This window comes from Cygnus olor, chromosome 1 (assembly GCF_009769625.2).
Source record: "Cygnus olor isolate bCygOlo1 chromosome 1, bCygOlo1.pri.v2, whole genome shotgun sequence".
Classification (NCBI taxonomy): domain Eukaryota; kingdom Metazoa; phylum Chordata; class Aves; order Anseriformes; family Anatidae; genus Cygnus; species Cygnus olor.
The window spans coordinates 163198542-163332917 of record NC_049169.1 but is presented as its reverse complement, the minus strand read 5'-3'; the positions used below and the strand labels follow the sequence as shown (position 1 = coordinate 163332917).

At 38.4% G+C, this 134376-nt stretch overlaps 1 protein-coding gene across 4 annotated transcripts; it reads left to right on the top strand.

Moving 5' to 3' along the window:
- The first annotated feature begins 42457 nt into the window (after positions 1–42457).
- Positions 42458–100650, top strand: NDFIP2 (Nedd4 family interacting protein 2). Of its 4 annotated transcripts, none has more exons than XM_040539112.1 (9): positions 42460–42627; positions 61639–61795; positions 63246–63373; positions 67868–67927; positions 71109–71196; positions 79640–79764; positions 82816–82882; positions 86708–86813; positions 100248–100650. In XM_040539112.1, the coding sequence occupies exons 1-8, from the start codon at positions 42592–42594 to the stop codon at positions 86809–86811; spliced, it is 765 nt and encodes a 254-aa protein (XP_040395046.1). In that variant the 5' UTR covers positions 42460–42591; the 3' UTR covers positions 86812–86813; positions 100248–100650. The 4 variants fall into 4 exon arrangements, with proteins under 4 accessions (XP_040395053.1, XP_040395046.1, XP_040395040.1 ...); XM_040539106.1 differs by lacking the exon at positions 100248–100650 and adding an exon at positions 88671–90470; XM_040539119.1 differs by lacking the exons at positions 67868–67927; positions 100248–100650 and adding an exon at positions 88671–90470 and having other exon boundaries at positions 42458–42627.
- The last annotated feature ends 33726 nt before the right edge of the window (positions 100651–134376 follow it).

Below are 134376 nucleotides of genomic sequence, written 5' to 3'. Positions count from 1 at the left end.
TGGCATGTGGCACTGCTCTTGGGAGCACAATCCCAGCAAACACACATATTGACCTCAAAATGGAGGTTATCCGTAGGGTTCAGGCCTAGCAAGGCACGTTGAACCTCGGTTCCATCTCCCCAGCCTCAGGCTCATGGGTTGGGCCCACAAGGGGACAGTCAGCAACACTGTGGGGTCGTCCTGTGAGACATCTGAAATAGCAATACACGCTACGTATGCTTTTTTTCTGTACCACACATTGACTGAGTAGTAAATGATAATGCCTTATATGAGATTTCCTTCCTAGATTCATCAGACTTCTGAAAGGTTGGCATCTCCCCTAAGGTCCTAAGAGGGGTATTTCATATAGTTGATAAACAAAGGCAGATATCCGAGGAAATCATTCGCTCTACCTGTCTGAGGACAGAAAGTATGACTTGAGATGCCTTCCTGTTTGTCTCAGGTTTAGAGAGACTTTGGGTAATCAGACTAGATTAGACAGCAACCTTGGTCGTGACCAATCTGTCAATTCATCAGTGTCATAATAATCTCTGTCATGTGAAATCAGGATAATAGCAAAAGTAGTCCTGGAGAGCACCGGTGACGGCAAGATGTGTTTGGACAGATGAAGAATGCCTGTCTGTTTTCCTGGTCTGGGAACTCCTTCAAGATTTGCTGCCATCTGCACCCTGTCGATGGCAGCCCACCACAGACGGTTGGTACTTATTTCCCCTTGAAAAACCTCAACTTTACCTCTCTGCATCTCTAACAGAGTACAGTTTGTAGGCTGTTATGATCCTTATTTACGATTTTTCATGCTGCTGAGAAGAACTTCACCTCTGCAGAGAAAGTGTTAAGAAGTCTGGTATCTGGTATCCATGATAGCTAAATAAGAGTTGGAGGAGAATATGGCAGCTGCGTATAATTATTTGTACTTCGACTGTCATCTTCAAAATTTGTTTCAAAACTAGAAAGTCTAGCAAGCCAACCAAATAAACTGCTAGCTCAGTGGATACTTCTGTGAGGACTTTCCAATTACAAGATACACTCTAATTTCCTTGCATAGTGGAGAGTGAGCAGCACATCCAGTCAGTAGACAGAAAGATACCAGCGCCTGATATTCCATGGAGGCTGTTTTTTACACATGTAAAAGGACTTTGGCTCGCAATCACCAACTTGTAAGTAAATTCCCCCAAACATATAAAAAGGGCCACTAAGCTTGGGATTCTGATCTGTCTTTGAAGGGACAGGCACATAGAAATTAGGCATTGTGATAAGAATCTAAATTTGTTTTTGGATCTGGCCCTTAATCCTTTGCAAAAAACATCATCTAGTGGAAATAATTCAGGCAAACACTGTCAGTCTGCTTCACTCTCATCTTTTTAATGACCTCTGATCCTCAAATATACAACAGCCAGCAAGAAAACACATCCTTGGAGTCTTCCCCTCATAAAATGTTTGGATATAAGCATGGTAGTAACTTTTCTGTGATTGACGCCTCATTTTCTAAACTGCTGTTCAGAAGCACAGAACTGTAAGTAAATGAAATTTGTTATCCACAAAAGTATTTCACAAGCGCATTTTATGCACTGCATAAGACTTGTCTTCATGTGGTAATTTATGGACATTACTGTGTTGATATAAGCATGGTATTATCACCCTTCTGTAGCAATATCAAGAGTAGCTATAATAAATAATTATAGCTGCTAAGATTCCCTGTTCCAGAGTTTGCAGAATAAATCTTAAGGCCCTATAAAGATTTAGATCCAGTATATTCTGAAGTGACCACAATGTTGTGTAGCATTTTTGAGGCAATCTTTATTTAACTTCGTAGCAGAAATTAGAGGAGTGCAAAGTGAAAAAAGTATTTATTACATCTGAGAAAAAAAAATCCCCTGTAATATAAGGTGGTTTCTATACATAAGGTGGTTTCTATATAAGACACAACATTTTAAGGTGTATCTTAACTATAACTTTCTTGATAGTTTAAAAAAATACAAAATAAGGAATAGTCTTTGCTTTGCTAAAACTTTAGTCATACATGAAATCAGCAATTTGTCTGAAAAAAAAATCCTGAAAATCACGTTTCATTTAATGTGATTATTTAATAATAGAGAATCAGTGTCATGGGTTGAACTAATAATTAACTTATACAATGTCATATTTCTGTAAGACAAGTAAGCTGTTACCTCTCCTGTAGCTGTTCAATGTAAAGTTCATAAACTATCCAAGGGAAAAACAAAATGTCATCCCTACCTATACAATGAAAACCATAAAGAAAATACCAATGAGTAGAATGAATCTTTGAAAAGACTGGAAAGCAACAAATGAAGAATTAAAAATGTTGTTCTTACACTCCAGTGACAAGAACTTTTGGAAGAGGTGGAAGGTACTGTGAGAGAGGCTATAAAAGCCAGGGAGCAAAGCAAACCTCGTTATGCTGAAGTATCCAAAGAACTTAAGTCAAAATAAGAGGTATCTAAATCCTCAATTGTGTCTTCAGATGGATCTCTGGCTGAAAATGGAGTTGTGAATGAGGAAAAACCAGCTTCCAGGATGAAGGGGAATACCGGAGATAGCAGGGCTTTCAATCAGTTTGAAAGTGCCTTGAGTAATGATTCTAAAATGTGTGATACAGATCCTCACTTAAATTTACTAAATGCAGACAGTGTTTGCCATAAAGATGATACTCTTGAGGTCACTGTCTTAAAAAACAAAACAGATTTTTAACATCTTAATTTAAAAAAATCAGTTCTTGTTGCTAAATTATAGTGATATACTGTAGGTATACAAATATGTATGTATACATGTATATGATCAATAGGAACCAAACATTTAATTGCAGCTAAATTGCAGATATCTCAAAATATGGAAATAGACATATACCATCTGGATTAATACAAAAAGTGTGTTTTAACATCAATAATTTTAAAATATAAATACATTGTCAAAATATAATAATTGTTGAATCTAATTTCCTTATTTATTCATGCATCAGAATTACCATTACTGATTCCTAATAGCCCTTTTGGCTTATCAAAACATTGTTAAGTTCTTCAGAGTAGTGTAGATGTTTTCATATATCTCTGGAAGTTCACAGGTTTGATGTATGCCTAGTTTGTAGTAGTCCTTTCTAACACAATTTAGTCACTCTTGGCTTCTAAAAATAATGAGCTGTGTTTATGTACATTTTCATGGTTTTAGCCACTTATGTTAGAGCTGAAGATTGCCAGACAAGACAGAAATTACAATCTTTTTTTTTCTTTCCAATTTCTAACTGACTGCTCTCCAAAGCCAAAGGGATTTTGATCATAGACACTCTTTGTCAATGTGTAAAGCTTGGATTTTTAAGCATTTTTTTTTGAAAGGTGGCATTTTTATTCAATATCCATTAATCTATTTTAAACTCAGATTTGTCCTTCAATTTCTTTTTTTTTTTTAAAAAAAAGGTTATAAATGAGAATAACTTTTAGGAACTTTTGTTATCAGTCATTGTTTTTGTCATAAATAAATGTTAATTTTTTGTTTGTTTGTTTACTTCTCTGTGAGTTTATTTTTCTGAAGCTACCAGACTGCTCTATAGCATTATGAAATTCCTTAATTTACCCAGCTAATGCTTCATATTATTATTATTATTTTTAAGTAGGAAAATGAGATTGCATACGTAGCCATTCATTTCTGATTGCAGGTTTTCTACTGGTGTACTAGTTTGGCACGGTAGACCCACCAGTTCCAGCCACAAAGCCTGTCATATCTCCCAGAAATCCAAACAAATGAAAGCATTTAAACATTGCAGGCCTCAGGAGTATCTGATGGAAGATCTGGTGATAGAGAGTTTCATGTCCTTGCAATATACCATGCCCTGTAGCATGAGAGCATTAGCTGAAATAGCAGGGTCAATGAAATTGGATGACATCAGGACGGTTTTATGGAATAAAAATATCTTTTTATGTTGTTCAGATTTTTAGTTGGCACTTCCTGTGTGCTTTGGGTTTTGCTGTTAGTTGCTCTTTAGATATGTGTAGATGTACATCTTACATCTGTAGAATTACTGCCTTTGCTCTGCGTAGGAGGGGTCAAGTGATACTCCTCATGATATTCTTTATCTACCTCACACACTGTAACTGTGTTCAGCTCTGGGGCCCCAGCACAAGAAGGACACAGAAGTATTAGAATGAGTCCAGAGGAGGGCCACAGAGATGATCAGAGGGCTGGAGCACCTCTCCTATGAAGACAGGCTGAGGGAGTTGGGGTTGTTCACCCTGGAGAAGAGAAGGCTCCAGGGAGACCTTACAGCGGCCTTCTGGTATTTAAAGAAGGCCTACAGGAAATCTGGGGAGGGACTCTTTGTCAGGGTGTGTAGTGATAGGACAAGGGGGGAATAGGTTTAAGCTAAAGAGGGTAGGTTTCAATTAGATATTAGGAAGAAATTCTTCACTCAGAAGGTGGTGGGGCACTGGATCAGGTTGCCCAGAGAAGCTGTGGATGCCCCATCCCTGGAGGTGTTCAATGCCAGGCCAGATGGGGCTTTGAGCAACCTGGCCTGGTGGGAGGTGTCCCTGCCCATGGCAGGGGGTTGGAACTAGATGAACTTTAAGGTCCCTTCCAGCCCAAGCCATTCTATGGTGCTAGTAGGATTCTAGGACCTACTATATCATTAGATATTTTTTTCAGGAAGCATAAATATGAGCTGCGAGGAGAATGTCGTGTGACCTGAAGACTCAGCCTTCCGTATTTCACAAATAGCAAAACTCTGTCAACTCCTGAGCATATGAAAGCTGAGGCATTTCTGCATTTCCTTGTGAATACGCTTACTAGTATTGCAACAGAGCAGCAGGTTGGCTTCGTATTACTCGATTGTGGCTCAGAAAGATCAGTGTTTATACAAATGTTCAGTCCTTTGCTTTTTACTGTTGAATCCTGCACAGGGCATTGAAAATAAAATTAAAAAACAAACAAACAAAAAAAAAAAAACTGAGGCATTGCCATTTAAAAACCGGGGCCTGTAAAAACTCTGAGAAGAGCAGATGGCCTGTAAGGTAAGAATGTCGCCCTCTAATCTTGAAACCACACATTTTTAATCATGAAATACACAGTGGACATTAGACGACTTTCTGTTACTATAGTCTTTCTATACTATAGACCTAACTGATGAGATTGTATATTGCTCCTGCTTTTTGTTGCTGCAGGAAGCAGCCAGGTGATAGAGCTGGAGAAAAGGGCTCTTGGGTGGCCCTGCTTGAGCAGGGGGGTGGACCAGAGGGCCTCCAGAGGTCCCTTCCAGCCTCAGCAGTTCAGTGGTTCTGTGAAAGGCTTCTGTCTGGTTGCCTCAAAGCCAGGCAGAGTTGAAGCTGTGTTTTCTGTCCCTGTGTCTATCTTACAGATGTGCTGGGATGGACAAAGCACTTCCATAAAGAACAATCTTGGGGCCTGGGTATGCAAAGGGCACATATAACCTCTCTCCATAAAGTTACTGGAGTTACTGTGTTTTGTTCCTTTGCCTTATTTACAGGTAGAGAATCAATCTCATGCATTTATATTTTTAGAATCAACAGCTGGGCTTTTTGTGTATTCCTAACGTATAAGATTCCCAGACTAACAGATTAGTTGATATTTCTGAAAATGGCTATAATCTTGCCCTGCTGCAGTTTTCACATATGTAAGCTAGGGACATTGGGGATAATCACCTTCATACAGTATTCGGCCACTATCCATGACTGAAAATCTGTGAGTTATTATTTTTATTCTTAATTTTCTGAACACCTGAGTGACAGGTCTTTGAGGTGTTTGTAGATGCTGCATGTTGCATTTAGCCTGAGTTTGCAGGTCATAGAGCTAGGCATTGATTTGTTGAACTGACATTAACAGTTGTTAAACAGGTTTTCTTGAAAGCCGAGGTCAGAACAAGTAGTTACAGTCAAAAGTCAAATCTACAAACTCTCTGTGTTATTATTGTTTAAATATAGAGACATTACCAGTAGTGGATATTTAACAACATTCCTCATGCTTCTCAAGTCACACTATACTAAGTCTATACGGTATATCTCTAAATGTCACTGTGTTCAAAAAAATAAAACGTGTTTTGCAATACAAGATGCTCATGCTGTAGAGCCTCATTAGTTTGTGCTAATGCGGGTACAGCTTGTTGTGGATTGCTCCATTTTGCCAATGGCAGCAAAAGTAAGCTTAACCCCTACTTCTGCTATGGGAAGAATGACTGAGAAAGAGCCCAGGGTGTAATTAATACATCCTCTTCTTCCCCAAACGAGGTGGAGCAGGAAAGGAAAGACACAGCTCATAACTCTGCCCCTATGACACCAACCAGCAGAGCTTCATCTTCCAGAAAGCTTCTTGGTGCAGTCAGCAAGTACCAACTGTGTCATTCTGGTCTCTACGCGACCAAACAATTACGGGCAGAGTCACACCTGGATTTGTGCCTGCACATGGGCTAAGTGGCTGCTCATATTCCCAAATTCCCTTGCAGGAACACAGAGACTGGATGAGCCTGGTCGAGGCTGGATGCAGCTGTGACGCTGATGACAGCACTGTGGTCTTGGCCTTTGCGTCATGTAGCACATGCTCTGTACATGGGATTTCCCACTGGAGAAGAGAGGCTGGCTTTCCATTAATTATATCCATCCCAAATGTCATTCCCAAACTCCTGTCTTCTGTGCATCTTACATACCAGCTAACGCTCTGACCCATTTTGGGCCATAAACCTGCAATTTTGTGCCACATCGCACAGCGCATGGACTGTTGACTTGGGAGCTTTTGAGTTGGTACTACCTGATGTATTTTGGTACACAAGTCCTATGTAGGCATACAGAAGGCATAGTACCCTTTGAAAGTTAGATATATAAATCATGGGAAGAAGTAAGCAGGATCTTGATTTTGCCCTTCCTGCTACCTAGTCTGGCCCACCTCCCTGTTAAATTGAACAAAAGTGGAGTGTGTTTTTTTTTTGTTTTTTTTTTTTTCCTCAAACCAGTGTTTGTGCGGGATACATCACGCTGCAGTTAAGCTGTTCCTGAATCACGGTGTGAACCATCTTCTGCCTCTGAGATAGCTCAGCTATTCAAGATCACAATTAAACTTGTAGTAAATGAGACAATAATCACAAGTGGCAGAATGTACTTTATCAATTTACCTTGAAACCACTAATTTATTTTTAATTATAAATAAATGCTTGTTTCAGTTAAGACCAAATGCCAGCCATCTTGAAAGGCTGCTCAGACAGGCCACATGACTAATCCAACAAAGATGGCTTCGCACACTGACAAAGAATTTTGAAGGATACATTCATGTTGGAGGTGAAAGTCGTATTGTTCACAGCACCCATTGTTCTTCACAATAGGCTACTGTATACAGAATCAAGTATAGCAAAGCAGTGAAATCTCAGTCGTGTGAGTTCTTTCTACAGAAATGTACAAATAAATCACCCCCAAGAGAATGACTTTGTTAATTTTTTATTTCTGTTACTCTTTGTTCTGGGGGAGTAATTGGGTTTACTGATTAAACAATTAAAAATGATCTAATTTTAGCAGTAAAAAGGGTATTTAAAATTATTTGTGAAGAATGTATTCAATAAACTGTATTACTTTACAGTTTTCAGATTGCCCACCACAGATATCAGGATTTCAAGAGCTGGTTGGATTACTAAGGATTACTCCAGTATTACTGAAAAACTGATGTCATCCATTGTGCAAGACATTTTTATATTTTTCAACTGTCAGACCTTGGGAAAAAAAAAAAAAAAAAAAAAAAAACTTTGGAAATACAATCTATTTTTGTAATGATTTGCTTTTCCATTTGAAGCAACTTTTAATTTTTATGTTTCTCTTTATAGAAGGTGAAACAATATGGTGCTTTACATTTTCATTTTCTCTGTTGTGCTCGATGTCAGCATATTTTTTTTTTTTAGGTCGATGCTGCTGCAGAGCCAGAAGAGGGAGCACAAACATCGTTTCGTGTTGGTCATGCTGTAGGGGCAACCTAGATGATTTCTCTTGGGGAAACCAATAAATCTGCCTTTTTTTTTTTTTTCTTTTTTTCTTTAGGGGAGGCTTTCTAAAATACTTTTAAAATCTCTTTTACAAGATTTAATGAAGGTGAAATTAATATCTAGATATTATCAGCAATTCTTATCAAGCATAAAAACTGTTCATAGTTTATAAATAGCTAGTAAATGAAGTATTCCAATTTATAAAACCTTTTAGTGAGATTTTTTTTTTTTTCTTCTGCAGCCACTGAGAAAGGGGAAACTTACCAGAATCCAAATATGCTAGAAATGTTTGAATCACTTCAGTCTAATATTAGTGTCTTTAAGCCTGTTATTAACCACTCCTATTGTGAGCTATATTTGTGTTCTACCCTTAGATCACATACTTACTGAGAATTTTCAAATATAATTATTAAAGAGTATTTTAAAGACACAAAGTATATATAAAAACTTCCTCCAACTTTTAAATGCTAATTGTTATAATTGCTCAAATCTCATATTTCTCATATTTCTCAGTTGTTGTAATTTCTCATACCACTTAGATGTTCCTGACTTTATAGAGAAAGTCACCAGAAAAGGGGGGCGACCCTATTTTCCTGTAGCAGGAGCTGCATGAAGTTTTTTTTATTTTTTTATTTTTTTTTAGGGAACCACTGTTCCACAAATAATCTGTGTGACAGCTATGCACTATTAAAAAAAAAAAAAAAGAGATTTCCTTTTACCCCTTTGTTTGTACTTAAAATGGCTTTTATTTGCTAAGGGACGTTATATATGTTTTTTAGTTGCTACTAGCTACAATATCATTTTTTTTTTTGTCTGCAAGTTGTTTTATTTTGAATATGAATGACATCTGACCCTGCCTGAGAAAGCATCTGACCCCTCCTTGATCTCAAGAGGTCCCTTCAAACCTCAACAATATTGGGATTCTGTCATTTTCTAGTAACTGTTTAAGAAAATAATTTTTTTTAAATCCTTCCAAACACACATTCAGATATGACCTAATTAAACATTTATGATACAGTATATAGAAACAGAAAACTATGTTCAAATTACCTGCTGGCCTTCTCCATTTAAATCCTTTCTGCAAGCTATGAATTGTGCATTTCATTTAAGTTCCTGACCTGTTGTTCTTTTATTGCACTGAATAACAATACTTGTCATTTAAATAGCTCCATTTGCTTTAATGTAGACTTTCAAGAAGAGTAGTGTTTTTCAGTGTAAGAAGCAAGGCAGGATATTTCCCTAGGAGCCAAAGTTACTTAACACTTCCAGTCTTCAGAGTACTAGCCATAAACAGCAGGATAAGGGAGTGTGAGTAGGATCTGAGATCATCTATAGATTACTCTTTCCAAGAGTGGACATTTGCAAGTCGTGTGTGGCATTACGATCTTGGTCTTGTCCTCTTGGATAAGCATAGTTAAATACTGCTCTTACTCTTAAAATATTGGTCCTTTTGCTACTCCCTGTGGGTGAAATTACAGCTTCATTAAATGAATGGATTTAACCTGTGAGTTTTGGCCTTACAGAAGTGTACGTAAATTTTGCAATAGATTTAAATGAAACTCTTCTCCTTCTCTCTCTCCCTCTCCCTCCCTCCCTCCCTCTCTCTCTCTCTCTCTCTCTCTCCTCCCTCCCCCTCTCTCTCCCTCTCTTTCTTTTAAATTTCTTTCATACCAGCTCCTGCCTTTTGACTAATATTATATATGTTCCTTCAAATCTCTTTCTGAAGTCAATGTTCTTTGCAGAACTGCATGCAGGTGGTCAGATAATTAATGAAGTTTAATTGAATTTGAGTTTAATCTTTAATACCATAATGCCTAAGCATGAAATTCAGCTTCCAAAGACATTAACTCACAAAAACAAAAGTAGAATGATTTTGGTTGGCATCAAAATAAGACAGAGAGAATGTTACTTATACTGTATTCTGTATATGATGTTGAATGGATTCTATTTTGAGAACATATTTCCCTGATGCTGCAGGATGGTCAAGTTCACAAATCCTTTGTGCCAGCATATATGTTAGCATAGTTCTCTGGAAGCAAATGGAACTGTAGCCTACAGGAAAGTTTTTAATTGGGCCTGTTCATCCCTAGAATAGCTCTACTGCAATAGTGATTGAATTTCATTGAACATTTCATTTCATCTTTACAAAAAGACAATTCAAAAAAATTTTAAGGAAAAAAAAAAAAAAAACACAATCAAAAAGCCCACAAAACCACACAACAAACTGAATAAAAGCGTGTTGACCCCACACGAGGGAAAGGATTTGTAAAAGCCTATTACAAATTGTAAGTGTGAAGGTATGCCTTGTAACCAAACAAGAACAATGTTTGTATTAGGCAGTACATAGATGCAGAGTAGATTATTAAATCCTCAGTAAAATTGAGGGGTTTCTGGTGGGCAGAATTGGGCAATTTGAGAATCCTGTGGTCACAAAACAGTCCTTTGGTAGAAGGCCCCCACCAGCAGTGGTTCCCATTTTAAAAGTGCTGAATACTCTGCTGAGCTCCCTTGTGGTAATTCTTCTATAATTAAACACTGGAGAGAAAACATACCAGAGAGGAAGCCACAAACCTTACCAAATCCAAAATACATCAGAATGTTGAAGTGTATATTCTGACAACTGGCACAGACTTCATTGTCATTGAAGATGCAATGGAGAAATAACAGCCCAGAACCATAATGGATTGCAGCAAACCAAGCCATGGTCCTTCCCTCTTTGCAGAGCATCAGCCAAGGTAGACACAGAATACCAATGCAGTTTGAGATTGTTGCAGAATAAAGCCCTATTCAAGATGTAAGTTTTCTCTACAGATTGTCAGTGGTCCAGGTCCAAGCAACATGGAGTCTCATAGATGATGGTCATGACTATGAGATCCAGCTTCTTAAGCAAAATTGAATTTACTCAAAAGTTAATACACCAAGAACACGATCTCAAAGGCTAATCTGAAACTGTGAAGTTACTTTCTAAAAGAATCAATAACTAGGTATTTTCTACCTGCTGTTTATGGAAAAATTTGCAGGATTTTTCCATTAAAAAAAAAATAAAATAAAAAGGTAAATACCATAATCCCATTTTATATAACAAATCTACAGCTCTTTTTTTTTTTTTTTTTTTCCCTCTCAGGCAGAAGGTATGAAATGCACACACAAAATATGATAATCACAACATTTTACACAGTTCCTTAAAGCAGTCTGACCTGGCCTGATCTACAATGATTTTTTGCACTTAGCTTATGATTATTCTGGCAAAATGTCCATTATTCTTTCCTCTCCCCTTATTGCAGAGTTGGCCTATTGTGCCTTTCAGTCATGTGATGTGACAGGAAAAAAAAAATATATATGTCCCTCTTTTCTCCCACTAGAGGTCTCTCCCAAAATGCTTGTGGGAGATGTCTCCAGTGACAAGCTTCTACACTAGATAGGCATTTGTAGTCGCATGATGGGCAGAGTAATGACTAGCCTGCAAGGAAATAAAATCAAATGTCTGCCAGGTTTTGCAAAAAAAAGAAGTGGATATTGGTATTTGCTTATTTTAACATGGTTGTGTACTTGCTGTGTGTTTAATTCAACCAAACATGCACAGTCTGACATGTGAAGCTGGCAGAATTTTAGATATATATATTTTGGATTTGAAAGAATAAACACAATTTTTACGGAAAAAAAATTTACATCTTCGTTATCACCCACAGTAATATGCCCATAAAGTTGTTGGCTCAAGAAAACCTTGCTGTGCTACAAATCTGAAACTAAACACTTGCACCAGCACTCAGTAAATATGTTGTTGAACTAAAAATAGGAATTACTGTCATCAGCAAAGGGTATCCATGAGGGAGTGATATTTCCTATAAATATACTAAGATACATGTGGATTAGTTTAATCTAATGAAGGATATGTAAACAAACCAAACGACATACCTCTGAATGGAGGAAGTAGGATGGATAGAAAATGTTTGAGGGAAACTACTCTGCTTGTAAAAATCCTTAATTTTATGCCTTGATTCAGGAGAAAAAAAAAAGTTTCTTGTTTGTTGAACAATTATTAAAATTTAAGAGCTTGTAAAATACTATTCCCAAAGAAGAATTTATTGGGGAGAATTTTGTAAAGAATTTCATTCAAGCTGAGATATCTTCTATGTTTATCTTACATTTTCAAATATTAACCTGTGGTTTTAAGTATCTAAATTACAGGTTTCTATCTGAGATGCCTCAAAAGGGGCAAGGTTTCATAGGGTGATTGCTTAGTATTTTCTGATTGTAGCATTTTCTCAAAGCAAGACACATTTACAACTCAGGGAAGGTTTCCAAAAACTCATTCAGAATAACTGGTGACATGTTAAATGTAGGCCATGGAATTAAAGACATTAGAACATTTTATAAAGAATAACTTATTTGCCTGCTATTAGCCTTTTAATGTTTCCAAATTTATCTGTAATCAGAAAATGATTGCTATAAATTGGTTAGTTATTCAGAGCATTTAGGCAAAACCTGTATAAGATAAAATTTCAGTCTGTTGGCTGTTCACAAGCTTTGGGCCAGGACTATACAGTCTCACTGTCCCACATTTGGCCGTGAGAAGTTCAAATAGAAGAATGTGTCAGATACTTTTTGGACCATAATATCCATGACACAGGAAAAATATCAAGGATAAACAGATCACACACACACACACAAGTGGTTTATTTTTATAGTAGTAATGCAAGAACACTCAACATATGAAACATCCTATTCTGAACAATCTGAAAAAAATATCATGCATTTAAATATTTAGAAAAAAAAAGTTTTAAAGTATCAATGAGGATAATACTGTGGATAAAATACTGATAATGATGCTGTTTACAATCATATATGACAATAGAAATTCTATAGAGATAACTTCTTTAAATTTATAAAGGCATAGACACAAGACACTGAGGCAGAGCTCTTTAAGCTGTGAAGTTTGACTCTTATCAACATTTATTCTAATCTCTTTGGTGTAAAAAACAGTGTTCCTCACTATTTATTCAAAGTGGGTGGAGGATGACGAAAGCCCTTGGACAGGTGCAGTGTCCAGCGGGACATGGGAACACATCCAATGCCCAGTGGGAGCATGAGGAGCACCCAGATTAGCTGAGTGAAGAGGTCTCCGCTGTGCAAAGCAAGGAAAGTTACCAGCCAGCTTTGAAGCCCAGCCAGATTTAAGTGGGTTAAATTAGTTCTAATATTGAACTAATAGTCAGTAAAAAAAGGTCATGAAAGTCAGCTTGTATTTAGAGTCAGTGGGCAGTCTTAGCTAAGGGCACAAAATACCTTTGGAAGACATAATCTAATTTTTCTTTAATGAAAGTTATAAAGCTAAATATACTGTAACTTAAGCAGAGTACAGTTAATCTCATCACTGTCCCCAACTAACTGCTTTAATAAATGAAATGAAAGCAATGACATTTTAGGATTTAACACAGTACAAAAACCAGCAGACATTTTCTATTGATTTTCTCAAAGGTATAGCCTAAGCTTATACTGGACTACATATAGCCTAATATATATGTAGCCAAAATTATCCAATATATATTGGATTATTGTTCTTCTGAAAGATAATTACCAGGAAGAGAAGATAAAGGACTTTCATACAGATAGACTATAAAAAGTTTTTGGCCAGACATATTCTCTACACCTGGCCTTTTTTTCACTGTAATTTTGGCATTTTGTAGCTGTTAGAGGTCATACTTCTGTTACTGACCCACAAATGTGTGTTTGGTTCTGTACAAGTACACAGAAAGTAGCCATATTCCTGCTCAAACATTAGCTACCAAAGTTAGCTACCTATGATACTAGTGGCCTACATGAAGCAGTAAATATTGGGCCATATAGGGAACAAACGTATATTAAACAAGTATTTTAAGAAGGGAGCTGAACGAGGAGGGAGGATTATGTGACAAGTTACAAGCAGTTCCAAAATAATCTGTAGCACCATCCGTAATAAAGCACACGTGGTGCTGAGTGCACATTTGGGCTTGCTGAGCGCACATTTTGGTTTGCTGGGTGCTTTATGGTTTGGATCTGTCAGGGGGCAGCCAGTGTAGGGTACTCCACAAGAGCTGGAGGCCAGCTGCTGGGGGCTGGCAGGGTGGCGACTCATGGCACCTAAACAAGGTGAACCGAGGAGGGCAGGTTGTGGTGAGCAGGTCAGTCAACAACCTGGGTCTCTGGATGTGTCTGCAGCGGCAGGACAGGTCTGGGGTCAAGCAGGAAGTCTTATCAGTGGATGGGGATCATGTCTGTGACAGCAGCTAAGGTCAGCCACCCCTCCAGTGATGTCCAACCATGTCCATAGTGATGAGGTAAGTCCAAGGTCAGAGTCCTGACAGAATGGACAAATAGATCGAAAAAGGATTCTTGCAGCCATTCAAAATAATGATGTACTGCAGTTTCTTTCTTATTAGTCTACATTTCATCCCAGGTATCGGAACAATGGTGTTGCCAGCAACACGGCTAAATGCTACATTGCTGTTTTCGTTCTTGATTGTTTCTGTTTTTAAAATACCTACGAATGCCAGCTGACACTGAGAACTTTCAGTCAGAATGCCAATGCATACGGAAAGATTGCAATGGAAAAGTTTACAAGCTAAACAGAAAATACAAGTACTATTAGCCTCATTTGAAAATAAGGAACAGAACTTGCTCCAAGTTATACAAGAAGACTTTTTGGCAGAAACAGGGCTTGGACTCAGTTTAACAATTTATGTGCCAGACCAGCCCTCTGTCCATCACTTGGCTGGTGAATGGTCCAGGTTCCCTGGTAACGACCAACGACTGCATATTCCCAGATGGAAGCTGCCGTGACACAGATCTGCAAACCACAGGCAAACATTTTTGCTAACTGAGCAATGTGTGAACGCAATAGCAATGTTTATATTGTCAGACCTGGGGGTATTATCATGTTCCCCAGGCCAGATGCACAGCCAGCTATGAGACACAGGCACACGCTAGCATCTCTATCTACTTGTAGACCCTCATTTTTGAGGGAAAGAAAGAGGTATTGAGGCTAAACAGAAACCAGAAAGTCATAGCTGCTTCCATGTCAGTTCTATCAGGAGTTCAGGACCCCACACCATGACCCCAGTAGGTCAGCCTAGATGTAAAGAAAAAGACTTACATGGTTGCCTAAGTCCTATCCTGAACAGATATGCTACTTCAATTAAGGCATTTCCTCAACTCTCAAGTCCCGTGTTTATCCCAATACCATTTAGCCCCTTCCTGCTGCATGCAATGATCACTAGGTAATACAAAGCATCTAGATATCTATTTCCACTCAGTTCTTTTCCTCAAATTTCTATGAGAAAGAGTGTTTTTTTCAAGTGATTTGGTCCTGGGAGGTACAAGAGCCATCACTGGGCAACAAGCAAGAGGAGTAAACTGTAGGCTGGTCACAGCTTTGGCTTGAATAACAGCATTGCTTTGTAGTCTCATTTTATTTTAAGTATACAAGGCGGACTTTCAATTTAATGCAAATTAACTAGCTGATTTGTTTAAGAACTGTATGTAATGGAGCCCTCCAAATGGTAAAAAATTTCCATACTTTTCACGTTAACATTATATGCTAAAATTCCAGATGTGAGAACAGTTGCTGAGATATTATCTGTGATGCAAAATTTCTAGATCTCATAGTGTGTTTTGTGTATTAGTGCTGCCTTGCAGATGTTGAAAACTAAGCTAATTTTGGAATGGTTTATAACCTATAAAAGCTGTAATAGACTAACTCTGCATCTTCAATTAGCCCATGGAGGTTGGTATGTACATATGCAATAAATTAGACATCATATTTTATAAATTTTTAAGGATACTATAAAACTATAACATAAAGTACAAAAAGTGCTCTAAGTGATAGTAGTTTATTAAATGCATGCAAATTATATATTATTGATTGCTGTTATAATTTTAAAGTGTCTAGAGTTCCCAAATGACTATGGGCTCTGAACAAATACATTATATGTGACATTTCAGGCTACTAAAGCTGTAAAGTGCAAACAGATAAAAGGTTAAAAAAAATAGATTAATAAAAGACAATAGAAACAGAGATTTGCCTAAAGTCATAGATCGGCTTATTAGGATATCTTCAATGTGCTAAAGATTTCTAAGAGCTTTAAGACTTTGCTGGTCATAATGCAGTAGGCATATTTAATGCGTCCTCCATCCTGACTTAGCTAGCTGTTTCATCACACAGTCAATTCAACTATGTTTTTAAGTCCAATTGAAGTCAGTAGACTTAAGCTCTTCTTCTCCTAAAATTAACAGGCTCCAAACCCCTCAGAGAAGCAATGCTGACAAGTGACCATCTACTCTCTTGGCACTCTTATGGCATCTTTATAATTCATGAGATTAAGCAAAAATGCCCTCTGTTTTGTATCCCACACAAAGGACTGTCAGCTTTTGCCCATCTCATAGTACAGAAAGGATTTACTGCTGCTTCTCATCACTACATTTGGAAAGGGTTCAACAGATAGAATGACCATTTTCACTGAAGAAAGTGCAAGGGCATCTACCCTGCAGATGTCCAAGCACCAGAGCTGGCACCAGCACTGGCACTGGCACTGGCACCGTGTGTTTTACAGGACACTAGAACCAAAGAATGTCAGGCCCTAAGTGCAGAGTACTCACTGAGTACAACACAAGATGGGATGTAAGAACCTATATATTTTTTCACTTTAGGCAGAATTTAGGAACCAAAATAAACTTAAAGAAAATTCTTTAGTACTTCATAAATCAAAGACACTTCTCTTTTCATAACGAAACAGTCAACTAAAGCTGCAGTAATGTAGGCACCACTATCTTACATAACATGCTTAAGTTCTAACTTCCCTTTGACTTAAACCAGGCGACATGAACAAGAGTTATGATATAATATACCTAGCTTTATATCTGTAGGGTCAACGAGGAAACTATGGGACTGTAACAAGGAAAATGTGGACCTGCTGCTAAACGGTGTCAGTGATTTAGTTGTAACAGGCAGAAATAAGCTTGAGAAACTTGATAACTTCTTTCCCTCAGCCTTCACCAATGAGGTCTCCCAGGCCCCCACAAGGTTCAAGGAAGAGGGGAGGAATCATCTGTGGGTGAGGATCAAATCAGGAATTACTTCAGGAGACTCTTTCCAAATAAGTCCATGCAACCTGCAGGGCTGAGAGAGTTGGCTGAGAAAAGGGATGAGAGCAGGGCTGAGAAAGCCTTTGGAAGGCTTTCTATCATCTTTAAAGTGTCACAGAGATCAGGGAAGATCTCTGATGACTGGATGAAGGCAAATATTGCACACATCTTCAAAAAATAATCTGAAAGGATGTTCTGGACAATCCCATCAGCTGCACTGGGAAAATCATGGAATGATCCCTCTGGGAACATAATTCTAGGCATGCAAAGGTGGAGAAGTTGTTGGGAACAGTCAGCATGGACTTACTATGGGCAAGTCATGCCCAACCCACCTGATTGCCGTCTGTGATAAGGTAGCTGGATTTATGAATGAGACAAGAGCAGAGGATGGCAATTACCCTGACTTTAGGAAGTCTTTGATGCTGTCTCCCATAATATTCTTGTATCCATGTTTGAACACTATGATCCAGATGGGTGAAGAACCAGTTGGATGACTAGTCTGAGAGGGTAGTTCTGCTTGGAGGCTGGTAACTGATAGGATCTGTACTGGGACCTGTCTTGTTTAACAGTTTTAGAAGTGACCTGAAGGAGATGAGGCACTCCTAGAAAGTTTGCATACGCTACAGAACTGGAGGTGACCAGTGGATAAGCTGGAAGGCAAGGCTCCATCCGGAGGCACCTAGACAGGCTGTGTTTACAGGAACTTCATTAAACTAAACAAAAACAAATGCAAACTCCTGTTCCTGGGGAAAAAGACTCCCTGGCAGTGATACAGCTGCTCTGGGGAGAAGGCCCTGCAGGACAGTGAGCTGAACACGAGCCATCAGTGCACCCTGGCAGCAGAGGCAGCCGGCAGCATGCAGGGTAGTGTTAACAGGAGCTCAGTAGGTCAAGGGAAGTGATTATCCTCAGCTTTACTTAGCACTTGTTAGATCACATCTAAATGCTGTGCCCAGTTTTGGGCTCCCCAGTACTGATAAAGACACTGATAAACTGAGGTGAGATCAGCGGAGGGCCACCAGGGTGTTTGGGCCTGAAGCACTTTCCCTGCGAGGAGAGGCTGAGGGAGGAAGGCTTCTTCAGGCTGGAGAACTGATGATTTCAGGGGCACATCACTGCAGCCCTTGGTGCCCATGGAGAGGTCAACAGGGAGATGCAACCAGGCTTTTCACAGCAGTGTGTGGGGGATGATGGAACAGGCACAAACTGAAACAAACTGGATATCAGGAAGAATTTTTACCCATGAGGGCAGTCAGGCAGTGGAGCAGGTTGCCACGAGAGGTGCTCTTTCCATCCTTGCTGGTTTTTGTGACCTGACCGGACAAAGCCCTGATGAACCTGTTCTGACCTCAGGGAGCAAGCCGTTGGCCTGGAGATTTACTGAGGTCACTCCTAGACTGAAGTATCCTGCATGTTTATGGAGTATGTCTGTTAGTCACCTTGGACTCTCTTTATGATTAACAACATTTCTAGGATATGATTAATTTGACCTAATTATGAGAGGAATGTTGCCATACTACTGCCTGTTTCTACACTATGAAGATAGTCTAGACAGCTCAGATCTAATTATCAAGATGTGAGGTATCCAAAATGAGGTCAGATGGTCCTTCTAAATATCAGGAAGCACTTCACTCTGTGGCTGATGGAGCACTGGCACAGGCTGCCCAGAGAGGCTGTGGGGTCTCCCCTCTTGGACATCTTCAAAAGCCACCTGGACATGTGGTCCTGGGCAACCTGCCCTGGGTGTCCCTGCTTGAGCAGGGGGCTGGACCAGATGAGCTCCAGAGTTCCTTTCCAACCTCAACCATTCTGCGATTATGTGATTTTGTCGATCCCATCCTGGGTGTTTGTTCCAGCTGCCTGAAGGCCACCACTGGACATCAGGGAGAGAAAGGAATAAGTTATTTCTGTGCAGTGACATAGTAGCTACAATGCTTGCCTCAAAAGAAAGATCTTTGAAATCTGGACCATACTTTGCCCTTTATTTACTTTTATTTTTTTTTAAATCCAAATCCTCATTGATACAAAACTGACAAATGTCCATACTGTGGATTTCTGCATCTCTCTGTTCATCCTGTTTTTTTGCCTAATTCTGTCTCTGGCCCCCAAGACCTTGCACTGGACTGTGCACCACACACTGTGTACCATGTGCTGGGCTCTCACACTGTGACAGAACCATGGCTTCTTCCTGAGCACACCGCAGGACCATCTCTCCCTTTTCTTCAGGAAATGGTCCAGCTGCTACTAAGCCTAATACAGTCTTGCCTCAACACCAGCAAAATTATTAAAAAACAAACAAACAAACAAACAAACAAAGAAAAACTTGCTTCTGCTGGGACTTCAATTTCTGGCAAACAGATTCTAATTTTGAAACTGATTTTTTTAAAAACACCTTTCTTGATGTGATTTGTAAATAGACTACAGAAATAACATTTGTGCTACCACAGTATCTTGTACCTTTGCCAGTGTAACTGTAGCTGACAAAATCTGTTTACATTTTATACCTGTAGGCATAAAAACTTCATCATGTTTATTTATGTTACTAATAACATGTTAGATACAAACAACAAAATTAAGTACATCAATAAATGATAATAGGTATGATACTGTTGAATTTTCCCTTGATTACTCCATTCAGGTTATATATTGGAAAAAGTTCCGTAGGTTTTAATCCATTTCAACTTACAGATCAGGAGAAAGAAAACAAAAAAACAAATAACAACAAAACACCTTGAAGCTTGCTAGAAACATCTTTGCTGTTCTTGGCTATTTTTATTGCAAATAAATGCCATGGTGTGTCCATAACATGCTACAACATAGCCTTTTCAAAATTGTGCCTTTAGCTTAATTATAGCCATGTTTTTTCATGCCTTATTAGATCTGTGATTCATGATTTTTTTTTGTATATTCATTATACAGACACCTTACTTTACATTATTTTTCTTCTATCACTTTGCATGCTAGTACCCTTCTCCTTTGAAATTCAAGCAACAAACATCTTTGTTCATAATAATTCAAAGCAAGAATGTGATACTGCATTCAACAGTGTAGGTGTTCTTGACACAACTCTTGCTACTACATGGTGTATTTTGTCTTCAGACATTACCACCCCAAGGCACACATATGTCTGAGTCTTGGGAATGTATAATTTCTTTTGAAGTTTGTTTGCATTTCTAATTCACAACAGGGTGCAAAGTTAAGTTTTCTGAGCACAGAAATAAGGACTGATTACCATCATTTATTTTCACCATCTCATCTATAGATGTGTACATTCTGTTTGTAATTACTGTGAACTGTAGACTGTGTACATATTGACAGATTAATTTTGTACTAGACTATGAAAGACAGTCTGGTTTGCACTTATTATGCTAAACTATTAGAAGGAAAATACCTTCTAAATAATAAAATTGGTAAAAAATCAGAGCTACTGAAATAATGTTTGTGGGCATTCTCATTTTTAAAGATAGTATCTACCTAGATTAAATGTTATTGAACAATAAAGATTTAATTAAAAACATTGGATTTACAGATGTGATTCCTGTGACCTCAAAGAATTTTAGTGGGTGCTTAACTTAAAGAATAAAAATAGTGCTACTGTGTATGCCTGATTTAGCTATTTTTTAAGTACTTGCATGTCTTTAAACATGTACTTACATACACAATCGTACTGCCAAAGCAAATTGAGAACCCTCAGCTTCTTTCAAAATGTGTTCAGCTCCCTTCAGGATTAGGATGCTACTTGGTCTCAGATTTGTATGTCTCTAGAATGAGTGTGTGTTTTATCCTGGACTGGGTTGCAAGGGATAGGAGTTTTTTGCTTGTACCCATTTTCTGATGCTTCAGAAAAGGAATAGAGATAAAGCGAGGAAATGATTGTTTTAAAAGAAGAGTGTAAATTTAAAAACAACAGAAAACACATACATAAAAAAACAACAACAATAACAACAACAAAAAAAACACAAATCTTTAACAACTGAGTAGACGGAATTACATGTTAGATACCCATCCAAATAATGCCATTTTCCCTTTTCACCTTGTGAATATGCACACCTTCAAAAGTCATATTGTCCTGTTGTTTGGTGTTCAGTCTTGGAAACACTTATATACAGTGCTTCGGTTTCAGATATCTAAATAGAACTGTTGTAAAAAGTAACATTTCCATGTAAAATTAACACATCGAAAATTCTATGCTGGATAAGTCTTGTTGCAGAATATTTGAAGAGTATTTGAACTATATTTTACAAATTTCTCTCCTACTCACTCTTCTACTCAGTGCCCATGCTTTATAATGTCAGAATATCTTCTATATTATATCATAGATCTGTATGAGAAAGCAAACACTTGAAAGGCAAAAATGAAAGTAAATGGTATTAAAATGTGCTCTCATACAGGCCTTGCATATTTTTGATGAAAAGCAAGATTGGTAAAACTAATATTCATGTCCTAATTTACTAAAGCAGACACTGCTCAAATATGGAAGCAATTATGCCCATCCAGTTGTTTATCCCTCCCCTGCAAAATATATGCTATGATAATTGGGGGGGTTAGAACTAGATGATCTTTAAAATAACAGATTTTTCTTGCTTGTTTCATTTTTTAGAAAAATAGTCATTCCGTAATGACCGTGATTGTTATTTATCATTTCTGTTACAATGCCCTAAGAATATATTCTTTTTTTTTTATGTTGCCCCATTAAAAATAAAATATTTTTTAAAAAGTCAGTATATGTGAACATGTAACCATTCTGTGCATCTTTTTGTTATGTCTCTCTATTTTGCCAGGTGTCACTCATTTTGTAGTTATGTTACTGATGTGACACGTACATTTTGAATATTATAGTTTCAAATGTACTGGTGAATCTTGAAACCAATGTGTAATCTTTTGCATAGCCTGATTGTGAAGACTTCTAAATAAACAAATAAGAATCAAGATTTCAGTAGTTCTTATATGCATGAAATACCCTCATTAGTCTGACTGACCATGCTAGAGACCACAAGGAATTTTTGAGTATAAACATTAAATATTTATTTCTTTGGGAAAAGTAATCTCTGGATAGTTCTGCTTAGTTCATGGGCATAATAAAAGGATGGATTTTACCCTGCATGTCATCTTGGGGGAAAAAAAAAAAAAAAAAAAAAAAAAAGAGACTGAAATCCTTTGATTAGAGAAAAATATATTAAATAATTTCCAGCTCCTTTTTCTATCACAGCTGATGAATCTCAAGTATTGGATTCTAAGGCTTCCTACACAGTGATTAGTGTCTTTTTACTTATGGAGGAAAGCGATGTTTTAATCTTAGTTTTTATTGCCATTTGGCTGCTCTCTAATATTTTAGAGCTCGGATACATAGTTTCAAGATCTCTTGTTCAAATAATACCATCCTTAAATTGATACCAGAAGTAGATAGCTCTGACAAAATACAGTTTTTGATAGCAAATCAGGAGGAATAGGAGCTCCTTTTATGATTTTTGTGGTTTTCATCCAAATGGAAGATAAGAAAACTTTTTAATTACATTTTAAATTATAATGATTGAACTTGGTTTGAGTCAACTTTCAGGTTATAATTGTCAACTACAGAAGAATTAGACATGTTCTAATTGCCACTTTCTTCAAAATACTATACTGTATTAGGCATAAATATATGTAGACTGCTTTTCTCATTCTCAGACTTTTGAAATATTAAAAAGAAGCAATCTCAGGTCTGAAATATTGTTTTCTTAAGCCACTTTAACCCAACTCTTTAATGCTTATTTAATCTAGGAATTTTCCTGCCCCTACGTTTCCTTCCATGTTATCCTGATGGCAGTGCTGAGAATGCACTTTTGACTCATCCTTCTGTCTTCAGATGACACTGTCCTTATAAGCATGTCTCATGCCTACTCATGCTGGTCTTTGTCTATAGAAGATTGGGGAAATAACGACACAGTTTGTCTTTTAAGCAAACCAGCAATTCACAAAGTTAACTTTGTAAGAGTTTTTTGGAAAGTTCCTGACATTTTGTCTTTCAAACCAACACTTTTTTTTTTTTTTTCTAGAAAGCTTAAATGGTCATGAAAAGATGTAAATACCTGGTTGAATGATATTTCTTCTTTTATTTTTTTTTCTGTATCTTCAGTCTTACCACAGATATCTTTAGTTTTTAACTTACAAACCAGCAATGTAATCTATTTTTCATTTCCTTTATTGATTTACTGTGTTGTGAAAGGTTAAAGTTAACTGACGTGACAATCGTAGAACCATGGAAAATAAGGTGGGAAGTGAGTTCCAGAAACTATGCATACCAGTGTTTTTCCACCATTGTTTTTTATTTCCACTACAAGGAATCCCACTGATATTAGTGGAGTACTCAAAGTAAGATATTGTTTACTATAAGCAAGAGTATCATAGGACAAGCAAGAGTAAGTATTGCACCAGTCCACTTCTAACTTTCTGAGGTTAATGTGTGACCCCCTTATCTGAGAAAGGAAGGTGGTGAACTGCTGGAAAGAACTTCCTAGTTTAGTGGGAAAGATATGAAGGTCTTTCACTGATATTAAAAAAAAACAACAACAACGACAAAAGAAAAACTTGGCTTTTACAAATAGGAACTAAGAAAGAATGAAAGGAAAAGAAAAATGAAACAAAACAAACAAACAACAAGGAAAAAAAATAAAAAAGAGACCTAGAAGTGCCACACCTGCATAGCCATACCTGTACTAGCAATTTTAAGAGGCTAGGGAGTATCTCAGGCATTGTAATTCAGTGGCTTATATCATTAAACTGCAAGTATGATCCCTGGAGAAGTTTTGGCTTTGTCCAGATTTCTAACAGTTCCTAGGCACATGGCTGGGAAATAACATGGGTGAGAGGCCATTCCCAATTTAGGTTAGGCAACCCTATTCTGGAGCTAGTAGCACAGGTATGGGAGTGAGGGGCTACTCCATGCCAATTGCCTTTATTGCCAGAAAACAGTCCTTGGTACATTTGATTTCTTAATATAGACCAGCCAGCTGATGTGGAAATTTCCAGATGCTTGACAATTCCAAAGTCTGATTACTTAAGTTGAAATGTATGGATTGATGGCCTAATTATAGACTTCTTTTTAAAAAGATGTTGGCCTGAATAACTGAACAAGTACGGGGCAAAGAGTTCTTCCCTAATGCTGAAGGAAACTTGATGGCTAGGAGACATGCCAGCTTCTAGCTGGATCACTCACTATGAGCCCTCTATTGGCTTTCCCCTCCTTTGGCTTCTTGGTAAGTGCCCAGAAATGCTCCTTCCATTGCCCATTTGTACATGATTTATGCACACTGAAAAGCTTAGGTTATAACCAGCAAGCAGTTATGACAAAAATAGCAACACGAATGACTTGACTTGGTTTGCTTATACTCCTTCGTCCTCTTTGTTACAGCAATACATTTTTGAGGAAAAAAAAATAAAGAAAGAAAGAAGAAAAAAAAACTAGATAAGCTAACAACTCTAAGGTTTCAAATAAGTAAAAGAAATCCTCATGTTACATGCTCAAAGAAAAAAAATCACCATTGCCCAGACTTCATTCCTTGGAATGTACAGCTGCTTTTTGCTTTTGGCTTTAATGAACACAGATAATATCATGGGGATAAATTTGCACCTAGGTACTTGGATCTTCATAAATCCTCAGATTGCTTGAATTAGAAAAACAATTGTATATGTAGGTACCACCTAGACATTTTCCTTTGTGTCCTTCCTTTTGAATCTATTTACTATTTCAAGGTATTCTGGAGGAAGGGGTGGAAAATTCAAATGATAATTAGGTTTCCATAAATTTATTGAAAAACAAAAACAAAAAGAAAAAAAATCAGTAACCTATAGATTGTTTCTTTATTTTATGATATATGGAATTGTCTTTCTTCCCCATTATATTTTCTATAAGAGACAGTCTTTCACAATTGATTTTTTAGAGCTAAAATTGTCTGAAGAAATATTAGAAGCATTCCATTTCTGCAACCAGGCCTTAATTTACTCTGTCCCCAGATAATTCTCAATTAATGCTGGTAAGCATTTAACCTTCTTTAACTTACCAATGTTTATGTTTACAGGTTAATATTGTACGCCAACTTAAACCAATAAGTTTGTTTTTCAGTTTGTTGATCTTAACTCCTTTTTCCTAATTCAATTACTTTTTTTCTCTCATCGTCTATTTCTCCTATCATAACTAGATTATTAGCATATCTAAAAAGATGGTAGAACTCTTCTGTAGTTGTGACATTCTGAAAATTTTACCTTATATTAAACCATTTTTTTCTATAGTCACTGTAAAGAGGATAGAGTATTTCCCAGTGTGCTCATGAATTGATACAAAGAGAAAGAGAAATTTCCTTCCCTAACTATGCAATGTATTTTTTTTTCAGTTCTAAGCATCTAATTTTATCACTCAAATGTTTTATTTGAGATTCCAAATTTTTCATCAAAACTCAAGGCTATTTTATGGAATACCATAGTATTTTCCATGTTTTTCTTGAGCCACTGACAAATTTAAAATATTTTATCCCCAAGGGTACCTTTATTCTAAGTCCTTTATTGATGTTCCCTTCTCATTTTCTTTGATTTTGAGATAGTGTAATGAAGATGGCATACATGGTAGAGATGGCATAATAATCTTTAGATTTAATCTTGTCACGCTTTTTCATAATTTGGTATATGTTTATGTTTTTCTGTTCCACTGAGATACCTCCAGTCTACTTAACCTAGTTTGTTTTTTTTTTATGCGTTTAATAATTAATCAGTAGATTTACCATTATCTGTTAATGTGCTGTTCCCAAGCAATCTAATCTTATCTTCAGTTTCTTTAAAAATTTACTTCTCCCATTTTTGCTTCCAGAAGGAGTTTGCTTTTAAGATAATTAAGAAGCTTACTAAAATCGTTCCTCATTTTTTTATGAGTATTATTTAAAAAACAAGAAGGACACAGACCAATTTGAACGAGTCCAGAGGAGGGCCACAAGGATTCTCACAGGGCTGGAGCACCTCTCCTACAAAGACAGGCTGAGGGAGTTGGGGGTGCTCAGTCTGAAGAGAAGGCTCCGAAGAGGCCTTATAGTAGCCTTCCAATACCTAAAGGAGGCCTACAGGAAAGCTGGGGAGGGACTCTTTGTCAGGGGGTGTAGTGATAGAACAAGGGGGAATGGTTTTAAACTGAGAGTAGATTTAGATTAGATATAAGGTAGAAATTCTTTACCTAGAGAGTGGTGAGGCACTGGAAGTGTTCAAGGCCAGGTTGGATGGTCTCTGGGCAACCTGGTCTGGTGGGAGGTGTCCCTGCCTGTGGCGGGGGGGTTGGAACTGGGTGATCTCAAAGGTCCCTTCCAACCCAAACCATTCTGTGATGCTATGAAAATATTCCAATTTTTTGCTCTCCATCAGAACTCCTTCTCCAGTTTAATGGCAATATCTTTCCATATTCCTGCTCTCTCTCTTTCACAGAGCTATATGGGCAGTGCTTTTAACACCAGCTCTTCACTGGCTCTTTCAATATCACACCTAGAAGGTCTGAAAAAGAGAAAACCCAATTGAGATACAACAGCAGTCTGTACAAGTAGGGGGAAGAGCATGAATAGAGAGCAATTTTTCATTGTCTCTTGGAGGGGAGAGGTATCAAATGAAGCTGGCAGGTGACAGATTAAAAAAAAAAAAAAAGAAAAAAAAAAGAAAAGAAATACTTCATCATACAGTGTAGAATCCTTGGCCATTTGGCATTGGGATATTAAAGGTTTACAAGGGTTCAGAACACAATGAACAAATTTATTGAAGAAAATCCTACCAAGGCCTGTTAGATACTAAGCTCTTTCATGTGACTTTTAAGCCACAAATTGCTGGAATCTGAAAAAATATGCCGGGGATGTATTACTACATGCTTATTTTATTCTTACCCTTTTCTCTATGCAGCTACTACTGGCAGTCTTTGGGAGCAAGATCCTGGGGGACTGGGACATTTTGTGTGACTTGGTAATGCTGTCCTTGTCCTCTCTTCTTTATCATATTTTTCAGAGATTCTGTTTCTGAAGACACATGATCTTTGACGCATATCAATTCTCAGTTGTTGTGTTCCAGTCTTCATAAATCCCTGTTCTTATCATTCCTGTTGCCACACTATCTGACAGCCTCCATGTTTACGTCAAGATCAGCCATAACATTCACACTTTTAAAATCCACAAGTCTGATTTATTACTGTTATTTGATATCCCTATCTTTATTTGGATTCCTTGAAATCATTGTATTTTATGAGCAATGCAGCTATTTTTTTTCCTATTCTTTATTGTGCCATGGTTTGTTGTTGTTGTTGTTTTGTTTGTTTGTTTTGTTTTGTTTTTGTTTTCACTGCCTTGTAGCTTCACAGTCAACTTCCCTTTCTGCTGTTCTGGCAGGCAAACGTTAAGTGGTCATCAGCTGGCATCATCATTTTTGAAAGCATCTTCTGAATTTAGTATATGTAAAGCATATTTATATATTCTATAATCTAATAGAGAAAATAAGTAAATATGAGTAATGTTAGCTAAAAATGTTCCTTAAAATACAAAATGGTTGAGAGGTAGACACTATTATACTAGTGTAATTACAGTCCATAGCTTTTAGTTTTCATTAATACTTGATTAAATGGCCAAATTTTATTATTCAACAAAACCCAGGAAAAAAAAAAAAAAAAGATATTTTCCTATGGAGCAACATAAAGAGAACTTCCATTCAGTTGCCATCTCAGAAGCCCTCAGGTTTCTCAGATGGATGCCATCTGACACCTCAGAAAGCTGAGTCTAGATTCTGCCAGTCCTAGTGGGATGACCTGAGGTATCCTAGGGCATTTCACATGACCCTTACCTAGGGTCTCAAATGCTGGAAAAAACAGTTTTGTGTGTGGGGTTCTTTTGTTTTTGTGTTTGTTTAACTAGCATTTCCAACTGATTCAGTAAATTGTGTAGTACAACCATAATATGAAGGGAGACAAGAAAAGAATTGCTTTAATCCAGCCTTACTATCCCATGAGCTGGAGGCAAGTCTAATGACTGTCATAAGTTAATAGTGTCTTACAACTATTTTTTTTTTCTATATTCCTGTGATCTACATTCTGATTCATGGATAGTTGCTCTATGCCAGAAAATATTAAAAAAAAAAAAAAAAAGACATTTTGGAGCAATATAGCAGCTTGATGACACCTGAGAATTTCTCTCAGAGGGAGTTATGAATCCTGTTCTTATAGCTGCTTCATGCCTTTGGGCAGATCAAAACTGTTAGGGACATGCAAAGTATCTGACCCTTATGGGTCAGAGATGTTTATTTTAGCGTTGCTTATTTTAACCCTAGGAAGTTCTGCTATTGTGGGGTTGCGAAAGGCACTATTATCTTATTCTATGCTTGTTTAAATAGAAATGATAGTGATTCACTGAATGAATTATTCATACTTGGCTGAAGTGACAACATGTTATTGTACTAGGATACAGGAAAATATAAAATTGTAATTGTTTCTTTAGCTTTGGACACAAGGGTAAGAAAAAAAAGAAAAAAAAAAAAGAAAAGAAATACTAATGTGTATTTTGGCACAATATCTTTAGCATTTGTGTCTCCTTCTGATAAAAGGCGATGCAAGGGCTTTCATGCAGCCTCTGTGCAGACAAGGACACTGATTCAGGGGAATGCCAGACAATGCAGTAGCTCTTCTATAGTAGTCAGGGAAAACATACTTCCCCTTACAGTTAGCTGCAAAGTAGCCTTGTTTTTATACTCTTTCCTTTTTAACTACCCAGTTCTGCTCTCATTGATGTATGAATGAGATCTTTCACAGGAAATTTGCTTTTGTTCCATAGAAATTTGAAGGAAGGAAATGGGGCTTCAGGAAGAGTTCATTCCTATGAATTTTATGAATTTTCTTTTTCAAGGTTCACAGCAACAGCATTTCCACTGCATTTACCTGCAATTCAGTAATAAGCTTAAACTCTCATTGCTGTCAACTGCACATATTTATGTTTAACTGCCCTAATATCTTGCCTTTATCAAGCAAGATATTAAGGATCCTGCTATAGCCTTACAAGAAAGACTAATGTTAAGTGCTTCCTTAAAACTCAGAAAAGTTTTATTTATGTCTTTTTGCGTTTATTGCTACCCTCTTGATGAGATACCTGTTGCTGAGATACTGTGCCTCTTTTGTTTTGCTCTCATGAAGAGGAACTGGACAGTCTTTGTCGCTGTATCTTGAGAAAACTACATTACAGCTCACTTTTTGAAGCAAAAACAAGAGAAAGGGTTGTTTTTTGTTGTTTTGGCTTGTTTTTTTTTTACAGTCTACAAGAGATAATGAGACATGGTGGGACTATTCAAAAATCATAAGCAACCATTGCACTCACTTTTGCTTGCTTCATTTTCTTAAAACAGCGGAGAGCCACTGCAGATCTTCATCTTTTCTTCGTTATCACAGACATAAATCAAATACAGATTTGGAGACAGGTGTTTCAAATCTCAAACTCTGCATGACATTCAGTATGAAGCCAACATAAAGTGGTTTGTTTTTCTGAAGAATCAAGTTTGAGCACTTGTTTAGGAATATTCCAGTTTTGGCATACATAGTGCACATACTTAAGACATATTTTAGTTAGCAATGTCTGTTGGGATTGTGTGCTTGTGTCCTTAATATTGCCAGGCTCAGTACTGAAGACATGGAGAAAGAAGCCTAGTCACGGATTAGGGTTGTTTTACTTTTTTTCCCTATTCATGTTGTTGGGAAGTAAGCTAGTTAATGCCACTTGGTATTGGGGGCATGGGTTAGACTCCTTGATATTTTTGCTCTAGTCAATTGTTTTTACATAGATTTTTTTTTCCCCTGGGATTTGAATTGAATCTCAGTCTTTTAGTTTTAAGAGCCTATATAGCATGTCTGTGACACAATGATCACATAAACCAATTCTAATAGATTTTACAAACACAGGCGGTGAATATAATTACTCGCATTTAGTGGTAACAGTACTAATAGTGAAGTGAATTAGCAACTTGCTCTATTGGATATTATTCATTTGCCAGCTAGATTTAGACAAAAAGAATATAGAAGAGTGTGGTATCAACATTCTTATCTTAAAAGATAGAGGATACCAGTACTGATTGCCTCAATACTGACTAGTTCACTGTTATTCTCTCTGACGTATCAATCACTAGTATATTTGTCATTAATAAACATCAGGAATAACGCTTAGGAACAGTGGAGTAACAAGTTACAGCAAAGATTCATACTTATTTTCCCTTTGCTAAATCTGAATTTTTGTATCAGTTTTCTCTACTGTGATAAACAACCTTCTCAGAATTTATACAGCCTAATTCTGTAACACATCTCTAGACTCCCATTACAAAAACCTCTCTCCTTCTTAAGCAGAACTCTTCTTTCTGTGATTCAGAGAAATGCCTGAAGATATGCCTTTTTTTCCTGTCTGAGCTCTGTTCTTATGTTCTTCCATCTGGTTCAGATGGAGTTAAGGGTTTTCTAGTTCATTCAAACATCTTGTGCTATAAATATTCATGCTTTGGTAGGATTCCAAACTTTTGTGTCCATTGGCTACTTTTTCTAAAAAGTACTCAAGTGAGATTTCCCCTGTCTGGATGCTTGGTCAGAATTATCACTGTACCTCCAAAACCTGCTGAACGAGGAAGAAAACTGATGTTGCTTAAAAGCATTTAAATAGCTACACTGAGTCAGACAAAAAAGAGAAAAAAAAAAGACTGGCATCCTCTCTCTGACACTGATCAACAACACATGGCACATTCGATAGTGCTAGCATGATTACACATTGAATTTTTCAACCGTTCACCAAGTTTTGTCTAAAGTTAGCAAAGAAACACTTCTTACAGCCAACAGAGAGAATGGCATAGATGTGGACTCCAGCTTAAATAGTTTCTCTATATTTGGAGATATCCAAAATTTGACTAGGCAAACCCTGAGTAACCTGATCTAACTGGGTCTGGTCCTAGCACAGAGTTGGACTACCTGACCTCCATGTGTCCTTACCAACACGATTCTGTGATTCTATCCTTTTCATTTAGCGCCCATCCATTGCTAATCCCTTGGTAGGAGAAAAACAAATCTTTCTAGCACTCAGCTGGGATCTTTTCAGTTATGCAATAAGAACATCAAAACACACATTCTGTAGCATTTTGAAGGCACGCAGGCTACGGCTAGACCTACTAGCTGAATTTAGGTGAATTCTGATGAGCTGCATGGCAAACTTAAAAAGTCAAGATCAAAGGACTGACTATACAAATCTAGATAACTAGTAGCAATGACTTGTTTACAGATTGATAGTTTTCCCTCTGCTCTCATGTCTTTTTTGCTAGGAGATGGCTATAGTTTCTACAATCTGATGGTAACAGAATTACATTGAGATCAGTTTTAATGTGAGGTACTTAAATGATAACTAAACGTAGTTGTCTACATATGAGCTGGATGCTCAAATTCCCATTACAGTCAGTGGATATCAAATTAATACAGTAGACAGTTGCACTCAATTTTAAGAATCTAGGTTGCCCACATTCTCTATAAACTTGTTACTAATTTGTTGCATTTAAATTACATCTCAGGTTGCTCCTGCCAATTTGGTGCACTGCAACTTGTGCAGTTTATGTGGGTCACACACATTTTATGCAGAACTGGGAATTTACTGCTAGTCTAATTAAAGTCTTGACAGTCTAATCAAAGACTTATTATTAGTCCAGGTACAATGATACTAACAATTATATTTCAAATTATCCAATTATTACAGCTCGTCCCATGATACACCTAAAACCAGAATACCCAAACTTCCTAGCAATTGTTCCTTTCTCTTTCTCTGGTATCATGCTCACCCTTCTGTTGACACTCTGGTGACTCAGAGACCACCTCCTCAGGCTGATGGCTTCAGTCGTGGTGTGAAGGCATCATGGTGAGTCATCGACATCTCACCCTTCACTGGAAAGGTGTGATGTTGAGGGGTTCTTTCTCCTTTTTTTTTTTTTTTTTTTTCTGGAAATATGATGAAGGTGTTGATGGTTTCTTCCTCCTCGCTCCTGGGTCTGCCTTGTGTCGTTATTATATACTAGCTAACACAATCCACTTGCTCCTTATTTATTGGTTCACTATTCCATATTATATCCAAATATACTATGCATGGTATTTTTTACATATATCAGATACCTGTTCCATGTTCTTTTTGTTACCCCCCAAACTGTTTTACCCAGCTCCCAAGGTTGCATTCCTTTAGCAGACAGTAAATGACTACTGCTAAGTTGTTTATGACACAGGGACCTCTGTTATCATCCTGTGTCTGCACTTTCAAGGCCCAGTTATCTTCCTGTGTCTGTACTTCTGTACACTGCATTTTTATTCTAGTGTCATAGTTCATTACAGAAAGAAAAACTACATCCTGGGAATTTCTATAACACATAAAAGTGTAAGTTACAATACGTCTTACACCACCCAGTTGTACAAAGCTAAGCAAAGGATGAAACAAACTGAGTAACAGCTGTATGTCAGATAACAGTTGCTACAGCTAAACAGATGAAAAACAAGCTCTAGGAAGGCCAAGACCAGCCCAGATGAATCCTGACATGTCCTAATGCCTGTGTTGTCAGCTTAACACAGAGCCTGTAGCCTGTTACTAGTAACGGGAGCACTGTATGCCCTGAGCTGTACGGGTGAAGTCTGGAGGGCTGTCCAGCTCCCCCTGTAACAGTTGCCTCCCTTTGAACAGCTCAGACCCACATGTACTGTCCTAAATCTGTTTTGAATCTTGACGATGCATTGATGCATTCCTTGATCTTCAAGGAGAGTGAATTATTAACATTTTCTTTCTCCATTTCTGATAGTGCTATGATATATTTTTTGTTTCTACAAATCTTCCTGAAAAGCACAGGCTTGGCAAAACTGTTTTGAAATGCAAATACCATGGTCTTATCTACACACTCTTTACCTCTGTGAGAGTTCATACGTCAGAACAACTGGTACCTTACACGGTTGGAACCAGCTTTTCAATCACTCATAACTTTGATGTTGTCCAAATAAGCCCAAGAAATATTCTACTTCTTTCATGACTGGAACATTTGCCTCAGAGTAGAAACAGTACAGACCAGTATGTTCTTCTAAGTAGACATTGGTGCGCTGAGTTAAACAACATTCTTTGTTGCTTGTTGACACCTGAATTCCAGTCATATTCCTACAGTACTTGCTGGCTTTTTGCTCTACCTGCTACATGTAGATTCACTTCTCTAGTTATATATATCAGGAAAAAAAAAAAAAAGATGGAAAACACTGTGGCTCTCATTCAGCCAAAATTATGGGCTTCATTGGTATGGTATATACCAAAGGCTGGGAAATTTGTTATGATGTATGCCCAGGGTCTGTCCTTGAAGAAGAGCTGGGACATGGTCAGGGAAAACGGGGCTTAGGAAAGCAATCTTAGATCCGTAAGTATAGAGAGCAAAGGACTATTTCTTAGTTACAGTCAAACTCTCTCAAAGTATCAGCCAATGTCCTAGGCAGTATGGTTTCTCACATCTGCTAGTTTCTAGGTTTTCAAAGTGTCTTGCAAACAATTTTTCTCCTGTTTCCTTGCTCTTTGATACCTTCTCTTCTTTCTGAGACTTAACAATGTCTGCAGATTTTACGTGGTCTCCCATTTTCATCTCCCAGCATCTTGTTTCTTATTACATTTGTCAATGCAAACAGCTTAATAAGAGTATTATCAGCACATGATCTGGCATTTCTGGAAGATGTCACTGCACAATATTCCAGAACACAATGAAATAAGCTCACTTAACTCTTATTTTATCTAATTATTAAACTGTACACCTATTTGCTAGAATATTTTGTGACTGTGATCATCAGTCATTCATTCTCCTGCCTGAGATGGGCACCTGGTTTTCTTTTCTGCTGTGGCCACATTGCAGAACTAGCATGGTGGTTGATACCCAGAAGTTTTTACTTCCAAGAGAATATAGCTGGCATGTAGACACAGTTCCAGAAGGACAGCAGACTAGTTTCCTATGCCTAGAATTAACCTTTTGAATATCCTTTTCCCATTTCATTTTCTCCCCCTTATGCCTTGATGAACAAAATTATCTCTTAAGTGGCTTATTCATCACTTTTCCAGCCAGAAATACACAGGATTACCTCTATTATATCTGCTTAGAACTAATGCATTTAAAGGAAGACTTCAAAGCCTTCAAAGGCTGCAGGAGCAGATTGAATGAACCCTAGAAACTAAAGCAAAGTGCCATTAAGATGTATTAAGATCTAATCAACTGAGATCTAATCAACAACAACAACAAAATGAGACTCAACACTGATGTGAAGTAGCTTCTTCTATTTTTCTAAGAAACACACCCTCATCAAGTATACACCCTGTAATTACTTTCCCCTGCTTCCACATCTTGTGCACTTCCTTTTTATATCTGAATTCAGTTAGGAGCTCCTTGTTCCTCCATGCAGGCCTCCTGCTGCCTTTGTTTAATCTCCAGCTTGTCAAGATAGGCCTTTCTTGAGCTTGGAGGAGATGATCCCTGAATATCAACCAGTTCTTCTGGGATCCCACGGGATTCTTCCAAGCAGATCTCTGAAGAGGTTGAAGTCTGCTGTCCTGAAATGCACTCTTTTTATTGTGAGGATGTTCAAATACTGTAACAGATTGCCAAGAATTTTTGTGGAGTTTACACCTGTTGAGATTCTCAAAACTTGACAGGACATGGTCCCAGGCAATATTCTCTAGCTGACCCTCCATGAGCAGGGGGGTTAGACTCAGTAATCTCAAGAAGTCCCTTCCAACCTCAGCCATCCTGTGATTCCACAATTCTGATTCTGTTCTGCAACACACAGAGCAGTCAGGTTTCAGTATCTGCTTTATGTGGCATTTGTCCTTGACAAAGTGGGCAGAGCTGACACTCCTTTTTCAAGAACAATGCCTTGGTCCTCAGCTAAGTTCACTACTTGTGAATAAAGAAAATCAGCAAAGAGCAAGCCCTTCAAGGATGGACTACTTATTTACCTCAATGTAACTGTAGTTGTCTGGGACCTTTAGGTTTTGTTGGCAGGTATGGGACCCAGGCTGTCCCTTCTGATGGCCAAGAATTGTCTAGTACCATAGAGGTCTATACGATTTATCCTCATATTACTATTAAGCTTTGTAAATTAAGATTCTGTTTTGGCCAATTTAGCAATGTACTGCTCAATTCAACACGTATAACTTTGGCAAGAGGCACAAAGGAACTACATGGTCCTACATATCCTCACTGAGTACTGGTAGCCAACGTGCTCTGACCTTGACACATGATCACTAAGGTAAGACTAATTTTACCAAACTCCATGTGTCTATTGTGTCAACATCTACAGCCAACCTATTCATCAGTGGCTGCTTTTGTACTCACGGAAGAGAAACAGACACTTAGCAACAGCCTGATCTGATCTGACTGATTTTAGGCATTTATCTTCGAATGAAGAAGAATTGTATGCTGAAATTGCCTGTTTTCCTCCACTGAGTATAAAAAATGCCCAGGTATCTAGATCAGATGCAGACATCTGTAACAGAAACATCTACATTTAGGTGAACTAACATCTCTGTAGTGGAATAAATCTGGGCAAAACAGCTGACAATATTTCAACCTAAATGTTCTTCCTTTAGTTTAGCTGAACTCACGTAACCCTGTGCAGGATCAAGCCCTGACTGAAACTCGGCAGCATTTAAACACTCAAGCGTAGCACTGTATTTTTGCCTCAAAGCTAATGTGAGTGCTGAAATGCCATGCCTGAAGTGTCATACGTGCACCACACAACTGAATAAAAGCTAGCTTCAGTGGAAATTGTCAGTGGAGATGATTTCTCAAAATTCAGTTTTACTTTCTGTCACTGCAGTCCTGAGTCAGTGCAGATGTTGAAGGACACTTCCACTCAAGACTGAGTGCATTAAGCATTTTTTTCCAGAAAGCTACCTGCTTTTGAAAACATAACTATGGAAAAGACTTGAGCAATTTTAATTACAGATGTCACTATGTGTTTGGGTATTACCAGTTCCCGAGGTGTGTCTGTATAAACTTTGGGTGACTGCCACTATTTAGCCAAAATAGTACAGTGCATTCTGGCAGTGTAACACATGTTTTTTGACTGTTAACCTGCTAGTCCAGTGAAAAAGAACGCTTTTGTCCATGTTTAACATGTTGCCTATTGAAGTATTCAGCCATACTCAGCTTCAACTCCCATCTAAGCACATGAACCTAATTAATAGGCAAAACTATGTATGTCAGAAATCCTCTAAATGCCATTTGAAGGGCTTTGCCCGATATAGAATGCTTATGGCCTATCAACAGAAAACTCAAAGCATGCGGCCTCAGGCAGAATTTATTATTAGTGTTGCAACTGAATAGATTTGGTTTATGATATGGTAGTAATGATAGGTAATGATATATTTTTGTTTATATTCTCACTTACAAAGGAAGTTAAGCTAGCATTATATGAAGCCATTGTATATTTGTGCAGCATTGTATATTTTTAATGCAATTGTATTACAAACAGAAGAAAATGGTGCTTCCTAATCCGAGAGGTTTATAATTTATGCAGAGCTTTATTTTATATAGAAGAAAATCAATTTGGGCATAAAGTCTGCTTAAAAGCCGTATGTGAAACATATATAAAGATGACCAAAATGAGTGTTATCTAGAACAAAACCATTATCTGTAGTGTGCAGGACAGCATGTCACAGGACATCTAATTTGAATCATCAGTATCATTTTGATAATGAAAAGAAATTTTTCAGTTCATAGATTTTTCAAGAAGATTTTTATATTGTGTTATAAGTGTTAGGAGAAATGCCAATGCATTAAACTTACTGACCTAGCAGTAACTCACTCTGAATATGTATTCAGCTTCCCTCTGTTCCTGTGGGACAGAGACCACACATTGCAGTTAATATTTCAAAGCAACATTGGAACTACAAGAGCGTGGAGTTACTTGTGTATCTATTCCTTGGCCTCTCCACTTCTAGTTGTATAACAAAATGATTTTCAGATAGCATCCAGGCCTTTACCACTTAGATTTATTGCACACTTGTTCTCATGTAATTTAATTCGAGGTGTTTTAACACACAGACAGCATTCACTTCATTCCAAGAAGACAGAGAACAACTTTTAGAAAAGTAACTTTCAGATTAATGGGTGAAAAAATATTTGAATAATCTCTTTCCTAAGTAATACACACTAGAATTGTTTTCTACTTAATCATACCTAATTGCAAGAACAAAAAAAATACAAGTATTGCCAAGATAGCAGAAATACCTTGTCCAAATAGGACTTCATAAGAGCAAAAGATTTCTTCTTGCGGTATCCATCTGTATTGACTGTCAATGCACAAAGCATATTGCCATCTGTATTTTCTACCATTTCCTCCATTTTTCCCATCAGACCAAGGGTTTGGTGTTTTTTTTCATTCATTGTTTTGTAACAGGAGATATTTTCTCACATATTTATCACATGACTTCATAATTTGGCATATATTTACATTCTGTATTCTGTATTTCTACTTTACTGTCATCAGTTTTATTCGCTCTGCCTGACAGAGCACATTCCATTCAGCTCTGTTTGTTAAACGGAAACTCTGAGGCCATATGGGGATTTTTTCTTTTTCTTTTTTTCTTTTTTTAAACGTTGTTTATTTCCATAACATAACACGTTGGGTATTGCCAAGACTAGGGTTTTAACATCATACCTGTCCTGGAGAAACACTGAAAAAAATATAGCACACACATTTTTAAAAAATGTATTTAATTCAGCGATGTATTTTCTCAGGTAGTGCTCACCACCAGTGTTTGTTGCCCACAAATATTTAAACGATTATAATTAATTACAAGGTGTTTAAAAAAAGTTATAAACACATAGATTTTACACAGATAACTGGTTTTAAAGCTAAAAGAAGTCAAACTTGCATGCAGGCAAGTGTTCCCTCCTGTGATTCTTCTCTTGAAGCACACATACCTCTCCGATGAGGTGGAAGCAGATGCTTCTTGCTCACTGCTAGAACCCCCTCTGCCACCTGTGTCAAACTCCGTCAGTTCTTGCATTCGTTCTTCACAGCAACATCCAGTTTGTATCACATTACATAAAAATACAGCTTTTAAGAAGAACTTCTCAGAGACGAGCACATGCTGCAGCAGCCTAAAGGCTTTATGGACTGAGTCCAATTTCCTCTGGCTTTGCAGATTACTCCACAAAATTGGCTATGAAAACATAGCTCTGTGGCAGCTTGCTATGCCTTTTTTTTTTTTTTTTTTTTTTTTTTTTTTGCCCCCAAACACCAAGATATACTGGAGAAGCTAAATCAACGCCACTGTGAGCATTGGCTTCCTGAATCTGTCTGAAGCACAGCTATGTCTATTTGGCTGATCATTTTCCTTCACTTCTTTGGTTTCCTCTTTTATCCATGCTTGTGGCAGTTAGTGTTAATTGTCTGGGAGACAACAGAGACATAAGGATCTGACCACACTACAAATTTAGACAAAGTATTATTTGCCTAGCTGTGACAAGCTTGTCAGTATATACCTGAACTAGTTTTAAACTGTCTCTGTGACTAACAGGAAATAGCTGTGGCAATAGAAAGATCAGCGCAGACTGCAAAATTCGTCCTAGACCAAGGCAAATATTTGAGATGTTTTCCACCCTAAGCTCTGTATTGCAGTAATTACAGTTTAGGCTGGTTCAGATATATCTGCATGGTATTTGGACATAACCAAGGACCAGGTTTACAAGACTATATACGTGTGTGTAAACACTCAACAAAGATGACAACAATGTAATTGAAAATGCGTATTCATCTAAAAAATCTTAAAAGTAGATGCGTGTTCCTGTTAGTGATGGCTCTGGCATTGCCTGTGTTCCCTAGGAAAGAAGAAGAAAAGATGGAGAAAGCCAAACCAGCCTCCTGCTGTTCCTTTCTAAGAAATTAAGTCCCAGTGGCTTCTTTAAGCCAACTTCCTGCTTAAAGTATCTAAATCCACAGAGATCAGAAACTGTATGCATAACCAAGAACTTAGAATTGAAACAAAATAGTTTATAATCAGAGGTTGAAAGAAGTGGAGAAAATAAATACAGTCAGTAAATTTGCACCCTGGTTTCAGATCAGTCCATGAGTAAATCAGGTACATTAATTTATTAGATTTATATTTGGAAAAATCTATTTATTTCCCCCGACATTATTTGCATTACAGGTTTGAAAACCACTGTTCAAGATGCAAAATGAAGCCACAAAATCTGATGTTTTTTTCTCTTCAGTTTTTGAATATCAAGGTACAGCTTTTATTCTAAATTTTATATATATTACAGGAAAAAAAATAGCACAGTAAGCATAATATTTACTTAAAATAGTGTAAAATTGTAGAGTGATATAAACATGCAGCATTGGTTTTATGTATGTTTATTAAGATAACATTAACCTAGTTTTGATATCTACTTTCTTAATGTGTATGTTCCAGCAGAAACTATAAAAATTCAAATTGACTTATGCAGGTGAAGAAGTGTAAAGTTAAATATAGCACTTCTGTATTTGATGACCACTGATAGAACAATGAGTGAAAAACAAGTTTAAAGTTGTTAAGTCTTGTACTGCTTGCCTTTGTGTGATTAAGTTCAGACTTGTCTGAATTCAGATCACATCCTTTAAGTCAACTTTTCACAGAATTGAGCTTGCAATAGTTGTTACTACCAAGAAGATTCCTTTGTAGGCTCATTTGCATAGTAGAGCAAAGTTTAAACTGTTGCAAACTTGCTGACTAAACGCAAATAGGTTATTTCCTGAAACAAATCTGAAGCAATGTATTTTTTTTAAATGTCATTTTGACACCATTTTCTTTACATGGTGAACATGTTCCATAAACACAGCTCTTTTACAGTAAACAATTTACTACATGATCCAGAAAGCAGTGATAAGCGTTACTGTCTCTGTAGGCCCTTAAGGTTTAAGAAGATCAAGCTGAAAATGTAAATATAAAAACTAACATTATTCAAGTGTTTTAGTCAACATGACTTGTTCATCAAAGTAATAAAACCCTAATAGTTCTGAAGTTAACGTCTTACATTCAATATATACTTACATATATTTAAATATATTCAATATATACTTATATGTCTTAGTGCTTGCTGATTACTTTGCCCTGTACTATGATTACTGTGACTTAATACTATGTCATAGTCAAAACCTCTGGAACCAGACAGTTAAATTAAAATACAGAGATAGCACTATTTTGAAAATACAAAGATCTGACAGAAATGCATGACCTTCCTTTTTTAGCTTTCTATCAGTGCAGCAACACAGCCACCTACTCAGTTATTTAGAGATAAAAAAGAGATCTACAATGTTCCATAAAGAACAAGACCTGAAAGATGGACATATTCAAAGCCTAAATTAGTTACAATGTCTATTTTGAGGGTAGTCCCATAAACACTTTGATAATATTACTAAAGAAAAAGAAGCTGGGTCTCTGTGTATCTTCTAATTTGCATCATTCATCCAAAATTTGTCCCTAAGTATGAAACTCTTCCCGCACAAACCTTCTGAATCCACTGCTACCTCTAGGGTGCTTTTCCCAAGCTTCTACAGAATATTTTTAAATTTCACAATTAAAGATCTTCTAGATCTTGCCTACAGTTGTTTCTTCTTTTAAAAGACAAGCAATCTGTAGAAGTTCAAACGTCAAAGTTGCATCTTAATAAATGCTTTCTGAATTGTACTCTAACATTTACAGAGTGAATGGTATTTGGAAGCTATTAACTAATGCCCAAGTTTTAGTTTCTAGGACAGTGCATTCCACAGAGCTGAGAGGTACATAAAAAAAAAAAAAAAAAAAAAAAAAAGAGGCCAGGTGACATTTTCAAAATGTGCCATGCACACTTCAGAAAGGGTTTACTTTTGGGAAATTTGTTTTGAGCAGTATAGAAGACATGAAGTTAAACCTATTATTACATGACTGATCTAAATTCCATTTCCCATGGAATCTGGTAATACAATTAAGAGATTTTCCTTCTATCTGGTAACAGAAGCACAGTACAGGACTCTGTACATGCTATTTCTAAACTCAACATGACCTTTAATAATAATTGTTCCTTTTAAGACAGAATAATTAAACATAGAAACTTTCATTATGTACAGAGGGAGAGAGGAAAAAGGAGGAAATTCTGCTAGGAAAATAATGACATTAATCTGTTTGTAATACATATGTCTTTGCCAACTTTGTTTCCAAATCGGCAGGGCTTTACACACGCAACAAAGTTCTACAAGAAACAATAAGAAATGCAAGAAGCAAGACAGAAGTCCCCCAACATCCCAACTGGGGCCTGTTGGGGTCCCTTTGCTGAGTGCTGGGCCAGGCAGAGGCTGGCTTCAGGAGGTCACAAGGCGTCATATATCCACCCCCCTCCTGCCTCATAATCCAGCACAGCTTTACTCCCACACCCGACTGGAGACAAGCCACGGAGCTCTCCCTCCACCTCTCTGCCCTCCTACACACTGGGACTTAAAACTCAGCTCCCTCAAGTCTTTCTTCAGGCTGCCTGCATGAAAGCTCTCGCCCCGCAGCTCCGGGCAGCCTCCAAGTAAACCAGTGGCCTGGCGAAAGGCGACCACCTGGATGGGATAAAGCTCTGCCACACCAGCGATGGCAAGAAACCGCTTTCTGGAGAGCGTTCACCTCTTGGGCCAGCCATGCCCCGTACTTTGTGTGCGCAGCAGGGAGCTGTGCTCTCAGCATTTTCCAGATCGCCCCACACCGCAGCCGCCTAGCCCAGCGTGCGAGAGCCCCGGTGTGAGTCATCCCGGCCCCACTGTGGGCGACCGTGTTTTTTGCTGCTTCTGCCTGGCCAGGTCATAAAGCACGCGGGCATGGAGACGCTTTATGGGTTTCAGGAAACATTTATAGGTTTTAGGAGACGTTTAAGGGCTTTAGGAGACATTTATGGGGTTTAGGAGACATTTAAGGGGAAAGAGGGAAGGAAATGGCGGCAGTTTGCCCCCATCTTGTCAGAGTGTTTTGAACTGAGGGCACACCAGCCCAACGACTTAGCACACAGGGAAACGCCAACTAAGACACCCCCAGGCGGCGCCCTAGCTGCCTGGAGGGGCCACACACTGCCCTGTACGAGCCTGGCCGCGTTTTGGGGCGGCCACAACCCAACAGAGCCGCCCAGCCCCCCCCCTCCCCGCTCAACCGCTCCCTCAGCGGTCGCAGCTTCGCGCATGCGCGGGCGGGGCTGTTCGCTGCGCTCCGTCACGGAGGCGGGGCGGGGCCGCGGCTCCGAGGGTTCCGCCCCTGGAGGGGGCGGAGGGGGCGGAGGGGGCAGGGCTGCGCTGTGCCGGGGCGGTGGCGGCGGCTCCGGTGGGGCGGGGAAGGGAAGGGGAAGGGACGGGGACAGGGACGGGGGAGGACCGGCACGGGAAGGGAAGGGAAAGGAAAGGAAAGGAAGGGCCGGGCCGGGCCGGTGGGGTCGGAGGAGCGGCCAGCATGGAGCACCACCAGCCCGCCAGCCGATACCGAGTGGTGAGCGCCTTGTCCCCGGCGGGGAGGGGGGCGAGCCCTTTCCCCACCCTTTATATTTTATTTTTAAATTAATTAATTAATTTTTTTCACCCTTATTTTCTCGGCCGTCTCTCGTTTGGAGGCAGGGGGCTGTGGATCGCAGGCGGGTGACCTTCAGGCATTATACTCCATAAGGGTTTGCCGCCTGCCTGAGCTGCTGGCACTGTCTGCTTTATTTTTATTATTTTTATTATTATTATTTTTTGCAGTTACTGCTTTATGGTCGGTTGTACCCGTCTGTGGGTTTTGTTGCCGGTTATACCTGTCTAGAACCCTGTGATTCTGTACCAGCCTTGTTTAATATCAATTGCGCTCAATATAAAAGGTTGTTGGTCGAAAAAGAGGATGTGAGCACAGCCAGTGTCCTCAAAAGTTTCAATGTAATCCCTCAGTTCCTTCTGCTTTATGACTTCGGTATGTACATAACTTATACTGTGAAAGTCTGAAATCTCTGCTGTTGCTCATAATTCCTGTTTCTTCTATGATCTTTCACCTGAGTGCTGGATTTACCTTACTGGCCTTGTTTTTTTGTTTTTGTTTTTTCTTTTTTCTTTACTACATCTTGAACATCGAAAACAATGTCGACAGAAGTCATCACATCTACTTGTGCATACATTGTATGTCCGAGGCTTCTTTACACGTTTCTCTAGATATAAACGTTGCCTCTGGGTTCCAAGCGATAAGCTCGCTTTACATTTTAAAGTAGAAATAAGTGCTAATACCTATATTCAGGTTCCTAAGTCGTGACGTACAAAAACGTAGCAGCAAATACCTTGTTATAGGTCTGGCATATTTCTGTTGAGAGATCGGCAAGCAGTGTGGGAGGTTTCTATATGCTCTTGGATGATGGTACGCTGGGACTGTCATAGAGCTGACGAGCAGACACAGCAGTCTGTGACTTCTGAGGAGTGACGTGTGCCTTCCGTAGGGCAGCGGGTCCCAAAGCGCTTTGTGGGTCAGTGCTTCCCTTCCTGCACCACATGACCATAATTTAGCTAAAGTCAGCAGAAGTCCTGAAGTCATTCCTTCCTTTTTTTTTTTTTTGCGAAGGAGAATGAGAATGCTGGCAGAGACTTTTTTTTTTTTTTTAGCAGTGTTCAAACGCTGTATCCTCCTTAAGGTCTCAAATAACCTGGGTATGTTTTAAGTTTTTTAAAAAAAAATAGTTCTGTTACTCAAAGGAGTAGAATAGAACACGGGAGGATGGAACAAAGAAATAATTTGCCTCTAGTATTTTAAGTTATATCTGGAACTTCCAGCTGTGATGCTGATGCCTAGCTTTGCATAAATGCTTCTTGGTGTGGTCTTCTGAAAGGGCTAATCTTAATGTTAGACAGTAAGTGTTAGCCCATTCTGTTCCCCACGTATGTTAAATTATGTGGCCAATTTATGTCACTGAGGTTTTGTTAGAGAAGTGTCTCTGAAGCCTTTGCAATTACAGCACGTTAAGTTCCATTGAATTTATTGTAGGTCATAATGAAAGTGCAATTTTAATCTCTGATGTACTCTGGAGTTTAAAATACCTTCCTAATTGCTATCCCATAGGTAAGACCATGTTGTTTCATCTTCTCTCCATTATATCTGACTGCCAGACATTGAGATTTTTGTAATACTTACTTACTGTGTTGGGTCAGGGAATGGAAGGAACCATCTGCAATTGCAGATGTACTTAATTAGCACCTGACTATTGCGATCGTGTTATGAGGTATTTGCTTGTGTAATGTCTGTTATAGGTAGTAGGCAGTAGATTATTGCAGCTTTTACGGTCATGTCCTAATCCTTGAGGACAAAATATAGAAGTGAAATACTACTTAACGTGGCTAATACTGCATTGGTTTTGTGCGTGTACCACTCCCTAGTGCTAAGCTTATGAAATCTGACCAGTTCTGATATGTTCACTCTGTCCTTTACTTTTTGCCTTCATGAGTAATAGCAAGAACTCCTTTTTTTTTTTTCAGTTCTGCCTTTACTTCTAACTGATCTTTTTTTTTTTTCCTCTATTCAGTGCAAGTTGTCTTCTAAATAGTTACAATTATTGGCTTACGTTTCTGTTCATAGCAGTGACAGTAGGACTTCAGTGAAGTTGAAGGAGCTATCTCACTGCTATCTCTTCTTGTTTGTGGCTCCTTTAAACAAGTTAAAAGGCTTTAAGAATTATGGGCACTTGAATTTTAAGCTTTTGCACAACAAGCCACTTTTAGCACTTTTTACGAGATAAAATATCTGATCATAAATTTAGCCCTCGTTTTTTCTTATTTTTTTGTGACAAACACTACTAATGCTTCATTCTGCATCCTATTCTTTCTTTTGCATCTGTATTTTATTTAAAAAGCATTTAAAAAATGTTCAAACGATGCAACTGTTAAAAAGCTGCTGTTTGGAATTGCAGCAAAGTAAGTGTTGTAAACTAAGAGTGGGCAGTAAATCAGCATTACGTAACTATCTGCCGCAGGCGTGTGTGACTTGTATTGCTCTCTGCCCCTCCTTTTTTGTCCTCCCTTTATAGGGCAAAAAGACAACTAATTGATGGGTAAGAACTTGTCATGCTTTCCTGCAGGAATATGACATCAGAAATAAATCAGCCAATCTTTGTTGTCTTGCTTTACTTCCTTTTTTTTTCCCCTTCTTAGTCACTTACATACTGCAATTCTGTTGGTAAAGGACTTAAAACTTCAATAAAACTTCAATTCAGGCGTAATCAGTTCAGTTGTTTTCCTTTCTCCTTGCTGTCTTTTTTTTGTTTGCTTGTTTTCTTCCCCTGTTCTGCTCGTTATTAGACAAGCGGAGTGAGGCATAAACTCTAGGAAAACTATAATTAAAAATTCTTCAGTGATCACTTTCCTGATTCTTTTTAACTTCTTGCTCTGTGTCATCTGACTTCAATTTGTGCATTGCTGTCTTGCTGTCTGAAATGTTTGCTCATAGTCCAACTTCTTTGCAGAAAAAGATGACTCGAATGATGCTTTGTGAATCTCTACTGAAGCAAAGCAAAAGAAAGGCACCTGTTTTCTGCAGTGCGTAAAACTGAGGGAGCGACTAAGTCCTAAAGCTTGCAATTGCTTTTTTTTTTTCTGTGAAATGTGGTTTTCCAGGTAATTGAGTCATGAGGGAAGACTTCAAATCCACGAGTGATCTAGGTGCATAAAACCCATCGAAAACTGCAGAATTTGTATTCTGAACTGCTTAAAAATTATAACTCCCCCCAGATGTTTCCTGATTAAAGCTTTAAGGTTGTTTTTCTGGGATCAGGTAGCCAGCAATCTTTGATTTATATGGGAGGTCAGGTCTATATAGGTGAGTGGTAAAATGGCTAGGTAGGTAGAGCCAGAAGCAGCTGTCCACATGGATGTCAGTTTAGCTGTCACTGGACTTGCCAGTGCCACTGGAGCATGTGGGGTTTGGGAATGCTGCTGTGGATTGTGAGTGATGTGTGATGCCAGACTCCCAAGACCTCAGACTGCTATTGTATGGCACTATACAGGGTTAAAGAAACTGATTTTTTTTATAGGTGTGCGAATCTTATATAAGTGTGAAGTTGTGCGTGCTTTTTAGGAACAGGATGAAGAAATGAAAGTTGCTACTATAAATACTTAATTCCAGTTAATTCCCCTACATAGTGCTACACATTGCGAATAGTTTTAAAATTATCTCAGATAACGCTTAATATTCTGCATCTCTTCTGTGGTGGGTTGACCTTGGCTGGCTGCCAGCTGCCCACCATGCTGCTCTCTTACCCCCCCCCTCCTTGGCAAGGCAGGGTGATGGGAAATATAGGAAAATAGGATGAGATACCTCATGGATTGAGATAAGGATGGGGAGATTGTTTTGCCTGTGACAGTAACTGGTGAGCAAACTTGATTTGGGGAAGACTAATTTATTGCCAATTAATACAAGTAGAGCAGTGAGAAATAAAGAGAAAACTAAAACTACATTCCCTCTACCCCCCTTCTTCCTAGGCTCAACTTCAATATTAACTCTTCTAGCTATTTTACCAGCCCCAAGTGGCACAGGGGCATGGGGGCTGCAGTCAGCCCATAGTGCTTTGTCACTGCCTTTCCTTCCTCCTCTTCCTTCTCTTCTCCTGCTCCAGTGTGGGGTCCCTCCTGTAGGAGACAAGCCCTTCAAGAACTGCTCCCACATGGCTCTGTACCACAGGGTCCATCCATCCCCCAGGAGCAAACTGCTCCAGCACAGGTCCCCCCCGGGTGGGCGGCAGCTCCCCCCAGGCCCCCTGCTCCTGCGTGGGCTCCTCTCCACGGGCTGCAGCTCCAGCCCGGGGCCTGCTCCTGCGGGGGCTCTCCATGGGCCGCAGCCTCCTCCAGGCCACATCCACCTGCTCCACCGGGGGCTCCTCCACAGGCTGCAGTGTGGAGATCTGCTCCATGTGGGACTCATGGGCTGCAGGGGGACAGCCTGCTCCACCAGGGGCCTCTCCAGGGGCTGCTTTTGGCAGTGGTGTGTCCCTTTTGGAGCTGGTTGGAACTGGCCCCCCTCTGACATGAGAGAGAGGGGGGCAGCTCCCAGTCTCTTAGAGAAACCACCCCTGCACCTTCCCGCTACCAAAACCTTGCCACATAAACAGTACATCTTAACTCCATTGTCACTGACTCTTTACTCTCACAATGTTATCTGGTTGAACCTTAATCAAAGTCAAATGGTCTTTTTAGGTCTTACATAAACATGAAAGTCAGTCTACAGGAGAAATGTGCACAAAGGAAATTTTCTCCTTCCTTTCTTTTCATGGGACTAAGTAGTGACTGGCAAATAAATAAAAACCAAACTGATTATTCTGCATCTTTGAAATGAGAACTCTAGCCTATATCCAACATATTTATTGTCTTTGGAGCACTCTTATGTAATTGGTATTACTGAACAGATCAAGCTAGCTTACATTAGGGAGATTTCTGTTGCTTTCCACAGATCTGATGGTGAAGTCAGAACTGGAGATAAGATGCTGCACTTCAGAGATTCAATTTATGGTACTGAAGAATATTGAGTAAAGATGCATTAAGTGATAAGCTTTGCTGTTGCTTGCCTATGACAGTTAAACTGGCACTTCCAGGGATACAAACCTCATATTCATTGAAGATAAAGTTTTTTCAGTGCACCTTATTTTTGTACTTGAAGCTCCTAGCGTGGACCTTTTAATAGTTTAGAAGGACTAATGAGGATCTACTGAAACGAGGTGGATTACACTTTTAAAGAATGGGCTGTCTTTGCACCTCAGACACTTTTATGATTTAATAATAAAAACTTAAAATTTTGAACATTTCTGTAACATTTTCACCTGTGACAAATTTGTCTATTAAAGTGTATGCATTTTCTTGAAAGAATAGCGTAATGTTTTTATAAACTTCCTCTATTTTTTGAGGAATCTTGTCACAAATGAAGATGAAAATTTATTAATGCTTAAGTGTGTTTTCAGATACAGTAGTGATGCAGTGAATGTTTAAAAAGTAGTACGTTTTACATTTTTTCACTTTTCAGTTATGTTTTTGAATACTTTCTGTTCCATATGAAACAAGGAACTAAACCTCAAAACTCTGTGTGCTCCTCTCAAGTCAAGGAGATGAGGTACCAGATATTTACAAGGAGACAAAGTATTATACCCATTAAGCAGGATGCTCTGACTTAGTGTGCTGGTTTTGGATCCCTTTTTAGAGGACCACAGCTTTAATACCCAGCTCTGTGCCTGATTCAGAGGAAGAAGCCCCGTCTCACTGATAGAGCAGGAGCGGCTGCAGCTACAATAGCTTGCTGCTGCTTTGTGTGGGCGCAGGTTGTGGCATGTGGGTAGCTTCCTGTCTCTTTGGTGGGGACGCAAGGGGAAGTAAGGTGGGTTTTTATCAGCCCCATGTACAAATTGGATTAGTTATATAGGGCACCGGTATTACCGTACTGAGCAAAATGAGTAATGTACGCTGGTAAAATGTACCTGGGTTGTTCCACTCATGTCTTGCTCCAAAAGTATTTTTAGGCATAAATTTAGGGTTAAGCCTGAGCAAGAGATAGGCAGGGAGGAAAGGATGGAAATATCATTGTCTGTTCCGGTGCAGCAAGCTGTTGGCTTGTGAAAGCTGTGGGGGGGTTTAGGTTCTTAAAAGAAGGATGTGACTGCCCTAAGATGTGACATTAAGCTGTGGAAGGTAAAAGGAAATCTTCAGGCTGTCGTGTACCTGACACATCTAGTAAGTCTTGTAGCTCTGTTAAATAGTAATAAAAGGCAGAAGTTCGGTAACAGGAAGAAAATGCTTTCAAATAACACGGTTGTCAGCAGAAGACACCTGTAATGTGGCCAAGCTTGATCTGTTCAGATCATGCAACTTTAAAAAAGAGGAACTTGAAGCACTCTGTCAGCTTCTTTGCATGAAAAATGAGGTAGGAAGTACGTTAGGAGAGCATCAGAAACCTAGTACTTAGAAAGTGCTGTGTTAATGCAAAATTTTAGTAGAAGTCTTCCAGGTGGGGTGAAAATGAGGCACTTAGGAGAAATGCCTAATTCTAGGCTATATTTGAAACATTATTCCCAATGACAATGTTAACAAAACGAGGAAGTACCATCAAGTATCATCAGTGCAACTGGAAGTATCATCAGTACAACTGGTAGTATGTATTGTTATTCCTAACTTCTTGGGAACTAATCCCTAGTTTTCTGTTGTAGATTTGATCGTGGTGTTGAGTTGCATAGTCTCCAAACCTCCTCCTAGACTTCAGGTGCTTAAGCTGCTTTGGAAAGGGGAATGATGAAATGGGCACATACCAGCATACCCACAGTGGGCAAATTGATTTCACGCTGAGAAGAAAAGTAATCTGAAGAGGAGATGGGCAAAAAAGAATGAAAAAAAATGGCAATTTGTTAGCTTGGAGAGGCACTGCCAACGCTTCCTACTGAAGCTGAGCTATTGTACAGCCAAGACTGTGGGTTTGAGCTGCCTCAGGCTTAGGTCTCCCACTTCCTGGACAAGTACTGTAACAGCTAGCATATTTTAATAAAATGAGCACCCCCTTTGCCAGCTGTGTTTTTAATGAAAATGACTAACTTCTTCTGTTTTGTGCTGAAGTCATTTCTGACTTGCACAGCCAGGGCTCACAGATGTCAGGATGTGGATGCCTTATGGCTTTGAGACTTATAATGAAAGTGGAAAGTATATTTCCACTTTAACATTTAACTGTTTATTCCACTTCAGCATCATTTCCATTATCATAGGCTAAGATTAGCCTAAAACAGGAACAGTCTAACTTACTTTTCAGTCGCTCTGTAACCAAAACATCATAGGATATCCTGAGTTGGAAAGGACCCATGATGATCATTGAATCCAACTCCAATTAGGTACTGAGCCACCCCCCACAACCTTGTCCCTGACTGTGCCTCATTCAGCTGAGTTTGGAATGGACAGGATGATTTAGAAAACAGGCCTCAAAACTTTGATGTAGACACAACAAAATCCGGTCAGTATCCTGTATGTTACTTTTTTTTTTTGTTTGTTTGTAACGCCACTTTTCATTTTCTTCAGTTACTGTTGGAGGTGCTTGGCAGAGGTTTGTCATATTACTTCTTGTAAAACGTGGCCTTCCAGGAATAAAAAGAGAGGAGAAATCTTGGTCTCTGACTACTGTGTAGTAGTTCACAAACATAATTTGTCCATTTTAGCTTTGAAGAATATTTTATATTTTGGCACTAAACCTGTTAATGTTAACTGTAAGAGGGGTCAGAATCAAGTTCTTGGTAAAGCTGTATATGTAGCATGAACTTGTTTTTGCTTTTCCTTGCTTAATTTGAAAAGATTATGTAGAGCAGCCTTGAAGAAATGATAGATGATACTGTAAACATCATCCTATCTCCTTATTGCAAAAATAACTTTTTTTTTTTTTTTTTTGCAAAGTAACATAAGCTTGCATTTAAACATTGCTCTGGTAATGCTTAGTGTGGTTAACACTTCTCATTTTTGTGACATGAGGGATGCCTTAGATAAAGCACAAGACAGTTAGAATAACAATGCTGGGTATTATTGAGGCCAGTTGTGCAGTTGATTATGGTATTTTGAATCTACTGTCATTTTGGAATTTAAAGGAAACAGTACCTAAAGTATTTTTAGGGAATTTACTGAAGCATTAAGATTTTCTTAGTTAAAGTTCTAACATTGGGGTCACAACATAGGCTTGCATCAAATGCAATCAGAAAAAATAATATTGTAAGCTGTTTACTCTTAAAAACCTATTCCAAATCCTAGAATGAGAGAGCATAATTCAGACAAATGAGTAGGCTGCTGAAGCCCTGCAGTGTTGGTCTACAGCTGGTGATGAGCATTGTTCCGTGTTCCTTCCCTGTGCCTCAGGGTCAGCTATTTTTATATACTTACTGTGGTTCAGAGGTGGCACTAGTTTGGTCTTCTGCTACTCTCCTCTGTACAGTTGAGCTTCCTCCTAGACTGTTACGATGCTTTGTTTTGTTGATGTTTAGCTACCTCACAGTTAAAAATTTGACCTGCTGGAAAGTACCTGCTTCTAGATGTGTGCATCATCTAACAAGTGAGGGGCCCAGAGAATTGTGCTTTGGGCCAAGTATTACGTAGACTTGTTTTAAAACACTTAGTTGACACTCTAGCTCTGTCTAACAATAGGGTTGGAAAACTCACTGCTATCTGTTGAGACATAAAAATGCATTCCTTAAAGAAAGGGCCTAAGGTCATGGTTGTTGTGAATTGTGTTTGTTTTATTAAAACTGTGTGTTCCATAGTGGATGGAGAAGGATAAGACCACAAATCAAAGTGAGGACTTCTTCATTAGAGCTCATTCTTCTGCATGTAATGCATAGAAAGTATGTTCAGGTCATGTCATGTATCTGTATGGGTTTTTTAACCTGTTGTAACATCTGTCTCTATTTTTTTTCTCTAATCATTTAGTTTACTGCTATCTTAAATTGATGAGCTTGAGTACTCCATTTTCCTGTTACTAGGAAAAGGAGCTATGCTCAGAAAATCACACGTGATTGACCTGCTTATAAGAATAGAGTGAGTTAGTTTTTAATAACTTGATAATTTTTTGATTTGTGTGTTATTTAATTAATATTTTCATTTTGGGGCTACTTCGTGGTGTTGAGTAGGAGACTGTTCCTTCATGGCTAGCTTTTTCAGATGCAGAAGAGAGAAAACCTCAGTGTTGCCAAAAAAAAAAAAAAAAGTTGAGATATTTTAATTTTTTTCTTAGTTCTACTCCAGAATTTTCAAGGACACATAATTACCTGTGATATAAGAGGCATAAACTGGAGTCTTTTTTTTTTTCTGCCTAACTTTGGTCAGGGATTTAAGGTGAAATTTTATGCTCCTTCTGCAGTGCAGTTACCACGATACTTCTCCAAGAAAAAAATTTAAAACCAAAAAAGACAAACCAAAACAACAATAACAACAAAAAACTACTTTTTCCTTATCTTCCCCCTGTAAAATGAATTTGCCATTTTTAGCATCCTCCTGCGCTGTCCTTGTTAGGAAGCTGTGTGTGAGCTGTTCTACTGTACTTTGACTTTTAAGTGAAGCATGTATTGCATTTACAGTAATACCCAGCTTTTTGAATCAACTGATTATTTTTCAGGTAAAATGGAAGCTGGAACTAGCTGTTGAATATTAAATTTGCTGTTGGTGAAAGCCCTGTGTATTTCCCAATTTTACTTTTTTTTTTAAAAAAAAAAAAAAAAAAAACAATTTTACAGTTTACAAGTTTTGTATGTGTCAAATGACCAGAATATACTTTGTGAACAGATTCTATAAAGCTGCTGGTAAGTCAGGGTGTGTCTCTTTTGATTTGCGATTCCTGGAGCTGTTGATTAGTGGCAGCTGCCAACAAATCCTGACGGAACATTGGCCATGACCATGGAAGATACTGAGAATGAACAAGAAGGCTCATTGTATGAAACTGCCCAGATGCTGGGTACTGTATGCACTTGGGGATTCTCACAAGAAGAGCCTAGTGGAGCTACAGCAGGCAAAGGGAGGCAGCCTTCTTAGCAGTGCAGTCTAAAATGATTGGTGGGAGTTGGAAGTGACTGGTGCTTGCAGGGTCATGAAGGCTAAGCAATTGTAGAGCTGTTACTCACCCCCCAAAAGGCCGAACTTTGGTTTAAATCACAGGAAATAAGCTACATGAAGAGAAATGAATATATGGAGTTTATTAATACACAGGATCATTGATAGTATTAGCAGACCCAAGAATGTAAATTCATGCACATCAAATCCATAACAGATGCTAAATGAACGAAGCAGAGATGTACCATTTACCAGCCATAATATAACAGCTGGAAATGTTAGAGAAGTTTGAGGAAAATGGATGGCAAATAAGTGACTAAGGTTTTTGTGCTTTCCGTGCATATCCTGATAGTTGTGCTGGAGACAGAACGTTTCCTTAGACTGATCTCTGGTCTGAGTAATACTTCGTTTTTTACTAATGGGTCTGTAAGTTAGATTTTCATTTTGAATGAGAAAGTGTTCAAGGAGGAGAGCCTTTTTTTTTTATACTATTTTTTTTAATAGAGTTTAAACTAGTTCCTCAAGCTGTTCTTGAGTTACCATTTGACAAACAGAAGGCTAGGTGGTACAAGGTGATCTTTTTAGTAACTAGAGTTACTAGTTACAATTTCTTACTGTGCACAGGCTTTAGAGTAAGCTTTTACAAACTTCTCTTCTAGAAACATTTTTACACTAGCAGAAAAAAGATTTGAAAGCTGTTGGTCCTAATTGTCCGCTTTGTTAATGTTAGAGACATCAGTTCTTTGTTGGTAGATTTACAATTAATTTCTATAATCATGTGATAGGAAAAACTTCTAGAAACTATAACTGACTTGAAATTTTACAATAAATATGAAAGATATATCTTGATCATACCAAAATTTCAGTATTCAGAATTATCTCAGAATAATTTTGTATGAGAGAAGAAACCCCCCTAAGTGGGGAGAAATGGAAGTGTTAACACTACTAAGAATCGTTTAGTTTTTAGAATATTTACTGTTAGAAAAGAGTTCTGATACTGACACATGGTATGTTGATGTCCTTTATGAGCAGGTTATTTGCTATTAATGTAGGGGTTGGGAAGGCATAGGTATCTAAGAAGCCATAGGGAATGAGTGCAAATGTGTATGTCATGCTATCTAATGTGTAATTGTTTAAATTTGGATTACAATGAAAAAAAGTAAAATTGTATATGTAAAGTAGCCACTGGGGGAGGTGAGCATTTTCCCTTGAGGAAGTCCTGGTCACCTTTTCTAATTACCGCCTCCCCTGCTGGTTATAGGTTTCTTTGAGGAATAATTTGATAGTTGGGAAAATCCAATAGGCTAGATCTCTAGTTAAACAAAAGTGACTAAAATTATTTAACAGCTTCCTGAGTTAAGTGCCTATAAAGTGTCTTCAGTGTCTGTGGCTCACCTTAGTTATACATGGGTGTCTAACTTTGGCAGAAAAGCCATCCTGTTGCAACATATTTTTCAACAATGTTCAGTATAAATCTCTTCAGATTCTTTTTAGTAGAAGTTTGCCGACAGAGATTGCGGGTTTCCATGGTACCTAATCCTTATTTAGCAGACACATTTGGTATTTCTACACAGCTGTGGAATGGCAGCAATGGACTTCTGTTCTGCTTTTCTGCTTCTAATGCAGATTTTACACCTTTGACCTCAAAACATGTTGATTACTGTTGAAAACTTTCTGCAGAGATGTATTGTTTTAAAAAATGACAACAGGCAGACAAAAAAAAAGGCAACCAAAAAAAGCCACGCCACTATCATGACTGTCACTAGATCTCAGTATGTGATAGCGGAGACTTGCCAAGTGATGGGATGATGGAGGAAAAAATACTATGTTCCGTGTGCTTGGGAGTGCTGATTAAATTTGATCAGTTAGTTTTAGAGAAATACCAAAGAATTAAAAGCAAAAGTTAGTTGGAAGTTGCTGGACTTTGGTGTTTTACCAGAATGTACTGAGTGCCTTATAATCTTCATCGCTTCAGGGTTTGGTATTTATTAGAAGACTTTCATCTTCGGAGACTTTCAGTTTTCTAGAGTTCTGTGGCTGTGGCCAGTATTGCGTGTTTCAGGAGAGATTGCATATGATGATGATGGACTACAAGTAGCTTGCTTCCTAAGTAGCTGGGAAGTTGTCAGTCCGCTCTGCGTGAGTTTGTGTTGGGCTGGTGTTACAACACGAACTTGGGGAAAAAGGCATCATCTTGCTGTAAGCTGTTGTATTGGTAGAAGATGAAAACCTGTACTTAAAAGAAAGCTAGTAACTTAAAATGCAATGATGAGGCATTCACCCTCTTCACTGCTTCACCCCCCCCAATATTATTTTATTTTTAAAAATTGTGAAAGATTTCTTCCAAATGCTGTTATGGGTTTTTATTTTCCTCCTAAGAAAATAAGAACAGTTCTTTAGTGGAAGGATTTATTTCTCTCTTCTGCTCTTGTATTTCTTGTCTAAGAGTATTTATAGATTAAAAGCCACCAAACAATCAAAACTAAAAGCAATAGTGACCTAAATGAGGGTGGGTTGATCTTAATACTTGAATGGCATTTATAGGTTAATGGTATGGGTTTTATGTTTATTTTTTTTCTAAAAATAAGGAAGCAATAGTCTGTAGCGTGTGCTGGTTAGACCATAATGCCATTCAGAAACAAGAGAGATAGGGAAGTTGAACTAAAAGCTGTCTCTAACATGAACTATTTTCACAACAGGTTCAGAATTAAATTCTATTTTAAGATTGCATTTGTTTTTATTTTTTTTCCCTAGAAAATCCAAAGATTAACACTTTGCTATTTGCAGATGAAGAAGCCCTACTTTACACTCCTAGAACTGAAAGAGGCGATGCAAGATGTGGTTACAAGACCAGCACTTAATACGCAACCCTTATGTGATCTAGTGAAATTGTTTTTGTGTATTCTGCATTTCTTATGAATAGCGTCTCGTTTGTATGGAACAGTTAAGAATAGGTTTACAAATCATTACCAATAGGCAGGTGTAAAAGACCTTTATTTTTTTTAGTACATAGAGATACCATGTGTAACATAAAAAAAAAAAAAAAAGGGAGAAGCTTCCTGAAAGCTTGATGAAGATGATGGAAGTTTTCTTGTTAACCTGCTGTTCTTTCCACCTATAATATTTACTGTGTTAGAATTCCTGTGGAATAAATACCTGTGCACCAGTATGGAAGAGGTCCTGAATCTACTGCAGAAGTCTTGGAATACTTGTTACGCACTGCAGAGGCAATCTTAAGATGAGTCCTTCCCTGCAGCACCAGAAGCTGCAGTTAAGTGGATATTTTTGGTTGACCTTTCGGCATGGTCTGAAACTTGCTCTAGAAAACTACAAGTGTGGAAGTGTTAACTTCTACAAAGTGACAAAGATAAGCCTCTGCTGCTGAGAGTGTTGCTTTTCATGGAGGAGGTGTACCAGTTGACTGGCTTAGCATGCAAAGGTTGAATTTGCATGATCTAGTTAGGTTATCTCCATGCTTTCACATAAAGCATATCATAAGATTCAGTATTTTGGAGTTTCTATGCGTTGTATTTGTTTTAACACCATTGGGATGAACTCATAAACTGATCAGTGTGAGGTCAAAACTGGAGGAGCCAAGCTTCCTGAAAAATGTAATAGTAATATCATGGGAAAGGCTAGAAAGGAGGACAAATCAAAGTACTTACAATTGAAAATTGCTGGTGAGAATGCTGGTCTTCGGTGTCTCAGGCAGAACCATTACTACTGAAACTTATTCAAAAGCTTACCTAAAAGTCAGGTTGTGTCAAGATGAGCTGGTCATAAAAGTATAAAAAAAAGGACAGAAGAAGCAAGCTAGCTAGATGCTTTTTTTTTGTCTGTGGCAGCATCTTCTGGATAATTTTATGCTACACTAAAGAAATTTTATAAATAGCATGAAAGTAGCTGATATTTTTAAACAAGGTTTTTATACTGCTTGTAATGTGCTGTTGAAATTTATTATGTTGCAACAATTTTACAATGTACATAACTTCTGTAAATCGCGTTTTTTAAAATGGAAATTTACAACTTCTGGAAGAATGTGCAGAAAATTAGTTACCAGAATTACTGAGTGATGTTTGTGTATGTTAACCTATCAATGTGAATAGAGCTGGCATGTGCTACTTTATCTACATTATCAGAAAACATCGTTCTAATCTTCTGCAAATAGTATACACGTGGCATTAGACGTCAACACATGATATCTTTTTCCTGTGCCCTTTTTAAAATTTAGTGTATCTTAACAACTTGCCTATATTACCCCTCTTCTACAAGTCAGTCAATGCATCACCTATGCATTGACTGGAGTAATGGATTTAAACTGAAAGAGGGGAGATTTAGATTAGATGGAAAGGAAGAAATTCCTTACTCTGAGGGTGGCACTGGCACAGGCTGCCCAGAGAAGCTGTGGATGCCCCATCCCTGGAGGTGTTCAAGGCCAGGCTGGATGGGGCTCTGAACAACCTGGTCTGGTGGGAGGTGTCCCTGCCCAGGGCAGGGGGGTTGAAGCTAGATGGTCTTTAAGGTCCTTTCCAATCCAAACCGTTCTATTAAATGAAGCAAAATGTTTATCCAGCCCAGCAAAGTTTGGTAGGTCATAGAAAATTACTGTTTGCAGGCAAAAGAATAGTGTAAGCAGAGAGTGAGGTGGTTCTTTTTGTTTGTTTGTTTGCTTTTTTTTCTCCTTTAAAGGCTTAAAGAGTGAAAATATCCATGCCTGTCCCCTCAGGAAAGGACCCTGTGCCAAGCACTTTCTTCTGGTTCATGTTCTGTATAGTGTATAAGTAGATTTTAGGTATCAGATCTGATTACTTTGGAAATAACTACACAAACAAAATAGAAGACTTAAGGAAAGGAGAAGATGCAGCACTTAAAGAAGTGATTTGTAATAAAAATTAAATGCTAAAATAGCTGTGTTTTCCAAAATATTTTTATGCTGGAATATCTGTCCCTGATTTTTAGCTTCTTCTGGAATGAAATAGTGAATTATTGTTTTATAGGTGTTTTCTGCGAAATAAACTGAAGGTGTATTATTTTTCTTCAGATGACTTTTACCAGGTGTTTTTTCCTACATTGCAAATATTCTCTGGTAGTCCCCATGAGATTTTGAGCGTTTCTCAGAAAAAAAAACATTGCTGCTGTATCTAGCTTTGCATGTTAGCTGTGCTAAGACAGACACATCTTGCAATGTATCTGCTAAGACAGATACAACTGACTCTTCAGCCTGGAGTGTACTGTAGTTCAAGGGCTGTGAAAGCTGGAGTTGAAATACTTGTGTGTATAGTTTAAGAGAAATGTAAGTCGATTAACAAATATTCCCTTTTTTAATTGTAAAGCTTCTGGTCAGCCAGATACACTGCATAGAAACCAAGATTTAAAGGAATCTGCTTTGGATTTTATGAAGATGAATTTCTAGACAGCTAACTATTTCTAGGTATGGCCAACTAAACTACAATTGCAAAGGAAAGCATTTTTTCAGAAGAAAGTTTGATACAGAAATAACAGGAAAAAATGTCTTTGCATTCCACTTTTAAAATGCTGTGATGAGGGCAGGGGAAGGTGGTAACTTGCAGTTGCTTGTAGTTTAAGAGGTCCTAACAATTGTTTTTTTGTTTGGTTTTTTTTGCTGTCATCTTAGCAAATGCAGTTGTATTGCTTACAACTATATAATGGTGGTGGTGGTGGGGGGGTTGAACTGTAATCTGTAATTTCCCCTTGTCCTTTAATTAAAAAGGCAGGCTAAAATAATCTTGCTGTTGGAAAACTTCTTAGGTCTAATTTCTTCACTTTTAATGTTAAATACTGAGAAGGTGATGTTTAAGTACATAGCTTAAGTAATACCTTGAAACAGACGTTTTCTGTTCCCTTCTGAGTGTTTTTAGCTTGGTTTCTATGGAAATGAAACCAATGTAGTGTGTCAGGCCTCTTCTTCCCCTGTCTCCAAAAATAGCTTCTAAATTTACCAGCCAGTATAAGCCAAAATTAAACAGGCAGGGGGAGGTTCGAAGAGGGTTGGGCTCCTACAGGTTGCCAGCAAACTGGTGACTCCACAGAGGAGGATCAGTGCCCTGTGAAGACAAGGCAGATAGAGAAGGTTGTACCGTCCTGTCTTGCAGCACGTCTACACTGTTGGCATAGGCAGAACTTCCAGCTTGCCAGAGCAAGCTATGCTTTTTGTTTTATTTTTAATTTTTTCCATTGGAGACCGAGGAGAGCAGAAGAGCTGAAGTTACTGTCTTGAGGAGAGAGTAGGAGTCAACACTTGAAGCAGCACTAACAAAAGCTAGCTTCTGCTCGTGGGACAATTAGCCTTTATTACTCTAGCTGTAAATACTCAAGCTTCTTAAGCCGCTTCCTGTGATTTTAATGCTGGGGTATCCTGTAAGGAGTGTTGTGATTGTCTTACTGCAATAGGATAACCCTTATACACTTAAGAATTTCTGAAAGGTCTATAGAGTAAAATAAAAGACAGGATAAATAGAAATACTTAGTCCCTGAATGAGTCATACTAAACAAAAATCAGAACTATGCCTTCTCAATGCTCTAAAAGGCATAACAGGACTCCTTTGTATAAAGCCTGTAGTATGGAGTTTCTCTGTTTCCTAATTGCACTTGCTACAACAATTGAATGACTCGTTAACACGGTGAAGTAAAGAAGTCTTAGGTTGGGAGAATAATATGCACCTACTGTTACCTACATCATTTGCAGCTGTTAATAAATTTCAAATAATCTGGAGAAAAGTAGCTTCCAAGAAACCAAGCAGAAGAGAGAAAACTAATTTCCTCAGTAATGTCAGAGTGGGTATTGAGCAGTGATATGCTCCTTGACCAATTGGTGCTGTGAATCTTTGTAGAATGGTCACAGCACAAGCGGTGTATTGGCAGGAGGGAAAAAGCTGTTATTGAAGCAGACAGCAAGAGGAAAGGAGGAACGAAGATAACAGACAAATACATTAACTAGGCTTTACTTCTTCCCGTGTTTGTAGACCAGGTTGTTGCAGTGAGGTAGTCAGAACTACACACGCATCCCAGATACTATTTGTATTTGGTGTACTAGCCATTAATGCAGAAAGCCAGAAATTTTGTTATTTGTCTCATTGCTAGTAAAATGACAATTTTATTTAAAAGTAGTTTTGTTAGCTATATCAACTTCAATACCATACTATCTTTGTGAATGATTGTACTTAATGTAGAACCATTTTTCTCTGACCTGCTTGACCTTTCTAGAATCAAGTGTCTTGTCTTCTCACACGCTTTCTGTATCTCTAAATACATTAGGTTATTTTGAAGTGGTTTTCTTTTTTCAGGCCTTAACTACTATAAATAGCTTTACAGATTTCTCAGTTTACTGCTTTTTCTGGATCACTGATTAGACATTAAATGACCTGACTGCTCAGTACCCAGACACCTTCAATAACCTCTATCAGTTCTATTCAAGGTCACCTCTTTTCAATAGCATGTGCTTGTGTGTGTTGTGTGTGCATGTATGTGTGTGTATATGTGTATGTATATAGATTTGTGTATATATCTGTTTTATATACAGATGAAACCTTTCCTTTAAGCTATAATTCTTTGAATGCAGTATTGGGAAGGACTCTCGAGAAAGGCTCTAACAAGTAACTTAACACTTTTTCAAATTTGACACATTTAAAGACAATAGCGTAGAAGCTGTGTGAAAATTTTATGAAACTGTTCTGTCACAGTAACTTTTTTTGAAGTATTTTCCGTTTGTCGTTGACCTGTCTTTTCAATTTACCTGTCTTTAGTTAAATGTCTTACTTGCTTGTAATTCCTTCTGTTATCACTAGTTTATTGTTAGAAAGAAAAGCACAGAATTTATAACCTGCAGAACTTAGATATACTCTGGATATGCAACCATTTTGTAAGAATATAATGCTAGTTAATAAAATTTGTTTAGCATTCTTATTTTCCAATAATCTGATTACAGTTTGCCCAATACAAAAGTAATGATATATTCTTAGTATTTTTTTTTGTTATTGCTAGGACAATAATATTCTGTATGATGTTTTTAGAAACTATTAAAATTATAGAATTCTTGTTTCAGATATGTTCAATTTATTCATCTGACTGTTTTAAATATGAATGCCTCAGTAGTCGTCATATAGGCATCTCGTAGTTCACACTAGTGTGAACACTAGTATGTACTAATATTTTTTTTATATCAAGCTTGTATTCTTCCTTCTTAGTTTGATTCTAAACACTATCAATTTAACTAAAATAATCAAAAACACCTTCTCAAAGAACATACGTTGGTTGATGGATCTGAATTCTATTGTTTTAACAAACATGCTTGCTTATCGTAATTCTCAGTTCTCTGTAAGCTTAACTGGACATGTTCTTTTAGAACTACATTTTAAAAAGCAAGCAAACCAGCAACTTAAAGTTTTATAGGAAAGGATTCTTTCTCGAAGGTAGAGAAATGCAGAATTTTTTGGAAAGTCTTAAAATTTGAGTGGAGAAGCTCTCTAACGAGACACAAGAGTATAGGAATTACATTTATACAAGTAGTGTTATTTCTTGATTTCCTCTAGATTGATACAGTAAAAATAGTTTTGCTCACCTGTTGTTTTTTAACATCAGTTAATATATTTTATGAACGTATTTAAGAAGATTGTTTAATAGTTTTAAAATATTAATGGAATAGAAAGTATTTTAAACTTAGCATTTTCCCAATAGAAAACATTAAAAATGCAGATTTTTAAAATTCTGTGAATGTCACTGAGCAAAAGTGACATTTGGGGGGAGGGGGAGCAGTTAAGATTACTTTTGGCTGTTTACTTTAAAAGTACTTAACTGGACTTAAGTAGTCATGTGCTGTTTGCATAAATATTTTCTTTGGTTTGGTGGAAGAGCGATTTTCTTTTTGATCACAGTCCTGCAAGTGTTAGGTGGTTGTGTAAAGAAGTGCCTGAAATTTGTGTGTTTTTCTTTTAAGCTTCACAATGAGGATGACCCACCAGAGTCTTCAGCAGCTGAGCAGTCTTCCACTTCTACAGAGACTACACAGACTCCTCAGACAGCAGCCGTATCTGAAGCAGATACTTCCCCCCCACCTTACTGTAGCATAGCCGTAGAAGCAGCTGCAACGTCAGGTATTTTTCCTTACATAACAGCTTGTCAGAGAGGAGTGCGTATGAATCAGCACTTGGTTCAGAGTAGTATGGTGCTGCGGTATTTCTTCTATGCACGCAATTGCAGCAAAAAGCTAGGCTTTCATGCACAGCCCTTTGTCCAGTTCGTTCAGAAGCATGCTTTTAAATTGCACTGATTCTTCCAAATTGCTAGACTAAATGGATGTTCATTAATTAGTGTAATGATTAGCTTTTATTTAAGTCTGCCTGTAGTTCAGTGCCACATTTAATCTACATATTTGAGTAGTGCTTCATTATTAGACCTCATTAGCAATTTTCATTGCCTGTTTAACACCCCTCCACTCCCCTGTCAAACCTAAGACTTCTTAAAAGTATGTGCCATGTTTGGTGAAAATATTGCCATGAAAAAGATTTATTTTCCTTTAAAGACTCTTCATAAAACTTCTTGTGGAAAATTAGAAGCAGGACTTTTTCCCCATTTATTCACTACTCCTTTTCTGATGAGGCCGTGACCCTCCTTTAGGGTATAGGAGACTTAACAGCAGGCAACATCAAAGTCACTGTTTCAGCGAAGTTGCCTGGATTTGCATCTCCCATGTGCCGAGTAAATGTTTCGGAATTAATCTATGACCTAATTCTTTAACGATGATTAAAGAAGCAATTTCCTATCCCTGCTCTTTCAGACAGTGTTTGCAAGTGTAACATGTAGCTGTGCTGAATTAGCCTTATGTGTAACATTTTTGTAGTGTGCTGACATATTTTTGCCATGTGACCTGTGCTGACAAATCTTTCCCATGTAAGCAATCTTGTGCAAACTATTACTGGCTGTAGGCAGAACCTTGAGGTGTATTTTAAATAGATTTATTCACTTAATTAGTGGTTCTATGCTATATTTACTTTGCTATTTTGATATATAACAATGAAGTCTGTGGTTCGTTTTGATATAGGAACATTTTCAAAAGAATATGATGAAACTGAAAATCTGGAGAAAATGAATTTCATGGAGCAATTGGAGTTAGCAACAGGATCTTGCTAATAAAAATACATTGTAATTATTAATAGACTTAACTAATTGATGTTGAAAATTAAAAGCTTTTTTAGGATATTTCTTTGCATGTCTCTTCTATGATATTATAAAAAAACACTGGTTGGAACACCTAGAGATATAGCTAAGCTCATGAATTTTTTTCATAAACTGTTTGCTCCTTGCAGCACCTATTTTAAGGTTTATGTCTTGAGTAGCAGCTAAGAGAACCATTAATACATGTTCACCACTTAGTTGTATAAAAATACATTTTTTAAAAGTTCGTAAGAACGTGAACCCCAAATATCATCAGTTTCAGATTCTAGAGAATATGCACTTTAAAGCTCAGTAGTTTTGTGCACATAAAGCTTGTTATTCTTGATATCTTTCTGGTTTAAAAATGCATAACCTCTTTATTTTGAACAGAAACACACAATGAATTTTACCCTGTACCGCCTCCATACAGTGTAGCTACCTCTCTTCCTACATACGATGAAGCAGAGAAGGCCAAAGCTGCAGCAATGGCAGCTGCTGCAGCAGAAGTTGCCCAACGTGTAAGTGTTGTAGTTCTTTATTTCAACTTTGTAAAACCTGAGGCTAATCTAATTGTTTATAGTAATTCAGATCGTATTATGGCCTATTTATTAAAATAAAGGTAAACAGATGATTTTAGATATTTTGGATTTTTTTTATAGATTAAATCCATTGTACTATGGAAAGTGTATAGTATTTACTGTTCTGAGGCATAGCAGCTGGCTAAACACTTCTGAAAGCCAAATATTACTCTGTTTTAATAATTAATTTACTATTTTGTTACCTTTTAAGTATCCACTACTAACGTTACTTTCTACAATTAGTGCTGATATTGAGTGTTTCAGGTGGTTTTAAAAAATTAATTAGTAAAGAAGGTAGAGCTTTGGAGAGGAAGGGGATTCTAATAGTCCGGAAGGGTTGAAATACCAAACAGCGGAGATCTTCCAAAAGGAAAAATCCCTGCTACTTGTTTCATGAAAGCTTTAATACTGAAGTTTGAAGGAATGTTCCAAGTAACCCTGAATGTTCAGGCTGAGGGAGATGGGGTTGTTCAGCCTGGAGAACAGCAGAAGGCTTTAGGAGATCTTACAGCGACCTTCCAGTACCTAAAGGGGGCCTACAGGAAAGCTGGGGAGGGACTCTTTGTCAGGGATAGGATGAGGGGGAATGGCTTTAAACTGAAAGAGTAGATTCAGATTAGATATAAGGAAGAAATTCTTTACTCAGGGCGTGGTGAGGCACTGGCACAGGTTGCCCAGAGAAGCTGTGGATGCCCCATCCCTGAAGGTATTTAAGGCCAGACTGTATGGGACTTTTAGCAACCTGGTTTTGTGGGAGGTGTCCCTGCCCATGGCAGGGGGGTTGGGATTAGCTGATCTATAGAATTCCTTCCAACCCAACCCATTCTATGCCTTAAAAATAAAATAAATAAAATCACGTACCACAAGTTATAGTACACAGTAAATGAATAGGTATATAACCAGTGCTTTTAATTTTGTTTGAACTAACGTTATAAAGAATGCAGTATTCGGAGTAAAACCAAAAATTCGATACCTGCAATTAATGTTAAATGTTAGTTTTGTAAACAATTGATGATTTTGTTCTTTCTTTTTCTCTCCCAAATTTTGAAAGGTGGAAGTTCTGCTATTTGATAGGATTGGCCATAATATGCTGTATTTAATTTAGGCTTCCAGTGCTTTCACTAGAAATCCCCATTTTGAGATCAAGGTGATTTAAGATGGAGTTTAAGGTGGTTCCTTGCCACCTCAGATTTTGAAGTGGTGCCTCACCACCCTCTGAGAATAGGTTGTCCAGAGACGTTGTGGATACCCCATTTCTTCAAGACCAGGTTAGATGAAGCCCTGGGCAACCTAGTCTAGTGACTGGCATCTCTGCCTATGACAGGGGTGTTGGAACTAGATGATCTTTGAGGTCCTTTCCAACTGAAGCCATTCTATGATTTTATGATTCTAAAATTTTACTGACTGGGTTGTAGCTATTGGGCACATTGTGCCTGTGAATGGAAAAAAATTTTTACTCACACAGGTGGAGTCGGTTTCTTCCTTGACTGCCATGCAGTAATCAGTATATGCAGCTTTAAGTATATGCAGCTAAATTTAAAATGGGTTTGTGTAACATCAAGGTGAAGGTGTTGCACAAGCCTGTTTTACTAAATGTAGCAGTGAACCTGGAATATTTGCATGGTTACTTGCCAAGCTCCTGCTAGGAGGTGGTCATCTTGTAACCTTTTAATCCATGCTTCTGTTAGAGCAATTATGTTGTCTGTTGTTACTGCTTGTAATATAAGTACAATTTATGATGAAATATTGGTCTGAAAGAAATCCTTAATCTGAAATTACAAACCTTTACATTCAAAACATTAGCAACCAAAACCTTAATTTTAAGGGTTTTTTTAAATTTAAGGGTTTAAGGACCAGTCCTATGACACTTCAGATGGGGCACGTGTAACTTTCTTGCAAGATTCCTGTTGCTTTTAACTTTGTACATCTGGAACCCTATGGGGTGAAAGCTGTAGACATAAAAGCAATTGTCCTTGACCTGAATTTCATTGGAAAAAAACCTCAGGCTGGGATTCAGCCAATTCTAAGAATAGAGTTAAGCAAAAACAGTAGTTTTTAAACTGTGTTCTTAAGCCTTTTTATTTTGGAGCACTTGAATTCTCACATGTTTAGGTCACTGTGTCAGAAACATCTTTTGCTCATTCTCAGAAAATCTGCCTGGCTTTGGCCAAATTCAGTTGCTGAAAAAAGAGTTTCCATAGTACATGCATACAGCTTTAAATTTAATACATTTGTGGAGATTGTCCTTCATGAACAAGTTCAGACTGCTCATAGTTCTGAAGGAGATGGGACTTGAGATGTTTTGTCACAAGAGGACGTTTGCAGATGTCTTGTATCAGAACAGGATTATCAGGCTAAAAGTAAATGCACTGTATGACTGCTCATGACTACTTCTGGTGAAAACACTGGAACTGTGAGTTTCTGGTGTGCTGTGAAATAGTTTTATTATTCTCGGCCTTTGATCAGTAGATAATCATGAGGTTATTTGTATTAGGTAGAAGGGTAAAAGGACAAAGACCGAGTCTCTAAAGCTTACAGCTTACATGTTTTGTGAAGAGTAGTCTGGTTTTGGTTGGTCAAAGAGGTAACTAACTTAGTGAACACAGGCAGGGTGAGGGAGGATGGGTCTAAGTCAAAATGAGAAAAGGCAAAGCTGAATGGAGAGCATTAGTATGTAAGGAGCACAGAGCGATCTTAATGAGAAGCAAGAGGGAAAAGAATAAACTTTGGTGGGATTGGTGGAGAAAGGAAACCAAATGAAGACAAAATGTGGTACTGTAAAAGCAGCTGAAGTGGGTGAGTGAGAAAAAGAATAGGAATGGAGAAGGAACACTGATAAGATTATGTTGCTTTGTGAGGAGGCACTTGTGGAGCTTAGGGAGGGAAATGACTGTATTTGGAAGATGTGAGCATAGTAAAAAAAAAAAAGTGAATAAAATGATTGAGCAGTCAATCAGTAAAGAAAGAATTGCCAAGACAGAAGAACAGTAAGTAAAATGGAGGTGAGGAGGAATCTAGATTTTAGAAGTAGGAGAGTAGGTTATGGTGACAAAGGGATGAATGAACTTTTGCATGAAGCCTGTCAGTATACATGCTTTTCCAAAACACAGAGAAGAACTCAGGAAGTGCTTACACTTAAGTGAAATTTGTAAGAATTTCACCTACTTACGAAAAACGGGTAGGAACACACCATCTTTCCACCAAAGCAGAAATTAACTGGAAAGCTGTAGACTAAGGCAGTACTGTATCAGAAGCTGCCTCAGTGTACCTAAAGGCCTCAGACTGCTAAGGATCTCAGATTTGATAGTTTCTGCTTGTTTTGCTTCTGTGTTTTTTCTTCTCTTCTTTCCTATTGCTTCTGTGTTTTTTCTTCTCTTCTTTCCTATCCTTTTTTTTCCCTCTTTTCCCTTTCAGCACACACTCATGCATAAACGCACAAGCTATATTAAAGACTCGGTATTAAGACTGTGGAAAAAGTCACATTATGGTTAGGGTGGTGGTTTGCCATCCAGAGGGGAAGGATTTTGATCCTTAGCTCTACATACCTGTGGAAGAATAAGTCACATGGACTTTACTAGTTTGCAATTGTTTTCTCATTTTCATTGTCTTTGAGATCACAAGCAGTGACATCTGCACACAGTGTCTGAGTTATGTATTACATACTTTGCAAAATGTACACAAACTACATAATGTATTTTTTCCATTTCTAATTTTCAGGTTTATGAAATTAGTGCTTTAAGGATGTAAATTATGTTATGATGTGCCTCTAGCTTCCTGCTTGTAAAATGAGGATATAGTGCCTCTTCACTACTATAATGGGAACAGAGGCAAAGAGTTAGATGCCCTTATATTATCTTGAGTGACACATGAAGCTGGTAACTATTTCATGGTACAGTCAAAAGTGTGCAGTAAAGAAGGCTTCAAACCTATTAATTGAACAAAAGAAAGGAAAATGGTATAAGAAGATAGTTCATTAAATGTGCTGCTTTCGTACTCTTTTCCTGAATGAGGTAGGGATGTTATGGAAAAAAAAATTACTGTAATCACATTATAGACTTCGTAGTCCCTGCATCCATAGATTGTATGAACGATCCAAACTTAAAATTTATGGGTGCTTTTTGTACTTGATTTTGTGTATTTAATCTTAAATATTTACACACAATCTATGTTTTTATTCCCTTCAAAGTCTTCCAGTTAGCTCAATGCACCAAAGAAATTGTAGCAATCCTTTGTCATCAGTTGTGATAGCATTAGTTATGCTGGCTTTTCATCTTGTCCTTTTCAAATTCTAAAGGTCAGTTTTAAAAGGTTAATTTAAACGGGCAAACATATTGCTAACAGGTAAATGGCTTGTTTGTATGTTGCAATGAATGGCTTTTACTTGATGCTCTTCAGTTGCATTTGTCTTACGTTTTTCTGTTTTTACATGCTTAGCACGCCCAGTTTAGGGAGTCTAGGAGTCTGTTTGATGAAATATTCCTCAGTCGTCCCGAGGTATGGTATAGTTCTCTCTAGTTTAGACTTTAACTATGAATTTTCCTATTGGCAAACAAATGCTTCTGGGTTTCATTATGCCCCCCCACACCTCCTCCTCCTTAACTTCTCCATATTGTTTTGTATGCTGAAGATATCATTTATGGATTTTACTAAGTAACTTGATCCTTTTTCCTTACAAGTTTTTCTCTGTAAATCCTCTTCATTGAGAAGAGTTACCAGTTTAGCTACCCAAAGGGTTACTGAAAACACTGTTTCTTTCCTTGAGTAAAGGTGGTTGTCTCACAGTATGCCATGCTAGGTTTCAATTTAAAAGAAGCTACAAAGCCTTGGGGGAAAAAAAAAAAACAAACAGCCCTCTTTTTGTAAAACAGCTACAGAGAACACTGTTTCCAGAGGAGTTAATAGGTTTGACTTCAATAGATCCTGTGTAGTATTTCATATCCTTTAGCTTAAAGAAATTCCTCTGTTTGATATGCTATTCATGTTGATAATATATTTTGCTATTTAACTGTTTCCCTGGTCATAGGAATACTAATTTTTCTGTTTATACAAATTTCAGCATATTTAACAATAAAATGAATTGTCTGTGATCCTTACAACGGCTAATTTTGTCAAAAATCAATATAAGATATTAAAAAAGTGCTTTATTTTTTAGGAGTTTGCATGTGTGTATGGATAAACTATGTGTCGATAACTAGTTATCTCTATATAACTAGGTATCAATGACATTCTCACTAAGAAGAAAATATAAATATAATTATTCAGTAAATGTCATTAATATAAAATAGAAGTATTACTATAAAGTTGCTCATTTTCTGAGCATCAGCTGAGAGGACAGTCATTCTGCATTGTCCCTTTTTATTCCTCAAAAATGGGACCAAAAAGGTGGCAAACAATTATTCTTTGAAGAAAAGTTAGGACTGTTGACACTAACTAGATTAAGTGAGAGCACTGTCTTGCAAAGGACAGCCTGCATTAGTGGGAACTGAGCAGTGGGACTGATTGTAAAACCAGATACTAAGTGATGTAAGCGAGGGCTGAATCTGGTTTAAAGGTAGGAAACTTTCATTTCATTAAAGATTCTGATAATTTCAATATGCCAATTTTTGGAGATGGTAAATAGAGCTTAGTTTACTATACTTGTCTTTTGACATAGAGTACAATAAGTAAGTTGCTAACGCTTATTGCAAATGCCTGTTCTCGTGTCCCTGGATTATTTATTGATTCACATTTCTTATGCATGTTGCTAAGGCTTACATGTGTATAGAGAAACCTGTTAAACTTGTTACTGTAGCTAAGCCAAATCTTGTTTTTCAGAGGGAACAATTTGCATAGAGCAAATTTGATAACTGATGTGGAAATGCCAGTATGAAGTACAGTAGCTAGCAGGTTATTTTAAAAAAATGTTATTTTACAGAGCTTCTGAAATTAAAATTGAAAATAGTCTGAACTTGAAAGCAAAACTTTTGAGGCATACGCTTCTGATATAAACATGTTCAAATGTAGCCTTTTGTTTAATGTATTTTCAGTCCTTCCTTCACTTTTTCCCCATCAGTCTTGCAGCTGCAGCAAAATTGTGCTAAACAAATTAATATTTTCATAATCAGTTAAGATGACCATTTAGGGACATCTGAAATTATGTACAGTTGAGTTATGGCTTCTTAAGATTGCTGTTTGACCAGCTTTTTGTGATTTCATTGGAATTGTCTGTATGAACAGCAATGTTTTTAAAATATAATATCTTGTGATACAGAGGTCTGGTTAATTAATCTGAAAGGAAAGAGAACAGCTGGAATTTCATGGCCATGTTATGAAGGGTAGTGCTGGCTGCCTGGAGTTGGTACAGTTTGTTCTAGCATACTTTTAACTGTAATCACTATACCCTGGTAGATTAATTTGCACTGTTCACAAAGGTGAATATGTCAATCCCATGACAGAACTCTAGATCATTGTGACTGTTTAATGCCCTTTTAGTTATGAATATATCCATATATATATATGTATAAAACATGCATAAAATAACATTTGGTACAGTGAGTGAATAACATGCTAAAATCAGAATTACACTATTTCAGTAGTAATTATGCCCATTCACCTAGAGCAAACAATAAATCTCACTTTAATCTTCCTTGATATAATTTTTTATTACCATTTTTAATAGGATACTTCTTACCTCAGTTCCAAGTCATTATATTCAGCAGTTGGAGAAAAAGTACAGGAAAAGTCAAAGAATGTTACTCCTGCTTCTGTCTAGATCAGATTGCTACTGTTACTGGCAGCATTATTTAACTTGTATCATCCTGTGTTGTTTTGCTGTTATTTACTTAACATATTGTTTAACTGTTCTTTCTAGTTTTCATCACGCTCTCTTTAGTGAGAGCTGCCATAATGAAAACTTCTGTTTCCCAGCATACAGAACAGTATATAAGAGCTACTAAGCCCTGTTGAAAAATAAGCACTGAAAAACAAAACAAACTCATACTTTCCGTATTTTAAGATCTAGTATTTTGACATGACCAGAGAAATTTCTGCGTTGTTTTGACTGATATCTCTGTTTACTTTTGTGTAAGTTAAGAATTGTCTTTTCTGAGTTTAGAAGTCTTTAAAACAATTTTAATGTACTCATGCCCTCTAGTGTCCTTAGAGGTTTTCTTTGCGTTACGTATGTTTTGCAGCAGGTTGTTGGATAATCTATAAATTGATTAGTGCTGTGCTTTTGCATCAGCAATATTAAGATACACCTTATTCTAAATCTTTATAGTTTGTAAAGTATTAAAAGGCCTTTCTGTCAGGAAAAAAAATAGAACATACTATGTAACGATTTTATCCAATAAGTTTTTAACATCTTGGCTGCATACCAAGATGGTTGCAATAAGAAGGGGGAATTCTGCTGGTTTTGATTTTAAAGTACTCGTCTGAAATAATTTCTAGTTTCATTTAAGATGAATATATAATATGTATCTTCTACAGCAATTTTGATTTAATTCTGGGCTCTGTCAACATAAGTACCAATAAGCCTTGTTTTATTGATATGAATTATTTTTCTTTTGAAGTTCCTTGATATGGACATATTATAGAAATGTCAATTCTTTTCTAGATCTAGAAACACAATTTAGTCCTAAAGATAGTTATTCTAAAATAAATTTTTAATTAAATTATCACTAACCTGTAAATCCAGGAAGAAGAGTATCCACCACGAGATGATTTCAGTGATGCAGATCAGCTTAGAGTGGGCAATGATGGCATCTTCATGTTGGCATTTTTCAGTAAGTTATCTGGTACTGCAGACCTATTGAGGTATATCTTAATTTTACCTTATTTCTATGGAATATGGGAGATAACTGTGATAAACTGAATTAATGTACTGTAATGAATTACTATTACTTTTACCTGTACAGAGATATAAGCACTTACTGTTCCAGGTGTAGCACGTGTGTTCCGCTTATTTTTCTGTGGCACCTGTCATAGATAAGGGGACCAAAAATCACAATCTTCTGAGATGTAATAAGACTGCACTGTTAATTGTGAATTGAGTAATCCTGTCATCTTCTGGTTGGACTGCGACCTTTAAAGGCTGGATCACAGAAATCTGGCCATCAATTCTTAGAAGTTTTAGAGAGAAATGATGTACCATATAGAAACTACTTGTGTTAGTGTAGTGAAGTTAATTATGGAACAAGTCCAGCCACACTTACTTTCAGGTTGAACTAACCACTAGCATATAAATATGTACTCTTAGGTAATATGTGATTGTAGCTGGCGCTAATTTTACAATTATTCAGGCCCTGTGTGCGTTGTGCATGCCTTGTCTTATAACTTACCTACTGTGTTGAGCAAACTTGGATTTAGCCACTGGAAATTACTTGTAGAAAAAAGCCGTTTGTTTTTCCACTTACATATTTATTTATCATTTCTAAAGATGTTTCCCTGTTCTGAAATGCTTCTCTGGCAGCCTTTATGAAAGTTTGATGTGGGGGATGCAGCTGTTCTTTTTAGCATTCATCAGGATGAAACCTGATTGGTTATCCATTGAATTTTGGTCTGAAATAGGTCTTTCAACCGAAATTTCATTTTAGTTCATGTACCTTGTATGTCTTTCATAGTCTCTTGATTTAAAAGCTAGAGGTCTAGGTTATAGAACTTTTTGAAAGCTTTTTAGTGTTGATATATAAATCACTAGGACAACTGGGGGATTGCGTCTTCGGATAATTTTTTTTATAATTTTTATATGTCACATAGCAAATACACAAATATGTATGTACGGGAACAGTGACTTTTGTAGTCTGGCCTCTATCTATGTAGTTGGACCATAAAAAGGGTATATATTCTTGGGGGTGAAGGGTTTTATTCATTTTCTTTTTTCTTTTCTTCCCCTGCCCTATATACTACAATGTCTTGTATTTAACTTATGTAAGTTCTGTATTGTGTGAACTTGCTCTTGCAAGTCTTGGTTCAGGCCTTCATTAGCACTGCACTGGGAGGTCAAGTGGGTGAATTTTTGGGTCTAAAATGTTTTAAGTCCTTTATATCAGAGCTTAAAACAGACTTGTTAGCTTGCAGTTAGGAATATAGTAGTAGTAAAACTCATGCTATGCAGAAACTGAAGCAGAAGCAAAGACTCCATTGATATTCAAATGCAGTTGGCCAAAACTGCACACCCAGAACCTTGTGCACATCTTCGAGAATGGAGAGGCTAATTTGGATAAACTGGCTTCTTCCTCTTCAAATCAGTCATTTATGTGACACTGACTGCACAGAGCACTACTTTTACATATTTGTCAAAAATACCCTGTAGATCATGTTTTTTCTTGATCATTTTGAGACTGTGTAACTGACAACTTTGATCATCTTTGAATGAAATGCATAAAATGAGTGCTCTCAAAATTAAACATGTTGCAAGGTATATATAAAAATATATGCTTAATTGGTCTCTGTGTTAACTGTTACTGGATACCAGTTACGTATGGGAATTTATATAGTTTACTTGGTGTTTGTGTTCACAGTATGAGGAGTTAACGAAAACTGGTTGCATGTATAGACTTGTAATGTTCATTTTCAAAGTTTTTTTTTCATGGTGAGATTGGAGAATTAAATAAAAAATGAGCTTAACTTAATAAGGTTAGATCTTAAATAGTGTGTGATGTATTCATATAAAGAGATCAAAGTCTTCATAAATTTGATGTATGTAGACTTAAGGAAGCAGGAGTTGAAGTGAAATTTCCAGAACAGCTATCTGTGGGATTTTTGTTTTTTTCCTGGCTGGAATATGTTTAAATGCTGGAAGCAAAGGTGGCAGAACACTGAGAATCTAGAGTAAATTTCATCATGTAGTTAAAATTCAGGACAACAATGTCAGGAGCTGTGGTGTAGTGAGAGAATTGTGGAAAGAATGACTTGTTCTAGATGAGCTCTCCTGCATCCTTTCTGTGACTGTTAGGTACAACACTCGTAATAAGATCCTGGGGGTTGATTACCTTTATTTTAAGTATAAAACAGAATTTAGCTTTTGTTACCTCATTTTATTCAACCAAAATATAATCAAATGCATTTTTTACTGTTCTTGCCTACTTGCTACAGTCAACTGGTGATGAGTAGCTACCATCTAGTGGTAGCTGCCTAAATTGCAAAAATATTTGTCGTGAGGCCATCTAGTGGCCAGATGTCTTTTTTGTTTTATTTTGTCTTTTTGGATCTTGGTGCATGCAAGTTATAAATCTGTTTCTCATCTAAGTTGAAAAATACTGTTGTGTTTAGCATAACTAAATAAAAGGAGACAATATAGTCTAAAGAATAAAAGCCCTTTACACGAGCAGGTATTTTGAGCATCTTTTCTGTGTTTGTAAAATGTCTTTGGGTTTTGTGTGGTTTTTGCTTGAACACTTGGTTCAGAAACTTTGTAGAAAAATTTGGAAACCTACCTATTTTATCTCTTAAGTGGTGAAACTTTTAAGAAACTGCTGTCACTTTTGAAATCTGATTTTGTTGATAAGTGAATAATCTGCTCTCTAATGGTCAGGGCTGGTGTCTGTCAGTTTCTAATGTGGAGCTAAATTAATCTATGGAGTCAATGCAGCAAATTATGCCACCAGACCACTTAATATATTTTTCATTTATGTATTTTAGTCAGATGTGACTTATACAGCATAGTATAAACTTTTCAGAATGCCAGAGAAATAAGTTAGTAGGTGAGTTACTCTGAGTAAATTTTGTACGCATAACAAAAAGGAGGAACTTCTGAGCTGTTTCTTATCATTTTGAACACAGCTGTAATGGTGATAGAGAAAGTAACTGTCATGCCCAAAAATGTTTTTTTTTTTTTTTTGCTTAATGTGCACATAGTGGAAGTTTGAATCATGTCCGATTGGCTTATCCTGGCTAACTGACAGTAATAAAAGGTTTTTCTCTTGTATTTAAGGAGTGCTTTAGAATATTACCAGCATTTTCACCTGTGGACCCCAAAATAATTGTGGAACTCATTTGGATTCTTTGAAACCATGGAAGAGAGTTTTGGGCAATCCTTGCTCTGGAAAAACTAAATATTAATTTGAATCTCACAAATGGTTTGATAAGGAGGTAGAAAAGGAGAAAAATGTTTGAGACAGCTGAAGTTTAAGTTCTCATCTGGAGATGTCATTCAAAAGTGAATCACATGTGGCCAGCCAATTTAAACACATCTACAACTTGACAGCAAAAAAAATATCTCATAATACAGAGAAAACGTAAATGTAAATTTAGTCCAAGATGTTATATTGGAACAGATAACACCTATAACAGAGGTTCAGAAATTAATGTTCACGCTGTTTTCAAACCTAGTAGATGCTTCAAATGATCAATAAATTGCATACAAGCTAGGATATCTACCTGGGGCATTGCAAGCAGGCATAAGTTGGGAGGCAGAATTGTAGCACAGGCCCCAGATTAGCACAGCCTCCTGTTGTATGCTTCCTGAGAAATGGTAAGCATGGTCTAAATTGCCAGTGGGACGATTCCTTTGTGTGAATTTAGGAAACCTGACTTTGTGCATGTATTAATGCTATGCGGGTTTCCCTTAGACATGCAAGAGAAACTAAGGGAAAGTCATTTGACTGAAATAGCAAATGTTGGAAGGAGATAAAGGAATTGTGCTTGTTTCCCTCTGATCATCGGGGAGACTGGCTGACCTTTGCACACAATCACCAAACTTCTTTCTTTATGCAGAAAGAAATTGACTTCTGTGGTTTCTACGTATGCATTGGATGTAATACAAAATAATTGGAATGAGGAAGCTTCCAATTGGGCATTAAGAGAAATTTACCAACGTGGGTAACGAAGTACTAAAGATAAACTGCCTAGGGAAGTTTTTGAATGTTCATCGCTGAGTCGGAAAAAAAAAAAGAGGCTGGTAGCAAATGCTGTCACTGATCATCAGCAAACTTAAGGTGAGGCCATCAGGAAGGGGGAAAAATCTATACCAGTTCAGGAATAGAATAAATTCTATGCAGAAGTGGGAAGAACATTTTTTAGTGGTGCATGAAAACTATTATTTATTACTGTATGTTTAGTAAACCTAGGCAAGGTATGAAACTTTAAGATCTTTTGGTGTTTGCCGTATATTTAAGAAAAAAAAAACACAACTATTTGGACAGACAAAGCAGGGAATAAAGGACATAATTGAGCATGGTTTCATTTTGTATATATAGTTGCCATTTTAATAGTGTCACAGACTTGACCTGTGCTTAAAATTTGGAACCAGCATGTGTTTTCAGACCAGTTCTATGTTTAGTATCATGAAAAGAAGCTAGTAAACTTAAGACAAGTGATTAATGTGAAGCTGTGGAAAGCTAAGTGGAAAAGATCAGCAAGTGAGGTGAAAAGAACATTGAAGAAGTAGATTTGTAATAGTATGCTTGTCACTACTGTTGTATCTTCTGATGTATTGCAATATGTACACGAGATTGAAAAACTCAGTTTTCTATGTTTACTCTAAATTGTGGGAATAGAATGAAAGGATGTGACAGTATTGGGACTGGTGCTGTTTAATATCTTTGTCAGTGGGATTGAGTGCACCCTCAGCAGTTTTGCAGATGACACCAAACTGAGTAGTGCAGTAGATACAAGAGAAGGAAGGGATGCCATCTAAAGGGAACTGGACAACCTTGAGAAGTGTGCCCATGTGAACCTAATGAGGTTCAACAAGGCCAAGTGCAAGGTGTTGCACCTTGATAGGGGCAGTCCCAGACATGAGTACAGACTGGGAGAAGAACTCACTGAGAGTAGCCCTGCAGAGAAAGACTTGGGGGTTCCAGTGGACGAAAAGCTCGACGTGAGCCAGCAGTGTGCGCTTGCAGCCCAGAAAGCCAACTGCATCCTGGGCTGCATCAGCAGAGGCATGGCCAGCAGGTTTAGGGAGATGATTGTCCCCCTCTACTCTGCCCTTGTGAGGCCCCACTTGGAGTGCTGTGTCCAGGTCTGGGGCCCCCAGCACCAGAAGGATGTAGGTCTGTTCGAGCGGGTCCAGAAGAGGACTACGAAGGTGATGAGAGGGCTGGAGCACCTTTCCTGTGAAGAAAGGCTGGGGGAGCTGGGAATGTTCAGACTGGAGAAGAGAAGGCTCTAGGAGACATCATTACAGCCTTTCAGTACTTAAAGGGAGCTTATAAAAACGATAGCAACTTTTTACACACACAAAAAACTTTTTTTTTTTTTGAAAGAGGTGGTACTCTTGATGGATTAATAAAATAGTAATGGCAAAGTATACTGCATCATACATAATCTCTGCCTTGCCCTATATCTATTAGAGTATAAAAAATACCAATGGATGTAAGGTTGTTTGTCAAAACCAAGTTGGATAGTGTTACTCCATTTTTCTTGGAAGTGCAGATGGATAAAACACTTGATTTTTTTTTTTGATTTTTGATATCAAAAATCGTATGCTGACCACTGCCCCTCAGAAGAGGGCTTTGGTTTTTCAAATAGCTTATGGATGACCTTGTTTGAAGTGTCAAATTCTGAGACTTATGTAACATTTAGAACATCCTACATTTTGTATTTCAACTGTTTTTTTTGCACTACAAATCAGAAAGAAATAAAATGTTGTAAGCACTACAAGATATCAAGAAGACTTTTTACTGGAGAAAAAAAAATCTTTAGTTTATCCGTCTTCCTCTTGAAAAGCAGCTTCTGTCTTAAATTTATTAAAGGGAAGAGGCCAGTAGTAGAAAGTTGAACTCAATTATGAGTCCAAATGTTAGTCATGTCTGGGACAGGATTTTAAAATCATTAAGGTTGGAAAGGACCTCCAAGATCATCTGGTCCAACCATCACCTTTCCACCAATGTCACCCGCTAACCATGTCACTAAGCACCAAATCCAACCTTCCCTTAAACACCCCCAGGGACGGTGACTCCACCACCTCCCTGGGCAACCTGTTCCAGTGCCTGACCACTCTTTCTGAGAAGAAATTTCTCCTAATTTTCAACCTCAGAAACACTTTTTGTTACAGAATGCAGATGGTTGCATTTGTTGCAATAAGAAGCTTGCACAATTTATTAGTCTCCATCTTGCAGACAGAGAAGGCAGTAGATACTTCGTTCCATTAGTCTCTCCTTATTCTATTTTCTCTGTTGGTGTGGTGGGGAACTCATGCTATGGTTTATCAACGGCAATACGGAGATGAAAGATGTAGACTGCTTTTATTGCAGTAATTATGTGAGACAGAAATTTTACATAAATTTACTTTAGTAACTCTTTCCAGATGCAGTGTAGGCCACAAAACTCAGAGAATTTGCATCACTGACAGAGGATATACATGGAAACTATGATGGAAGAAGATAGATAAATGAGCCTAATCTTGATGTAGAGAGTTTGAATATAGATTTAAAAAAAATAATTTGTTGCAGTCTGATCAGAAGCTGCAGATACATTTCTGCAAGGACAGAATTATTATTTTTTAAACAGAATGAGACAATAAAGATGATTTTAGAGGTAGAGATAGGACACAAGGGAGGGAAAAAAAGCAGTGGGAAATATTGAAAACACGTTGACTTTAGCATTTGTTAAGGTGATGCAATGCCAAGGAAATGTTGGGGGAAGCTCCCTAAGGTGTTGCTTAGGTTTTACAGAGGTAGAAGTAATGATTTTCTCATATTGCTGAAGACATGGATTTTTGATTAGATCCTCACTGCAGAATTTTTCTAGAAATGGACAGAAACTTATACAGAAAACAAATCTCAGTATTTATAGTTCATTTTTTTAGAATGTGTGAACATTTTTTTAGAATGTGCTGGAAGATGATTCCTTGTCTTTTAAGAGTTGGGCAAATAACGTAAGCTTAAATATCTTTCTAATACTCATCCAGTGACTGTGGATTCTATTTTGAATATTTGTCTAGGTTAATTTGAAAGGAGGATAAAATTGTTGATGTGTTTAAATTTTGTTATAAGAAACGAAAGAACTTTTCTTCCCTTCATATACTTTGATTGGGAAATTTTTTTTTTATTACGTGCGAAAATAGCTGTTAGGTACTTTAAATCCTTATCTTTTTATGCATACATTACAATTGTAAGTATTCTGGGGATTCCTGTAGTCCATTAGAAACTTGTCTGTCTTTTGTCCTCTTTGGCATGCCTATCAGTGGAGCCATGATCAGTCACCCTTTGCAGCTTGAGTAATAGGGAGGACGGGACAGAGCAGTAGCTTGTTATGCTGAGGCAGGAACAGACACATGCCGAAGAACTAGCTTCCAAAATTGGTTACTCTTAAAAGTATGTTGAATTCAGAGAGCTTGCTTAAACAAGGAAAATCCTGCATTCAGAACAGTGTATCTGAGCTTTCTCAAATGTAAATGCTTTTCTATTTTGGAAAGCTAGGCGTTAGGATTGTGAACATGCTGTTCTGTAGCTGTTATGTAATTAAATGCTTACTCTATTTTTTATTAGCATTTGTTCAAGGTTTTTGTTTGTTTTGAAGATTTGTAATTATCATAAAAGTAAGTTTTCTCATCACTACCCTAGGCAAGATGTTTTCTCGCTTGTACAAAATGACTGTGGCGATGATGTGAAGTCTTCCAAAATTTCTTTTGGAACATCAGTTTCTTTACAGTTCCACTTCAGTTTTACAGACTGATTGAATTTTGCATTTGTGGGCTTGGACATAGATCTAAAAGAGAAGACAGTAACCAATGGAACATCAGCTTCTCAATTTATCTTCATCTCTATACTGTGTTTAAAGAGCAAGATCAGATACTTTATTCTGTTTTATCCAAACTGGATAAAGCTGAATATGCAGCCTTGACGCATGCATTTGTGTGCATATAACTCTGGTTTTGGTTATAAGAGTGTAGCAAGGTTTATTTTTTGTTTTAATCCAGATTTGTATGCTATACTCCTCTGTTTGCATTTACCTTACTTGTCTAGTGTCATTTGGTCAGATTTCTGTAGCAAAGTAATACTTTCCTCTGTGTTGGAATGTTCTGTTGTTTAAAGTGGTAGGTTACAGCCTGTTTACCATTTGCTTTATTATTAAGTGACTATACCATTGGGAATGTCTAGGTTCAAAGTAAATCTCTGAAATCTTGAGTTACTGGAAGGGAACTCCTACTGACTGTGTAAGCCTTATTAGTTTATAGCCTTATTAGTGTATAACCTTATTAGTTTATAAGTGAAATTAATGTTAAGTCTGTTTTCTTAGCTATGCAGATTAACAGAAGCTACTGTTTCTTTTATTTTATAGTGGCGTTTATTTTCAACTGGATTGGATTTTGTTTATCCTTCTGTATAACAAATACCATAGCTGGAAGGTATGGCGCAATCTGTGGATTTGGTCTCTCCCTGATCAAATGGATTCTCATTGTACGGGTATGTTTCTTGATTCTGCTTGTAGAACCAAGCCATAATAATTTACCAAGGCATCTATAGTAAAAGAATTAAAAATAAGTATATTAAATTCTGCAGTTAACGGAGTGAGTAGAACTTTCTCTAACCTCCACTTTAGTAGGGAATTTACTTACTAGATTTTCGTACGTGTTTACTAAGAATGAAACTGAGTCTGTCTTTATCTGATTTATCATTTTGTGTTGATCTTCCAGCTAAGATAAATGGAGTGACTCATTCTTAGTATTTAAAAAGCATGCAGAAGTGGAGCAAGTACCAGAAGTGTCATTCATATTACTCAGAAAGTGTTCTAAAAGAAAAACATAAATGGTGGCGCAGTCTATCAGGGAAAAAAAAAGTGAACAAAAACATTTCTCACTTGTATCTTACAGGGGAAAAGAAAAGCACATACATACTAAATTGAGTCAAAATCAAATATGTGGTCGCATTTTTACCAGCTCAGATACTCAATTTCTTGATGCTTTTAGTGTGAGACTAGATGGTTTTTGGAAAGGTATGTTAGCTAAGTGGAAATTCCTTAGCTGACTAAATGGATGCTAGGTGAAACTTGGTAATTCTTTCTGAACTTGAGTTCTACACATCTCTGAGACACAACGTTAAAATCCCATCCTATCTAACAAAGAGAAGGATCTTTGGTTATTAGTAATCTTTTATGCCATGCCAACTCTGATTTTTTTTTCTGTATGTGCTAGTAATCTAACTTGATTGGCTGTTAGTACAATTAGTGCAAGGATTGTAGAGAGGAGAGATTACCTGGTCCTTATGGCACACATCCTGCATCCTTCTTACAGCTGAGAGGTACTTTTTTGCTTCCCCAAGGCAGAGGAATCCTACCAGATCAGATGCAGTTCTGGTGTAATTAGTTGGAATTTGGAGTTTGGAATGGAGTTTATCGCAATGGGCATGAAGACATGAATTTTTCAACTGTGTATCCATTGGGGCTATTTTGAACTTCCCTTGAGGCATACTAAACAGAGGGCAGAACTTGCTCATTGTGTCAGTTTTATTATTCCTGTCTACTTGAGAATGTGCTCATAACAACCACTAAAATGAATACATGCTAAACTTCTTTAAGGAATTACTGAGTTTTGGCCTGCATTTAAAATCTTGTGTATAGTCTGTTACTAATCTCAAAATATTAGAGCTGACCAGTTCCAAGACCTCGGGGCTGCTTTTTTCATAGTCAAGATAATAAACCTCCTGTGCTGTATCCTCTTCTGGAGAAAATAACAGAAGCGCATAGGATATATGCCAACAATTTTGTTTTAATGGTGACATGCAAGTGTGCATTTGTACACAAAATTGTATTTCCTTTGCTTCAAACTTTTCAGAAAGCTTGCACTGAACTTTCTCACTCAGGCTCAATAGTACTGTAGTAGACACTATATAGTGTCTAAACAGTTCTAGTTTACATATGCTTTCTCTGTATCGCTTTTTATATCCAGAAAAAATAGTGTTGGTTTTTTTCTAGGAAACAAAAGCACAGATTTGTGGTTCAGTAAATTCTGCAGCAATGATTTCTTTTGCTTAAAAACGTGGGAGTAATGCATGTTAGGCCAGTAGTTAGTTGGTTAGTGGTTTTAATAAATCTTCTTTCCAATTAAATGAAATTGTAAGTTTAAAAAAAAAACATGCTTAAGAAAATTTACAATATTGACTATCAGGTGAAGTGGGATTCATAATGCAGTGAACTTTCTTGGAGTTGAATATTCATTTGGTCTTTTAATGAACTGTCAAAATACAAAATGTTTAGTCTGCTGAATAATAGATATGCTAGTATTTATATAGTGATAATGTAAATTGTTCTTTTAATTCAATTTGGCAATTCTGTTTCTTTACCTTTTTTTTTTATTGAGCCTTTAAAAAATTCAGTTGATCTGGCTTTATTTTGTAGAAAACGTGAATCTCAATGCATAGTTACTTGAGGGGAACAAAAACCCCTCAACCCTTTTTCAAAAAACCCTTTTAACAGCTCTGATTTTTATTTGGTTGAATATGTTGCCCAGTATCATCTCTGGTTATTTTAGAGAAAATAATGCCTGAATTACTTGATTTCTTGGTTGATAACTACAGAAATGCACTGGAAATGACAAATAGGATGTGCTGTTGCAGGATGTAATAAACTTACTGAATGACAGTAGGATGGGAAGTGTATGAAAAGTGTGCAGAGCTACTAAAAAGGTTATTTTTTTCCTTCTGGCAACTTTTCACACATCTCTTCATTCCTACTTCTTGTGTGAGTTTTGGAGACATTTGATTAGCCTTTTTTATCAGTGAAGCATGCAGTCTGGAGTCGGGTAAAGGCAAAGATACCTGTCTCCAATACCATCACACCCTGCCTTCCAGCTGCCTCCCACATCAGAGAGGACAAAACTGTCTACCATGGTCACTAACAGGAACAGTTGAAATGCCTCTTCAAGGTTCATTTAGTTGCGTTCAGCTCACTGCTGGGAACTGAATGCTGGTTTGAAAATGAAAAGACTTTAATGAGTTGGGGGTCTTTATGGGGCTGGTATTCTTGGCAGCGATTAACAGTAGGGGGTATACAGAAGGTCAAAAGCTCTTCTTTTGAGGGGTCAGCAGAACATCCCTGTCTGATAAGATTAAACTAATGTGGCTTTTGGTGTTAATATCTAAAGCAGCAGGCTGCCGTAATGTGTTCAGGACGGCAGGCATAGGGTGGGGGGGGTAGGAAATTGACAGTGGTGATTCATTATAATAGAAAATGTCAGATGATTCTGGCAAGTAATATATGCAACATATACATGTATATACATGTATATATACACGTATATATATTTTAGAGCTTTTGAAATAACTTTGCCAAAGACCACCTGATACTGGAAGTGTTATTTGTATGTTAAACTATGGCACAAATACCAGTTTTCTATTTTAGGAGAATACAGTATTTTTCTTTAAATTTCGTTTTTCCTCAACTTCCTGTATTTGCATAAAGCATTAAATGTGTCTTAGTCATCTTTCTTGCTACAGCTAAGCCTTGTGTATGAATTCCAGTTTTCAGATTACTTTACTGGATATTTCAATGGACAGTACTGGCTTTGGTGGATATTCCTTGTACTTGGTAAGTGGCAATGGAAAACATTTCTGTTTTGATGAAGTACTTAAAGATATATCATGTCCTTGTAGCTAGAGTTCTGTAACATGTTTAGCTATATGTTTTTCTTTTGCTGTTGATAGTTTTGTATGCTGTTCTTATTTCTGTAGTGTTCACCAGGTTATTACCATAGTGTTACAGTGTGGAGTGCAGACTATTCAAATAACTTTCAACTCAAAATGTTATTCTACATTTGTAATTACGTACATACCTGAGACTTGTAGCTTGTGCTTTTTAATCTGCTCATGCTCATCTAAGGGTGCAGAATTGTGTAACAAAACCTCTAGGCTTTATGCAGAGAACGCAGTGAAAGTGATACCAGGTACTTACATATATATGCTTGTATGTCAAGTTTTAAATTTTATGAAATGTGACTGATCCTAGGAAGGTGGAGTCAGTTGTCTTGTACACAGGTCATGAAATGTCCTTTTCTACTCCTTTGAAATGCATGCTGCATCAGTAGTTACTCAGTCAGACAAGAGAATGGCTTCATGCTTGCTGATCACAGTGCTTCCATGACGTTAGCTTTTTCTGAAGAGGTCTGCCTGCCTGTGTTCAAAGTTTTATACACATCAAGTTCTGCCTTTGTTTGTTTTTAATTTTGATATTCCAAACACCAATCATTATAATTTTTTTCTTACTATGGATTTTGTGATTTGAATGTGAAGTCTGGAGTGATATGTTTTTACAGGAGTGAATGCTACTATCCGTTTTATTTTCTTGCTCTGGAAGCATAGTAAGCTGCTGATGATTCAGTAGGTGGCAGTCTTCCCTTTGAGTCAGTTCAACTGAGGGCTAACAGCAAATGTTGGAGTAAAATGTTAGGTAATTTTTTTTTTTGAAAGAGAGAAAGATCCTGACTGTTTCTGATTTATTTGTTTCACAATAAATGCCAAAAATCCTTAATAAAAAAAAAAGTTTTCCATATCCTTCTTTCAATACAATTTAAGAGTATTCATCAGATTTCTTAATAGCTTGCTCTACCGTTGTATACTTGGCTACTTGAGGCATATAGAAAAAGTTGTGCATTTGTAGGTCTTTTTACTAGTCTTTCACAGCACTTCTCACATTCGGAAGTCAGATCACTTAGATTTAGGAAAGCCTTATTTTCAGCCTGAACTGTTAGAAGACTTTTCTTAAACTCACAAAGTTTGCAATAAAAGGCACTGTGTGTATCCAGCAGTTAGCATTCCCTTGTTTTACAAATGTTTTGCATGACATAGGCCAACAGCATTTTGGAACACTACAGAAGAATTTACCCCAATAGACCTACTTAATAGGAAATGAAGGACTATTATCAGGTCATGGGAGTTCTGCCAACCAAATCTGTATTTCATTGTTTCAGATAACTTTCTAATCAGAACATGCTAAGTAGTATATCCTGTGTCTCTTTCAAAGTGAATAAACTGGAGCCTTTCTTTTGGATGATCCTTTGACATACTTGAGCCCATGTATTGCTATCTTTTTCTCTCTTCTGGTGTTCACCTATCTGTTTATGTTCCCTTTACTTTATTTAAAGTCTGGAAAAATTTGCTCACGCTTCATGGAAAAGTGAAATGGTCTACTTCCAAAGACCTGTCATGCACAGTGAACAAATTGGAGAGAGAGACAATTTTCATTTTTAAATTTAAATGTTAGCCAATGTTTCTTTTTGAGGAACACAATGGAAAGTGTTTTTTTTTTCTGTGGTGTATTTTTTTTTCCCCTCCTCCGTTAAACAGCGAAATATAAAAGTATGGGTTGAACTTGGGCTGTTTTCCCAGCATGTGTAATACAGAAAATATGCTTTCAGGCACCTTAAAATCTTCCTGTCCACCTTTTGCTGTTTCAGCTGCTTTTTAGTTGAATGTAGGACTATCTCTGGTAATGTCTGGGTGGCAGCTTTGGTAGAAGACTTTTGATCCAGATCCTACTACATTCTTCTCCATGCAGAATTCACCTTAATCACAGAAATGTATCTGTCTTAGATCAAAGTTAGCAGAGCATTCTCTGGGTAGGTTTTTTCTTCTTGGGTGTGTGTCCTATGGAGGCCTGGGTTTAAAGAAGCAAAAAAAGTAAATGCTTTTTGCTTGCCAATTTTTATTTTACAAAATAAATGAGCGTAGGAAACAGTCAGGGTCTCAGCAGGGACAGCAGGAAGAAAAAGTGCATCACGTAGCAAAATATCAGTGTAACCATAGAGATTGTTTATTAAGATGTAAGAGAACAGGATGTAATCCTTTGCTAAATTTGTTAACTTTTGTTTGGATTTTCATTTGAACTTTTGGAATCTCAGTATATATGTGTATATATCTTAAAGGAACCTACATATTCATTTAAACATATAAATGAACCCAATCCCTGTATAATAATTCTACACGTGGAATTGGGTTATCTAGTTCCGATGTATTTATGATAAACTTAATTTTCTGTTTGTGGTCAGCTTGCTTTTTAAACACAAAGGTGCATAGCTAAACTAACCAAAGACTTTTCCCGGTGGATTCAACTCAACTGAGTATTGATCTTATCCAGAGTGTTGTCTTATGAGCAAGCACCAGATGCACTGTAAGAAAGTACAAGGATTTGATGTACCAACATCTCAATCTTAGATGATAAAAAATAAAAAAATAAAAATTAAAATGTTGACGGTCTCTTTTTTCCATAAACTTTGAAAATATTTGATAATACCATATTTTTTGATGCATGTCAAAATGAAAAATGACCTCTCAAATGGATAGCATGACATTTATAGTTAGGGGAAACACTGAAGTTTCTTCATCTGCCCTGCCCTGAACCTTTAAAAATTGGTTTTCTCTGTCTGAACCACTGGCAGTAGGCCCTTGCTCAACTGTGGGGAAAAAAATAGGGGCCTGCTTAGGGAGTACAACCTATTCTAGGATGAATTGTTCTCCAGATTTCTGCTTCTCTGCTATATGTATAATTCAGATTTCAACCCCAACATTTTGGGCAAATTCATCTGTTGGATCAGGGAGAATCCAACAAAGGTAAAATAATCTGTTGGAGTTTCATTAACAGAGAATGGAGCAAAGAGCTGTGTTCACTATACAACAGTGTGTTTTTCTGGGTTTGTTTGCTGACGTGTCCAGCGTGTGAATCTGTGTTGGTTTAAAAAAAAAAAAAAAACAAAAACAAAAACAAAAAAACATATGTTAGTTATTTCCACTGTTGCATCTGTAAATTGTGTGACGGTTCTTTATCTCTTGCTCTTATTATTAGAGCAGAGATATTCTTTCAAATGTGGCTAAATTTAAACATTTAAAAATAATTTAAATTGTGCAGTTGACAAAGAAATCATAACACACATTGAGTAACTTTCTTCGAACTAACTGCTGTTCTTTCTCCTCTTGGTCAGGTGCATATTTCTGGATGGTTAAATCTCAAACCGTAATCTCCTACAATTTATTATTGGCTTGTTGCTAGAACAATTTGTACTGACTTGTTTCTTCTTTTCTGTTGACTAGCAGTACATTTTTAATCTTAAACATTTCCAAAGTATGTTTGGAGATAATGTGGAACGTATTTTTTTTCTTTTTTTTCCTTTAAGTTTTTTTCATGTAGTCTTTTCAGCAGATGATACGTGAACTCAGAATGCATGTAAAATTTCAGAAAAGCCTTCCATAACAATATATTCTTATATCACGCAAGATCAAAGTGGAAGACTTGCTTGTTAAATTTGTGAGTGCGTAAAGATCTCACTGTTTTTATAAAATCTGAATTTTTTTAATAATCTTAAGAATTTGTAGGATACTTTAGGTTGATATAATTAATTTTGTGCATTTTCTACACTTTCAGGACTTCTCCTGTTCTTTCGAGGCTTTGTCAATTATCTTAAAGTCAGAAATATGTCTGAAAGCATGGCAGCTGCTCACAGAACAAGATTTTTTTTCTTGTACTAAAGGTAAGCAATTTTTAGTATTGAGATGAGATTCTCTCTCCCAGGCAAACTGAGAAGAATACAATACTTTCAATTAAGAAGAAAAAAATCAAACTTCAGTCACATGTCAAGAACATCTTGCTGTTGCATGATTTTTCAACATCTGTCATGAATGTTGCATATGTTCTACATATACTTGAAAATATCTTAAGACTCTTGAAATCATTAAATTTGAAAATAAACAATGTGTCCTCACTGCTGCCCCTAGTCCTCCCTGGAACTAATGTTCAGTAACAAAAACAAAGCAGAACTGGTTGTTTATCTTATGCAAGAATCCTCTCAGGACACTGTACTTTTTGTAGGAAAACTGGCTTTAATAGTCAACCTGTTGTCAGTGTGCTAGGAAGCACTAATCTGCCTGCATGTTAAATCTGATTGACATGGGTCTGAACATGCAAACGGTAGATAAGTATTGCCTCTCTTTACATGACTGGTTTAAGATAGTCTTGTACAAGGATGATTATTGTGTATGCAACAATGTGCTTTATATATCCTTTCAGGTAGCTGACTAATCAGTCTGGCACATATCCACTCTTTTTTTTAAAAATGTGCTTTATCCATTAGGTGGACCTATTGGACTTCTATGTATCTTAAACTAGAGGTCTCCATTTGTGTTTAACTTTTTACCTAAACTGCACGATGAGTTAAATTTAAATCCAGAAATAAGTACTGTAGCATCTTCACTGTTCTGCAGTTTACCTAAAATGTTTTAAATGCTGTCTTTTGACTTAACTGTGAAGCAGTGTTGTTTGTAATAAAGCAGACTTTCTTAACTTTTTGCAAGATTGGACACAGGATCAATATGAGGTAGCCAGCAACACATTGTTGGAAGTCTGAAAAAAGCTGAAATGGTGTTTGCCTAGAAAAGATTATTCTTTTTATATAAGACAGTGATATACATATAAAAACAGTAATAAGTAATTGTTCTTGATCATGGAATGACCCTGTTAACATCATTGTGACATTTATTTTTAATGTGTCATTTTGTCAAAGCTATGCGGTAAGTTGAACTTAAATAATAATATATTGCATTTTAGTAATCAACCTAAAATGGCACCTGTATGGCAGCATTTCTTTTTTGTAAGAGTAACGTCTCTCACTTTCTTAGTAATATGGTAACCCTTTCAGAATGCTGAAATTCATAGGGTAGAGACTCTGTGAAAACATCTGTATATCCATTAGCTTTCAATATAATGAAGTGTAAAAACACTTTAAAAAATATCATTAGGACTGAGCAGTATTTGAAAATTGTACCTTGTAGAGAATAATGAGTGTGTAGAAAACATGGTCTGTGATTCTTTATTCTCCTGCTGTTTAAAATCTGTTTTAGGGCAAAACACTAAGGCCTTACTCAGTATTGAGTGATGTTAATGAATTGTCCTATCTGAATTCAGTGGCTTCTTTTAGCTATAAGCATTTCTCACCACCAGAATGTATGAGTTGATAAGGGTATGGAGTTTTCTTAGAGAGCTGGGTACCTAAATACTATTTGTTGAAGTGTCTTAAGTACTGAAACAAGTTCAAATTAATTGCTATCACACTTCAATGGCCTTTTTCTTAAGTAGCCTGTTAACTTCCTGCACAATGTCTATTACTCTTAATAAATAACAAATGTTAACTCTAAAATCATAAAATATTCTGAGGTGTTGTTAGGAAACGTAGCTTTGACAAAATAATAGTGAGTTTTCACTTTTTGTGCCATCCTAATATGGGTGGGGGAAGGCTGTTCTTTGCTGCTTCTACATTTAACATCATTTAGTAGTGTTGCTTTATGGTTAATCACTCCAATGAACTGAAGTACGATTCTTTCTTTATCTTCAGACTGCATCGAACAGACATTCCTTTCCTATACCAGTGTGAAATTTCCAGATGATCTGTAACCCTCCAAGTTAATAGAGTAGAAGACTACTAAAAACAGAAGACAAATTAGTGAAGATACAGCTTCAAAAATGAATGACAGGATGGTTTATGCTCAAGTGCCCGCTGTGGTCATTCTAGTAAATATTTATAATTGCTGCCTTTTGTTTCAGCACATTTGCATATGTGCTTATTAAAAAGATAATTTTGAAGTAAGAACAAACCATCTGGTAGTATAGATTAGGTACAGTCAGACTTGGTTAATCTGTGATTGTTGTATCTGACGGATGTAAGTGGTAACTTGTTTCACAGCACGTGTGTACCACTGACTTGTTGACCTGAAGTTTGAGTAAAATGAAATGCATTAAATGATTCAGATTAACCAGTTCAGGCAGCTTTTTCTATATTTTAGATTCATCTAATTATATAATTATGTAGAACTTTTTTGTTAAGTTTACTAAAACCCAACGTTCCTTGGTGTCACAAATTTGTACTCATTAATATTTTATCAAATTCAAACCAGTATACTGTTTTACTTAAAGCTGATGCTCCATGTTGAGTCCCCTGTAAATAATTCTGCATAAATTACTGTTTGAGTTGCTTCTTAGGAATTACAGCAAAATATATTTTGCAACAGCATGTTCTCCAAATTATGTTTAATCTTCATATGACTACATATTTTCTTGTTAATTTGGCTATTAAGGGTATAATTACTGTTAGATGTAGTTTTGGAGGTAAAAGCATTGAATTGTTTGTCTTGTCACAACTTTCCTCGCATGGATTTTTATTATCTCTTTTGGGCTTGATCCTGAAAGCCCTTATTCATATGCACGATCCCATTAAAAGATGGAGTTCATGTTAGCAGGGATGGACAGCCTTGCGTCTGTAGCCCTTGGTTATGCAGTTGGATCCTTATGTGTGCACCTTTGTTCCTGAAACAGAGTATTGCAAATGTATCCCCTGACTTATAACAGTGGCTCTGTTTAAGAATTCTTGAGTTCAGTAAAAACTCAACATCCACTCTTAGGTTATAATAAAAAAAAAAAAAAAAAAAGCTGTCTTATAATGCTTGCTTAGAATAAATACTCTATCTCATAAGAATAAACTAATTTAAGCTAAACCTTGGAAATAATCTATGAAGGAAATCTTACTTTTAAAGCTCTGAAATTGGAAAAAGTGTGTTGCACTTCTCTCAGTATTCATTTAAGTTATACCATTACTTTCCTATAAATATCATCTCTTTAAGGGGTACTCTCTAGTGTTCATGCACATTTGATTTCCTTTAATGTTTAATGGTTTATGCTTCTACCTAAGTAGGAGAACACATCTCTCAGTCCTTTGTACAACTGGAATCTCAGTTGCAAAATACATTGGTTGCACCTTTGGGGAAAAATTACAAATACTTTCCTCCAGTTTTTCTTTTTGTATTAGAATTTTGCCTTTTATTACTAACATTAAGAATAATGAGGTTTATGTTGTTTTAAGCTAGTGCTGTATTCAATTTTGTATCTATAATGAATATTAAAAATGCATATGTAAACTGGTTACATTATTCATTTTCTTAAACTTTCAGAGGTACTGAAAGTGACTAAAACTTTAGGGGCACCTTCACTTCCCAGCTTTTTATGGAAAATAAAATTAAGTATTATCTTCAATATCTGATTGGAAGTTCCTTCTAAACTTAGCTGTTTGTTTCTGTGTTCTTTTGCATTCATTGTCCTTATTAAACAGAAACGGAGATAATAAAACATTGCTTTGTTTTGCTAATTAAGACTTAGGCTTTTTGTTTTGGGGGTGGAGGTAGGTTTCACATTGAAAATAGCACACTGCAGTACTTCTGGCATTACAGACAAATTAGTTGGCAAAATAAGTACTAATCTCTTCTCTGCTCTTCTCCTTTTCATCTCATGCTTTATGGCAACATACTGTAAGAACATTTCTTTTAATGAGTTAATGCAACTGTGCAAAGCATGCAGTATTGATTCCTTTTCTATGTTTACCAGTGTCAGCTAGTACTATTTTCCATCTGTATCAATTTTCCTAAATTAAATAGCAGTCTTCTGACTGATTTATTTTGGTTTGCTCTACTACATTTTTACAGAAAGCTTCCTACAGATACTCTGTTGTTGTTTTTTTTCTTTTTTTTTTTTTTGGCTGGAGTAGCTTGCAAAAATTCTCCTTTGGACAAACAATATGTAGGGTTAAAAATGTACACATTATCTAATCCTCTTTAGTTGATGCAGCAGTTTGGTAGCCTGAAATCTCATCAGCAGGAGGAAGGGAATTGGGACACAGTTTTCAAAGACTCTGCAATCTATTCCAGATGTGTCAAATGCTGCATATTTTCCTTGCCATTTCCTGTGAGCTTGGTTAGGAGCAGCTGGCTCTGTGGTTTAGAGACACCTGGCCAGCTTTGCTTTGTGTCTTAGTTGGGGTAAAAAAAGCTTCAGTATCACAGTGAAGTTGACTGTAAACAGATTTGGTATGAATGTAAATAAGGCTTTGAAGTATGGGGCAAAAACAGCTGGAGGGGAGGGAGAGAGAGAACTTCATTTTATTCAAGTAACTGGCTGGATGTAATTTCTTTAGTTTTTGTCATCTACTTTTATTGATGTGGACACCACGGGAAGATGGACATCATGTATGTGATTCAGGTAGCCTGGAACTCAGACTTTTGAGACGATCCATCACTAACACTTCCTATGCAGATGACTGATGAAATTATACTTCTTGGGGAGAGAAGGTTGTCTCCAGTCTTTCATTTCGCTGACTCACCTGGAGTGTGGGTGTAATCCTCATTCTACAACACCTTTTAACCTTTTTGAATGCCATACTCTTTTTGAATCTGCCTCCTTCCCTTTGAATGATGACAACAGATGAGGAAAAGTGATTTCAGTAACATACTGTCATATCAGAAAGCTTTTAATCTCTTTTCCACCTTTTGTGAATGTTCTTCCATTAATACTCTGCATTAGTCCCTCTTGTGTGGTTGCTTGCTTTATTCACCTGAACAAAATATTCCTATAATGAAATTACCATTGCTTCTTGGACTTCTGAAAAGTGAATAACATCTGGTATGCTAATAGTTATCTTTCAATAAGGAAAACATTTCTAATCATCCTAAAATTGGATTAGCATCTGTGCACAGCTAGCCAGAAATGACGGAGTCCAGTATGTCCTATATATGTTGTTCTTTTCCATTATCCCAAGATCGTTAGCATCATTTTCCTCAGCTTCCTAAGATACTTTCATTGTCTATATCTTCTCCACATTGCATATCTTTTCCACTTTCATGTCCTTTCTTATTTCGTTATGTACTTGTCAAGTACATAAAGGACAGTAAGGGCAGGCAGAAGGCTATGCTACTGCATGTTGGCTGCAGCTAATAAATAACCCACCTAGCAATTTCCATTTTTTTTTTTTATTAACTGCAATGATAGTTTCTATTTTTGTAAGTCCATATTTTACAGGTAAGCTAACTTTTCAAAATCAATGATTTTCAGATAGCTGAGAATGTGTGAAATATGTAACTTCACCATCCAGCATTTGTAAGTATTGCATGTGCAAGTGGCATTAGAAGGGTGGCAGAATTTGTTGTAGATATTTTCCTTTATCTCCTTAAGGGTCTACATGATCTATTGTAAACCATTTCCTGATATATATTTCCCTTTTTCCCCCACCCTTTCCAAATGAAAGAAAAGTCAGCTTTCCTGGATTTTTGTTGTAGTGTCTAAAGTTTTTCTCTACTTTAGGAAACTTGCAAGCAATGAGACTTAAGTATTAAAAACATCATCAGGTCTCCAGCTATTGTTCCTTTTGTGGAAAATAGAGAAGTATATATTCAAAAGAGAAAGTTTAAAATCTTTTGGATTTTTCATATGGAGGGATGGTTGCAGTTAGCCTTGTTTTTACATGTGTTCTTGTAGTCTTCACTCTCAGTTTTTCTTGTGGTCAAAGCAGCAGTATGTTTGTGGAGATATCCTTAATGTAATCCAAGAAGTTCATTGATTCATCACTATGCATGCCTGCACAGAGGCCCATCCTGCTTCATTTTCTAGGTTGGTGTAGTACCATGACTTCTAAATGCTCAGTTCCACGTGGAACAGATGGTATAATTTGTTTAACAGCAAAATAACTGTAAAATACACTTCACTTGCACATGCTTATTAAATGAGTATTGCAGTTTAATGTAATTGTAGTAGCATTGCTGGCTTCCTTAGATCCTCTCCTTCTTGCATGAATATAATGTCAGGCTACTTCAGCTGTACATAGCTGATGAGCACTCACTCCTAGATTCTGAAGTTTTAGGTGTATTTTTCCACTGGCAGTGACTGGGTATTTAGTTGAGTGAAGTCTGCTGGAAGTGTTAGTAGAATAAAGCTGATGCTAGTCACTGTGTAACTGTAGAATGAGCACCTGTGGGGTCATTGCTCAGTTGGTCTGTTCTTTGCATCCCTAGGTGACTTCTAATTAGCTAATTAATCGTTTCTTGCAATTTTCATAGAAACTCTTTGTGCTGCTTTTAGTCTTAAAGGATGAGAAATTGTTTTTTAATCATTTTACCTCTGCACCTCTCAGAACAACAAACTTTTGAAGGCAGGCCTGTCATTTCACTTCCCACTGTAACGGGGATCACCTTTGCAAAAGAAATTGAGCCAAATCCTACTACTTTTTACCTGAATTGGAAATCAAATCCAACTTGAAAGCTGTTACTTTGAAGATAGTCTGACACTGCAGTTAAGCAAAAACAGAATTTTGTATTGTAAATAATTACTAGCAGTCAGTTGTAGTTTTACTTTACTCTGAATTCTGAATTGCTGCTCTCTTTCTGCTGAGGAGTCAGTCTGTGTGTTTTAGTAAATTTTTTTTCTAGTTGGAAACTCACAGTGCTCATACCAGTTCTGCTGGTATTCATTGTAACATGGGTACACGTTAAATACAAGAAATACTGACAGCATAATCCCCTGGTTAAAAAATTGTAAGCGTAAACATTCAAGAGACTTAAATGTTTGTGAATTCTGACTGTAAGCCGACTGATGTGCCACGTTGGACTCGGTTACATGTGGCTTGGCTCAGGTCTGTACCTGATTTCTCCTCCTTAGGGATCATGAGTGCTGCTATGCAGTGTGCTCGGGATATGTCATAGGTTCAAACTGAGACTGCTGCATGTTCTCTTCTCACATGTTAAGCGCATATTTACAGCAAAGGGAGTAAGGGAGCGAGAGAAACTACTCGGACCTTTAACTCTGCATTTGCAGCAGCTGATTTAGCAGGTGTTTCTGGCAACATGATGTGAGCACACTTATGTGCAGTCATCACCCTCTTTCTCCCCAGTTGACCAGCACTGTGCCTATGCTGCTTTGTGTACCCACGTAATCTGTGAAATAGTCCTTAGGTTTTCTTTGCTTCCTGGAGGCAACTAGAATAGCAAATCCTCCTCCACTTGGACAGAGGAGAATAAAGGAGGTCCCATCTGGCTGTCCATGAAGGCACTTGGCCAACAGCTGTTAGCCTAGCTGGCCCTATGGGAAAGGCCTCTGGCTGTTTCCCTGCCTTCCCAGGAGGAGTGTAATCTTCAGCCCTGGCTTTGATTATTCTTTGATTATTCAATCTGCATGGAATATGCAGCCTTTTCAACTCTCACAATATCGAGGTTTACATTGACAAAGAAATCAGTGTTGTCAACTTTTATATTTTGTCACAAATCTTGTGATGTTGGGCAGCTTTCTTACTGTTTTACTTAGATTGGTAGCTACACAAGGTTCAGCTGAGGGATTGGGAAAAAGTTTCTTCCCAGCATATTTCTGAACATCTTTTAGGTTGGTGCAATATATCCGTAAACATTTGCTCCTAATCTTGCGTGGAACGTTCTGTAACTACCTGATACAAAGGGGGTACTGTGATTCGTGACTGACTTCTTAGGAATTACCATTTTACTCATAAAATTTGCACTTTGTAAGACAAACTGGTGCTTACTAGAAATATTATCTATCCAGTTACAGCAACAGCTGTAGGAGGAATATTACCCAGAACACTAATCATTCTTGCTAATAGTGCCTAATATAATACATGATTTCAGTGAGAAAAGAAAAATCAAGCACCATGTTAAACTTTTCATGTTGGATTGATTTTTTTTTACCTGCTTTCATTTGATTTTTGCATTTAATTTTTTCTTTGGGGGACGTAACAGCTAAAGGATGAACGTTCTCAAAAGCTGGGGCATGAAATTTGGTTATTCTTTGAAATATGAATGTAAAAATGACTAAGATCTTTTCTAGATCAATGAGTTATCAAAGATTTAAGAATCAAATTGATCAAGAAGACATACACAAGAAATAAAGTAAAAGGGGTGTGTGTGGGGAATGTCTTTCAGTTTTTCCACTTTCCATATGCCAGTCATGCTAAACTAACTTCAGTTCTGCAAGGTCTTGTCTTGCAAATCATCACTATTAATAAAATCTCATCAGAGGAAAGAATCCTTCCAATTATCTTCTTAGAATTAAATTTGTATTTAGGCTTCCCACAGTTAACATGCATATAATCTGTTTTACAGAAACTCAGAAAAACAGAAAATTGGTGATTTTGTAAGTCAGGAAAGATGTCTGTCCTATGATAGTAATTAACCTAAAATTTGGTGCACTTGCCATTTTATGAGAAATGTCTTTTTTTTTTTTTTTAAATTCCCCTCCTATGATCAGACTCTTCAAAGCCATGTTGTGAAGTGAGTACACTTAAGACAGGGTAACTCTGACAAGTATGTGTGGAGCAAGATATATAATTCTTGCCTTCCTCAATTCTCTTGAAAATGCATAATGCAAGAAGATACTTCAGCTTTGACTCTGTAGTATAAAAAGAATATTTTTGGAAAATGAGAAGATATGTTCTTTGTATGCTTTGTGCTTTCAAATCAAAGAATTTAGAAATAATTATTTAGTTATGCTTTGTGATAACATTTACTGACAGCATGTTTTTTTGTATGTTTGTTACTTTCCTGCAGTTTTTGTAAGTCTTTCTAACGATGAAAGCTGGGCAATATATACAATGCATGTAAAATTTTAGCTGTATCTGTGGCCTATACCCATAATGACTCCATACTTATGGTCATGTGTATTTTATACACATACAGTAGTATGCACTTGTGTAATGATATCAAGAGAAAAAATGGTGTGTGTTTAAAAAATAATAATAAAAATCTAATGAGTTTTGCTTTTGGTTTGTTTTGGAATTTTCAGCAGGCCATTTACCACTTCTACATCTCTGCCCTCAAGCGTAAATTGTAGTGATAACGGTGATTTTTGCTTCTTGATTTCCTTGTAGAATCAGTGTTGTTGTTTTTTTTCTGAGTCCTGTGTTAACTATTGTGCAGTGCTGAGCACAATCCTGCACCACATCTTTTTAAAACATCTAATTATACAGCATCTGTGTTATAAAAGTGATTAAACAGCCGGTGTGTATGATTTAATCCAGATTTGGGGCTTGTGAAACGCATAATATGCAATCCATTAGTATTTGTGCTCTTAATTAGTACAGAATTCTTTTGCCCTTCAAATGAAAAATGCCAAACAGTTAACTCTCAACTATCCAGAGGTAGTTTATCTGCATTATAAATCAATTAATGCCATGGGCTGACACCTGCAGTGGTTTTGTTTGGCTGCCAGCTCTGCATTCATCAGTTTAGTCACAGCAACGATACTGCTTGTGAGTCCTGATTTAGGTTTGAGTTTGGAAATGGCATTGCTGCCATTGTATGTCACAGATCCTGAGGAGGTAAGTCCTCTGAACCCAGGCTAGCTGCATTCAGAGCTATCTTAGTCTCTAATTTGTCTGTGTATTTGGACTAGTGGGAAACACTGCAGAGATTTCAGTGTGGAGCCAGCTTGTGTCATGGCTGTAACTCAGGTAAAACAAATTTGGTCAGGCTCAAACTTACCCTTTTTTGACCACAGAGCATCGGCATCATGCTCTTTAGCATATCTTTAGTATCCATATTAAATAGATTTTTTTTTTTCATGGTAGTGAGAAATGAATATCAGGCTGAGGTATATGGTATTTAAGTTCCTTTAGGAACCTGTGTTTCGGTGAATAGTTCAGGTATACAACAGGTAGAAGCTGAGTTCCTACTCTCAAGATCATTTCTATGTTTAGTGTGAAGGAAAACATCATCCCCTGAGTATCCCAGCTCCTGACTGAGTGCTACAGCTAGATTAAAGAGTTAGTTATCCTCTTACCTTCTTTCCTTTGGACCAGCAGTCTCCACACTTGCGGCAGTCAGTCATTCAGGTTGGAGGGGAGCACAGAAGGTAACCTAGTGCAAGCTCCTGTCCGAAGCAAGGCCAGTGCTGAGTTCAGACCACATTAGGACTTTGTCAGCTGGGTCAGCGATTTCACACACTCTCTGGACAGTTTGTTCCAGTGGTTCGTTATCCTCAGTCATGATCACTATTGACCTAGTTTCCATGAGAGATACGGTCAGTGGCTCCTTCCACAGTACCCCACAGCTCTGATTTCTCTCCTGGCACGTGAATCCCAGGCTTTGGGGCACGAGGAAGGATGTCTTAGTTACTGAGTAGCCGTGCAAACTGCTCAACTGTCAGGTGTAAAGAGGGAGAACGAGTATTCAGTCTCCAATGAATTGCTGACATTTCCAACACTGAAAAAGGGATGGCAGGCCTTCTACTTTTTTCACTGTCAGCTTCCTCAAGGATCTTACTGCTCAGAGTTCTGGATGCTGTAAATTCTCTTAATAGTTCCTAAAATTGTTGCTTTTAGGAGGCCTCTTGCTCCGTACGTGGCACTTAGGTATTCTTCTGTGATTACTGTTTTAGACTAACTCCAGGTTTAAGTATCTAAATGACTTGGAGCGGGATTTACATTATCTAATTTCATTTACCTAAAAGTTTAGTCATCTAGTCTAAGCTAGTCATGAAGGATTACTCTGCAGTCAGATCAAGAGACTCATCTGCAAATGATGTTTTTTCCATACCCAAAGATTCCTGTCAAAAATGGAGTCAACTGAATCAGTGTTGAAAAGTATTTGGACTGCAAACTGCACCTTTCAGTACCTTTTAAAGAATGTGCCCCGCAGATTCTTAAGAAAACAATAGCTTTTGGTCACATTGAAGCTTGTTGAAGAGTTTCTCATTTATAAGAAACTGGCTTTTTCTTTCTTTGGCATTCTGTTGAGCAATTTACCCTAGCTTCCAGTGTTCCTGCCCTTTGGGCACATCTGTCCTGTGGCTGAGGATACTATAACTTCCAGAGCTGCCAGTTCCTTGGGTTCCCCCAGGATCCTGCCTTGTATTTGGCAGTAGGCTTCAGTCTGTGGTGTTTCAAATTAAATGGTTTGGGCGTTGTGAAATCCTGTTTTCCTACTGACTATTTCACAAGTAAATAAGGATCAGCTGTTTGCTCTTTTCTGATCCAAGAACTGAGGGAACATAATGAAGCAAGTACACAGATGTTGAACTTTTTTCACAAAACATGGCATTGAGCTGTGGGACTCCTTTCCCCAGTATTTTGGTATTTTGCTGTGATTAGAGTGACCAAGTTCTTTACAAAGACTAGAGAAACGAAAGAAACAGCTTACCATGGTTGTGCTCCTTTTTGGTATGGCTTGTAGGGTCTGTATGTTTTTGTGATAAAGCTGGTGAGGTGTGTTAAGAGTGCCAAGCAGCAAGCCTCCAGTCAAAATTTGTTATATTCCCAGCATGTTTACCTAGTTTATGAACGGCATTTGTAGCTGTTATTTCTGGATTAATCACTACTTTAGATAGGCTTTGAGATTTCATGAGTTCACCCAAGTACTCTTAGACCTGTGGCTTCATTTGACTCTTGGGTCCTCCTCCCACAAAAGAGATCCATCAGTCCTGAGTCTTAATTAGTAGAATAACAAACCCTGCTCCACAAATGCTGTTCTGCTGCTAGAAAACACTTTCAAGATACGAGCTACCTGAACTATAAATTGAACCAATTTTCAGAGAGTTTCTGCAGCTTTTAGTAGATTGCTAACAGTGTCACCAGCAGAAAGGGATCCTTGGTACATGGCCAATGGTGGAGAGTGGCTTACATCTGCCCTACTGCTACCCAGCAGACCTGGAGCGGGCTGGCTGCATCCACACTACATATGTCCGCAGCATTTGGCCTTGGCTGTCGTTGAGTCCTAAGTCAGAAGTGTTATTTTTCCATTCGTGTTTTAAGTCAAAGTGTCTGAAATGTGGCCTACACTGCAGCTTTTCAGGCTGGCGCTTTCTTAGTGTGGAGCAGATGGTCTGCAATATTCTGAAGAGTTCAAGGGTTCAAAGGCTGCTGAGACAGTGTTTGGAGGGCTCAGACCTGGTGCAGTCTTAGCCATGCTGTCTTTTGAGAGCATCTTCTGGAGTACAGTTTCTCACCAGAACTTCATCCAAGTTTGGTCATGGGGAGAGAGCCTAGCTACAGCATCCAAAATAGCGCCAGAGAATGACCTAACAGCTCAGCAGTGCAGAAGATCAGGGCTCCAGTGCTTGCATTCAATCCCCAACTCTTTCATTTAGCAATGTGGACATAACCTTAAAACCTATTTCCATTGTGATGCAAAGTTACTTAGCTACAAGCTCAATCAAAGAAATTTGGAACAAGTCTCTATACTGTTGAAGAAATTGTGTAGATTCTCTCAGCTCCAGAAAACTGCTTCAGTTGCTCCAAACTAAGCAGAATTTAAAGGTCTGAATGTTTCAGTCTCTTATAAGAAATTATTCAAAATGCAGTGCTGTAAGCTGAAGGACTTGAGGAGTGTTTAATTTCGGCTGCTGGGGAACAGGAGAGCCTACCACAACTCAGAAGCTCAAACCTGCCCTCCCTGCTACTTGACAAGTTAAAATGCTGTATCAATTCCAGGCAGGTAGCAGGAGATGCATGTTAATGTTTAATTTCCATCCTGTGAGATGTAGGAGTGCCTCCCAGCTCCTTGAGTCGGCTTTGTGTCCCATCTTCTGGCACGCCAGTTTCCGTACAAAGGAAGGGAGTTGCAGCGAGCTCTGAAAATATCCATGGATCTGAACAATTATGAAAGGAAGGTGTGTTACAGAATACACTTGCCCTGCCCAGCCAAAGAGACCAAGTTCAGATAGTTTCACAAGCTGTAAGGTCTCGAATCCTGCCAACATTAGCACATAATCTTCACTTTACGTTTGTAAGTGGTCCCCTCACTTTTGAAGAGGAGGAGTTAAGAAGAGAGGCCTCTCTTGTACGATTGGTTTTCAGCTGGATTTTTTTTTCCATCTCAATTAGTCTTTTTGGTTAAAAAGAAAACACAGCAAATGTGACTCGTTTAATATTGTAGTCAACTTTTCCTCTTTTAGGCTTCTGTAAAGGTGTACAAAAATGATTTCAGAGCTGTTTACACAGGGCTAAATAATAACTGGCTGCTTACAGAGGGGCTAGATAAGTATCTGAAGGGTAACGCTTTATGTAGGCTTTGGATTCTGCCTGATGCTTGTGCCCACCCAGAAGGCTCAATAAAACCTCTTTTTTTTTTTTTTTCATTACCGTTGTTCTACTTAGAGGAGGCTTCCTGAATTCAGCTCTATAAACTTTTAATGAGTGACCTATTTGCAAAACTCCTTTCCGGACTGGCAAACAGCGTTGATATGGAGCTCCTGATGCTTTCTGCGCTGCAACCCCCCCCCTTTCCTCCGTGTCCCCTCGAGCTGGAACGTGACCAAGGCAGAAATAGCTTGAACCGAACTCGACAGCAGCGAAATACAGCGCTGACAACAGCTGGACACAGCATTTCTGCACCTTGCTGTATCAACATCAGAAAAAATAGGCACCTTGTGTTGAAACTGGTGTTGTGTACCGTCTGCCCCAGCCGATGAGAGACTTTTCAGCCCTAAAGTAAATAGCTCCTGCTAAATGCTGAGGCCTGTGCTATTGTTGACATAGCGATAAAACAGCATTTGTGGCATACAGTGTGCTTTCTTTCACTGCTTTTGAAAGGTGTAATGAGTCCTAGCACCAAAAAAGAAATGGGGTTGGATCTGGCATGTCGTGCTTTAAAAGGAAAGATCCTGATGTCTGTCTGGATGGGGTATAATGGTCATTTCTGCTTCCTTCTCCTCACCTGACAGTCTGAGTTTTTTTTTTTTTTTCTCCAAACATAGGAAACATTGGATTAATTTCTCCCTACAAAGAAAAGACAATTTCTTGAAATTATATTTATCGCTTGTTGATATTCTTTAATCTTTATGTGTTCCCTGAAAGGGGACTAAGAATTTGAACTGGGGGAAAAATATCCCCAAACCTGAAATTATCACAATAATTAACAAAAAGCGGTTGGAAAAAGGTAAAGTGAAGTTGCAACGTTATACATTGTCTGAAACCCAGGTGACTTCACACTGTGCAAGATGGCATGGTACGAGAAGTTTCTAATGAATAATCCAGTTCATCATATGATAGCCCATAAATGCTGGAAAACAGAAATATTGCTCAAGTCTGTGCAATCAGATGTTTTTTTATGAAAATATTCCTGAGTTAACTCCTATGGAGAACTGTGGTCAGAATTTGTCCCTGAGACAGTTAGCTAAGGCTTTTTAAAGAAAACATCACCAGTAAACTTCCATTATGTAACTTTTCCTTTAACAGAAAGGAGCTCATAGACTTTACTGGTGACAGCTTCATTCTCCATCTCTGACAGACTTAAAAGATATTCATACCGGAATGTATACATTATGTATGTTGTAAGGAGACAGGATACATAAGAGAATAAGCAAGCATCCATTACCATCTGGTTTCACCTGAGACATGTGGGTTTCACATTTTGGACTTTGTTCCATTTTAGTTACGTATAGGCTTTGTAAGAGACCAGATGCACTTGGTGATTGCAAGCAGAGTCCATCTTTCATGTCTAAGGTACCTAAAAACACATAGTTCAATGCTGTACGCAGGGAAAAGGGCAAAAACATCCACATTTGTCTTGAAGCTGCGCTCAGAAAGTGAAATAAAAATGTCCATTTCAAGTCCTCAGCATCACTCTGCGTTTCAGTGGTTTTCCACTGAGCTGTCCTGTAGGCCCATTTGCAACTCAGCAAAAATTGCTGCTATAATTTGCTTCCCAATATTAGGCCAGCTATTTTTCTACAGCAATTACAAAGGGTACAAGACTAACGTCCATTTGAACAAGTGGCCTTGAAATGCCAAATTTTGATTACAATGCAGTTCAAGGTTTGTGTAAATGTCTTCAGCCTGAAACTTGAGTTCAAATATTGGTTAATTCAGCATGTTGGAAAGAGCTTGAGAGTTTGTTTGTGTGCATCTCAAAACCACTGCATAGTTTGGCATGGGAAAGGAATAGCAGAGAATTTGCAGGTCAAGAATGAGGTCAGCTGGCAAAATGGTGAGGAAGCTTGCACAATACCTGCCCACAGTTGGTTTGGCTCTAGCTGATATGAATGTCCCTTACTGTCATGAGCCCTGAAGTCATTGACAAATCAAACAATTTTAAGGAAAAACCCAGTGAGTTGTAGACATTTGTATAAAATTGTAAAAAGGAATCAAGCTTATTAATGAAATGGGATTTATCAATGGAAATGGGAATCTGGATTTGGGGGAAAGGAGATTGATGGGAGATGTTTTCTGGGGGGAGAGGGAAGAGGAGTCCCTTCTGCACAGTGAGATTCATTCATCTGGAACGTCCCCACCAGGTGTTTTGGTGAAGTTCTGTGTAGGAATGTGTAGTCGTAAAAAATGGAGATTCAGTGAACAAACCAGCAGGCAGAGATAGATTTACGTCCTTGGCAATTCAGGCCATTCTCCATATGTTGTTAACATTAGACGACGAGAGAAATTAACTGTATCATATGCTGTTGCACAGCCTGTATTTTGAGCCTCTCCAGTTTAAAAACAGCTTAAAACAAATGGAAAAGATAAAACAAGTATTTCCCTCAAGTGAGAACAGATGGCAATGTTTTCAGGCTCTGGAAGTCAGAGGGAGGCTTTTCCATGATCAGGAGGCAGACGAGGTGGGATGAGTTCTCCTCAGGGCACTGGGTGACCTCTTTCTGTAGCAGGAATGTCTAAATCCTCCAGCAACGTGCTTTTTGTCACAATAACGTGCTTTTCGTAACCAGCTACCCTCTCTTTGCTTTACTGTGGCTTACAAATGAAAATATGGGTATAAAGTTCCTTGACAGACACAGTCATTACTCTTGCTGATGGTTTGTTAGACTTAGTTGTCCTTCTGCAAGACTTTTGGGTCCTTTAATGTGGCACGGTCGAGCATCTCAGTTTTCTTCCTCTCATATGTATCAGGAAATGTGGGAGTTTATTATTGATTTTTGCAGCGTCTAAATTGCTCTCAGGCAGTCTATTTGGCCAGCCGGCACCTCCGGCCGTTCCTGGACCGTGGTGCCAAGAAGCAAAGGAGTCGTGCCTGGGTTTGGGTGAGAGACCAGATGTCGGCAGGACCCGGAGGTAACCTGCCACCTGCATCCAAGGGCCCAGGAATGAGGCAGGGAGGGTTCTTTTGAAAGCAATTAGCTCAATAACTCTGTACTTCAGCCCTATGTATAATTAATTTGTTAAATACATGGGCTGACTTGAGTTCCTTAAAAGCTTTAGTTGCAATTTTGTTTAATTATGTGAATTTTAAAAGGCTCTGAAACACAAGCAAATGAAAAAAGAAAAAAAAAAACACACAGAGACACACAAACCCAATTCCCATTGTCCAGCAATTTTGTCACTAGAGCACCTGTCTGAGGAGGCTTCAATCCTTGTTTCACCGTCAGGCAATTTAAACCATGACGCTTACCTCCCAAAGGGGTGCCCGAAGTAGCAGGTTGACTGGGGGCTATTTTCGCAATCCCTGATGATGACGTTTTCCTTCTTCAATAAAAACGACTGGCTTACTGAAATAATAACATCGTTAATGAATTATTCACTGGTTTGCTTTACCTCTCAGTAGAGTGCCCTAACTGATAGGCCTTAAAGTCATTTCCCTCTCTCTTTGTTCAATGTATATTTAAGTAATTACCCTATACAAAGGGGTGGAACAGCTCCAGGAGGAGAGCTTGGCAGAGCATGGCTGCTTTGTCATGGCGAGCAGGATCCTCTTCCCAGAGACGGCTGCTGTGGCTTTCAAATCCCCAGTGGAGAAAGCAAGAGGTTGAACCGGAATCTCCCAAATCCTGCACGTGGGCTGCTGAATAAGAGCGCTGCTGCCTTCATTTTGCAAACAGTGTCTAAACACAGCCGTCTGAACCATTAGGAAAGAGATTTTGCTTGACCTGGAACAGATTGTTTTGTTTTATTTGAATGTCAATGAGAACCCCTCTCTTCAAGCCACATTTTGCTTTGGAAAAAAAAAATGCCTTTTGAATTTTTCAGTGGTTTAATTTCTAAGGCTTAAGTAAAACAAACAACAAAAATGAATTTGTTCACACATCTATAACTACCTGGGCCTTGCAGAGAAAAGACAGAGAGGGAAATGCAGCTGCAGGTTGATCCCCGCAGGGCAAAGAGAGAGTTTCTCGACGTTTCATTTTCCATCTGCCACAAGATGATGAATTTCACTGCATCTGGAAAATAGTCATGGCTATAGGATCTCAGTTCAGCTACAACCTTCTGGGCAGTTCATAGCGCTCGGAAGCCTGGTGATTTGATGGGTGCACTGCCTTACGCTCAGTAAACATTTTGAAAGCTAACACTGCAGCTCCAACTGCTAGACTTTATTTTTCAGTGTAACCTGAGATTGGAGAGCATATTTTGCAGAAGGGTGAAACGTGGGTATTCATAAAACACAGAGCGAAGGCTGCCATCGTTTGTTCATGCCTGTATTTCTAATCGCTGAAAGTCTGGTAGCAACCAAAGCACTTTACAGCCTCTGCAAATGAGAACAACTGAAATACTAGGCCAGCCAAATGCCGTGATATGACTACAAATAAACTACAATGTCTGGACAAATCTAGGGTGGATTATCTGTCTAATCAAAATTTGTAAAACGTATTCAGCAGTACAGAATCTGAATTTCTCAGCAACAAGTCATCAAATAATTTAACAATTGGCCAGGAAGCTAATTGTTTACACTAAAACAGCTTTCTTTCAAGACTTTGGGTGTGGATGAAGCATAATATTTATTTAAAGTCAGAGATAAAAATTTACCGTGCACACACAATCTTGTATGTACATCTCTGATGTAAATATCTTCTTATTCCTACTGCCTCTGACTGCTGCAATTATGTGTTATGCACTATTTATACAATCAGGAAGATAAAATTAAAAGAGAAAATCCTATACATATTAGAGTGCACAGAAGCACCTGATGAAGGGAATCAGAGCCATTGTATTCTTATGGATTTCACGTTTTTAGTGAACAAAATGGTTTACAAGCACAAGGGTTTTCATCTCCCCACACAGTGTCTACCTGTGACAGTACAGGTGGCACCTAGAGAAGATGAATCAACTTTTTTTTTTTTTTCACATCTTCATAATAATAGTACTGTAGGGACTTGTGAACCTTGCCTTTTCTCCTTCGCTGGGTTCAACCGTGCATTGGCTGCGTGCTCTGCAGCCCATGGAAATGTTAATGGCGAGGCGATGGCTGCAGCAAGGAGATGCTTCACAGGCTGGTTCCAGCAAGGCACACGTCTCCCTTACCAAGGGTTTTAAACCTGTTGACTGGGAAAACCCTACTTGCCAGAACAAGATCTTTTTATACACAGCAAGAACAATCTCCTATTGTCTCCAGGGATAAAATGATGCCAATAAAAGATAACAAACCCATGCCAACACGGTGATATATAACTATGTTAACTGCTTCAGCACTATATTTAACTATGAGGTAAAAGCCTCTGAGAGACTTTTTTTCCATCTCACACATCCAAAGGAATCAAACATAGCAATTATATTGAAATGAAAACAAATGTTTCATTCACAGTTCCATAACTATATAAGAATGAGTATTGCCATTTTTGGGGGGTTGTTCTTATGTCCTGTCTGTATGGCAGGGATGGAAATGTTGAGCCTAAAGAGCCTCATTTGTTATCTTAGGGACCCAAATGAAAAAATTGCATCCTACCTGGGAACATCATCCTACTGTTGTAGGGTTTCCGGAAGGATGGGATCTGTCACTAATGACAAGTTCACATTTTAATTCTCTCTAGCTAGGAAGAAGGTGCTCTAAGCCCACATTTTCATGGGAAAGCACCGATTCTTGTTCCTTCTCTCACAGTTGTTCCTCTGCACCTACAGAAACAGAGGCTGCCTTGGTTTCCCTCACCACTGCACTTGTTTGGTGTAGCCAGCACTTTTCATGAAGCAGAAGGAGTCTGGGAAAACATTGGCTAGAAACTTGTAGAAGCCGTGTCTGATATTTCTTATTTCCCCTCTCAGTTTAATGCCCTGACTGTCAGAACTCAGGGTCAGGCTTCTTCTTCCCCTGACTCCACCTTCTCCTCTGATTTCTACCCTTGGCTACACGGTGGCCTGTCCCTAACAGGCGAGGTGGAGAGTGCTGGCAACATGGGATCTTTATGTAGACCTCTTAGGTGAGAGGAACCTGAAACACCTTCTCTAAGAGATACTGTCCACCAAGGGCGTGAGGGACTGCGTGTCCCAGAGCAATTCCCAGACAGGACATTGGATGCAGCAACACCTATTTTAAGAGGAAGAGCATTTAGCTTTCTCAGGCCTGTTATATTCCACTGTGGATAAGGTCTGCAGGATGTGAAGCCGGGACTTGCAGAGCATCTTCTTGTGGCAGATTGGTTGAGCCTTGTTGCTCTGCTAGTGCCTTTTCCTGGAGATCACCCTGCCCAAGGCTGTGCACTGGAGATGCCTGAGCTCACCAGGGAGATGCTGATAGACTGCAGGATCTTCAGGCTTAGGCACCGCTGGGAGGCTTTCAGGGTCCTTTGGGTACTTGGATGTAAGTAACCACAAGGAGAATTTGGTGTTCTGAGTCTTGCTCTGTGCTTTTGTCTGATTTTCCCTACGCAAATTGCAGATTGTTCTGGGAGTTTTTTAAAGAAATCTGCTGCTTTTCCTTTGGTCTCCCATTGCTCTTCCTGTATTGTTCAAGCCCACTTTGTAAGCTGGCTGGAGGAGTGACAGTATCTTTCACGCTGATAGCGTTATGTTTGAACAGTCCTCAGCAGTTTGCTGAGGGGTGCCTTACCTTCAGCTGTTCCCTTCCACACTCCCCGACTCCAGCTCCCCTTCACTAAGCTGAAACAACATGTTGCCTAAAGGTCAGGTAGACAAACAGTTAACAGCATACCTTGCATATGTGTCTATGTACAGTACACATACACATACATATATATATGCATATATAGAGAGAGCACTGCAGAATAGCTCTGAATTTTGCATAGCCTCTAGATGCAACTGCACTACCAACAGCCAGCCCCTCTTTCAAAATCTTTTTTTTTTCTTTCTCTTTTTTTTTTTTTTAATGTTTAGATATGTTCATTGTGGAGAGCTGGCCCCATTATGGGGCTTGCTCTTTTCCATTGATTACATGGCACCGAAATGTAGTATTGAATGCAAGTCTAGGTTCATGCTGAGAAAACCCTGCTAACCTCAGGGAGAAGGAATTAGTTGGTTTTGGAATTTTAATTTGGTCCCAACTGTATTTCAGCTTTCTTTCAAAAATCTGAAAAGCATAAAAGTCAGGAAAACCATGCTACATAGATCCATGTCATTGAGTTAAAATGTTTGTTTGGAATAAATAAATGGAAGTGCAAACCACTCCAAACAATCTGTTTGCAGATTGTTGTCAAAATTAAATACACACGTATACATTTTCATTTCCTTCCTCCTCAAGATAAATTATCCCTTAAGCTTCTCCTGTGGAACACATGTGTCTCTGGAATTTAAGGAGACTAAAATGTGTGGAAATGCAACATGTGAAATCAGAATTACATCTGGTTATGTACTTTTTGACTCCAGTATGGCTCAGCTTCTTGCTTCCCAACAATGTTTAGATTAAGCCCTCCAAGATGAAAATCGATTCTCTTTGTGCCTCTGAATTTGCAGTCATGAGAATTAAAAACAACAACAATAAAAAAGGCAAGAAAGAGACTTTTTTTTTTTTTTCTGGTGTAATCTTTTCCTGTATTGCTCTACATCTTTTTTAATTGGTAAAATCGGCTGTTATGACAGAGGCAACATCATAAATAATAAGCAGCAAGCTGTCCAACTAAAAGCTTCTTTCTCACGCTATTTCCTGCAGAGTCAGATTGTATGGATGCCTGCAAATATCTAAACTTGGGGCAGTATTTGAACATCCCTGTTACCTTTATGAGCTTCAGAGCCAGCTCTTTGATTTGTTCTCTCAAGCTCCTTAAAGCTCCTTCTCTGCCAGTTTGGATGATGTGTAGGAGTCTGTGATGAATACACTCATTATCTAATACAAAGTGGCATAAAACACTCATGCCATGAACTCCGCCACACAGCTATACCCTGCTGCAATTCTCTGATTCATGCTGTACGAGATTAATAGCATTTATGTTATTCATATATCTCGGTTGACCTTGATCTGTTAGAAACTCCCTCCTTTTTATCTCTGTCCCATACTGGGGAGGTTTTGTCCTACATTAACAATGGATCTTTTGTACTTCAAAGCACATTCCCCCCACGCCCAACATCCTGAGTTTTAATTTTCCTTACATATATAATATCTGTTCCCTTCTCTTTCCCTCTCATATTCTTACCTATGTTTAATGGGCTGATACTATCTCAGGAGCTGTAAGCTTTTATTTTATTTTTGAAAAACATCATCCTAAGTTAACCCTTTGGAAGCTAATTGCAGGAAAAAAATTAGAAGATTTTAATTCTGTTCTAATTCTGTTCGCTTCTTCTACTGAAGGAAATAAAAACATGCTTTAAGATCAGCTAGGACTCATAGTTCTTCTCTGTGGAGGTTGTAAGGCAAACACTGTCACTGCAGCTGGGAAGATATATAAGAAGACATATGTATGTATCATGCACAGGAGAGAAAGCTGATACAGGAAAATAAGGGGGGAAAAAAAGGGTCACATAGTTATAGATGTGATTTTTCCAAAAGCTATGGTTTCTGCATTTCTCTTCAGGCACACTACAAAACCCAGGCATGCTCCTGTCTTGCATGATGCTCCTGTACTAGGAGGTGTGAGTTGCTCTCTGCAGCCACCCAGCTCCCCTGCCCCCTGCTGCAGCATGCTGCTGCCCACTCACAGGGATGCCAGGGGCCCTTTGTCAGAAAATTTGTGGAATCACAGAATGGCTTGGGTTGGAAGGGACCTTAAAGCTCACCTAGTTCCAACCCCCCTGCCACGGGCAGGGACACCTCCCACCAGACCAAGTTGCCCAAAGCCCCATCCAGCCTGGCGTTGAACACTGCCAGGGATGGGGCACCCACAGCTTCTCTGTGCAACCTGTTCCAGTGCCTCACCACCTTCTGAGTAAGGAATTTCTTCCTTATATCTAATCTAAACCTACCCTCTTTCAGTTTAAAACCACTACTATTTGTCCTATCACTACACTCCATGACAAAGCATTCCTCCTCAGCTTTCCTGTAGACCCCCTTTAGGTACTGGAAGGACGGTGGAAATTTGGGTGGTGTAGGAAAAAGTGGGCTGCTGGCAGTGTGTGCCCATGGGCTAATATGTCTTTAGCTGACAGGCCTGCCTTTTCTGGTTGCAGCCTCCTGCTTCTGGTGATGCACAGGCAGGCTGAGGGCGATCAGGAGCTGGGGCTTAGGGGAGCCATCTCCTGCTGAGGAGCAGTCTGATGACAGTGCCTTGGGGACAGCTTTGCTGCCATGCTGGTTGGGAAGGAGAGCTGGATGGGCCAAGCAGCTTGCTCCCAGAAGGAAATAGGAGGAGGAGAGAGGAGCGGGGCAGGGGATGCTGAGCATGCAGTGGGGAAGGGAGGTGCAGAGAAGCACAGAAACAGAGGTGAGAAAGCAGGAGAATAAAAAGACCACAGGTGGGAGGTAAAGAGGAAGCTAAACATGAGCCAATAAAGACAAAAACAGAGCCCCTGTGTATGGAGCGAGAACAGATTGCCTTTAGCTCCGGGGCTGGTCTCACAACTTGAGGAGTCACAGCTCTGCTGTGGAACAGACGTCTACATCCAGCGGCCACACGTACCGTGCCCTCACTGGCCACCTTCCATATTAGTTGGAAGAGGGATCCAGCTCCATTCACGTCCGAGTGTTGCAATTGCCATGACACTGCTGTGGGTAAGCTGGGAGCTCCAGCCACCACTGCCCCACCTTGTCTCCTTCTAAGCACACACCAGTGCTTAGAGCTGTCAAAACAGGTACATGCCAAAAACTGCAACTGGCAAGGACCATGCGATTCGTAGGGTTAGAGCAGCTTTCCGGTCTGTTTGTTTATGTACATCTCCCTCTGGTTTGTGGTCAGTGGCCCATTAATTTTTATTTTCCCATCAGTGTTCTGAAAGCCTGGATGAGAAATGTAATGGCTAAAAATGCTGATCTGGAATTATATATGAAGCAAGATTCATGGGGAAAGGCAGTGTCTTTTATTAGGCACATTGAAAAAAAAAAAAGAAAGAAAATAGAGACAGCTTTCAGACATACTGTCTCGTCTTTAGGTTGTGAGTCTCTCTCTCTCTCTTTTTTTTTTTTTTCCTGGAGTTATTAGTCGGGTCTAACAAAAACCATGACGTCTCCTTCCAGATTCTTCTTGCTTATGTCCCCAGACCATCACAGCTCCAACAGGGCTTATCACTAAGTGTCTGTGGACAGAGGGACAGAGCCACAGAGCTCGGAGCCATCCCTCCCTCAGGCTGCCTCCAGCTCCAGCTGCCCTCTCCTCGTCACCCCCCTGCAGCCGCCCTGAAGCCCCTGTGCTGGGCTGCAGATGCCCCTGGAGCAGGGGATGTCTGTCCCTGCTTCACATCCCCAGCGCTGCACCCAGCTGGCTCCGGGAGATTTGCTGAAAGGGAAGTAAAATGATCGTGCAGAGTAAATGAAGCAGGTCCTACCCACCTTTCGGTGCAATGTGTGGTGAATTCTGCATATTTTAACCTGCTGTCTGCTGGTTGTTGCTTTTTGTTTGTTTGTTTGGTTGGTTGGTTGGTTTTTTTTTGGTTTCTTTTTGGTTTTTGTTTGTTTGGTTATTTTTTGGATCATGAGGTTTCAAAGAAAATTGTTTTTTCAGTGAGTTTTCCTTGTGCATGTGTTGTTTTTGTCCCCCAGGTGTGACTCACACTAAGAGCCATCCATGTTATAATCCATTAAATTAGCTAAGGGAGAAAAAAAAAGATAGATTTTTTTTTTTTCTAATCTCTGCTTTAACCCTGCACAGAAAAACCTGACACTTTCTAAAAGAAATCTTAAGTGATAACAACCGTATCGGTACTAGACCCACGTTGTAGCTGTGCTGTGCCTGTGATAAAGGAAAGCTCTGTTGACTCTGGATTTGCAACTGAGCATATACTACTTTCATGGGATTAGAAGCCCATATACTTTGGCCTTGTGAAATTGTTTTGCTTTCTCGGCATGTTCGAACTTTTTGAGGAAGTGAAGGACTTCCTCTATGAAGGGCCGTGCTGACTTCATTTCTTTGTGCTCCAAGTACTGAGACAGCAAGTTCCTCGGGAGATCTGTTCTTTGTTCGCTTTGGGTTTATTTATGACATGCATCTGCCTGTCTTTTCCTCTCTGCATTCAATACTAAGAAGAAAAAAAGAGAAAGAAAAAAAATAAAACACAATGAAAAGAAGCTCTTAGTGCTTCTACAAAACCATATCCCCTAATCTTTATTCAGGGTTAGATTGTCACTTTAAGGCACAATTACACAGTAAATTAAATGGCAGGGTGCAGTGCCAGCAAGTGTATCTAAACATCAGTGGGGAAAGCATCCTGCCCACCACCATTCTCCTGGACTTTGAGGGAGATCTGAGAGATCTGCTGCCTTTTTTTTTTTTTTTTTTTTTTTTTTTTTTTTTGTCTTTTGAAAAGAAGCAGGATGTGCAACAGTATGTCCAAATGCTTTCTAACCTTATGGTCTGCCTTTTAGGCCCAATTAATAGGTTTGTTTTCTGGCTTTTGAAGCCCAAGTTTTTGTCTACATTTTTTCATGTAACTCCATGTGACAAATTCCTTGTTTCCATGCAGGTCATGTGAATTCCCAGTGCTACAGCACATGGATAGTACTTGCAAAGCTGTGCAAGAGTATTGCTTGACAAGGTGGGGTCCTAATGCACTGTACATAGGATGGGACTGTATTGCTGCTGTCCTAGAACAACTCATGGGACACTTATTGAAAATTTAAACATTAAATTACTTTAATTTTAAAAATTGTGATCCCAGAGTTGGTTGCAGGGGTTAAAATTTCTCTAGCTCTATCTTAAACTCAACCTTAAGATCACTCTGTGGTTGAGGGTGACAGATTCATCCCACTCAAGATGGATAGTCTAAAGCAGGTGGAGCAAATCACTGCAGGGATCCTTCTCTCCCTCCCTTCACGGGTAACCCAGCTTAGACTAGCTGACTGCATTTTACATATTCACATTTAGACAAAGTGAATCACACCAAACACAAGCACTTCCCAGCTGGAAGCCAAGGTACCCAGACAATGATCAGGTTAATACAGAGATGCTTGCAACAATTCCTCAGTAGATCCCACAGCACAAAGCTACCCAGAGGACTTCCTTAAGAGATGGATGGAGTTTCTACCTGTAACTCATGTGACAGCACGTACTTACCAAATCTACTTGCTGATGCACAGCATAACTTAGTGAAGAAGATGCAGCAGAAGTGGGGGATGAATGATCATGGAGTTTAACTGATTTCTTCCAATAGGAGAGGAATCTTCTGCTTTTCAGGTTCATAGGAACAAGAAGTAATTTCATTAAACTGGATTGAAGGAGGTTTTGGCAATAAAAAAAAAAAAATGTTGTTCTGATGACTAAATGCTAAACTGAATGAGGAGGTCATGGAAATCTACCACTGGAGTTTTTTCAGTAAGAGGTTAGACAAACTTTGGTGTAGTTTGGATAAAGAAACAAGACCAGCTGAAGAGAGATGGATCTTTCTCCAAAGTTACAGCAAGGGCTTCCCAACACACAAGTTTCCAATACTTCCTCTGGGCACAGAAGTCTCCTTTCTACTGCTTCTGCGGAGAGCAGGAATCCAAAGGAGGAGGCTGACTTGTAAGGCATTTGAGAATGGCTGAACCGATGAGTCTGGATTTGTGGGAAAACTTTATGTAGTGCTAAGAACGTGTGAGTACAGGGGTTATAACAGAATTCTGAATGAGCACCGCATTGCTCATCAAGGACTGCTGAAAAGCCATTTGAATTAATGAGATACGTGACACAAACCTGGAAACCAAGCAGCCAAGCCCTGACTGACGTCAATTTGCCAACTTGGTAAAACATCTTCCAGAATGAATATAAAATAAATAAGTATTTGTAAGAAATTGCTGGAAATGCACTGAACAGAGGTAGCAGGCAGTGTGATAATGCAGAGATTTTATAATGTGTCTTTCTGTGCACGTGAGTGTGGTAACACAATGATTATGTAATGTTGTGTCTTGCTGCACATGTTCATGTATCCCTGCCACTGTGTCCCCTAAAACCATCTGCAGCTGTTGTCTGCCTTCTTTGGGATCTGGACAGTGGCTGTATTTTCAGCTTGAGTTCAAACATTGTCAGTACTTGGCTCTGCATTGCACATGCTCTTGCCGTTTCCAATATTCTTTGTTTGGGACTGGAAAGCCTTATATAGCCTTGACTTGGAAGATAACGTTTTCAGCTTTTACAGTCACAGGAACTGACAGACTGATTTACACTCCCTTGGTGTTGAGGATTTAGATAAAGCCTTCAAAGACCTCCCAATATTGTTGAGTAGAAAATGGGAAACTCTTCTAACTGGTACCATATTTCACAATTTCATTGTATCTTGTTTCTTTTAGAAGCTCCTCCTAGAAGTGGATTCAACCCAGTGTCTTAGATGGGGCTGTTGTGGTAAGGGATGTGGCACTGTTTGGAAACACCAGTTCCTCTTCACTTACTGTAGAGGGAGCCTAAAGGACTAGCTTAGCTTGCACATTCATCTTTCAGACTGCTGACATCAGATTAGAGGCATCTAACTCTTTGCCACTGGTGAAATCAAACCACTAGGAGAGAAAGTGCCAGAAAGCAAATCCACAGAAGTCAGTACAGAGTGGAAAAACTTAGCTGGCTGTTAGGAAATCCTTATGAGATAGTGTGGTTTAGGCAATACTTCTGAAAGTGCAATACCTACTTTGAGGTTGCAAAGAAATGCCTACTGCTAACTGGGGTCATAACTACGAAACAACTGGAGCTGGTTACCTTAATATATTTTTTCTCACAAAGGTCAGCAGAAGATGGGAGCCATATCTCTGGAGAGCAATTAAAGTATTCCCTGGCAATGTGAGAAATATGAAGCCTGCCTTTCTGCTTTTTTCTGTCATTTGAGAGAAAAGGCTGGTTTAATAACTGAAGGCCAAGAGAGAATTCCACACATGGAGGGATGCAGGTTCCTGCTGTTCAGACATAGGTGTCTACTTCGTTCTGAGAAAAGCAGAAAGATGGCACAAAAACAACACCCAGACTGGAATTTGCAGGCAGAACTGTGAGCAGTTTCTCAGTTTTCTGTCTGTAGATGTGAATTGTGTGTTGGCTTGCTTGGCACCATCACATCTTAGGTTGTTGTGGGAGTGCCCAGGAGAAATGTATTTTGGTACCAAAGGAAGTTTACTTTTGAAATCATGAGTTAGGTGCCTCCAAGGTGACATGGCATCTAATCAGAGATTTTGAAAATCCAAATTTGGCCCTAGAGACATAAAATAGCAATAAAGCAATTCTGGAAGGGGCTTGTCCTAATAGCTGCTCTGTATGGCAACCAGGATAACCCTCTGAGTCTTTATCAGATTTCACTTGTGCAGTCTGCCATGAATTGCAGGGTGTAGGGGCTAGAGGACTTCCAGTTCCTAAGTAACTGGGGGGCTACAGAACTTCCAGTTCCTAAATAACTAAATAATAGGTGGGCCCATGATGGCCTTGTGGAAGCAACTGACTTAATTGTGGTTTACTGCCCAAGTTACGAACATTTCTACATATGCTGCAGGGTCACTTTTAACTATATTAGGGATATAGACCCCATACATTTTCTAGACTGTGCTTTTAGCCCCTGAGACTCAGAACCTCAGAGGCTTTAGTATCCTAGGTGCACCTGAAATCCTTCGTAGGAAAGAGAGAGATTACCTGCAGAGAGAAGGTACCCCTGCCTTTGAGCTGAGGTGCCTGGGGGTTGTACTGCTTGATGTGGGGACTTTATCTTGTGCTATTACCACAAATGAGATTTCACACTTACCTTACAAACATTTCTTTACAGAGAAGCAAGAAGCAAAGCAATGCTTGCCTTTCATAAAAGCAATTAATTTGGAGACAGTTTGAATTCACGTGTCCTAGGTATAGGTGTTTTGGGGACGAAAATCTAATCAAGTGTTTTTGCAGAGAGAGCCATTTCATAAATCCGATCATGTTATATGATGCTACTGGTCCTCTGTGTTTACTTTCAATTTACATTGTTAGCTCTGTTTATTGCCTTTTATTAAAGTTCATCATGATGATCATTTTTAAGTCCTGTTATGAGAAAGATGAACACCAACATGTGGAACAATCTAGATAAATAAACTGAAAGTAGTTGAAAGCTTCTCTACTCAGAAATACCTTATTTGAACTTCTTGCGTGGGAGTATTTACTTGCAAAAGACAGGATATTGATGATCAAACATACAATTAACTGAAAAGGTTCTGTGTTCTTTGTATTAAACAAAAGTATATTGCATAAAAGCTCTGGCAGTTTATTTTTTTAACTCTCTTTTCACTCCTTTAAATGAATGAACACATATGTTGCAATATGCTTTACCATAAGCTGACTAAATGTAGGCACATTTGGTGAAGGAAAAAGATCAGCTTTCAATGATTTAAAATCTCACAGAACTGTTTATATAAATTGCTTCATCTGTGCAAGCTGATCTGTCCATCTGTTATATTTTATACTGACTTATTTCTATATTTCAGTCAGAGGATTGTTATGAACATCCTACATCTCCTGTGCAATGCAGACCATAGGTCAACTAACAGTTTTGAATCAAGCCTATAGTGTCTATAGAAGCTGCAGTGTCTCTTAAAAGACATCTCATTGACTTACAATGCCTAATGGCAGGACATTTTTGCTTTAATATTTACCACTCCATCACATTTCAGAAATGATTTTATGTTACCATCCTCCTTCTGTGCCAACCTCTCTAGTACACTTTTCTTATTTTCCTTCCTTTCTTTCTTTCTTTTTCTTTCTTTCTTTCTTTCTTTCTTTCTTTCTTTCTTTCTTTCTTTTCTTTCTTTCTTTCTTTTTCTTTCTTTCTTTCTTTCTTTCTTTCTTTCTTTCTTTCTCTTTCTTTCTTTCTCTTTCTTTTTCTTTCTTTCTCTTTCTTTCTTTCTTTATTTCTTTCTTTCTTTCTTTCTTTCTTTCTTTCTTTCTTTCTTCTTTCTTTCCTTTCTTCTTTCTTTCTTCATTCTTCATTCTTCTTTCTTTCCTTCTTTCCTTCTTTCCTTCCTTTTCTCTCTCTCTCACTTTCTCTGTTTCTCTCTCCCTTCCTTTCTCCCTTTCTCTCTCCCTTCCTTTCCTTTCCTTTCCTTTCCTTTCCTTTCCTTTCCTTTCCTTTCCTTTCCTTTCCTTTCCTTTCCTTTCCTTTCCTTTCCTTTCCTGTCCTTTCTTTCCTTCCTTTCCTTTCCTTTTCCTTTCTTTCTTCCTTTCCTTTCTTTCCTTCCTTTCCTTCCCTGCCCTTCCCTGCCCTTCCTGCCTCCCCTGCCTCCCCCCCCTCCCCTCCCCTCCCCTCCTGCCTCCCTCCTCCCTCCTCTCCTTCCCTTTCCCCTTCCTTCCCCTCCCTTCCCTTCCCTTCCCTTCCTTCCCTTCCCTTCCCTTCCCTCCTTCCCTTCCCTTCCATCCTTCCCTTCCCTTCCCTTCCCTTCCCTTCCTTCCCCTTCCTTCCTTCCTTCCTTCCCTTCCCTGTCCTTCCCTGTCCTTCCCTTCCCTGTCCCTCCCCTTCCCTCCTCTCGCCTCCCATCCCCTCGCCTCCCCTCCCCTCTCCTCTCCCCTCCCCTCCCCCCCCCGCTCCCCTCCCCTCCTCTCCTTACAAGAATCTGTATTCACAGTTTCTCTGTCTGTATTTTACTTTGCCATCTGACACCCTGTTTCTGGACTGGGATGTACTTCTGCAGTCCCAATCTTTCCCATTCCTGTTCAGTTGTCATTTTTATTTGACCCTTTACTACCATATACAAAGTTACCTTTGTGCTTTTGACATCTCCAGCAGATGTCTTTATCTGACCTGAGTGCTTCCCAGCACCTGTTAGCTTTTCCCCAATTCCTGTTTTAAATAACCCCTTCCCCTCCCAATCCTGTCAGCTTTGAATAACTTGGCTCTGCCACGCTAAGTACTTCTTTCTATGTAAGACCCTTCCCCTCCTTATTCATAGTTTAACCTGTATTTAGGAAAAGTAACCCTCCTTTACACTTCTGCAAATATCCTTGCCATTTGTTGCAAGGTATGCAGCAATGAAGAGCAGTTCAGGATAGGATTTATGTGGCAATTTCATACTAGCTGAAGCCCTAAAGTCTGTGTAGTCATACTGGAATAAAGAGATGTGTGCAGGGATAAACTGCATTAATACTACACCAGCCATATTACTGAAGTTTGGGCATGGCCTAAGATCATAAGGTTCAACTAGTAAGTAGAACTGAAAGGGTTTGAGAGAGGATTTAATAACCTAGAAGTCCAGAATTTAAGTCATGTCCTTGACAATCAAAGTGTCACTGCCATGACTGCTTAACTCCTCCCCAGATGTGTGGTACAAGATTATGGCCAACAGTGGAGAGCTGTGGCTACATGGTGAGATACCTTTTAGTCCTGTGATGTATGGAATTACCTCTGATAACCATGGTCTGAGGGCAGAAGATGCTGGATCATGACTGCTGCACCTGGGAGCAGCAACTCCTTCCCTGTAGCCGATGCTGCAACCACATAGGAAAGAGGAATATGACCAATTGTTGATCTTTCCCAAACTTTCTGAAGCCCATAAGATAGTAGCCCAATTTGATACACCTCCTGGCCACTCCAAACCCAAATTCTGACCCCACAATAGGAATTGCCCCTTCTTAAAACTGTTCTCCCCCTTCCCAGTGCCCTAGCCTGCTGCTTTTTGCCCATTCCCACCCCCATGTGAATGTCTCTGAAATATGCTATCCCTCTCTATGGATTTTGGAAGCATGGTGCAGAAATGTCCAAGCTGTCCCTGTGTAAAACCTGCCCAGATTCCATTTATTTGCTTAACTGAACTGCAGCTCTTATCTTCTCGAGTCACATCAATGAGACATGCCTCCCTGCTTAGGAACCAGCAGTATAGGCTTCACCTTAGCATGTAGAGCAAACCATTAGCTCGATTTAAAAGTGAAGAAAATTGTGCTCTTTGAACTGTGTGGTGTGAACATCTCTTCTAAGAAATGTTTGTTCTAAGTGAAGAGAAAGTGCGTCATGTGCAAACCCATCGACAAATTCTCTGCATGTGGAAAATATGATCTCTCTTAAAATCCAGCAGGTGTATTTATATTTAATAGAACATGTTGAGGTTCTCTTTTCAAAACATATTTCTCATTAATCAGTACTGACAAAGTACTGCAAGGTGTAAGATTTAGCATGCTGGTATCCATAAGTTTTTGGATCTCTTCCCTTTCTGCTTGTCCTCTCCTTAAATCACAGGATGTCTTGCCCTGTCCCTGAGCTGTCCCACTAGGCAGTGGCTATATTTGGCTGCTGATCCTCAGTCATACATAGTATGAATGATCTGTTTGTTTTATGGAGGGGCTGAGAATGTTTAATAGCCTGCAAAAATACATGGGTGACATGTAGGAAAATACCCATGATCACTTAAATTGCCACTGAAATGTGGATATTTTAACTGTTTGGGGCCTGCGTGGCCACCTCTCTGCATTATTAGCAGCCTACAGCACATCTGTTCAGGACCTGCAGCTGCATTAACCTTGGGATTATGACATCAAGAATGGCATTTGTACAATTAAAAATGTTATCTCACAGGGCAGCCCTGCTGCCCCCGGCCACCTTCGGGTAAATTGCGTTTTAGGAAAGGTTAAAAAAAGCTGCTGGAACTAATCCTTTTGATGAAACATTTAACAAGTATGTCAGGCTGCTCTGATCCTGGCCGTAGCAGAGTGTAGCTCTAGTTAACGTCCTCAGCGTTAACTCACTGTCTCAGATCCTCTTTCCTGCAGTGTGTTTTCTTCATCAGTTTGTATTTCTGCCAGTCAGTGTCACAAAGCACTTCCTGTTTCATCCCCGCTTGACAAGGTTAAGCCACGCTGATGGTCTGCAGTTGTGCACAGCTTCATTTTTCATAGATTCTTTCTGATAACCATAACATGAACTCTGGAGTATGTGTTAGGAACTGAAAACAGGCCAAGTGTTTTGTATTAGAGCCTGTATTCCCACATTCACCAATTCTCCAAGGGTTGGAAATGCATCAGTGACATGTATGAGAAAAAAAAAAGGCTGAGACCAAAATCAATTTTCTTCCCTCTTGCCTACATGAAACAAAATTAAAAGCACAATGAGCCTTATTCTTTTTTCATTTAAGGCTGAAATTCTACTGCTGTCTGTGAAGCAACTCTTGTCACACCACCGTAACTGGATGGAGAATCAAACCCAGTGTCTGGTGCAGATGTTTGTACCTTAAAAAGAAAAAAAAAAAAAAAAAAAGGAGAGAAGTACGCACAGATTTTCTATTAACTTTTTTTTTTTTTTTTTTCCTGAAAAAGCCAGTAAATATTTAAATATTTTGTCTGTGTGGATGGAGCTAGACCCTGGAGAACTATATTAACCAAGCCTTGTAACTCACTCTAAATGAATGATTTGATACTCCCTTATACATGGCTGGCTTTCAATATCGCAGTACATATTTTGACCTTAAGCTGTCAGTTTAATGCCTATGTTAACACAGATCAAAGGAGAACTGAAAGAAAATATAAAAATATAGCAATAAATAACCTCGTGTGCTTTCTTATCGCCAGTGAGAACTTTATATTAGGCTGGTTTATTTGCTTGGTATTACACTGTCTTCTTCACTTCCGTTGAAAAAACTGAGGTGAAAAGCCACAATAATCCTTCAGACAAAATGGAAAGAGTTATTTATGCCTGTGCTATTAATAGATGTCTCTTCTTAGAAAACAGCCATTTGTGGTGTTTTTCTGTAGCATCAACTGAGATTTCACAACCCCTCCCTTTTTTTTTTTTTTTATTATTTTTTCACTGTAATGCAGACCCATGTTAACAATTCTGCCTTCCTGGCTGTCAAAGAGATTTCCTGTGGTCTGTTTTTGGCTGTGCACTCAGCCAGTTGCAGTGTATATTAGGCAGTTGTTTAAAAAGTAAACAGCCACAGCCATCACGAGTAGAAAAATTAACCCATGCCATTCAGGATTTTTCACTTTCCTTGTGCGTAACCACCCGAAGACTCATGGAGAGATGGACACAGACGAGGAACTGAATGAGGCATTTGGGGGTGGTTGTTGCCATGAGAAAGACAGGACAAGTGTCATTGTTAAGCAGGGGTAACAACAGATGTGCTTGCATGTTTTGGCCCCTCTGCACTGCTCGGGCACAGAAAGGGATGGAGGAAACACTGCTGAGGTCTCTGCAGCTGGGGACAGGGCGTCCCTTCCTCCCCGTCCCGACATGACAGCAGCAGGCTGTGTGTGTTCAGCGCCTCTCTGCAAAAAGTCGGGTTCATTTTCTCAGAACAGGTCAGCTAAGAATATTTTTCTCAACATTGTTTGAAGAATAATTCTGGTTTCACACATTCCTTTTCACAGGTACACATGAAGAAAAGACTAGATTTCTCTACCTTGGTCTGGATGCAGGGTACGTAGGAATATTTACCAAATGCAGTGCCTTTAGGCTTAAAAAACTAATCACTCAATTATTTTTTTTCTCTACTTCAATTTTGAAATAAGGTGCCTAGTCCCGTTTTAAACATCAGATCACTGTCTGGCTCTATCTCACAGTTCCTAAGTATTAAAAATATTTTTTTGAGGCTTGCCAAGAATGCTGTATGAGTGAGTAATGCCATTTGATTTACTGAAAGGGCTCTAATGCAACATTAATTCAATGTAACAAACATCTCACTGAGCAGTAATACACTTCCTTTTAAAAGTCAGTGAGATACCATATTATAATGTCTCAACCATAAAGATTTGTAATGCATTACTTTTAGACCTGGCTATTTAAAATTGAGCAGCATACAGATTAACCTGCATAATTATTAACTTTAGCTTTGAGAATGAATCAGAGTATATATTTCTGGCATTAGACTGTACTTTTAAAATAAGTGTCATTGGAGATAAATGCCTGTATTTGTAGTAGCAATATATGTTAACACATCTTCAAAAAAAAAAACAAAAACAAAAACAAAAAAACCCTGTTCTTTCTGATACAGAAAACAAAACACCAGTACATTGTATAAAAGAACACGGGTTTTCATCATCACTAGTAAAATGAAACTCAGGGTTATGCAACTAAATTTTTCATATACTCAAAAATGATGTACTAAGTCATAGTACAGAATAATTTGGGTAGATCTTATTTCACCTAAATTTAGTTTTCCAAAGGTTAGGCACCAGGCCTCAGGTACTTCTAGAAAATTACACATCCCATCTTTAGGTTGGAAGTCTAAGTTGAAAAGGTTCTCATTTGAAGTTGTTTTTTTATTTCCCTCCCCCCCCCCCCCCATCTAAATATCTAAACATCTAACATCAAATGAGACAAATCATCATTTTTTTCTCTATATAAATGCTATGAGACATGGAAAATGTAATAAATTAGAAAAAAAGTATGTTTACTGGAAGTAAACCCCCTCAAAGATGCAGAAGAAGAACCTCAGATTTCCATATATGCATATCAAGTGTATTTTAGCTAGCAGTAGGTACCCATTTTTGGAAGAACGTTCCACTTGCAGATCCTGGTGTAAATGTGTTTCATGAAAGAAAGGAAAGACAGTAAACAAACTCATGCAGTCAGTCATTGGTCTTGGCAGCTCCCTCCTTTCTTTCAGGGACTCTTTCCTCTAGTATTTGTTAGCTCTCCTTTTCTTATATTATTGCAGTGGCGAGCTCTAATATTTTATGTTCATCCAAATGAACAAGGGGACCATCCTTTCCCAATTAATTCCAGACCAGGAAGTAGAAAAGAAAAAAAAAAAAAAAAAAGATCCCAGGGAAAATGAGTAATTTGTAACTTGTGTGGTGCTACAGAGAAAAGCCAAGGAAGGAAAGGTGGTACTTGTGTTTTGACCAGGGGACTGGGCTGGGGGAAAGGCAAGGATTTGGGTCTGTGCTCAGACCCAGTTCTCCTTTTCTGTCCTACACCCAGTGTACAAGGCACATGCAGTCCAGCTGAAGGACTGCCCCCCAAAAAAAAGATTCCAGGGGTTCTCAAGCCAGAGGAAGAGCAGAAATGGGAATCCAATATTAGGAATTAATGCTATTCTCAGAGCAACAGGAGTGCCTGGCTTAGAGGGCGGCTTGGGAAAACACTTCACATTTGGGGGCCCTTTATGGGATGTGACATGAAATCACTTCCTAAGCTGAAACCCCATACTTCAAGTGCTGATGAAGATGCCATTGCAAGTCACTCATTTCACATATTAAGTAGATCACTTATTTTGGCTCTCTGACCTTCCAGTTCCAGGAATGCCCTGGGCTTTTTTGTTCCCAAGCTGCATTTCTTTTTGCACAGACCACGAACCGAATTCATTTCTCTAAGGAACATGAATAAAGTTTGTTTTTCCTAAATTCCTGGCAAACAAGTTGATGAAATCCATATGGATCACAAAAACTGAACGCTTGAGTACAATGTTCCTCATGTGAGCAAACACTTGTCTTTTAAAATAGATGACTTTTAGCTGTGCGGATTATATATATACATATTTAAGATCCGTTCTGCGAGCCATCAGCTAGATTTCAAAAGCATAAGACAGGAAGCTGACTGCCTCTGAAGGTGTTTTCCTTCTTCCTCATGTTAAACATACGTGCATTTCAGATAAAAATTTTAATTTGTCAGCTTATCCAATAATTAAAAAAGAAAAAATAGTTAAAAAGCAGTTTGAAGCTGTCAGGCCCGTGCCTTCACCCTCACCCCTTTACTCGTTTTAAACCCTAAATCTTCTCAGCCCAAATGTATCTGAGTTTTAACCTTATTTTACAATTGCCAAAACCCCTTCAACACACACATGCATCCTGCCTCTCCCACCTTGGTCAAGCTGTAGACAATCCAGCCTACTGAGGCTTTGAATCAATCTCTTTTCAATATGTCCTGTGTGTGTCTCCATGCCCCAGCACGTCTCCAGCCCACACCTTCCTGGCACCAGGCTACCTGAAACCATGCTCAAGTGCAGGCTGGGATGGGAAAGAATCCTGGGGGGAGCGCTCTGAGAGGCTGCAGAGAAAGTGCTTTCTCACCCCTCCCTGTCTGCTGCCGCATTGAAGGAAAACTATGCCATTCTCTCCTTTTGGAAAAGAAAGGGATGACTAGCTTAGATAATTAAAAACTTGTGGGCTTTTTGTTATTTTTTATTTTTTAATTGTGAAATTAGTAAAATGAAAGATCAATTAGCAGAGCCCATTTGTATATACTTAAAATCTGTGTGGTGCTTTCTTTATCACTGTCTTTACATGAAACATAGCTCAGATGCTAGAACACACTGGCTGGGTCACCAGCAGGGGATTGTGGCCTTCTGTGGCTGCATCCTCTTTGGCATCCCCAAAATCCTGCTTCACAATGCACAACCTTGCCCCTTGCAGGACAGGAGTGAAAAGGTGTGTTTACTCATATTGCATACTGTCTTATCTCCTAAACTCCTCAAAAGAAGAAAGAAGTGGAAATAGTAGGAAAAGCTCCTTGGAAAGTGCGTAAGATAGAGCTGGGACCTGAAAGCATTGGTGGGTGGAGAGTGAGTAGCAAAATGGGGAGACATCTAAGTGGGAAGGTTAGATCTGAGCAGACTCAGGGGGTGAGGAGGAGGTTGGTGTTTCCATCTCTCGGTCTAGAGAGGCTGGGTAGGGCTGCGCAGCTGCCCTTGAACATGGGGGTTGGAGGTGTCTTCTGGCAATCCACGGTGGCTCTGCACAGTGGTGCATAATCATCACTTTATCTGCAAAATAAAGCATAAGCTTTTTAGTGCACAGCCTCAGAAACATTTAAAATGACTTGAGAGAAGAATAAAAGCAATTAGCAAAATATGTGGTTAGAACCAAGGCAGTTTCCGCTGTTTTTTTTCTAAATGTTTATTTTGTAAAAGTGGAATGAACAGTGCTCAGCAAAGAAAAAAAAATTAAATAATTGAGAAAAGTTTTTCTTGGCAAAAAGAAAGCATTTTAAAAGCAGCAGAAGACAAAATGTCAAGGCAGCTGTTGGATTGCTGTTTCTATGGCAATCATAACACAACACTTCAGTTAGGCACATGACGGAGACTCTGGGAAAGAGATCCAGGGGGGTGGAAGGGCAGGTTATTGTTTTTTTGAGAAAGTTTTAAAAACTCAGCGCAGAGAAGAGTCTGGCCTTTTTAAAGGACAATGCATGCCAAGTTTTCTCCTAAAATGTGTTCGGACACACATTTCGCCACTTTGAAAAGACCCTGTCCTTTTTAAAGGTAATCATGGGCATTTCTTGCTAAAATAATGCTTGTGGGACAAAAGGATGATTCCCTCAGTATGGAATCTGAGCCTTGCACGTCTTTCACATATTTGCATTTCCAACACCCTGTGGAACAAGGGAGCCCTTTATTCCCATCTTTCCCATGAGGACCAAGAGGTGCAGATTCATGAGCAAACATAGGTGTTTGGAGGCTCTGCATAACCTAGCAAGGGCACTTCCAATGTGTCGAGTCAGCCAGCTTAGCCTCAGAGGAGCAACCTGCCTGGTCAGCTGGAAATGCTTCACATTGGGGTCCCCCAGCCCTGGATGCTCCTAGAGACATTCCTAAATGAAAGACAACTAAGCACTTCATGCCTCTACCACTCAGCAAGTCCAAACTACCCACCTAATGAATTAAGTCCACCTGTGTTTCCGTTTTTGCAGATAGTGGCATGAAAGGAATCTGTTGAAGGCAAGGCAGAGCTTTCCTTCTTGCTCTTCTCCACTACCCACAAACCAGAAGTGTTCCCTAAATACTGTGTTATTATATAGAAGTGGACACTCCTTCCTTCCACTCCGCCTTTTGAAAGGAAGGAAAGAAGGCTGAACAGTTTTTGAAGAAAAGGCCTGGCTTCTCAATTTCAATAGTAGGAGATCTTGGAAAAGCTCTTGGTGGAGCTGAGCAAGGGTATGTTCAGGTGGAAGAGTGTGGACAGACTTGGCATCAGTATCCTCCCTGCTGCTGAGCTTCTGGCTTACTGCAAACAAGGACATTTCAACATAGTATTTGTGGTTTCTCTTCACACCTTTTGTCTGTTGTGTTTATTTTGATTAGAAACTCCTTAATAAGGTGGTGAGGGGTGGGGGGACTGGCTTTTATTGCATGTGTGCACAGCACAGTATACCTCTGAGTTGATTTGAATGTTGTAGGTACATATCACCATTGCAAACAATACAAATAATGTTATATATTATTTCAGTGTTGAAATGTATGAATCACCTAGGATTACACATCACCTGTTTATCCATTCATCTTTCTAAAAAAGACAAATCAAGATCAACTTTAGGTGTAGGGGTGTGTGGGGGGTGGACTTTGAAGAGGACTGACAGGCCCAAATCTTGTAAACAGGCTTTACCAGGGCATATTTTCTTACCTCTTTCTGAGTTGCTACTAATTTCATGGGGTGAGTACTACACTCTCAGAAGTCATGGTATTAGAGTCTCCACTTTTTTTGTCTGACGGGCTTGCAGGACTGAGACCTCAGCGCATAGTCTGAAAATTCACTTCAGCCCACAAATGCTAGAGTAATACTGTACTGTAAAGTAATACCTAAACAAACCCACAAAACCAAGAAGGGAAGAGATTTAAATCCTGTAATTGCCCAAAGCTTTGCTAATTGTGAGACCACCAGCTGTGATAAAGGAAATTGATTTCATCAGTTGTCAGTCATCCTTCTTTTATTAATGATCAGAAGTTCACATCTCCTCCAGGCAGGGCAAAGTCCTTCCATGCTCTGCTCCTGTCTGTTATGCTGAAAGGTCCGGCTGTAGCAAACCCTTGCATGTTATGCGGCGAGTTTTCTCTCTCTCTCCAGTGGTTTCTCCTGCTGGGATCACGCTGAGACGAGCCCTTGTCCTGATGACATCATTCGGAAGTTTCTTGTCAGGCTTGTTGCTTCACCCCTTCACTTATTAACTAATATATCTGACTTCTGGGGCACAAGCTGACTGTGCTGTGGCTAAACTGGCTTCTGCTGAACACAGCTAGACAGCTACAGTACCCTGAAAGGGTGTTACTATGTATGATGGGTAGCACAGAGATGCTGTAATACACTGACTGCTTCTAAGAAAAAAAAAGGTCTTGCTTCTTTTACTTTTACATGAAATCAAAGTAAAAATAGCCATATTGTTATTGTTATGCATACTGCATAAATTCTTTTCTTTTCTTTTTTTTCTTCTCTTTTCTTCTCTTTTCTTTTCTTTTCTTTTCTTTTCTTTTCTTTTCTTTTCTTTTCTTTTCTTTTCTTTTCTTTTCTTTTCTTTTCTTTTCTTTTCTTTTCTTTTCTTGTAGCAGGGAATGTTCCTCTCCACCTCTCCATTACTCCAGTGTAAAATTAACTCTTAAGAAAGCTGTTGAAAGATGGAATTTTATCAGACAGAAAGGTGAAATTTTACTGGCTGCATATCCATCAGTTCTTGCTTGTTAGGCTTTCAGTTTCAGAGAGATGTGTATTGACAAGCCTTGGTGCTGCTCTTGGAAAAATGAGAGAGGTCTTAAAAATAATTTTAAAACAGTGAAAAAGTAAACCAGAATAGGCATGTTCTTCTCCTTCTTCAATCTTAACAAATGGTTTTGGCAATGTTTTTCCAGCACTACTGACTGGATCTATATAGAAGCAAAAGCTATACCAGATTTCCAAATTGTCAGCACTGAACTTTATTCTCAGTGGTAACAGAACATTTAAAAAAATACTGAAGGAACATTCTGAAAAAAAAAAAAAATATTGGGCATCAGATGAAATTTCTGCTTATATGTTGACCTTTTTTTTTGTCTCTTTTTGTTTACTGAATTCAGACTTGTCCATCTAATTTTTGGACACCTGCAGTAGTGCTGATGAATCCCATGACTGCAATCTAATGGAAAAACTGGTACTGCAGTATATAAGTTCTGCATTTAATCAGTGTTTCCATGAAGAACTGTAGGGTCATGCATCTGCAGTGCTTCAAGCAAAAATACTGTTGACTCTGGTACTGGAGAATGACTAGAGAGAGGGGAATGGATGGATGAAGTGGTGCCTTGGGATCTACACTGACTGTGTGAAATAGCAACATTTGTTAATTTTGCAGGTTAATTAAAGACTTGTGAGTGATGACCTGTGAAATTCACTACCTTGTTAAGTATTCATATGTTAAAAAAAATTATCTTCTAATTGCAAATATTAGCATCTTGTATAATCTCTAAATCTTTTAATGTAGCATTTGACTTATGGCTTTTCAAGTAAAAATGTAACTTTTAAGAAAAAAATATTAAGGAAATGCATGATATGCTCTAGAAATGGTAAACAGAATGTGGAACTAGTGGGGTGGTGTAGATAATATAAGGGTTGGCACTGGGATTTTGCAGAAGGATAGTAGGAGTGGAAGATGGCAGAGAAGACAAGTGGAATACGGTGAATTAGCGGGTGGGTATCTGGGTACAAAACCTCATTGGCCTCCATCTTTGAAGAAGAACTGGGCCTGGGCCTGCAGGGTCAGGACCTACACCCTCAAAGTGTGAAAGAGGTTGAGCTTGAGTCTCACACAGCTGCAGCATTGAACCCATGCCTCAGTGGTCAGAAAAAAAAAAAAGAAAAAAAAAGAATAAAAAAAAGGATTTGAGTGCTGCCTTTTATGATGTGCAGAAAGCTTCTCTGGAAAGCTGACGTAATGAGCTCTGTAGAGTTCCAGGAAGACTGTTATGGCAAGAAGGAGAACATTTCATGTTGTACTTTCTCATCACTGTGTGACCTTGATATATTTTATTATTTTAAATACTTAATTGTGTTATTTAAAACCTCTTATAATTACTCAGTTCTCTAGAGGCATACTTATGGCTTTTGCACAACAGTCCTGAGTAGATCCTGAAGAAATTATTGAGGAAATCCTGTGAAATACTATATTGTAGAAGCACTCTATGGGTTAGTTATAATAACTACAAGAATGTACATAACGTGCTAGCTTACTGCTTCTTGATGCCTGCAATAGGAAATTGCAGTTCCAAAGGGGCAATACAAGGGGCAGTATTGCAGCCCTTGCCAGAAGTGCGTTGCTCCATAGTCACTACCTGAGCATTGCTTTGTACCTGAGGCAACATCTAGCAGTACCAGAGTCCAACTGGGGTGCAGACAGACAGAGGTCAGCGAACAGAAATGTTAGTCATTACAGTTGTTGGATGACTCTTTGGATTGAATTAACGTTTATTCTTGTGTTAGATGCAGTTATAGATTCAGGCAGATGTACTAAAACTTAATAAACAAATTACAAGCCACTTCTCATCTTTTTTTTTTTCTTTTTTTTTCTTTTTTTTTCTTTCTTGTATCCACTTTGGGATATGTGTGATAATTCTTCTCTCTATGAAGTTCTTGTGGGACTTCCCTCCATTCTGTGTGTTTCAAAGGCTTTTCTTTGTTTTGTTGCAAAAACTTGAAGGGGTTCAAACCAAGCACCGTATTTCAGTGTCGGCAGCTTGCTGTGACGCCACTTCTCTTGTAAGTGCCACCTTTTACAGGCAGGAAGCCCGGTGTCCATTTGAAGAACATCTGCAGGGGAAAACAGATATTTTTAGAGGCACCCTCCAGCAACGAGCAGTTTGTTGCCAGCTTATCTCTAGGTTTAAACAATAATCAACCTCTTCCGCTCTCGGTGATTCACAGTAATTTTGTTTTATACAGGCTCTAGATTAGATGAAGGCAGCTGCATACATTTGATCAGACTCTCACATTAGCTGGGTTTGACAGTCTGGCACTGTCCTGTTTTAGCACTGTCCTTTGTGCTCACAAATATTCTGGCACAAGGATTTCCTAACTACATGGGTAAGGCTGACCAGCATGGGAACCCTGCTACTGCAGGGAGTGAATAAGTGCCGTGCCTACAAGGTTCAGACTGTTTTGTTTCCCATTTAGGTCACTGCACTGGAAACGTGATACATCCAGTTAATCTTCAACGGGTGATTTCAGACATTATAGATCCACTTATACCTTGTGATGAATTACTTCAGTGTTTGGCAAATATTAAATAACATTTTTTTGTTGACATGGAAGTGTGACCTGCAGGCTGCAGCTGGTCCCAGTGTTTGGTACTGTTTGTGTCCTGCTGTCTGGCTCTTCCTCTCTCTGTTCTCTCACTATTGAAACACAGCTGGTTTACGTCCATCACAATCAATGGAAGGACATTTCCGAGCTGGTAATTGCTGAGAGGATCCGGTGCTGATGGCTTCTGGAGCTGCCAATCCAGGGAGCAGCTTTTGGCTCCCACTGCATGCAGTATGTCTGCAGTTTGACCATTTATCTCACTTTACATACTTGAACTGAAAGAAAGGTTTGTGCAAGCACTTGCTGCTTATTCCCTGGCATGTCTTTCTCCCCCTCCTCCCCTCCCTCCCTTCCTCTCTTGCGTGTTATCAGCTATTGCAACAGTACTAAATTGTGTCATATAAGGTGAATGATGTTGTCTAGTTCCAAGGTAATGCTAATGGGAAATAGAGTCACAGTATAAAATATAACTGAAATAATCACTGGTTCATGATTATGGGAAAGGGTATACAATTGTACTGGCTACATTCTAATTGATTGCTATAGATTCAAGCTGTCAAGATTTGATGGTTAAATGCAGCTACAGAAAATGTATTTAGACATTTTCATAGGCACTTCTAAGCTCAAAAGCTTCTCTGTTAAGGAAATATGGGAGGTGGAGGAACAATGAAATCAGGCTTCTTCTGTAGATTTTTGAGTTGCTTCATTTAAGATATCACAGGAAAAAAAAAAAATCAGAGGGATCCGGTCTGCAAATCCTGCTTATGCTAAGACTTAGATTCCCCAAAACTACTCCATTTCTTGTCTTGCTTAATTCTGTATGCACCAAAATTCACTAAGCCACTAAGCCAACTACCTACTTAAAACCTCTCTGAGGTAGCTTGATTTTATTCACCTGTAAATGCTCAGATTGCTGTTGCTAGGAAATGGGTGCCTATCTGTCATCCAAATTAGTTTTTGATTCAAGCTGAGGAAGACAGGAGCTCAAATGATGCCCAAATCCCTCAGGGAAAAAAAAAAAAAAGCCACCTGAAAAATGAGATTTCATCAAATCACTGATTAGTTTCCTTTGACATAATGACACTGCCTGTGTGTTGCTGATTAGCTTGGTGTCTAACATGCTGACAGAAGAAGGACGATGCTGGGTGGTTAGCACACTGACAGAAAACTGACAACAGAAGAGAAATGCTACTTAGCATCTTTCTTTCATCCATAGAGCATGTGGAGCCCTTAGAGGTCCTACTGGAGACTAGCTAGAACCAGCTAACTGCAAAGTGCATCCCATTTATATTAGATTGTTAGTAGATAAACAAGAAAAGCTGTCTTGGGAGCAGGGACCAGAATAGTAGGTGTCCACTCTTTGCCCTTCCACTCCCCAATGTTTTCCAAGCTATTCAGACATTCAGTGGAAGAAGACTCCTAAATAAAAAATTTACTCTCTATCCCCCCTTCCCTTCCCTTCCCTTCCCTTCCCTTCCCTTCCCTTCCCTTCCCTTCCCTTCCCTTCCCTTCCCTTCCCTTCCCTTCCCTTCCCTTCCCTTCCCTTCCCTTCCCTTCCCTTCCCTCCCCTCCCCTCCCCTTCCCTTCCCTTCCCTTCCCTCCCCTCCCCTCCCCTCCCCTCCCCTCCCCTCCCCTCCCCTCCCCTTCCCTTCCCTTCCCTTCCCTTCCCTTCCCTTCCCTTCCCTTCCCTTCCCTTCCCTTCCCTTCCCTTCCCTTCCCTTCCCTTCCCTTCCCTTCCCTTCCCTTCCCTTCCCTTCCCTTCCCTTCCCTTCCCTTCCCTTCAGCACACAGAGGCCACATGTGCCTGCCTGTCCCTGTGGGTCAGGACTGACATGGACTGTTTAACCTCTCTGAGATAGCTTCCCCTGCATTCTTCTCATTCTCAGTCCTGTTCATTACCGTTGTTTAATCCGTTTTAACTTTAACCAGATGCTACTCTCCATCACAACTTTCATGGTCCTGTTCTCTCCTTTGCTGATTGGTGCATACATTTGTACAGGAGGAATGCTATCTTTCTGCTCTGGCAACATCTTTGTTTAGCTCACCTGTTGGTCAAGACTATTCACATCCATTCGCTTCTCAGGCTCCATAGAAACTACATATAAATCCAAAGTGAGGTGACAAAGTCATTATAAAGTGGTCTGTTTGCTTCAAGTCAGATATTGAGAAAGTTCTGATATGCAGCCGCCAAGTGGAAGTGAACATCCTCCCTGCTCTATGAAATATGGAAAGTTCACAATAATTTCTCATTTCTTACCTTATGCCTTCAATGAGGTGTCACCAGATGGCAGGAACTGTAGTGAACTTACCCCAGCCTACTTTTTCTCCTTGTCATTTTTGTCATTAGTCTATTATATCAGCTCTGTACTAGGTGTAGGATGGATCATGCTTGATGGAGAAAGACACTTTTAAAGAACTACTGAAGTTTAATGTTTAAACTACTTAGTTTAAAGAACTAGTATTCTGGTCTGCAGAATCCTTAGTCTATGTACAACAGCCTTCTCTGTCTGGCTGTGTTCTTTTACGCATATGGTGTGGCACAGCATTTGGAGGAAGGAAAAAAAAGAGTGACTGTCTGTTCCTTTTTACAGTCCGCTCCTGGGTGCACACAACTCAGAGTTACAAGGAAGAGCCCTGGAAGGAAAGAGCTCAGCTCAACACTGCAGCTGGTCTGGCTGTAGAAATCCATTCCTGGTTTAGCTGCTTGCATATGGACAAAAAATAATAAATAAATTTTGGAATGACTTTCTGGCTCAAAACTGTTTAGTTTCTGAAATGAGGCTCAGCAATATGGAAGGATATTTGTGATTAATTTGACAACTGGCAGAAATACTCTTGTGATACAATCCGTTTCTAATTATTATTCAATTATATGCACATATCATCTCTCCTAAAGTGTATTATTTGATGCTCGCCTGAACATGAGCTGGCAGTGTGCCCAGGTGGCCAAGAAAGGCAGCGGCATCCTGGCATGTAGCAGGAATAGTGTAGCCAGCAGGACCAGAGAGGTGATCGTCCCCCTGTACTCTGCTCTGGTGAGGCTGTACCTCGAGTGCTGTGTTCAGTTTTGGGCCCCTCACTACAAGAAGGACATTGAGGCCCTGAAGCATGTCCAGAGAAGGGCTATGAAGGTGGTCAAGGGCCTAGAACACAAGTCCTGTGTGGAGCGACTGAGGGAACTGGGGTTGGTTAGTCTGGAGAAGAGGAGGCTCAGGGGACACCTTATGGCTCACTACAACTACCTGAAAGGAAGTTGTGGGGAAGTGGGGGTCAGCCTCTTCTCACAGGTAACTAGTGATAGGACTAGAGGGAAAGGCCTCAAGTTGTGCCAGGGGAGGTTTAGGTTGGAAATTAGGAGACATTTCTTCTCAGAAGGAGCAATCAGACATTGGAATGGGTTGCCCAGGGAGGTGGTGGAGTCACCATCCCTGGGGGTGTTCAAGGAAAGCTTGGACATGGTGCTTAGGGACATGGTTTAGAAGGTGACATTGGTGGTGGGGTGATGGTTGGACCAAATGATCTTGAAGGTCTTTTCCAACGTTAATGATTCTATGATTCTATGATTAAAGGGAAAGTCTTCAAAACGGCAGGACAAAATATGTGCAAAGAACTGTCTTGCCGACTTGTTTTCAATGTCCATCAGCTTTTTATGGCTGCAGATAACTACAAATAGAGCATAGCAGAAAAATCAGGCCACAGGAGAGTATCAACAATAGCTAAACTGGTAGGCAACACAGCTCATAGATAACTGACATAAATAATTATTTTAAAAAAAATAACAATAGCATGCTTTACTCTTGTTTTCAATAGGACAGAGGAGAATGGAAGTCAAGAACTTTCAGTATGATCTGGGACAGAATTGTTCCTACAATTTTGTAATTTTTTCTTTAATAGAAATTTTCTGTTGTCCTGAGTAGAGAAGATATCATAAAGAAAACTTGCAGGGTTCGTGGTCATTTACAGTGAACTAATTTCTATATTTTAATGTAGTACTCAAAAGTTGCTGCCAAAAGATTTGTTTTAAAAGATGATGGGAATGTGTGCCCATAATAGGTAAATTGCAAAAGTAACATATACCCATAAAAATGCAGGCTTTAATAGTTCCAGGTCTCATGGGAATACTTTTCTTTCAATATGCAGATAGAATTACCTTTTCCCCTACAGTTTAAAGCTGAAATTAAGAATTAAGAATTGTGGAGTATTGATTTCCTACGGTCTAGGACTTACCTGATGGAATAGAAAAGTTTGCCTTTATTTGCAAGATGTGAAGAACATTAATTGAATATAAATTTTGACAAAGTATCCATGGGTTCATTCATAAGGAAAGTGAGTAAACAGATAAAAAAGAGACAAAGCCATTCACAGTTTAAATACTCCTGAACTGCAGTGCAGTTCCATATGATTTTCTTTTGCCAAGACTGTCTCTAAGAGAATCATTTGGTATGTGTTCTTATCCTAAACCAACCAAACTATTCACAAATAAGAATATGATGCATTTGTCTGCAGGCTTAAAGAAGAAACCTCTGCAATGACAGTACATTGCAAAAACTGCAATAACGAAAAAAGAACTGTAGGAACTGATCTTTCTTTCCATTTGCACCAACTAACAGCAGGTAGACTAGTCCATGTGAGCTCCTTATGAGGGAAAAAAAAAAAAAAAAAAAAAAGCAGCTCATTCAGAAATTGTGCATTTCTTTTTTATTTCCCAGGGTAAACAGTGGAACTCTATATCAAACACCAGCTGTCCATCACATTACAGCATTGAGGCATTGAGGCCTAAACACAAATATTTGAATATTGCATGAACACTGGATGTGAATATGACTATAGTTTCTTTGACCTTAATGAACGAATGAACCAATGAATGAATGAATATACAAGACAAACCAGTGACTAGACTCGTCAAGCAGGGCTGATTCACAGGAAAATACTCAAAATGATAAATGACACCTTCAGAACTGACTCTGACCACTAATTCTGTAGCAGATAAAGAGGACAATAGAGAAATAATTACAGATGAATGCATGATTCAGGTTTGTCAAATTCAATTGACAATCACAATATGCCTTGGTAATGGTTTAGAGACTTTTTATCTTAAGGAAATAATGTATTCACTGTACTCTTTGGACATCATTGATGTATTTATTTTTAAATCTGTACTC

Coding starts and splice junctions, on each gene's coding strand:
- NDFIP2 (XM_040539112.1), top strand. CDS start 42,592: ATGGAGCACCACCAGCCCGCCAGCCGATACCGAGTG. Junction 61,796..63,245: donor AGAAGCAGCTGCAACGTCAG/GTATTTTTCCTT, acceptor TATTTTGAACAG/AAACACACAATGAATTTTAC. Junction 63,374..67,867: donor CAGCAGAAGTTGCCCAACGT/GTAAGTGTTGTA, acceptor TTACATGCTTAG/CACGCCCAGTTTAGGGAGTC.